This window comes from Lampris incognitus, chromosome 6, assembly GCF_029633865.1.
Source record: "Lampris incognitus isolate fLamInc1 chromosome 6, fLamInc1.hap2, whole genome shotgun sequence".
NCBI classification, from domain to species: Eukaryota; Metazoa; Chordata; class Actinopteri; order Lampriformes; family Lampridae; genus Lampris; species Lampris incognitus.
In genome coordinates, this window is record NC_079216.1 from 27,959,532 (window position 1) to 28,103,710 (window position 144,179).

The following is a 144,179-nucleotide window of genomic DNA, read 5'->3' on the forward strand; positions in this document are numbered from 1 at the left end:
TTTAGTGAAATCATGTTTCTCTCGAGGAGAAAACGCGTTTAAAGCCATAAAAAGATTTCACTGTGTTTTGGCATTGGACCAAGCTACCAACAACCTAAACAATGATCAGAACTGGAGAAATTACACATTGACATTGGATGAAACCATGTAACTCTTCAGGACGTGTTGCAGACTTGTTGAATAGATTCATTTTTCTTGTTTTGTTTGTTGTTGATGAAATTGTGCTTTCCTTGTCGAGAAAATGCGTTTAACGCGATAAAAACGTTTAGTGCTTTATACATATGAGCTAGGTTACCAAAAGTAAAAATGTGAACTAAATAAGACCGGGAGTCGTTTTTATTGTTTAAAACACGATTTCTCGACGAGAATATGCTTTTTCAAAAAAGCCATGTTCTCATGGCGAGAGACTCGTTTTCTGTGAGAGAATGCATTAAAAGGAGGGATTTCATCAGAAACACTATAAATACATATTGTACTTGTCTGAAAACGGACAGAACCTTGAAATAGAAGGTTTCTCACCAAAAAACACATTGGTGAAAACCCTATCTTAAGGCTCTGAGTGTTTGCACACATGTACAGCAGGCATGTTTAAACTATAACGTTTTTAGTGAAATCATGTTTCTCTCGAGGAGAAAACGCGTTTAAAGCCATAAAAAGATTTCACTGTGTTTTGGCATTGGACCAAGCTACCAACAACCTAAACAATGATCAGAACTGGAGAAATTACACATTGACATTGGATGAAACCATGTAACTCTTCAGGACGTGCTGCAGACTTGTTGAATAGATTCATTTTTCTTGTTTTGTTTGTTTTTGATGAAATTGTGCTTTCCTTGTCGACAAAATGTGTTTAACGCGATAAAAACGTTTAGTGCTTTATACATATGAGCTAGGTTACCAAAAGTAAAAATGTGAACTAAATAAGACCGGGAGTCGTTTTTATTGGTTAAAACACGATGTCTCGACGAGAATATGCGTTTTCAAAAAAGCCATGTTCCCATGGCGAGAGACTCATTTTCTGTGAGAAAATGCATTAAAAGGAGGGATTTCATCAGAAACACTATAAATACATATTGTACTTGTCTGAAAACGCACAGAACCTTGAAATAGAAGGTTTCTCACCAAAAAACACATTGGTGAAAACCCTATCTTAAGGCTCTGAGTGTTTGCACACATGTACAGCAGGCATGTTTAAACTATAACGTTTTTAGTGAAATCATGTTTCTCTCGAGGAGAAAACGCGTTTAAAGCCATAAAAATATTTCACTGTGTTTTGGCATTGGACCAAGCTACCAACAACCGAAACAATGATCAGAACTGGAGAAAGTACACATTGACATTGGGTGAAATCATGTAACTCTTCAGGACGTGTTGCAGACTTGTTGAATAGATTCATCTTTCTTGTTTTGTTTGTTTTTGATGAAATTGTGCTTTCCTTGTCGACAAAATGTGTTTAACGCGATAAAAACGTTTAGTGCTTTATACATATGAGCTAGGTTACCAAAAGTAAAAATGTGAACTAAATAAGACCGGGAGTCGTTTTTATTGGTTAAAACACGATGTCTCGACGAGAATATGCTTTTTCAAAAAAGCCATGTTCTCATGGCGAGAGACTCGTTTTCTGTGAGAAAATGCATTAAAAGGAGGGATTTCATCAGAAACACTATAAATACATATTGTACTTGTCTGAAAACGGACAGAACCTTGAAATAGAAGGTTTCTCACCAAAAAACACATTGGTGAAAACCCTATCTTAAGGCTCTGAGTGTTTGCACACATGTACAGCAGGCATGTTTAAACTATAACGTTTTTAGTGAAATCATGTTTCTCTCGAGGAGAAAACGCGTTTAAAGCCATAAAAAGATTTCACTGTGTTTTGGCATTGGACCAAGCTACCAACAACCTAAACAATGATCAGAACTGGAGAAATTACACATTGACATTGGGTGAAACCATGTAACTCTTCAGGACGTGCTGCAGACTTGTTGAATAGATTCATTTTTCTTGTTTTGTTTGTTTTTGATGAAATTGTGCTTTCCTTGTCGACAAAATGCGTTTAACGCGATAAAAACGTTTTTTGCTTTATACATATGAGCTAGGTTACCAAAAGTAAAAATGTGAACTAAATAAGACCGGGAGTCGTTTTTATTGGTTAAAACACGATGTCTCGACGAGAATATGCTTTTTCAAAAAAGCCATGTTCCCATGGCGAGAGACTCATTTTCTGTGAGAAAATGCATTAAAAGGAGGGATTTCATCAGAAACACTATAAATACATATTGTACTTGTCTGAAAACGCACAGAACCTTGAAATAGAAGGTTTCTCACCAAAAAACACATTGGTGAAAACCCTATCTTAAGGCTCTGAGTGTTTGCACACATGTACAGCAGGCATGTTTAAACTATAACGTTTTTAGTGAAATCATGTTTCTCTCGAGGAGAAAACGCGTTTAAAGCCATAAAAAGATTTCACTGTGTTTTGGCATTGGACCAAGCTACCAACAACCTAAACAATGATCAGAACTGGAGAAATTACACATTGACATTGGGTGAAACCATGTAACTCTTCAGGACGTGCTGCAGACTTGTTGAATAGATTCATTTTTCTTGTTTTGTTTGTTTTTGATGAAATTGTGCTTTCCTTGTCGACAAAATGCGTTTAACGCGATAAAAACGTTTTTTGCTTTATACATATGAGCTAGGTTACCAAAAGTAAAAATGTGAACTAAATAAGACCGGGAGTCGTTTTTATTGGTTAAAACACGATGTCTCGACGAGAATATGCTTTTTCAAAAAAGCCATGTTCCCATGGCGAGAGACTCATTTTCTGTGAGAAAATGCATTAAAAGGAGCAATTTCATCAGAAACACTATAAATACATATTGTACTTGTCTGAAAACGCACAGAACCTTGAAATAGAAGGTTTCTCACCAAAAAACACATTGGTGAAAACCCTATCTTAAGGCTCTGAGTGTTTGCACACATGTACAGCAGGCATGTTTAAACTATAACGTTTTTAGTGAAATCATGTTTCTCTCGAGGAGAAAACGCGTTTAAAGCCATAAAAAGATTTCACTGTGTTTTGGCATTGGACCAAGCTACCAACAACCGAAACAATGATCAGAACTGGAGAAATTACACATTGACATTGGGTGAAATCATGTAACTCTTCAGGACGTGTTGCAGACTTGTTGAATAGATTCATTTTTCTTGTTTTGTTTGTTTTTGATGAAATTGTGCTTTTCTTGTCGAGAAAAGGCGTTTAACGCGATAAAAACGTTTAGTGCTTTATACATATGAGCTAGGTTACCAAAAGTAAAAATGTGAACTAAATAAGACCGAGAGTCGTTTTTATTGTGTAAAACACGATTTCTCGACGAGAATATGCTTTTTCAAAAAAGCCATGTTCTCATGGCGAGAGACTCGTTTTCTGTGAGAAGATGCATTAAAAGGAGGGATTTCATCAGAAACACTATAAATACATATTGTACTTGTCTGAAAACGCACAGAACCTTGAAATAGAAGGTTTCTCACCAAAAAACACATTGGTGAAAACCCTATCTTAAGGCTCTGAGTGTTTGCACACATGTACAGCAGGCATGTTTAAACTATAACGTTTTTAGTGAAATCATGTTTCTCTCGAGGAGAAAACGCGTTTAAAGCCATAAAAAGATTTCACTGTGTTTTGGCATTGGACCAAGCTACCAACAACCGAAACAATGATCAGAACTGGAGAAATTACACATTGACATTGGGTGAAATCATGTAACTCTTCAGGACGTGTTGCAGACTTGTTGAATAGATTCATTTTTCTTGTTTTGTTTGTTTTTGATGAAATTGTGCTTTTCTTGTCGAGAAAAGGCGTTTAACGCGATAAAAACGTTTAGTGCTTTATACATATGAGCTAGGTTACCAAAAGTAAAAATGTGAACTAAATAAGACCGGGAGTCGTTTTTATTGTTTAAAACACGATTTCTCGACGAGAATATGCTTTTTCAAAAAAGCCATGTTCCCATGGCGAGAGACTCATTTTCTGTGAGAAAATGGATTAAAAGGAGGGATTTCATCAGAAACACTATAAATACATATTGTACTTGTCTGAAAACGCACAGAACCTTGAAATAGAAGGTTTCTCACCAAAAAACACATTGGTGAAAACCCTATCTTAAGGTTCTGAGTGTTTGCACACATGTACAGCAGGCATGTTTAAACTATAACGTTTTTAGTGAAATCATGTTTCTCTCGAGGAGAAAACGCGTTTAAAGCCATAAAAAGATTTCACTGTGTTTTGGCATTGGACCAAGCTACCAACAACCTAAACAATGATCAGAACTGGAGAAATTACACATTGACATTGGGTGAAACCATGTAACTCTTAAGGACGTGTTGCAGACTTGTTGAATAGATTCATTTTTCTTGTTTTGTTTGTTTTTGATGAAATTGTGCTTTCCTTGTCGACAAAATGCGTTTAACGCGATAAAAACGTTTAGTGCTTTATACATATGAGCTAGGTTACCAAAAGTAAAAATGTGAACTAAATAAGACCGGGAGTCGTTTTTATTGGTTAAAACACGATGTCTCGACGAGAATATGCGTTTTAAAAAAAAGCCATGTTCCCATGGCGAGAGACTCATTTTCTGTGAGAAAATGCATTAAAAGGAGGGATTTCATCAGAAACACTGTAAATACATATTGTACTTGTCTGAAAACGCACAGAACCTTGAAATAGAAGGTTTCTCACCAAAAAACACATTGGTGAAAACCCTATCTTAAGGCTCTGAGTGTTTGCACATATGTACAGCAGGCATGTTTAAACTATAACGTTTTTAGTGAAATCATGTTTCTCTCGAGGAGAAAACGCGTTTAAAGCCATAAAAAGATTTCACTGTGTTTTGGCATTGGACCAAGCTACCAACAACCTAAACAATGATCAGAACTGGAGAAATTACACATTGACATTGGATGAAACCATGTAACTCTTCAGGACGTGTTGCAGACTTGTTGAATAGATTCATTTTTCTTGTTTTGTTTGTTGTTGATGAAATTGTGCTTTCCTTGTCGAGAAAATGCGTTTAACGCGATAAAAACGTTTAGTGCTTTATACATATGAGCTAGGTTACCAAAAGTAAAAATGTGAACTAAATAAGACCGGGAGTCGTTTTTATTGTTTAAAACACGATTTCTCGACGAGAATATGCTTTTTCAAAAAAGCCATGTTCTCATGGCGAGAGACTCGTTTTCTGTGAGAGAATGCATTAAAAGGAGGGATTTCATCAGAAACACTATAAATACATATTGTACTTGTCTGAAAACGGACAGAACCTTGAAATAGAAGGTTTCTCACCAAAAAACACATTGGTGAAAACCCTATCTTAAGGCTCTGAGTGTTTGCACACATGTACAGCAGGCATGTTTAAACTATAACGTTTTTAGTGAAATCATGTTTCTCTCGAGGAGAAAACGCGTTTAAAGCCATAAAAAGATTTCACTGTGTTTTGGCATTGGACCAAGCTACCAACAACCTAAACAATGATCAGAACTGGAGAAATTACACATTGACATTGGATGAAACCATGTAACTCTTCAGGACGTGCTGCAGACTTGTTGAATAGATTCATTTTTCTTGTTTTGTTTGTTTTTGATGAAATTGTGCTTTCCTTGTCGACAAAATGTGTTTAACGCGATAAAAACGTTTAGTGCTTTATACATATGAGCTAGGTTACCAAAAGTAAAAATGTGAACTAAATAAGACCGGGAGTCGTTTTTATTGGTTAAAACACGATGTCTCGACGAGAATATGCGTTTTCAAAAAAGCCATGTTCCCATGGCGAGAGACTCATTTTCTGTGAGAAAATGCATTAAAAGGAGGGATTTCATCAGAAACACTATAAATACATATTGTACTTGTCTGAAAACGCACAGAACCTTGAAATAGAAGGTTTCTCACCAAAAAACACATTGGTGAAAACCCTATCTTAAGGCTCTGAGTGTTTGCACACATGTACAGCAGGCATGTTTAAACTATAACGTTTTTAGTGAAATCATGTTTCTCTCGAGGAGAAAACGCGTTTAAAGCCATAAAAATATTTCACTGTGTTTTGGCATTGGACCAAGCTACCAACAACCGAAACAATGATCAGAACTGGAGAAAGTACACATTGACATTGGGTGAAATCATGTAACTCTTCAGGACGTGTTGCAGACTTGTTGAATAGATTCATCTTTCTTGTTTTGTTTGTTTTTGATGAAATTGTGCTTTCCTTGTCGACAAAATGTGTTTAACGCGATAAAAACGTTTAGTGCTTTATACATATGAGCTAGGTTACCAAAAGTAAAAATGTGAACTAAATAAGACCGGGAGTCGTTTTTATTGGTTAAAACACGATGTCTCGACGAGAATATGCTTTTTCAAAAAAGCCATGTTCTCATGGCGAGAGACTCGTTTTCTGTGAGAAAATGCATTAAAAGGAGGGATTTCATCAGAAACACTATAAATACATATTGTACTTGTCTGAAAACGGACAGAACCTTGAAATAGAAGGTTTCTCACCAAAAAACACATTGGTGAAAACCCTATCTTAAGGCTCTGAGTGTTTGCACACATGTACAGCAGGCATGTTTAAACTATAACGTTTTTAGTGAAATCATGTTTCTCTCGAGGAGAAAACGCGTTTAAAGCCATAAAAAGATTTCACTGTGTTTTGGCATTGGACCAAGCTACCAACAACCTAAACAATGATCAGAACTGGAGAAATTACACATTGACATTGGGTGAAACCATGTAACTCTTCAGGACGTGCTGCAGACTTGTTGAATAGATTCATTTTTCTTGTTTTGTTTGTTTTTGATGAAATTGTGCTTTCCTTGTCGACAAAATGCGTTTAACGCGATAAAAACGTTTTTTGCTTTATACATATGAGCTAGGTTACCAAAAGTAAAAATGTGAACTAAATAAGACCGGGAGTCGTTTTTATTGGTTAAAACACGATGTCTCGACGAGAATATGCTTTTTCAAAAAAGCCATGTTCCCATGGCGAGAGACTCATTTTCTGTGAGAAAATGCATTAAAAGGAGCAATTTCATCAGAAACACTATAAATACATATTGTACTTGTCTGAAAACGCACAGAACCTTGAAATAGAAGGTTTCTCACCAAAAAACACATTGGTGAAAACCCTATCTTAAGGCTCTGAGTGTTTGCACACATGTACAGCAGGCATGTTTAAACTATAACGTTTTTAGTGAAATCATGTTTCTCTCGAGGAGAAAACGCGTTTAAAGCCATAAAAAGATTTCACTGTGTTTTGGCATTGGACCAAGCTACCAACAACCTAAACAATGATCAGAACTGGAGAAATTACACATTGACATTGGGTGAAATCATGTAACTCTTCAGGACGTGTTGCAGACTTGTTGAATAGATTCATTTTTCTTGTTTTGTTTGTTTTTGATGAAATTGTGCTTTTCTTGTCGAGAAAAGGCGTTTAACGCGATAAAAACGTTTAGTGCTTTATACATATGAGCTAGGTTACCAAAAGTAAAAATGTGAACTAAATAAGACCGAGAGTCGTTTTTATTGTGTAAAACACGATTTCTCGACGAGAATATGCTTTTTCAAAAAAGCCATGTTCTCATGGCGAGAGACTCGTTTTCTGTGAGAAGATGCATTAAAAGGAGGGATTTCATCAGAAACACTATAAATACATATTGTACTTGTCTGAAAACGCACAGAACCTTGAAATAGAAGGTTTCTCACCAAAAAACACATTGGTGAAAACCCTATCTTAAGGCTCTGAGTGTTTGCACACATGTACAGCAGGCATGTTTAAACTATAACGTTTTTAGTGAAATCATGTTTCTCTCGAGGAGAAAACGCGTTTAAAGCCATAAAAAGATTTCACTGTGTTTTGGCATTGGACCAAGCTACCAACAACCGAAACAATGATCAGAACTGGAGAAATTACACATTGACATTGGGTGAAATCATGTAACTCTTCAGGACGTGTTGCAGACTTGTTGAATAGATTCATTTTTCTTGTTTTGTTTGTTTTTGATGAAATTGTGCTTTTCTTGTCGAGAAAAGGCGTTTAACGCGATAAAAACGTTTAGTGCTTTATACATATGAGCTAGGTTACCAAAAGTAAAAATGTGAACTAAATAAGACCGGGAGTCGTTTTTATTGTTTAAAACACGATTTCTCGACGAGAATATGCTTTTTCAAAAAAGCCATGTTCCCATGGCGAGAGACTCATTTTCTGTGAGAAAATGGATTAAAAGGAGGGATTTCATCAGAAACACTATAAATACATATTGTACTTGTCTGAAAACGCACAGAACCTTGAAATAGAAGGTTTCTCACCAAAAAACACATTGGTGAAAACCCTATCTTAAGGCTCTGAGTGTTTGCACACATGTACAGCAGGCATGTTTAAACTATAACGTTTTTAGTGAAATCATGTTTCTCTCGAGGAGAAAACGCGTTTAAAGCCATAAAAAGATTTCACTGTGTTTTGGCATTGGACCAAGCTACCAACAACCTAAACAATGATCAGAACTGGAGAAATTACACATTGACATTGGGTGAAACCATGTAACTCTTAAGGACGTGTTGCAGACTTGTTGAATAGATTCATTTTTCTTGTTTTGTTTGTTTTTGATGAAATTGTGCTTTCCTTGTCGAGAAAATGCGTTTAACGCGATAAAAACGTTTAGTGCTTTATACATATGAGCTAGGCTACCAAAAGTAAAAATGTGAACTAAATAAGACCGAGAGTCGTTTTTATTGTTTAAAACACGATTTCTCGACGAGAATATACTTTTTCAAAAAAGCCATGTTCTCATGGCGAGAGACTCGTTTTCTGTGAGAGAATGCATTAAAAGGAGGGATTTCATCAGAAACACTATAAATACATATTGTACTTGTCTGAAAACGGACAGAACCTTGAAATAGAAGGTTTCTCACCAAAAAACACATTGGTGAAAACCCTATCTTAAGGCTCTGAGTGTTTGCACACATGTACAGCAGGCATGTTTAAACTATAACGTTTTTAGTGAAATCATGTTTCTCTCGAGGAGAAAACGCGTTTAAAGCCATAAAAAGATTTCACTGTGTTTTGGCATTGGACCAAGCTACCAACAACCTAAACAATGATCAGAACTGGAGAAATTACACATTGACATTGGGTGAAACCATGTAACTCTTCAGGACGTGCTGCAGACTTGTTGAATAGATTCATTTTTCTTGTTTTGTTTGTTTTTGATGAAATTGTGCTTTCCTTGTCGACAAAATGCGTTTAACGCGATAAAAACGTTTTTTGCTTTATACATATGAGCTAGGTTACCAAAAGTAAAAATGTGAACTAAATAAGACCGGGAGTCGTTTTTATTGGTTAAAACACGATGTCTCGACGAGAATATGCTTTTTCAAAAAAGCCATGTTCCCATGGCGAGAGACTCATTTTCTGTGAGAAAATGCATTAAAAGGAGCAATTTCATCAGAAACACTATAAATACATATTGTACTTGTCTGAAAACGCACAGAACCTTGAAATAGAAGGTTTCTCACCAAAAAACACATTGGTGAAAACCCTATCTTAAGGCTCTGAGTGTTTGCACACATGTACAGCAGGCATGTTTAAACTATAACGTTTTTAGTGAAATCATGTTTCTCTCGAGGAGAAAACGCGTTTAAAGCCATAAAAAGATTTCACTGTGTTTTGGCATTGGACTGAGCTACCAACAACCTAAACAATGATCAGAACTGGAGAAATTACACATTGACATTGGGTGAAATCATGTAACTCTTCAGGACGTGTTGCAGACTTGTTGAATAGATTCATTTTTCTTGTTTTGTTTGTTTTTGATGAAATTGTGCTTTTCTTGTCGACAAAATGCGTTTAACGCGATAAAAACGTTTAGTGCTTTATACATATGAGCTAGGTTACCAAAAGTAAAAATGTGAACTAAATAAGACCGGGAGTCGTTTTTATTGGTTAAAACACGATGTCTCGACGAGAATATGCTTTTTCAAAAAAGCCATGTTCCCATGGCGAGAGACTCATTTTCTGTGAGAAAATGCATTAAAAGGAGGGATTTCATCAGAAACACTATAAATACATATTGTACTTGTCTGAAAACGCACAGAACCTTGAAATAGAAGGTTTCTCACCAAAAAACACATTGGTGAAAACCCTATCTTAAGGCTCTGAGTGTTTGCACACATGTACAGCAGGCATGTTTAAACTATAACGTTTTTAGTGAAATCATGTTTCTCTCGAGGAGAAAACGCGTTTAAAGCCATAAAAAGATTTCACTGTGTTTTGGCATTGGACCGAGCTACCAACAACCTAAACAATGATCAGAACTGGAGAAATTACACATTGACATTGGGTGAAATCATGTAACTCTTCAGGACGTGTTGCAGACTTGTTGAATAGATTCATCTTTCTTGTTTTGTTTGTTTTTGATGAAATTGTGCTTTCCTTGTCGACAAAATGTGTTTAACGCGATAAAAACGTTTAGTGCTTTATACATATGAGCTAGGTTACCAAAAGTAAAAATGTGAACTAAATAAGACCGGGAGTCGTTTTTATTGGTTAAAACACGATGTCTCGACGAGAATATGCTTTTTCAAAAAAGCCATGTTCTCATGGCGAGAGACTCGTTTTCTGTGAGAAAATGCATTAAAAGGAGGGATTTCATCAGAAACACTATAAATACATATTGTACTTGTCTGAAAACGGACAGAACCTTGAAATAGAAGGTTTCTCACCAAAAAACACATTAGTGAAAACCCTATCTTAAGGCTCTGAGTGTTTGCACACATGTACAGCAGGCATGTTTAAACTATAACGTTTTTAGTGAAATCATGTTTCTCTCGAGGAGAAAACGCGTTTAAAGCCATAAAAAGATTTCACTGTGTTTTGGCATTGGACCAAGCTACCAACAACCTAAACAATGATCAGAACTGGAGAAATTACACATTGACATTGGGTGAAACCATGTAACTCTTCAGGACGTGCTGCAGACTTGTTGAATAGATTCATTTTTCTTGTTTTGTTTGTTTTTGATGAAATTGTGCTTTCCTTGTCGACAAAATGCGTTTAACGCGATAAAAACGTTTTTTGCTTTATACATATGAGCTAGGTTACCAAAAGTAAAAATGTGAACTAAATAAGACCGGGAGTCGTTTTTATTGGTTAAAACACGATGTCTCGACGAGAATATGCTTTTTCAAAAAAGCCATGTTCCCATGGCGAGAGACTCATTTTCTGTGAGAAAATGCATTAAAAGGAGCAATTTCATCAGAAACACTATAAATACATATTGTACTTGTCTGAAAACGCACAGAACCTTGAAATAGAAGGTTTCTCACCAAAAAACACATTGGTGAAAACCCTATCTTAAGGCTCTGAGTGTTTGCACACATGTACAGCAGGCATGTTTAAACTATAACGTTTTTAGTGAAATCATGTTTCTCTCGAGGAGAAAACGCGTTTAAAGCCATAAAAAGATTTCACTGTGTTTTGGCATTGGACCGAGCTACCAACAACCTAAACAATGATCAGAACTGGAGAAATTACACATTGACATTGGGTGAAACCATGTAACTCTTAAGGACGTGTTGCAGACTTGTTGAATAGATTCATTTTTCTTGTTTTGTTTGTTTTGATGAAATTGTGCTTTCCTTGTCGACAAAATGCGTTTAACGCGATAAAAACGTTTTTTGCTTTATACATATGAGGTAGGTTACCAAAAGTAAAAATGTGAACTAAATAAGACCGAGAGTCGTTTTTATTGTGTAAAACACGATTTCTCGACGAGAATATGCTTTTTCAAAAAAGCCATGTTCTCATGGCGAGAGACTCGTTTTCTGTGAGAAGATGCATTAAAAGGAGGGATTTCATCAGAAACACTATAAATACATATTGTACTTGTCTGAAAACGCACAGAACCTTGAAATAGAAGGTTTCTCACCAAAAAACACATTGGTGAAAACCCTATCTTAAGGCTCTGAGTGTTTGCACACATGTACAGCAGGCATGTTTAAACTATAACGTTTTTAGTGAAATCATGTTTCTCTCGAGGAGAAAACGCGTTTAAAGCCATAAAAATATTTCACTGTGTTTTGGCATTGGACCAAGCTACCAACAACCGAAACAATGATCAGAACTGGAGAAATTACACATTGACATTGGGTGAAATCATGTAACTCTTCAGGACGTGTTGCAGACTTGTTGAATAGATTCATTTTTCTTGTTTTGTTTGTTTTTGATGAAATTGTGCTTTTCTTGTCGAGAAAAGGCGTTTAACGCGATAAAAACGTTTAGTGCTTTATACATATGAGCTAGGTTACCAAAAGTAAAAATGTGAACTAAATAAGACCGGGAGTCGTTTTTATTGTTTAAAACACGATTTCTCGACGAGAATATGCTTTTTCAAAAAAGCCATGTTCCCATGGCGAGAGACTCATTTTCTGTGAGAAAATGCATTAAAAGGAGGGATTTCATCAGAAACACTATAAATACATATTGTACTTGTCTGAAAACGCACAGAACCTTGAAATAGAAGGTTTCTCACCAAAAAACACATTGGTGAAAACCCTATCTTAAGGTTCTGAGTGTTTGCACACATGTACAGCAGGCATGTTTAAACTATAACGTTTTTAGTGAAATCATGTTTCTCTCGAGGAGAAAACGCGTTTAAAGCCATAAAAAGATTTCACTGTGTTTTGGCATTGGACCAAGCTACCAACAACCTAAACAATGATCAGAACTGGAGAAATTACACATTGACATTGGGTGAAACCATGTAACTCTTAAGGACGTGTTGCAGACTTGTTGAATAGATTCATTTTTCTTGTTTTGTTTGTTTTTGATGAAATTGTGCTTTCCTTGTCGAGAAAATGCGTTTAACGCGATAAAAACGTTTAGTGCTTTATACATATGAGCTAGGCTACCAAAAGTAAAAATGTGAACTAAATAAGACCGAGAGTCGTTTTTATTGTTTAAAACACGATTTCTCGACGAGAATATACTTTTTCAAAAAAGCCATGTTCTCATGGCGAGAGACTCGTTTTCTGTGAGAGAATGCATTAAAAGGAGGGATTTCATCAGAAACACTATAAATACATATTGTACTTGTCTGAAAACGGACAGAACCTTGAAATAGAAGGTTTCTCACCAAAAAACACATTGGTGAAAACCCTATCTTAAGGCTCTGAGTGTTTGCACACATGTACAGCAGGCATGTTTAAACTATAACGTTTTTAGTGAAATCATGTTTCTCTCGAGGAGAAAACGCGTTTAAAGCCATAAAAAGATTTCACTGTGTTTTGGCATTGGACCAAGCTACCAACAACCTAAACAATGATCAGAACTGGAGAAATTACACATTGACATTGGATGAAACCATGTAACTCTTCAGGACGTGCTGCAGACTTGTTGAATAGATTCATTTTTCTTGTTTTGTTTGTTTTTGATGAAATTGTGCTTTCCTTGTCGACAAAATGCGTTTAACGCGATAAAAACGTTTAGTGCTTTATACATATGAGCTAGGTTACCAAAAGTAAAAATGTGAACTAAATAAGACCGGGAGTCGTTTTTATTGGTTAAAACACGATGTCTCGACGAGAATATGCGTTTTAAAAAAAAGCCATGTTCCCATGGCGAGAGACTCATTTTCTGTGAGAAAATGCATTAAAAGGAGGGATTTCATCAGAAACACTGTAAATACATATTGTACTTGTCTGAAAACGCACAGAACCTTGAAATAGAAGGTTTCTCACCAAAAAACACATTGGTGAAAACCCTATCTTAAGGCTCTGAGTGTTTGCACATATGTACAGCAGGCATGTTTAAACTATAACGTTTTTAGTGAAATCATGTTTCTCTCGAGGAGAAAACGCGTTTAAAGCCATAAAAAGATTTCACTGTGTTTTGGCATTGGACCAAGCTACCAACAACCTAAACAATGATCAGAACTGGAGAAATTACACATTGACATTGGATGAAACCATGTAACTCTTCAGGACGTGTTGCAGACTTGTTGAATAGATTCATTTTTCTTGTTTTGTTTGTTGTTGATGAAATTGTGCTTTCCTTGTCGAGAAAATGCGTTTAACGCGATAAAAACGTTTAGTGCTTTATACATATGAGCTAGGTTACCAAAAGTAAAAATGTGAACTAAATAAGACCGGGAGTCGTTTTTATTGTTTAAAACACGATTTCTCGACGAGAATATGCTTTTTCAAAAAAGCCATGTTCTCATGGCGAGAGACTCGTTTTCTGTGAGAGAATGCATTAAAAGGAGGGATTTCATCAGAAACACTATAAATACATATTGTACTTGTCTGAAAACGGACAGAACCTTGAAATAGAAGGTTTCTCACCAAAAAACACATTGGTGAAAACCCTATCTTAAGGCTCTGAGTGTTTGCACACATGTACAGCAGGCATGTTTAAACTATAACGTTTTTAGTGAAATCATGTTTCTCTCGAGGAGAAAACGCGTTTAAAGCCATAAAAAGATTTCACTGTGTTTTGGCATTGGACCAAGCTACCAACAACCTAAACAATGATCAGAACTGGAGAAATTACACATTGACATTGGATGAAACCATGTAACTCTTCAGGACGTGCTGCAGACTTGTTGAATAGATTCATTTTTCTTGTTTTGTTTGTTTTTGATGAAATTGTGCTTTCCTTGTCGACAAAATGTGTTTAACGCGATAAAAACGTTTAGTGCTTTATACATATGAGCTAGGTTACCAAAAGTAAAAATGTGAACTAAATAAGACCGGGAGTCGTTTTTATTGGTTAAAACACGATGTCTCGACGAGAATATGCGTTTTCAAAAAAGCCATGTTCCCATGGCGAGAGACTCATTTTCTGTGAGAAAATGCATTAAAAGGAGGGATTTCATCAGAAACACTATAAATACATATTGTACTTGTCTGAAAACGCACAGAACCTTGAAATAGAAGGTTTCTCACCAAAAAACACATTGGTGAAAACCCTATCTTAAGGCTCTGAGTGTTTGCACACATGTACAGCAGGCATGTTTAAACTATAACGTTTTTAGTGAAATCATGTTTCTCTCGAGGAGAAAACGCGTTTAAAGCCATAAAAATATTTCACTGTGTTTTGGCATTGGACCAAGCTACCAACAACCGAAACAATGATCAGAACTGGAGAAAGTACACATTGACATTGGGTGAAATCATGTAACTCTTCAGGACGTGTTGCAGACTTGTTGAATAGATTCATCTTTCTTGTTTTGTTTGTTTTTGATGAAATTGTGCTTTCCTTGTCGACAAAATGTGTTTAACGCGATAAAAACGTTTAGTGCTTTATACATATGAGCTAGGTTACCAAAAGTAAAAATGTGAACTAAATAAGACCGGGAGTCGTTTTTATTGGTTAAAACACGATGTCTCGACGAGAATATGCTTTTTCAAAAAAGCCATGTTCTCATGGCGAGAGACTCGTTTTCTGTGAGAAAATGCATTAAAAGGAGGGATTTCATCAGAAACACTATAAATACATATTGTACTTGTCTGAAAACGGACAGAACCTTGAAATAGAAGGTTTCTCACCAAAAAACACATTGGTGAAAACCCTATCTTAAGGCTCTGAGTGTTTGCACACATGTACAGCAGGCATGTTTAAACTATAACGTTTTTAGTGAAATCATGTTTCTCTCGAGGAGAAAACGCGTTTAAAGCCATAAAAAGATTTCACTGTGTTTTGGCATTGGACCAAGCTACCAACAACCTAAACAATGATCAGAACTGGAGAAATTACACATTGACATTGGGTGAAACCATGTAACTCTTCAGGACGTGCTGCAGACTTGTTGAATAGATTCATTTTTCTTGTTTTGTTTGTTTTTGATGAAATTGTGCTTTCCTTGTCGACAAAATGCGTTTAACGCGATAAAAACGTTTTTTGCTTTATACATATGAGCTAGGTTACCAAAAGTAAAAATGTGAACTAAATAAGACCGGGAGTCGTTTTTATTGGTTAAAACACGATGTCTCGACGAGAATATGCTTTTTCAAAAAAGCCATGTTCCCATGGCGAGAGACTCATTTTCTGTGAGAAAATGCATTAAAAGGAGGGATTTCATCAGAAACACTATAAATACATATTGTACTTGTCTGAAAACGCACAGAACCTTGAAATAGAAGGTTTCTCACCAAAAAACACATTGGTGAAAACCCTATCTTAAGGCTCTGAGTGTTTGCACACATGTACAGCAGGCATGTTTAAACTATAACGTTTTTAGTGAAATCATGTTTCTCTCGAGGAGAAAACGCGTTTAAAGCCATAAAAAGATTTCACTGTGTTTTGGCATTGGACCAAGCTACCAACAACCTAAACAATGATCAGAACTGGAGAAATTACACATTGACATTGGGTGAAACCATGTAACTCTTCAGGACGTGCTGCAGACTTGTTGAATAGATTCATTTTTCTTGTTTTGTTTGTTTTTGATGAAATTGTGCTTTCCTTGTCGACAAAATGCGTTTAACGCGATAAAAACGTTTTTTGCTTTATACATATGAGCTAGGTTACCAAAAGTAAAAATGTGAACTAAATAAGACCGGGAGTCGTTTTTATTGGTTAAAACACGATGTCTCGACGAGAATATGCTTTTTCAAAAAAGCCATGTTCCCATGGCGAGAGACTCATTTTCTGTGAGAAAATGCATTAAAAGGAGCAATTTCATCAGAAACACTATAAATACATATTGTACTTGTCTGAAAACGCACAGAACCTTGAAATAGAAGGTTTCTCACCAAAAAACACATTGGTGAAAACCCTATCTTAAGGCTCTGAGTGTTTGCACACATGTACAGCAGGCATGTTTAAACTATAACGTTTTTAGTGAAATCATGTTTCTCTCGAGGAGAAAACGCGTTTAAAGCCATAAAAAGATTTCACTGTGTTTTGGCATTGGACCAAGCTACCAACAACCGAAACAATGATCAGAACTGGAGAAATTACACATTGACATTGGGTGAAATCATGTAACTCTTCAGGACGTGTTGCAGACTTGTTGAATAGATTCATTTTTCTTGTTTTGTTTGTTTTTGATGAAATTGTGCTTTTCTTGTCGAGAAAAGGCGTTTAACGCGATAAAAACGTTTAGTGCTTTATACATATGAGCTAGGTTACCAAAAGTAAAAATGTGAACTAAATAAGACCGAGAGTCGTTTTTATTGTGTAAAACACGATTTCTCGACGAGAATATGCTTTTTCAAAAAAGCCATGTTCTCATGGCGAGAGACTCGTTTTCTGTGAGAAGATGCATTAAAAGGAGGGATTTCATCAGAAACACTATAAATACATATTGTACTTGTCTGAAAACGCACAGAACCTTGAAATAGAAGGTTTCTCACCAAAAAACACATTGGTGAAAACCCTATCTTAAGGCTCTGAGTGTTTGCACACATGTACAGCAGGCATGTTTAAACTATAACGTTTTTAGTGAAATCATGTTTCTCTCGAGGAGAAAACGCGTTTAAAGCCATAAAAAGATTTCACTGTGTTTTGGCATTGGACCAAGCTACCAACAACCGAAACAATGATCAGAACTGGAGAAATTACACATTGACATTGGGTGAAATCATGTAACTCTTCAGGACGTGTTGCAGACTTGTTGAATAGATTCATTTTTCTTGTTTTGTTTGTTTTTGATGAAATTGTGCTTTTCTTGTCGAGAAAAGGCGTTTAACGCGATAAAAACGTTTAGTGCTTTATACATATGAGCTAGGTTACCAAAAGTAAAAATGTGAACTAAATAAGACCGGGAGTCGTTTTTATTGTTTAAAACACGATTTCTCGACGAGAATATGCTTTTTCAAAAAAGCCATGTTCCCATGGCGAGAGACTCATTTTCTGTGAGAAAATGGATTAAAAGGAGGGATTTCATCAGAAACACTATAAATACATATTGTACTTGTCTGAAAACGCACAGAACCTTGAAATAGAAGGTTTCTCACCAAAAAACACATTGGTGAAAACCCTATCTTAAGGTTCTGAGTGTTTGCACACATGTACAGCAGGCATGTTTAAACTATAACGTTTTTAGTGAAATCATGTTTCTCTCGAGGAGAAAACGCGTTTAAAGCCATAAAAAGATTTCACTGTGTTTTGGCATTGGACCAAGCTACCAACAACCTAAACAATGATCAGAACTGGAGAAATTACACATTGACATTGGGTGAAACCATGTAACTCTTAAGGACGTGTTGCAGACTTGTTGAATAGATTCATTTTTCTTGTTTTGTTTGTTTTTGATGAAATTGTGCTTTCCTTGTCGACAAAATGCGTTTAACGCGATAAAAACGTTTAGTGCTTTATACATATGAGCTAGGTTACCAAAAGTAAAAATGTGAACTAAATAAGACCGGGAGTCGTTTTTATTGGTTAAAACACGATGTCTCGACGAGAATATGCGTTTTAAAAAAAAGCCATGTTCCCATGGCGAGAGACTCATTTTCTGTGAGAAAATGCATTAAAAGGAGGGATTTCATCAGAAACACTGTAAATACATATTGTACTTGTCTGAAAACGCACAGAACCTTGAAATAGAAGGTTTCTCACCAAAAAACACATTGGTGAAAACCCTATCTTAAGGCTCTGAGTGTTTGCACATATGTACAGCAGGCATGTTTAAACTATAACGTTTTTAGTGAAATCATGTTTCTCTCGAGGAGAAAACGCGTTTAAAGCCATAAAAAGATTTCACTGTGTTTTGGCATTGGACCAAGCTACCAACAACCTAAACAATGATCAGAACTGGAGAAATTACACATTGACATTGGATGAAACCATGTAACTCTTCAGGACGTGTTGCAGACTTGTTGAATAGATTCATTTTTCTTGTTTTGTTTGTTGTTGATGAAATTGTGCTTTCCTTGTCGAGAAAATGCGTTTAACGCGATAAAAACGTTTAGTGCTTTATACATATGAGCTAGGTTACCAAAAGTAAAAATGTGAACTAAATAAGACCGGGAGTCGTTTTTATTGTTTAAAACACGATTTCTCGACGAGAATATGCTTTTTCAAAAAAGCCATGTTCTCATGGCGAGAGACTCGTTTTCTGTGAGAGAATGCATTAAAAGGAGGGATTTCATCAGAAACACTATAAATACATATTGTACTTGTCTGAAAACGGACAGAACCTTGAAATAGAAGGTTTCTCACCAAAAAACACATTGGTGAAAACCCTATCTTAAGGCTCTGAGTGTTTGCACACATGTACAGCAGGCATGTTTAAACTATAACGTTTTTAGTGAAATCATGTTTCTCTCGAGGAGAAAACGCGTTTAAAGCCATAAAAAGATTTCACTGTGTTTTGGCATTGGACCAAGCTACCAACAACCTAAACAATGATCAGAACTGGAGAAATTACACATTGACATTGGATGAAACCATGTAACTCTTCAGGACGTGCTGCAGACTTGTTGAATAGATTCATTTTTCTTGTTTTGTTTGTTTTTGATGAAATTGTGCTTTCCTTGTCGACAAAATGTGTTTAACGCGATAAAAACGTTTAGTGCTTTATACATATGAGCTAGGTTACCAAAAGTAAAAATGTGAACTAAATAAGACCGGGAGTCGTTTTTATTGGTTAAAACACGATGTCTCGACGAGAATATGCGTTTTCAAAAAAGCCATGTTCCCATGGCGAGAGACTCATTTTCTGTGAGAAAATGCATTAAAAGGAGGGATTTCATCAGAAACACTATAAATACATATTGTACTTGTCTGAAAACGCACAGAACCTTGAAATAGAAGGTTTCTCACCAAAAAACACATTGGTGAAAACCCTATCTTAAGGCTCTGAGTGTTTGCACACATGTACAGCAGGCATGTTTAAACTATAACGTTTTTAGTGAAATCATGTTTCTCTCGAGGAGAAAACGCGTTTAAAGCCATAAAAATATTTCACTGTGTTTTGGCATTGGACCAAGCTACCAACAACCGAAACAATGATCAGAACTGGAGAAAGTACACATTGACATTGGGTGAAATCATGTAACTCTTCAGGACGTGTTGCAGACTTGTTGAATAGATTCATCTTTCTTGTTTTGTTTGTTTTTGATGAAATTGTGCTTTCCTTGTCGACAAAATGTGTTTAACGCGATAAAAACGTTTAGTGCTTTATACATATGAGCTAGGTTACCAAAAGTAAAAATGTGAACTAAATAAGACCGGGAGTCGTTTTTATTGGTTAAAACACGATGTCTCGACGAGAATATGCTTTTTCAAAAAAGCCATGTTCTCATGGCGAGAGACTCGTTTTCTGTGAGAAAATGCATTAAAAGGAGGGATTTCATCAGAAACACTATAAATACATATTGTACTTGTCTGAAAACGGACAGAACCTTGAAATAGAAGGTTTCTCACCAAAAAACACATTGGTGAAAACCCTATCTTAAGGCTCTGAGTGTTTGCACACATGTACAGCAGGCATGTTTAAACTATAACGTTTTTAGTGAAATCATGTTTCTCTCGAGGAGAAAACGCGTTTAAAGCCATAAAAAGATTTCACTGTGTTTTGGCATTGGACCAAGCTACCAACAACCTAAACAATGATCAGAACTGGAGAAATTACACATTGACATTGGGTGAAACCATGTAACTCTTCAGGACGTGCTGCAGACTTGTTGAATAGATTCATTTTTCTTGTTTTGTTTGTTTTTGATGAAATTGTGCTTTCCTTGTCGACAAAATGCGTTTAACGCGATAAAAACGTTTTTTGCTTTATACATATGAGCTAGGTTACCAAAAGTAAAAATGTGAACTAAATAAGACCGGGAGTCGTTTTTATTGGTTAAAACACGATGTCTCGACGAGAATATGCTTTTTCAAAAAAGCCATGTTCCCATGGCGAGAGACTCATTTTCTGTGAGAAAATGCATTAAAAGGAGCAATTTCATCAGAAACACTATAAATACATATTGTACTTGTCTGAAAACGCACAGAACCTTGAAATAGAAGGTTTCTCACCAAAAAACACATTGGTGAAAACCCTATCTTAAGGCTCTGAGTGTTTGCACACATGTACAGCAGGCATGTTTAAACTATAACGTTTTTAGTGAAATCATGTTTCTCTCGAGGAGAAAACGCGTTTAAAGCCATAAAAAGATTTCACTGTGTTTTGGCATTGGACCAAGCTACCAACAACCTAAACAATGATCAGAACTGGAGAAATTACACATTGACATTGGGTGAAATCATGTAACTCTTCAGGACGTGTTGCAGACTTGTTGAATAGATTCATTTTTCTTGTTTTGTTTGTTTTTGATGAAATTGTGCTTTTCTTGTCGAGAAAAGGCGTTTAACGCGATAAAAACGTTTAGTGCTTTATACATATGAGCTAGGTTACCAAAAGTAAAAATGTGAACTAAATAAGACCGAGAGTCGTTTTTATTGTGTAAAACACGATTTCTCGACGAGAATATGCTTTTTCAAAAAAGCCATGTTCTCATGGCGAGAGACTCGTTTTCTGTGAGAAGATGCATTAAAAGGAGGGATTTCATCAGAAACACTATAAATACATATTGTACTTGTCTGAAAACGCACAGAACCTTGAAATAGAAGGTTTCTCACCAAAAAACACATTGGTGAAAACCCTATCTTAAGGCTCTGAGTGTTTGCACACATGTACAGCAGGCATGTTTAAACTATAACGTTTTTAGTGAAATCATGTTTCTCTCGAGGAGAAAACGCGTTTAAAGCCATAAAAAGATTTCACTGTGTTTTGGCATTGGACCAAGCTACCAACAACCGAAACAATGATCAGAACTGGAGAAATTACACATTGACATTGGGTGAAATCATGTAACTCTTCAGGACGTGTTGCAGACTTGTTGAATAGATTCATTTTTCTTGTTTTGTTTGTTTTTGATGAAATTGTGCTTTTCTTGTCGAGAAAAGGCGTTTAACGCGATAAAAACGTTTAGTGCTTTATACATATGAGCTAGGTTACCAAAAGTAAAAATGTGAACTAAATAAGACCGGGAGTCGTTTTTATTGTTTAAAACACGATTTCTCGACGAGAATATGCTTTTTCAAAAAAGCCATGTTCCCATGGCGAGAGACTCATTTTCTGTGAGAAAATGGATTAAAAGGAGGGATTTCATCAGAAACACTATAAATACATATTGTACTTGTCTGAAAACGCACAGAACCTTGAAATAGAAGGTTTCTCACCAAAAAACACATTGGTGAAAACCCTATCTTAAGGCTCTGAGTGTTTGCACACATGTACAGCAGGCATGTTTAAACTATAACGTTTTTAGTGAAATCATGTTTCTCTCGAGGAGAAAACGCGTTTAAAGCCATAAAAAGATTTCACTGTGTTTTGGCATTGGACCAAGCTACCAACAACCTAAACAATGATCAGAACTGGAGAAATTACACATTGACATTGGGTGAAACCATGTAACTCTTAAGGACGTGTTGCAGACTTGTTGAATAGATTCATTTTTCTTGTTTTGTTTGTTTTTGATGAAATTGTGCTTTCCTTGTCGAGAAAATGCGTTTAACGCGATAAAAACGTTTAGTGCTTTATACATATGAGCTAGGCTACCAAAAGTAAAAATGTGAACTAAATAAGACCGAGAGTCGTTTTTATTGTTTAAAACACGATTTCTCGACGAGAATATACTTTTTCAAAAAAGCCATGTTCTCATGGCGAGAGACTCGTTTTCTGTGAGAGAATGCATTAAAAGGAGGGATTTCATCAGAAACACTATAAATACATATTGTACTTGTCTGAAAACGGACAGAACCTTGAAATAGAAGGTTTCTCACCAAAAAACACATTGGTGAAAACCCTATCTTAAGGCTCTGAGTGTTTGCACACATGTACAGCAGGCATGTTTAAACTATAACGTTTTTAGTGAAATCATGTTTCTCTCGAGGAGAAAACGCGTTTAAAGCCATAAAAAGATTTCACTGTGTTTTGGCATTGGACCAAGCTACCAACAACCTAAACAATGATCAGAACTGGAGAAATTACACATTGACATTGGATGAAACCATGTAACTCTTCAGGACGTGCTGCAGACTTGTTGAATAGATTCATTTTTCTTGTTTTGTTTGTTTTTGATGAAATTGTGCTTTCCTTGTCGACAAAATGCGTTTAACGCGATAAAAACGTTTAGTGCTTTATACATATGAGCTAGGTTACCAAAAGTAAAAATGTGAACTAAATAAGACCGGGAGTCGTTTTTATTGGTTAAAACACGATGTCTCGACGAGAATATGCTTTTTCAAAAAAGCCATGTTCTCATGGCGAGAGACTCGTTTTCTGTGAGAAAATGCATTAAAAGGAGGGATTTCATCAGAAACACTATAAATACATATTGTACTTGTCTGAAAACGGACAGAACCTTGAAATAGAAGGTTTCTCACCAAAAAACACATTGGTGAAAACCCTATCTTAAGGCTCTGAGTGTTTGCACACATGTACAGCAGGCATGTTTAAACTATAACGTTTTTAGTGAAATCATGTTTCTCTCGAGGAGAAAACGCGTTTAAAGCCATAAAAAGATTTCACTGTGTTTTGGCATTGGACCAAGCTACCAACAACCTAAACAATGATCAGAACTGGAGAAATTACACATTGACATTGGGTGAAACCATGTAACTCTTCAGGACGTGCTGCAGACTTGTTGAATAGATTCATTTTTCTTGTTTTGTTTGTTTTTGATGAAATTGTGCTTTCCTTGTCGACAAAATGCGTTTAACGCGATAAAAACGTTTTTTGCTTTATACATATGAGCTAGGTTACCAAAAGTAAAAATGTGAACTAAATAAGACCGGGAGTCGTTTTTATAGGTTAAAACACGATGTCTCGACGAGAATATGCTTTTTCAAAAAAGCCATGTTCCCATGGCGAGAGACTCATTTTCTGTGAGAAAATGCATTAAAAGGAGCAATTTCATCAGAAACACTATAAATACATATTGTACTTGTCTGAAAACGCACAGAACCTTGAAATAGAAGGTTTCTCACCAAAAAACACATTGGTGAAAACCCTATCTTAAGGCTCTGAGTGTTTGCACACATGTACAGCAGGCATGTTTAAACTATAACGTTTTTAGTGAAATCATGTTTCTCTCGAGGAGAAAACGCGTTTAAAGCCATAAAAAGATTTCACTGTGTTTTGGCATTGGACCAAGCTACCAACAACCGAAACAATGATCAGAACTGGAGAAATTACACATTGACATTGGGTGAAATCATGTAACTCTTCAGGACGTGTTGCAGACTTGTTGAATAGATTCATTTTTCTTGTTTTGTTTGTTTTTGATGAAATTGTGCTTTTCTTGTCGAGAAAAGGCGTTTAACGCGATAAAAACGTTTAGTGCTTTATACATATGAGCTAGGTTACCAAAAGTAAAAATGTGAACTAAATAAGACCGAGAGTCGTTTTTATTGTGTAAAACACGATTTCTCGACGAGAATATGCTTTTTCAAAAAAGCCATGTTCTCATGGCGAGAGACTCGTTTTCTGTGAGAAGATGCATTAAAAGGAGGGATTTCATCAGAAACACTATAAATACATATTGTACTTGTCTGAAAACGCACAGAACCTTGAAATAGAAGGTTTCTCACCAAAAAACACATTGGTGAAAACCCTATCTTAAGGCTCTGAGTGTTTGCACACATGTACAGCAGGCATGTTTAAACTATAACGTTTTTAGTGAAATCATGTTTCTCTCGAGGAGAAAACGCGTTTAAAGCCATAAAAATATTTCACTGTGTTTTGGCATTGGACCAAGCTACCAACAACCGAAACAATGATCAGAACTGGAGAAATTACACATTGACATTGGGTGAAATCATGTAACTCTTCAGGACGTGTTGCAGACTTGTTGAATAGATTCATTTTTCTTGTTTTGTTTGTTTTTGATGAAATTGTGCTTTTCTTGTCGAGAAAAGGCGTTTAACGCGATAAAAACGTTTAGTGCTTTATACATATGAGCTAGGTTACCAAAAGTAAAAATGTGAACTAAATAAGACCGGGAGTCGTTTTTATTGTTTAAAACACGATTTCTCGACGAGAATATGCTTTTTCAAAAAAGCCATGTTCCCATGGCGAGAGACTCATTTTCTGTGAGAAAATGCATTAAAAGGAGGGATTTCATCAGAAACACTATAAATACATATTGTACTTGTCTGAAAACGCACAGAACCTTGAAATAGAAGGTTTCTCACCAAAAAACACATTGGTGAAAACCCTATCTTAAGGCTCTGAGTGTTTGCACACATGTACAGCAGGCATGTTTAAACTATAACGTTTTTAGTGAAATCATGTTTCTCTCGAGGAGAAAACGCGTTTAAAGCCATAAAAAGATTTCACTGTGTTTTGGCATTGGACCAAGCTACCAACAACCTAAACAATGATCAGAACTGGAGAAATTACACATTGACATTGGGTGAAACCATGTAACTCTTAAGGACGTGTTGCAGACTTGTTGAATAGATTCATTTTTCTTGTTTTGTTTGTTTTTGATGAAATTGTGCTTTCCTTGTCGAGAAAATGCGTTTAACGCGATAAAAACGTTTAGTGCTTTATACATATGAGCTAGGCTACCAAAAGTAAAAATGTGAACTAAATAAGACCGAGAGTCGTTTTTATTGTTTAAAACACGATTTCTCGACGAGAATATACTTTTTCAAAAAAGCCATGTTCTCATGGCGAGAGACTCGTTTTCTGTGAGAGAATGCATTAAAAGGAGGGATTTCATCAGAAACACTATAAATACATATTGTACTTGTCTGAAAACGGACAGAACCTTGAAATAGAAGGTTTCTCACCAAAAAACACATTGGTGAAAACCCTATCTTAAGGCTCTGAGTGTTTGCACACATGTACAGCAGGCATGTTTAAACTATAACGTTTTTAGTGAAATCATGTTTCTCTCGAGGAGAAAACGCGTTTAAAGCCATAAAAAGATTTCACTGTGTTTTGGCATTGGACCAAGCTACCAACAACCTAAACAATGATCAGAACTGGAGAAATTACACATTGACATTGGATGAAACCATGTAACTCTTCAGGACGTGCTGCAGACTTGTTGAATAGATTCATTTTTCTTGTTTTGTTTGTTTTTGATGAAATTGTGCTTTCCTTGTCGACAAAATGCGTTTAACGCGATAAAAACGTTTAGTGCTTTATACATATGAGCTAGGTTACCAAAAGTAAAAATGTGAACTAAATAAGACCGGGAGTCGTTTTTATTGGTTAAAACACGATGTCTCGACGAGAATATGCGTTTTAAAAAAAAGCCATGTTCCCATGGCGAGAGACTCATTTTCTGTGAGAAAATGCATTAAAAGGAGGGATTTCATCAGAAACACTGTAAATACATATTGTACTTGTCTGAAAACGCACAGAACCTTGAAATAGAAGGTTTCTCACCAAAAAACACATTGGTGAAAACCCTATCTTAAGGCTCTGAGTGTTTGCACATATGTACAGCAGGCATGTTTAAACTATAACGTTTTTAGTGAAATCATGTTTCTCTCGAGGAGAAAACGCGTTTAAAGCCATAAAAAGATTTCACTGTGTTTTGGCATTGGACCAAGCTACCAACAACCTAAACAATGATCAGAACTGGAGAAATTACACATTGACATTGGATGAAACCATGTAACTCTTAAGGACGTGTTGCAGACTTGTTGAATAGATTCATTTTTCTTGTTTTGTTTGTTGTTGATGAAATTGTGCTTTCCTTGTCGAGAAAATGCGTTTAACGCGATAAAAACGTTTAGTGCTTTATACATATGAGCTAGGTTACCAAAAGTAAAAATGTGAACTAAATAAGACCGGGAGTCGTTTTTATTGTTTAAAACACGATTTCTCGACGAGAATATGCTTTTTCAAAAAAGCCATGTTCTCATGGCGAGAGACTCGTTTTCTGTGAGAGAATGCATTAAAAGGAGGGATTTCATCAGAAACACTATAAATACATATTGTACTTGTCTGAAAACGGACAGAACCTTGAAATAGAAGGTTTCTCACCAAAAAACACATTGGTGAAAACCCTATCTTAAGGCTCTGAGTGTTTGCACACATGTACAGCAGGCATGTTTAAACTATAACGTTTTTAGTGAAATCATGTTTCTCTCGAGGAGAAAACGCGTTTAAAGCCATAAAAAGATTTCACTGTGTTTTGGCATTGGACCAAGCTACCAACAACCTAAACAATGATCAGAACTGGAGAAATTACACATTGACATTGGATGAAACCATGTAACTCTTCAGGACGTGCTGCAGACTTGTTGAATAGATTCATTTTTCTTGTTTTGTTTGTTTTTGATGAAATTGTGCTTTCCTTGTCGACAAAATGCGTTTAACGCGATAAAAACGTTTAGTGCTTTATACATATGAGCTAGGTTACCAAAAGTAAAAATGTGAACTAAATAAGACCGGGAGTCGTTTTTATTGGTTAAAACACGATGTCTCGACGAGAATATGCTTTTTCAAAAAAGCCATGTTCTCATGGCGAGAGACTCGTTTTCTGTGAGAAAATGCATTAAAAGGAGGGATTTCATCAGAAACACTATAAATACATATTATACTTGTCTGAAAACGCACAGAACCTTGAAATAGAAGGTTTCTCACCAAAAAACACATTGGTGAAAACCCTATCTTAAGGCTCTGAGTGTTTGCACACATGTACAGCAGGCATGTTTAAACTATAACGTTTTTAGTGAAATCATGTTTCTCTCGAGGAGAAAACGCGTTTAAAGCCATAAAAAGATTTCACTGTGTTTTGGCATTGGACCAAGCTACCAACAACCTAAACAATGATCAGAACTGGAGAAATTACACATTGACATTGGGTGAAACCATGTAACTCTTCAGGACGTGCTGCAGACTTGTTGAATAGATTCATTTTTCTTGTTTTGTTTGTTTTTGATGAAATTGTGCTTTCCTTGTCGACAAAATGCGTTTAACGCGATAAAAACGTTTTTTGCTTTATACATATGAGCTAGGTTACCAAAAGTAAAAATGTGAACTAAATAAGACCGGGAGTCGTTTTTATTGGTTAAAACACGATGTCTCGACGAGAATATGCTTTTTCAAAAAAGCCATGTTCCCATGGCGAGAGACTCATTTTCTGTGAGAAAATGCATTAAAAGGAGCAATTTCATCAGAAACACTATAAATACATATTGTACTTGTCTGAAAACGCACAGAACCTTGAAATAGAAGGTTTCTCACCAAAAAACACATTGGTGAAAACCCTATCTTAAGGCTCTGAGTGTTTGCACACATGTACAGCAGGCATGTTTAAACTATAACGTTTTTAGTGAAATCATGTTTCTCTCGAGGAGAAAACGCGTTTAAAGCCATAAAAAGATTTCACTGTGTTTTGGCATTGGACCAAGCTACCAACAACCTAAACAATGATCAGAACTGGAGAAATTACACATTGACATTGGGTGAAACCATGTAACTCTTAAGGACGTGTTGCAGACTTGTTGAATAGATTCATTTTTCTTGTTTTGTTTGTTTTTGATGAAATTGTGCTTTCCTTGTCGAGAAAATGCGTTTAACGCGATAAAAACGTTTAGTGCTTTATACATATGAGCTAGGCTACCAAAAGTAAAAATGTGAACTAAATAAGACCGAGAGTCGTTTTTATTGTTTAAAACACGATTTCTCGACGAGAATATGCTTTTTCAAAAAAGCCATGTTCTCATGGCGAGAGACTCGTTTTCTGTGAGAAAATGCATTAAAAGGAGGGATTTCATCAGAAACACTGTAAATACATATTGTACTTGTCTGAAAACGCACAGAACCTTGAAATAGAAGGTTTCTCACCAAAAAACACATTGGTGAAAACCCTATCTTAAGGCTCTGAGTGTTTGCACATATGTACAGCAGGCATGTTTATAACGTTTTTAGTGAAATCATGTTTCTCTCGAGGAGAAAACGCGTTTAAAGCCATAAAAAGATTTCACTGTGTTTTGGCATTGGACCAAGCTACCAACAACCTAAACAATGATCAGAACTGGAGAAATTACACATTGACATTGGGTGAAATCATGTAACTCTTCAGGACGTGTTGCAGACTTGTTGAATAGATTCATTTTTCTTGTTTTGTTTGTTGTTGATGAAATTGTGCTTTCCTTGTCGAGAAAATGCGTTTAACGCGATAAAAACGTTTAGTGCTTTATACATATGAGCTAGGTTACCAAAAGTAAAAATGTGAACTAAATAAGACCGGGAGTCGTTTTTATTGTTTAAAACACGATTTCTCGACGAGAATATGCTTTTTCAAAAAAGCCATGTTCTCATGGCGAGAGACTCGTTTTCTGTGAGAGAATGCATTAAAAGGAGGGATTTCATCAGAAACACTATAAATACACATTGTACTTGTCTGAAAACGGACAGAACCTTGAAATAGAAGGTTTCTCACCAAAAAACACATTGGTGAAAACCCTATCTTAAGGCTCTGAGTGTTTGCACACATGTACAGCAGGCATGTTTAAACTATAACGTTTTTAGTGAAATCATGTTTCTCTCGAGGAGAAAACGCGTTTAAAGCCATAAAACGATTTCACTGTGTTTTGGCATTGGACCAAGCTACCAACAACCTAAACAATGATCAGAACTGGAGAAATTACACAGTGACATTGGATGAAACCATGTAACTCTTCAGGACGTGCTGCAGACTTGTTGAATAGATTCATTTTTCTTGTTTTGTTTGTTTTTGATGAAATTGTGCTTTTCTTGTCGACAAAATGCGTTTAACGCGATAAAAACGTTTAGTGCTTTATACATATGAGCTAGGTTACCAAAAGTAAAAATGTGAACTAAATAAGACCGGGAGTCGTTTTTATTGGTTAAAACACGATGTCTCGACGAGAATATGCGTTTTCAAAAAAGCCATGTTCCCATGGCGAGAGACTCATTTTCTGTGAGAAAATGCATTAAAAGGAGGGATTTCATCAGAAACACTATAAATACATATTGTACTTGTCTGAAAACGCACAGAACCTTGAAATAGAAGGTTTCTCACCAAAAAACACATTGGTGAAAACCCTATCTTAAGGCTCTGAGTGTTTGCACACATGTACAGCAGGCATGTTTAAACTATAACGTTTTTAGTGAAATCATGTTTCTCTCGAGGAGAAAACGCGTTTAAAGCCATAAAAATATTTCACTGTGTTTTGGCATTGGACAAAGCTACCAACAACCGAAACAATGATCAGAACTGGAGAAATTACACATTGACATTGGGTGAAATCATGTAAGTCTTCAGGACGTGTTGCAGACTTGTTGAATAGATTCATCTTTCTTGTTGTGTTTGTTTTTGATGAAATTGTGCTTTCCTTGTCGAGAAAATGCGTTTAACGCGATAAAAAGGTTTAGTGCTTTATACATATGGGCTAGGTTACCAAAAGTAAAAATGTGAACTAAATAAGATAGAGAGTCGTTTTTATTGTGTAAAACACGATTTCTCGACGAGAATATGCTTTTTCAAAAAAGCCATGTTCTCATGGCGAGAGACTCGTTTTCTGTGAGAAGATGCATTAAAAGGAGGGATTTCATCAGAAACACTATAAATACATATTGTACTTGTCTGAAAACGCACAGAACCTTGAAATAGAAGGTTTCTCACCAAAAAACACATTGGTGAAAACCCTATCTTAAGGCTCTGAGTGTTTGCACACATGTACAGCAGGCATGTTTAAACTATAACGTTTTTAGTGAAATCATGTTTCTCTCGAGGAGAAAACGCGTTTAAAGCCATAAAAAGATTTCACTGTGTTTTGGCATTGGACCAAGCTACCAACAACCTAAACAATGATCAGAACTGGAGAAATTACACATTGACATTGGATGAAACCATGTAACTCTTCAGGACGTGCTGCAGACTTGTTGAATAGATTCATTTTTCTTGTTTTGTTTGTTTTTGATGAAATTGTGCTTTCCTTGTCGACAAAATGCGTTTAACGCGATAAAAACGTTTAGTGCTTTATACATATGAGCTAGGTTACCAAAAGTAAAAATGTGAACTAAATAAGACCGGGAGTCGTTTTTATTGGTTAAAACACGATGTCTCGACGAGAATATGCGTTTTCAAAAAAGCCATGTTCCCATGGCGAGAGACTCATTTTCTGTGAGAAAATGCATTAAAAGGAGGGATTTCATCAGAAACACTATAAATACATATTGTACTTGTCTGAAAACGGACAGAACCTTGAAATAGAAGGTTTCTCACCAAAAAACACATTGGTGAAAACCCTATCTTAAGGCTCTGAGTGTTTGCACACATGTACAGCAGGCATGTTTAAACTATAACGTTTTTAGTGAAATCATGTTTCTCTCGAGGAGAAAACGCGTTTAAAGCCATAAAAATATTTCACTGTGTTTTGGCATTGGACCAAGCTACCAACAACCGAAACAATGATCAGAACTGGAGAAATTACACATTGACATTGGGTGAAATCATGTAACTCTTCAGGACGTGTTGCAGACTTGTTGAATAGATTCATTTTTCTTGTTTTGTTTGTATTTGATGAAATTGTGCTTTTCTTGTCGAGAAAAGGCGTTTAACGCGATAAAAACGTTTAGTGCTTTATACATATGAGCTAGGTTACCAAAAGTAAAAATGTGAACTAAATAAGACCGGGAGTCGTTTTTATTGTTTAAAACACGATTTCTCGACGAGAATATGCTTTTTCAAAAAAGCCATGTTCCCATGGCGAGAGACTCATTTTCTGTGAGAAAATGCATTAAAAGGAGGGATTTCATCAGAAACACTATAAATACATATTGTACTTGTCTGAAAACGCAAAGAACCTTGAAATAGAAGGTTTCTCACCAAAAAACACATTGGTGAAAACCCTATCTTAAGGCTCTGAGTGTTTGCACACATGTACAGCAGGCATGTTTAAACTATAACGTTTTTAGTGAAATCATGTTTCTCTCGAGGAGAAAACGCGTTTAAAGCCATAAAAAGATTTCACTGTGTTTTGGCATTGAACCAAGCTACCAACAACCTAAACAATGATCAGAACTGGAGAAATTACACATTGACATTGGGTGAAACCATGTAACTCTTAAGGACGTGTTGCAGACTTGTTGAATAGATTCATCTTTCTTGTTTTGTTTGTTTTTGATGAAATTGTGCTTTCCTTGTCGACAAAATGTGTTTAACGCGATAAAAACGTTTAGTGCTTTATACATATGAGCTAGGTTACCAAAAGTAAAAATGTGAACTAAATAAGACCGGGAGTCGTTTTTATTGGTTAAAACACGATGTCTCGACGAGAATATGCTTTTTCAAAAAAGCCATGTTCTCATGGCGAGAGACTCGTTTTCTGTGAGAAAATGCATTAAAAGGAGGGATTTCATCAGAAACACTATAAGTACATATTGTACTTGTCTGAAAACGGACAGAACCTTGAAATAGAAGGTTTCTCACCAAAAAACACATTGGTGAAAACCCTATCTTAAGGCTCTGAGTGTTTGCACACATGTACAGCAGGCATGTTTAAACTATAACGTTTTTAGTGAAATCATGTTTCTCTCGAGGAGAAAACGCGTTTAAAGCCATAAAAAGATTTCACTGTGTTTTGGCATTGGACCAAGCTACCAACAACCTAAACAATGATCAGAACTGGAGAAATTACACATTGACATTGGGTGAAACCATGTAACTCTTCAGGACGTGCTGCAGACTTGTTGAATAGATTCATTTTTCTTGTTTTGTTTGTTTTTGATGAAATTGTGCTTTCCTTGTCGACAAAATGCGTTTAACGCGATAAAAACGTTTTTTGCTTTATACATATGAGCTAGGTTACCAAAAGTAAAAATGTGAACTAAATAAGACCGGGAGTCGTTTTTATTGGTTAAAACACGATGTCTCGACGAGAATATGCTTTTTCAAAAAAGCCATGTTCCCATGGCGAGAGACTCATTTTCTGTGAGAAAATGCATTAAAAGGAGCAATTTCATCAGAAACACTATAAATACATATTGTACTTGTCTGAAAACGCACAGAACCTTGAAATAGAAGGTTTCTCACCAAAAAACACATTGGTGAAAACCCTATCTTAAGGCTCTGAGTGTTTGCACACATGTACAGCAGGCATGTTTAAACTATAACGTTTTTAGTGAAATCATGTTTCTCTCGAGGAGAAAACGCGTTTAAAGCCATAAAAAGATTTCACTGTGTTTTGGCATTGGACTGAGCTACCAACAACCTAAACAATGATCAGAACTGGAGAAATTACACATTGACATTGGGTGAAATCATGTAACTCTTCAGGACGTGTTGCAGACTTGTTGAATAGATTCATTTTTCTTGTTTTGTTTGTTTTTGATGAAATTGTGCTTTTCTTGTCGACAAAATGCGTTTAACGCGATAAAAACGTTTAGTGCTTTATACATATGAGCTAGGTTACCAAAAGTAAAAATGTGAACTAAATAAGACCGGGAGTCGTTTTTATTGGTTAAAACACGATGTCTCGACGAGAATATGCTTTTTCAAAAAAGCCATGTTCCCATGGCGAGAGACTCATTTTCTGTGAGAAAATGCATTAAAAGGAGGGATTTCATCAGAAACACTATAAATACATATTGTACTTGTCTGAAAACGCACAGAACCTTGAAATAGAAGGTTTCTCACCAAAAAACACATTGGTGAAAACCCTATCTTAAGGCTCTGAGTGTTTGCACACATGTACAGCAGGCATGTTTAAACTATAACGTTTTTAGTGAAATCATGTTTCTCTCGAGGAGAAAACGCGTTTAAAGCCATAAAAAGATTTCACTGTGTTTTGGCATTGGACCAAGCTACCAACAACCTAAACAATGATCAGAACTGGAGAAATTACACATTGACATTGGGTGAAACCATGTAACTCTTCAGGACGTGCTGCAGACTTGTTGAATAGATTCATTTTTCTTGTTTTGTTTGTTTTTGATGAAATTGTGCTTTCCTTGTCGACAAAATGCGTTTAACGCGATAAAAACGTTTTTTGCTTTATACATATGAGCTAGGTTACCAAAAGTAAAAATGTGAACTAAATAAGACCGGGAGTCGTTTTTATTGGTTAAAACACGATGTCTCGACGAGAATATGCTTTTTCAAAAAAGCCATGTTCCCATGGCGAGAGACTCATTTTCTGTGAGAAAATGCATTAAAAGGAGCAATTTCATCAGAAACACTATAAATACATATTGTACTTGTCTGAAAACGCACAGAACCTTGAAATAGAAGGTTTCTCACCAAAAAACACATTGGTGAAAACCCTATCTTAAGGCTCTGAGTGTTTGCACACATGTACAGCAGGCATGTTTAAACTATAACGTTTTTAGTGAAATCATGTTTCTCTCGAGGAGAAAACGCGTTTAAAGCCATAAAAAGATTTCACTGTGTTTTGGCATTGGACCAAGCTACCAACAACCGAAACAATGATCAGAACTGGAGAAATTACACATTGACATTGGGTGAAATCATGTAACTCTTCAGGACGTGTTGCAGACTTGTTGAATAGATTCATTTTTCTTGTTTTGTTTGTTTTTGATGAAATTGTGCTTTTCTTGTCGAGAAAAGGCGTTTAACGCGATAAAAACGTTTAGTGCTTTATACATATGAGCTAGGTTACCAAAAGTAAAAATGTGAACTAAATAAGACCGAGAGTCGTTTTTATTGTGTAAAACACGATTTCTCGACGAGAATATGCTTTTTCAAAAAAGCCATGTTCTCATGGCGAGAGACTCGTTTTCTGTGAGAAGATGCATTAAAAGGAGGGATTTCATCAGAAACACTATAAATACATATTGTACTTGTCTGAAAACGCACAGAACCTTGAAATAGAAGGTTTCTCACCAAAAAACACATTGGTGAAAACCCTATCTTAAGGCTCTGAGTGTTTGCACACATGTACAGCAGGCATGTTTAAACTATAACGTTTTTAGTGAAATCATGTTTCTCTCGAGGAGAAAACGCGTTTAAAGCCATAAAACGATTTCACTGTGTTTTGGCATTGGACCAAGCTACCAACAACCGAAACAATGATCAGAACTGGAGAAATTACACATTGACATTGGGTGAAATCATGTAACTCTTCAGGACGTGTTGCAGACTTGTTGAATAGATTCATTTTTCTTGTTTTGTTTGTTTTTGATGAAATTGTGCTTTTCTTGTCGAGAAAAGGCGTTTAACGCGATAAAAACGTTTAGTGCTTTATACATATGAGCTAGGTTACCAAAAGTAAAAATGTGAACTAAATAAGACCGGGAGTCGTTTTTATTGTTTAAAACACGATTTCTCGACGAGAATATGCTTTTTCAAAAAAGCCATGTTCCCATGGCGAGAGACTCATTTTCTGTGAGAAAATGCATTAAAAGGAGGGATTTCATCAGAAACACTATAAATACATATTGTACTTGTCTGAAAACGCACAGAACCTTGAAATAGAAGGTTTCTCACCAAAAAACACATTGGTGAAAACCCTATCTTAAGGCTCTGAGTGTTTGCACACATGTACAGCAGGCATGTTTAAACTATAACGTTTTTAGTGAAATCATGTTTCTCTCGAGGAGAAAACGCGTTTAAAGCCATAAAAAGATTTCACTGTGTTTTGGCATTGGACCAAGCTACCAACAACCTAAACAATGATCAGAACTGGAGAAATTACACATTGACATTGGGTGAAACCATGTAACTCTTAAGGACGTGTTGCAGACTTGTTGAATAGATTCATTTTTCTTGTTTTGTTTGTTTTTGATGAAATTGTGCTTTCCTTGTCGAGAAAATGCGTTTAACGCGATAAAAACGTTTAGTGCTTTATACATATGAGCTAGGCTACCAAAAGTAAAAATGTGAACTAAATAAGACCGAGAGTCGTTTTTATTGTTTAAAACACGATTTCTCGACGAGAATATGCTTTTTCAAAAAAGCCATGTTCTCATGGCGAGAGACTCGTTTTCTGTGAGAAAATGCATTAAAAGGAGGGATTTCATCAGAAACACTATAAATACATATTGTACTTGTCTGAAAACGGACAGAACCTTGAAATAGAAGGTTTCTCACCAAAAAACACATTGGTGAAAACCCTATCTTAAGGCTCTGAGTGTTTGCACACATGTACAGCAGGCATGTTTAAACTATAACGTTTTTAGTGAAATCATGTTTCTCTCGAGGAGAAAACGCGTTTAAAGCCATAAAAAGATTTCACTGTGTTTTGGCATTGGACCAAGCTACCAACAACCTAAACAATGATCAGAACTGGAGAAATTACACATTGACATTGGGTGAAACCATGTAACTCTTCAGGACGTGCTGCAGACTTGTTGAATAGATTCATTTTTCTTGTTTTGTTTGTTTTTGATGAAATTGTGCTTTCCTTGTCGACAAAATGCGTTTAACGCGATAAAAACGTTTTTTGCTTTATACATATGAGCTAGGTTACCAAAAGTAAAAATGTGAACTAAATAAGACCGGGAGTCGTTTTTATAGGTTAAAACACGATGTCTCGACGAGAATATGCTTTTTCAAAAAAGCCATGTTCCCATGGCGAGAGACTCATTTTCTGTGAGAAAATGCATTAAAAGGAGCAATTTCATCAGAAACACTATAAATACATATTGTACTTGTCTGAAAACGCACAGAACCTTGAAATAGAAGGTTTCTCACCAAAAAACACATTGGTGAAAACCCTATCTTAAGGCTCTGAGTGTTTGCACACATGTACAGCAGGCATGTTTAAACTATAACGTTTTTAGTGAAATCATGTTTCTCTCGAGGAGAAAACGCGTTTAAAGCCATAAAAAGATTTCACTGTGTTTTGGCATTGGACCAAGCTACCAACAACCTAAACAATGATCAGAACTGGAGAAATTACACATTGACATTGGGTGAAACCATGTAACTCTTAAGGACGTGTTGCAGACTTGTTGAATAGATTCATTTTTCTTGTTTTGTTTGTTTTTGATGAAATTGTGCTTTCCTTGTCGAGAAAATGCGTTTAACGCGATAAAAACGTTTAGTGCTTTATACATATGAGCTAGGCTACCAAAAGTAAAAATGTGAACTAAATAAGACCGAGAGTCGTTTTTATTGTTTAAAACACGATTTCTCGACGAGAATATACTTTTTCAAAAAAGCCATGTTCTCATGGCGAGAGACTCGTTTTCTGTGAGAGAATGCATTAAAAGGAGGGATTTCATCAGAAACACTATAAATACATATTGTACTTGTCTGAAAACGGACAGAACCTTGAAATAGAAGGTTTCTCACCAAAAAACACATTGGTGAAAACCCTATCTTAAGGCTCTGAGTGTTTGCACACATGTACAGCAGGCATGTTTAAACTATAACGTTTTTAGTGAAATCATGTTTCTCTCGAGGAGAAAACGCGTTTAAAGCCATAAAAAGATTTCACTGTGTTTTGGCATTGGACCAAGCTACCAACAACCTAAACAATGATCAGAACTGGAGAAATTACACATTGACATTGGATGAAACCATGTAACTCTTCAGGACGTGCTGCAGACTTGTTGAATAGATTCATTTTTCTTGTTTTGTTTGTTTTTGATGAAATTGTGCTTTCCTTGTCGACAAAATGCGTTTAACGCGATAAAAACGTTTAGTGCTTTATACATATGAGCTAGGTTACCAAAAGTAAAAATGTGAACTAAATAAGACCGGGAGTCGTTTTTATTGGTTAAAACACGATGTCTCGACGAGAATATGCGTTTTAAAAAAAAGCCATGTTCCCATGGCGAGAGACTCATTTTCTGTGAGAAAATGCATTAAAAGGAGGGATTTCATCAGAAACACTGTAAATACATATTGTACTTGTCTGAAAACGCACAGAACCTTGAAATAGAAGGTTTCTCACCAAAAAACACATTGGTGAAAACCCTATCTTAAGGCTCTGAGTGTTTGCACACATGTACAGCAGGCATGTTTAAACTATAACGTTTTTAGTGAAATCATGTTTCTCTCGAGGAGAAAACGCGTTTAAAGCCATAAAAAGATTTCACTGTGTTTTGGCATTGGACCAAGCTACCAACAACCTAAACAATGATCAGAACTGGAGAAATTACACATTGACATTGGGTGAAACCATGTAACTCTTCAGGACGTGCTGCAGACTTGTTGAATAGATTCATTTTTCTTGTTTTGTTTGTTTTTGATGAAATTGTGCTTTCCTTGTCGACAAAATGCGTTTAACGCGATAAAAACGTTTAGTGCTTTATACATATGAGCTAGGTTACCAAAAGTAAAAATGTGAACTAAATAAGACCGGGAGTCGTTTTTATTGGTTAAAACACGATGTCTCGACGAGAATATGCTTTTTCAAAAAAGCCATGTTCTCATGGCGAGAGACTCGTTTTCTGTGAGAAAATGCATTAAAAGGAGGGATTTCATCAGAAACACTATAAATACATATTGTACTTGTCTGAAAACGGACAGAACCTTGAAATAGAAGGTTTCTCACCAAAAAACACATTGGTGAAAACCCTATCTTAAGGCTCTGAGTGTTTGCACACATGTACAGCAGGCATGTTTAAACTATAACGTTTTTAGTGAAATCATGTTTCTCTCGAGGAGAAAACGCGTTTAAAGCCATAAAAAGATTTCACTGTGTTTTGGCATTGGACCAAGCTACCAACAACCTAAACAATGATCAGAACTGGAGAAATTACACATTGACATTGGGTGAAACCATGTAACTCTTCAGGACGTGCTGCAGACTTGTTGAATAGATTCATTTTTCTTGTTTTGTTTGTTTTTGATGAAATTGTGCTTTCCTTGTCGACAAAATGCGTTTAACGCGATAAAAACGTTTTTTGCTTTATACATATGAGCTAGGTTACCAAAAGTAAAAATGTGAACTAAATAAGACCGGGAGTCGTTTTTATAGGTTAAAACACGATGTCTCGACGAGAATATGCTTTTTCAAAAAAGCCATGTTCCCATGGCGAGAGACTCATTTTCTGTGAGAAAATGCATTAAAAGGAGCAATTTCATCAGAAACACTATAAATACATATTGTACTTGTCTGAAAACGCACAGAACCTTGAAATAGAAGGTTTCTCACCAAAAAACACATTGGTGAAAACCCTATCTTAAGGCTCTGAGTGTTTGCACACATGTACAGCAGGCATGTTTAAACTATAACGTTTTTAGTGAAATCATGTTTCTCTCGAGGAGAAAACGCGTTTAAAGCCATAAAAAGATTTCACTGTGTTTTGGCATTGGACCAAGCTACCAACAACCTAAACAATGATCAGAACTGGAGAAATTACACATTGACATTGGGTGAAACCATGTAACTCTTAAGGACGTGTTGCAGACTTGTTGAATAGATTCATTTTTCTTGTTTTGTTTGTTTTTGATGAAATTGTGCTTTCCTTGTCGAGAAAATGCGTTTAACGCGATAAAAACGTTTAGTGCTTTATACATATGAGCTAGGCTACCAAAAGTAAAAATGTGAACTAAATAAGACCGAGAGTCGTTTTTATTGTTTAAAACACGATTTCTCGACGAGAATATACTTTTTCAAAAAAGCCATGTTCTCATGGCGAGAGACTCGTTTTCTGTGAGAGAATGCATTAAAAGGAGGGATTTCATCAGAAACACTATAAATACATATTGTACTTGTCTGAAAACGGACAGAACCTTGAAATAGAAGGTTTCTCACCAAAAAACACATTGGTGAAAACCCTATCTTAAGGCTCTGAGTGTTTGCACACATGTACAGCAGGCATGTTTAAACTATAACGTTTTTAGTGAAATCATGTTTCTCTCGAGGAGAAAACGCGTTTAAAGCCATAAAAAGATTTCACTGTGTTTTGGCATTGGACCAAGCTACCAACAACCTAAACAATGATCAGAACTGGAGAAATTACACATTGACATTGGATGAAACCATGTAACTCTTCAGGACGTGCTGCAGACTTGTTGAATAGATTCATTTTTCTTGTTTTGTTTGTTTTTGATGAAATTGTGCTTTCCTTGTCGACAAAATGCGTTTAACGCGATAAAAACGTTTAGTGCTTTATACATATGAGCTAGGTTACCAAAAGTAAAAATGTGAACTAAATAAGACCGGGAGTCGTTTTTATTGGTTAAAACACGATGTCTCGACGAGAATATGCGTTTTAAAAAAAAGCCATGTTCCCATGGCGAGAGACTCATTTTCTGTGAGAAAATGCATTAAAAGGAGGGATTTCATCAGAAACACTGTAAATACATATTGTACTTGTCTGAAAACGCACAGAACCTTGAAATAGAAGGTTTCTCACCAAAAAACACATTGGTGAAAACCCTATCTTAAGGCTCTGAGTGTTTGCACATATGTACAGCAGGCATGTTTAAACTATAACGTTTTTAGTGAAATCATGTTTCTCTCGAGGAGAAAACGCGTTTAAAGCCATAAAAAGATTTCACTGTGTTTTGGCATTGGACCAAGCTACCAACAACCTAAACAATGATCAGAACTGGAGAAATTACACATTGACATTGGATGAAACCATGTAACTCTTCAGGACGTGTTGCAGACTTGTTGAATAGATTCATTTTTCTTGTTTTGTTTGTTGTTGATGAAATTGTGCTTTCCTTGTCGAGAAAATGCGTTTAACGCGATAAAAACGTTTAGTGCTTTATACATATGAGCTAGGTTACCAAAAGTAAAAATGTGAACTAAATAAGACCGGGAGTCGTTTTTATTGTTTAAAACACGATTTCTCGACGAGAATATGCTTTTTCAAAAAAGCCATGTTCTCATGGCGAGAGACTCGTTTTCTGTGAGAGAATGCATTAAAAGGAGGGATTTCATCAGAAACACTATAAATACATATTGTACTTGTCTGAAAACGGACAGAACCTTGAAATAGAAGGTTTCTCACCAAAAAACACATTGGTGAAAACCCTATCTTAAGGCTCTGAGTGTTTGCACACATGTACAGCAGGCATGTTTAAACTATAACGTTTTTAGTGAAATCATGTTTCTCTCGAGGAGAAAACGCGTTTAAAGCCATAAAAAGATTTCACTGTGTTTTGGCATTGGACCAAGCTACCAACAACCTAAACAATGATCAGAACTGGAGAAATTACACATTGACATTGGATGAAACCATGTAACTCTTCAGGACGTGCTGCAGACTTGTTGAATAGATTCATTTTTCTTGTTTTGTTTGTTTTTGATGAAATTGTGCTTTCCTTGTCGACAAAATGCGTTTAACGCGATAAAAACGTTTAGTGCTTTATACATATGAGCTAGGTTACCAAAAGTAAAAATGTGAACTAAATAAGACCGGGAGTCGTTTTTATTGGTTAAAACACGATGTCTCGACGAGAATATGCTTTTTCAAAAAAGCCATGTTCTCATGGCGAGAGACTCGTTTTCTGTGAGAAAATGCATTAAAAGGAGGGATTTCATCAGAAACACTATAAATACATATTATACTTGTCTGAAAACGCACAGAACCTTGAAATAGAAGGTTTCTCACCAAAAAACACATTGGTGAAAACCCTATCTTAAGGCTCTGAGTGTTTGCACACATGTACAGCAGGCATGTTTAAACTATAACGTTTTTAGTGAAATCATGTTTCTCTCGAGGAGAAAACGCGTTTAAAGCCATAAAAAGATTTCACTGTGTTTTGGCATTGGACCAAGCTACCAACAACCTAAACAATGATCAGAACTGGAGAAATTACACATTGACATTGGGTGAAACCATGTAACTCTTCAGGACGTGCTGCAGACTTGTTGAATAGATTCATTTTTCTTGTTTTGTTTGTTTTTGATGAAATTGTGCTTTCCTTGTCGACAAAATGCGTTTAACGCGATAAAAACGTTTTTTGCTTTATACATATGAGCTAGGTTACCAAAAGTAAAAATGTGAACTAAATAAGACCGGGAGTCGTTTTTATTGGTTAAAACACGATGTCTCGACGAGAATATGCTTTTTCAAAAAAGCCATGTTCCCATGGCGAGAGACTCATTTTCTGTGAGAAAATGCATTAAAAGGAGGGATTTCATCAGAAACACTATAAATACATATTGTACTTGTCTGAAAACGCACAGAACCTTGAAATAGAAGGTTTCTCACCAAAAAACACATTGGTGAAAACCCTATCTTAAGGCTCTGAGTGTTTGCACACATGTACAGCAGGCATGTTTAAACTATAACGTTTTTAGTGAAATCATGTTTCTCTCGAGGAGAAAACGCGTTTAAAGCCATAAAAAGATTTCACTGTGTTTTGGCATTGGACCAAGCTACCAACAACCTAAACAATGATCAGAACTGGAGAAATTACACATTGACATTGGGTGAAACCATGTAACTCTTAAGGACGTGTTGCAGACTTGTTGAATAGATTCATTTTTCTTGTTTTGTTTGTTTTTGATGAAATTGTGCTTTCCTTGTCGAGAAAATGCGTTTAACGCGATAAAAACGTTTAGTGCTTTATACATATGAGCTAGGCTACCAAAAGTAAAAATGTGAACTAAATAAGACCGAGAGTCGTTTTTATTGTTTAAAACACGATTTCTCGACGAGAATATGCTTTTTCAAAAAAGCCATGTTCTCATGGCGAGAGACTCGTTTTCTGTGAGAAAATGCATTAAAAGGAGGGATTTCATCAGAAACACTGTAAATACATATTGTACTTGTCTGAAAACGCACAGAACCTTGAAATAGAAGGTTTCTCACCAAAAAACACATTGGTGAAAACCCTATCTTAAGGCTCTGAGTGTTTGCACATATGTACAGCAGGCATGTTTATAACGTTTTTAGTGAAATCATGTTTCTCTCGAGGAGAAAACGCGTTTAAAGCCATAAAAAGATTTCACTGTGTTTTGGCATTGGACCAAGCTACCAACAACCTAAACAATGATCAGAACTGGAGAAATTACACATTGACATTGGGTGAAATCATGTAACTCTTCAGGACGTGTTGCAGACTTGTTGAATAGATTCATTTTTCTTGTTTTGTTTGTTGTTGATGAAATTGTGCTTTCCTTGTCGAGAAAATGCGTTTAACGCGATAAAAACGTTTAGTGCTTTATACATATGAGCTAGGTTACCAAAAGTAAAAATGTGAACTAAATAAGACCGGGAGTCGTTTTTATTGTTTAAAACACGATTTCTCGACGAGAATATGCTTTTTCAAAAAAGCCATGTTCTCATGGCGAGAGACTCGTTTTCTGTGAGAGAATGCATTAAAAGGAGGGATTTCATCAGAAACACTATAAATACACATTGTACTTGTCTGAAAACGGACAGAACCTTGAAATAGAAGGTTTCTCACCAAAAAACACATTGGTGAAAACCCTATCTTAAGGCTCTGAGTGTTTGCACACATGTACAGCAGGCATGTTTAAACTATAACGTTTTTAGTGAAATCATGTTTCTCTCGAGGAGAAAACGCGTTTAAAGCCATAAAACGATTTCACTGTGTTTTGGCATTGGACCAAGCTACCAACAACCTAAACAATGATCAGAACTGGAGAAATTACACAGTGACATTGGATGAAACCATGTAACTCTTCAGGACGTGCTGCAGACTTGTTGAATAGATTCATTTTTCTTGTTTTGTTTGTTTTTGATGAAATTGTGCTTTTCTTGTCGACAAAATGCGTTTAACGCGATAAAAACGTTTAGTGCTTTATACATATGAGCTAGGTTACCAAAAGTAAAAATGTGAACTAAATAAGACCGGGAGTCGTTTTTATTGGTTAAAACACGATGTCTCGACGAGAATATGCGTTTTCAAAAAAGCCATGTTCCCATGGCGAGAGACTCATTTTCTGTGAGAAAATGCATTAAAAGGAGGGATTTCATCAGAAACACTATAAATACATATTGTACTTGTCTGAAAACGCACAGAACCTTGAAATAGAAGGTTTCTCACCAAAAAACACATTGGTGAAAACCCTATCTTAAGGCTCTGAGTGTTTGCACACATGTACAGCAGGCATGTTTAAACTATAACGTTTTTAGTGAAATCATGTTTCTCTCGAGGAGAAAACGCGTTTAAAGCCATAAAAATATTTCACTGTGTTTTGGCATTGGACAAAGCTACCAACAACCGAAACAATGATCAGAACTGGAGAAATTACACATTGACATTGGGTGAAATCATGTAAGTCTTCAGGACGTGTTGCAGACTTGTTGAATAGATTCATCTTTCTTGTTGTGTTTGTTTTTGATGAAATTGTGCTTTCCTTGTCGAGAAAATGCGTTTAACGCGATAAAAAGGTTTAGTGCTTTATACATATGGGCTAGGTTACCAAAAGTAAAAATGTGAACTAAATAAGATAGAGAGTCGTTTTTATTGTGTAAAACACGATTTCTCGACGAGAATATGCTTTTTCAAAAAAGCCATGTTCTCATGGCGAGAGACTCGTTTTCTGTGAGAAGATGCATTAAAAGGAGGGATTTCATCAGAAACACTATAAATACATATTGTACTTGTCTGAAAACGCACAGAACCTTGAAATAGAAGGTTTCTCACCAAAAAACACATTGGTGAAAACCCTATCTTAAGGCTCTGAGTGTTTGCACACATGTACAGCAGGCATGTTTAAACTATAACGTTTTTAGTGAAATCATGTTTCTCTCGAGGAGAAAACGCGTTTAAAGCCATAAAAAGATTTCACTGTGTTTTGGCATTGGACCAAGCTACCAACAACCTAAACAATGATCAGAACTGGAGAAATTACACATTGACATTGGATGAAACCATGTAACTCTTCAGGACGTGCTGCAGACTTGTTGAATAGATTCATTTTTCTTGTTTTGTTTGTTTTTGATGAAATTGTGCTTTCCTTGTCGACAAAATGCGTTTAACGTGATAAAAACGTTTAGTGCTTTATACATATGAGCTAGGTTACCAAAAGTAAAAATGTGAACTAAATAAGACCGGGAGTCGTTTTTATTGGTTAAAACACGATGTCTCGACGAGAATATGCGTTTTCAAAAAAGCCATGTTCCCATGGCGAGAGACTCATTTTCTGTGAGAAAATGCATTAAAAGGAGGGATTTCATCAGAAACACTATAAATACATATTGTACTTGTCTGAAAACGCACAGAACCTTGAAATAGAAGGTTTCTCACCAAAAAACACATTGGTGAAAACCCTATCTTAAGGCTCTGAGTGTTTGCACACATGTACAGCAGGCATGTTTAAACTATAACGTTTTTAGTGAAATCATGTTTCTCTCGAGGAGAAAACGCGTTTAAAGCCATAAAAATATTTCACTGTGTTTTGGCATTGGACCAAGCTACCAACAACCGAAACAATGATCAGAACTGGAGAAATTACACATTGACATTGGGTGAAATCATGTAACTCTTCAGGACGTGTTGCAGACTTGTTGAATAGATTCATTTTTCTTGTTTTGTTTGTATTTGATGAAATTGTGCTTTTCTTGTCGAGAAAAGGCGTTTAACGCGATAAAAACGTTTAGTGCTTTATACATATGAGCTAGGTTACCAAAAGTAAAAATGTGAACTAAATAAGACCGGGAGTCGTTTTTATTGTTTAAAACACGATTTCTCGACGAGAATATGCTTTTTCAAAAAAGCCATGTTCCCATGGCGAGAGACTCATTTTCTGTGAGAAAATGCATTAAAAGGAGCAATTTCATCAGAAACACTATAAATACATATTGTACTTGTCTGAAAACGCAAAGAACCTTGAAATAGAAGGTTTCTCACCAAAAAACACATTGGTGAAAACCCTATCTTAAGGCTCTGAGTGTTTGCACACATGTACAGCAGGCATGTTTAAACTATAACGTTTTTAGTGAAATCATGTTTCTCTCGAGGAGAAAACGCGTTTAAAGCCATAAAAAGATTTCACTGTGTTTTGGCATTGGACCAAGCTACCAACAACCTAAACAATGATCAGAACTGGAGAAATTACACATTGACATTGGGTGAAACCATGTAACTCTTAAGGACGTGTTGCAGACTTGTTGAATAGATTCATCTTTCTTGTTTTGTTTGTTTTTGATGAAATTGTGCTTTCCTTGTCGACAAAATGTGTTTAACGCGATAAAAACGTTTAGTGCTTTATACATATGAGCTAGGTTACCAAAAGTAAAAATGTGAACTAAATAAGACCGGGAGTCGTTTTTATTGGTTAAAACACGATGTCTCGACGAGAATATGCTTTTTCAAAAAAGCCATGTTCTCATGGCGAGAGACTCGTTTTCTGTGAGAAAATGCATTAAAAGGAGGGATTTCATCAGAAACACTATAAGTACATATTGTACTTGTCTGAAAACGGACAGAACCTTGAAATAGAAGGTTTCTCACCAAAAAACACATTGGTGAAAACCCTATCTTAAGGCTCTGAGTGTTTGCACACATGTACAGCAGGCATGTTTAAACTATAACGTTTTTAGTGAAATCATGTTTCTCTCGAGGAGAAAACGCGTTTAAAGCCATAAAAAGATTTCACTGTGTTTTGGCATTGGACCAAGCTACCAACAACCTAAACAATGATCAGAACTGGAGAAATTACACATTGACATTGGGTGAAACCATGTAACTCTTCAGGACGTGCTGCAGACTTGTTGAATAGATTCATTTTTCTTGTTTTGTTTGTTTTTGATGAAATTGTGCTTTCCTTGTCGACAAAATGCGTTTAACGCGATAAAAACGTTTTTTGCTTTATACATATGAGCTAGGTTACCAAAAGTAAAAATGTGAACTAAATAAGACCGGGAGTCGTTTTTATTGGTTAAAACACGATGTCTCGACGAGAATATGCTTTTTCAAAAAAGCCATGTTCCCATGGCGAGAGACTCATTTTCTGTGAGAAAATGCATTAAAAGGAGCAATTTCATCAGAAACACTATAAATACATATTGTACTTGTCTGAAAACGCACAGAACCTTGAAATAGAAGGTTTCTCACCAAAAAACACATTGGTGAAAACCCTATCTTAAGGCTCTGAGTGTTTGCACACATGTACAGCAGGCATGTTTAAACTATAACGTTTTTAGTGAAATCATGTTTCTCTCGAGGAGAAAACGCGTTTAAAGCCATAAAAAGATTTCACTGTGTTTTGGCATTGGACTGAGCTACCAACAACCTAAACAATGATCAGAACTGGAGAAATTACACATTGACATTGGGTGAAATCATGTAACTCTTCAGGACGTGTTGCAGACTTGTTGAATAGATTCATTTTTCTTGTTTTGTTTGTTTTTGATGAAATTGTGCTTTTCTTGTCGACAAAATGCGTTTAACGCGATAAAAACGTTTAGTGCTTTATACATATGAGCTAGGTTACCAAAAGTAAAAATGTGAACTAAATAAGACCGGGAGTCGTTTTTATTGGTTAAAACACGATGTCTCGACGAGAATATGCTTTTTCAAAAAAGCCATGTTCCCATGGCGAGAGACTCATTTTCTGTGAGAAAATGCATTAAAAGGAGGGATTTCATCAGAAACACTATAAATACATATTGTACTTGTCTGAAAACGCACAGAACCTTGAAATAGAAGGTTTCTCACCAAAAAACACATTGGTGAAAACCCTATCTTAAGGCTCTGAGTGTTTGCACACATGTACAGCAGGCATGTTTAAACTATAACGTTTTTAGTGAAATCATGTTTCTCTCGAGGAGAAAACGCGTTTAAAGCCATAAAAAGATTTCACTGTGTTTTGGCATTGGACCGAGCTACCAACAACCTAAACAATGATCAGAACTGGAGAAATTACACATTGACATTGGGTGAAATCATGTAACTCTTCAGGACGTGTTGCAGACTTGTTGAATAGATTCATTTTTCTTGTTTTGTTTGTTTTTGATGAAATTGTGCTTTCCTTGTCGACAAAATGCGTTTAACGCGATAAAAACGTTTTTTGCTTTATACATATGAGCTAGGTTACCAAAAGTAAAAATGTGAACTAAATAAGACCGGGAGTCGTTTTTATTGGTTAAAACACGATGTCTCGACGAGAATATGCTTTTTCAAAAAAGCCATGTTCCCATGGCGAGAGACTCATTTTCTGTGAGAAAATGCATTAAAAGGAGCAATTTCATCAGAAACACTATAAATACATATTGTACTTGTCTGAAAACGCACAGAACCTTGAAATAGAAGGTTTCTCACCAAAAAACACATTGGTGAAAACCCTATCTTAAGGCTCTGAGTGTTTGCACACATGTACAGCAGGCATGTTTAAACTATAACGTTTTTAGTGAAATCATGTTTCTCTCGAGGAGAAAACGCGTTTAAAGCCATAAAAAGATTTCACTGTGTTTTGGCATTGGACCGAGCTACCAACAACCTAAACAATGATCAGAACTGGAGAAATTACACATTGACATTGGGTGAAACCATGTAACTCTTAAGGACGTGTTGCAGACTTGTTGAATAGATTCATTTTTCTTGTTTTGTTTGTTTTGATGAAATTGTGCTTTCCTTGTCGACAAAATGCGTTTAACGCGATAAAAACGTTTTTTGCTTTATACATATGAGGTAGGTTACCAAAAGTAAAAATGTGAACTAAATAAGACCGGGAGTCGTTTTTATTGTTTAAAACACGATTTCTCGACGAGAATATGCTTTTTCAAAAAAGCCATGTTCCCATGGCGAGAGACTCATTTTCTGTGAGAAAATGCATTAAAAGGAGGGATTTCATCAGAAACACTATAAATACATATTGTACTTGTCTGAAAACGCACAGAACCTTGAAATAGAAGGTTTCTCACCAAAAAACACATTGGTGAAAACCCTATCTTAAGGCTCTGAGTGTTTGCACACATGTACAGCAGGCATGTTTAAACTATAACGTTTTTAGTGAAATCATGTTTCTCTCGAGGAGAAAACGCGTTTAAAGCCATAAAAAGATTTCACTGTGTTTTGGCATTGGACCGAGCTACCAACAACCTAAACAATGATCAGAACTGGAGAAATTACACATTGACATTGGGTGAAACCATGTAACTCTTAAGGACGTGTTGCAGACTTGTTGAATAGATTCATTTTTCTTGTTTTGTTTGTTTTTGATGAAATTGTGCTTTCCTTGTCGACAAAATGCGTTTAACGCGATAAAAACGTTTTTTGCTTTATACATATGAGCTAGGTTACCAAAAGTAAAAATGTGAACTAAATAAGACCGGGAGTCGTTTTTATTGTTTAAAACACGATGTCTCGACGAGAATATGCTTTTTCAAAAAAGCCATGTTCCCATGGCGAGAGACTCATTTTCTGTGAGAAAATGCATTAAAAGGAGGGATTTCATCAGAAACACTATAAATACATATTGTACTTGTCTGAAAACGCACAGAACCTTGAAATAGAAGGTTTCTCACCAAAAAACACATTGTTGAAAACCCTATCTTAAGGCTCTGAGTGTTTGCACACATGTACAGCAGGCATGTTTAAACTATAACGTTTTTAGTGAAATCATGTTTCTCTCGAGGAGAAAACGCGTTTAAAGCCATAAAAAGATTTCACTTTGTTTTGGCATTGGACCAAGCTACCAACAACCTAAACAATGATCAGAACTGGAGAAATTACACATTGACATTGGGTGAAACCATGTAACTCTTAAGGACGTGTTGCAGACTTGTTGAATAGATTCATTTTTCTTGTTTTGTTTGTTTTTGATGAAATTGTGCTTTCCTTGTCGAGAAAATGCGTTTAAAGCGATAAAAACGTTTAGTGCTTTATACATATGAGCTAGGCTACCAAAAGTAAAAATGTGAACTAAATAAGACCGAGAGTCGTTTTTATTGTTTAAAACACGATTTCTCGACGAGAATATGCTTTTTCAAAAAAGCCATGTTCTCATGGCGAGAGACTCGTTTTCTGTGAGAAAATGCATTAAAAGGAGGGATTTCATCAGAAACACTGTAAATACATATTGTACTTGTCTGAAAACGCACAGAACCTTGAAATAGAAGGTTTCTCACCAAAAAACACATTGGTGAAAACCCTATCTTAAGGCTCTGAGTGTTTGCACACATGTACAGCAGGCATGTTTAAACTATAACGTTTTTAGTGAAATCATGTTTCTCTCGAGGAGAAAACGCGTTTAAAGCCATAAAAAGATTTCACTGTGTTTTGGCATTGGACCAAGCTACCAACAACCTAAACAATGATCAGAACTGGAGAAATTACACATTGACATTGGGTGAAATCATGTAACTCTTCAGGTCGTGTTGCAGACTTGTTGAATAGATTCATCTTTCTTGTTGTGTTTGTTTTTGATGAAATTGTGCTTTCCTTGTCGAGAAAATGCGTTTAACGCGATAAAAAGGTTTAGTGCTTTATACATATGGGCTAGGTTACCAAAAGTAAAAATGTGAACTAAATAAGACCGAGAGTCGTTTTTATTGTGTAAAACACGATTTCTCGACGAGAATATGCTTTTTCAAAAAAGCCATGTTCTCATGGCGAGAGACTCGTTTTCTGTGAGAAGATGCATTAAAAGGAGGGATTTCATCAGAAACACTATAAATACATATTGTACTTGTCTGAAAACGCACAGAACCTTGAAATAGAAGGTTTCTCACCAAAAAACACATTGGTGAATACCCTATCTTAAGGCTCTGAGTGTTTGCACACATGTACAGCAGGCATGTTTAAACTATAACGTTTTTAGTGAAATCATGTTTCTCTCGAGGAGAAAACGCGTTTAAAGCCATAAAAAGATTTCACTGTGTTTTGGCATTGGACCAAGCTACCAACAACCTAAACAATGATCAGAACTGGAGAAATTACACATTGACATTGGATGAAACCATGTAACTCTTCAGGACGTGCTGCAGACTTGTTGAATAGATTCATTTTTCTTGTTTTGTTTGTTTTTGATGAAATTGTGCTTTCCTTGTCGAGAAAATGCGTTTAAAGCGATAAAAACGTTTAGTGCTTTATACATATGAGCTAGGTTACCAAAAGTAAAAATGTGAACTAAATAAGACCGGGAGTCGTTTTTATTGGTAAAACACGATGTCTCGACCAGAATATGCTTTTTCAAAAAAGCCATGTTCCCATGGCGAGAGACTCATTTTCTGTGAGAGAATGCATTATAAGGAGGGATTTCATCAGAAACACTATAAATACATATTGTACTTGTCTGAAAACGCACAGAACCTTGAAATAGAAGGTTTCTCACCAAAAAACACATTGGTGAAAACCCTATCTTAAGGCTCTGAGTGTTTGCACACATGTACAGCAGGCATGTTTAAACTATAACGTTTTTAGTGAAATCATGTTTCTCTCGAGGAGAAAACGCGTTTAAAGCCATAAAAAGATTTCACTGGGTTTTGGCATTGGACCAAGCTACCAACAACCTAAACAATGATCAGAACTGGAGAAATTACACATTGACATTGGGTGAAACCATGTAACTCTTAAGGACGTGTTGCAGACTTGTTGAATAGATTCATTTTTCTTGTTTTGTTTGTTTTTGATGAAATTGTGCTTTCCTTGTCGAGAAAATGCGTTTAAAGCGATAAAAACGTTTAGTGCTTTATACATATGAGCTAGGCTACCAAAAGTAAAAATGTGAACTAAATAAGACCGAGAGTCGTTTTTATTGTTTAAAACACGATTTCTCGACGAGAATATGCTTTTTCAAAAAAGCCATGTTCTCATGGCGAGAGACTCGTTTTCTGTGAGAAAATGCATTAAAAGGAGGGATTTCATCAGAAACACTGTAAATACATATTGTACTTGTCTGAAAACGCACAGAACCTTGAAATAGAAGGTTTCTCACCAAAAAACACATTGGTGAAAACCCTATCTTAAGGCTCTGAGTGTTTGCACACATGTACAGCAGGCATGTTTAAACTATAACGTTTTTAGTGAAATCATGTTTCTCTCGAGGAGAAAACGCGTTTAAAGCCATAAAAAGATTTCACTGTGTTTTGGCATTGGACCGAGCTACCAACAACCTAAACAATGATCAGAACTGGAGAAATTACACATTGACATTGGGTGAAATCATGTAACTCTTCAGGACGTGTTGCAGACTTGTTGAATAGATTCATTTTTCTTGTTGTGTTTGTTTTTGATGAAATTGTGCTTTCCTTGTCGAGAAAATGCGTTTAACGCGATAAAAAGGTTTAGTGCTTTATACATATGGGCTAGGTTACCAAAAGTAAAAATGTGAACTAAATAAGACCGAGAGTCGTTTTTATTGTGTAAAACACGATTTCTCGACGAGAATATGCTTTTTCAAAAAAGCCATGTTCTCATGGCGAGAGACTCGTTTTCTGTGAGAAGATGCATTAAAAGGAGGGATTTCATCAGAAACACTATAAATACATATTGTACTTGTCTGAAAACGCACAGAACCTTGAAATAGAAGGTTTCTCACCAAAAAACACATTGGTGAAAACCCTATCTTAAGGCTCTGAGTGTTTGCACACATGTACAGCAGGCATGTTTAAACTATAACGTTTTTAGTGAAATCATGTTTCTCTCGAGGAGAAAACGCGTTTAAAGCCATAAAAAGATTTCACTGTGTTTTGGCATTGGACCAAGCTACCAACAACCTAAACAATGATCAGAACTGGAGAAATTACACATTGACATTGGGTGAAATCATGTAACTCTTCAGGACGTGTTGCAGACTTGTTGAATAGATTCATCTTTCTTGTTGTGTTTGTTTTTGATGAAATTGTGCTTTCCTTGTCGAGAAAATGCGTTTAACGCGATAAAAAGGTTTAGTGCTTTATACATATGGGCTAGGTTACCAAAAGTAAAAATGTGAACTAAATAAGATAGAGAGTCGTTTTTATTGTGTAAAACACGATTTCTCGACGAGAATATGCTTTTTCAAAAAAGCCATGTTCTCATGGCGAGAGACTCGTTTTCTGTGAGAAGATGCATTAAAAGGAGGGATTTCATCAGAAACACTATAAATACATATTGTACTTGTCTGAAAACGCACAGAACCTTGAAATAGAAGGTTTCTCACCAAAAAACACATTGGTGAAAACCCTATCTTAAGGCTCTGAGTGTTTGCACACATGTACAGCAGGCATGTTTAAACTATAACGTTTTTAGTGAAATCATGTTTCTCTCGAGGAGAAAACGCGTTTAAAGCCATAAAAAGATTTCACTGTGTTTTGGCATTGGACCAAGCTACCAACAACCTAAACAATGATCAGAACTGGAGAAATTACACATTGACATTGGATGAAATCATGTAACTCTTCAGGACGTGTTGCAGACTTGTTGAATAGATTCATCTTTCTTGTTGTGTTTGTTTTTGATGAAATTGTGCTTTCCTTGTCGAGAAAATGCGTTTAACGCGATAAAAAGGTTTAGTGCTTTATACATATGGGCTAGGTTACCAAAAGTAAAAATGTGAACTAAATAAGACCGAGAGTCGTTTTTATTGTGTAAAACACGATTTCTCGACGAGAATATGCTTTTTCAAAAAAGCCATGTTCTCATGGCGAGAGACTCGTTTTCTGTGAGAAGATGCATTAAAAGGAGGGATTTCATCAGAAACACTATAAATACATATTGTACTTGTCTGAAAACGCACAGAACCTTGAAATAGAAGGTTTCTCACCAAAAAACACATTGGTGAATACCCTATCTTAAGGCTCTGAGTGTTTGCACACATGTACAGCAGGCATGTTTAAACTATAACGTTTTTAGTGAAATCATGTTTCTCTCGAGGAGAAAACGCGTTTAAAGCCATAAAAAGATTTCACTGTGTTTTGGCATTGGACCAAGCTACCAACAACCTAAACAATGATCAGAACTGGAGAAATTACACATTGACATTGGGTTAAATCATGTAACTCTTCAGGACGTGTTGCAGACTTGTTGAATAGATTCATTTTTCTTGTTTTGTTTGTTTTTGATGAAATTGTGCTTTTCTTGTCGAGAAAAGGCGTTTAACGCGATAAAAAGGTTTAGTGCTTTATACATATGAGCTAGGTTACCAAAAGTAAAAATGTGAACTAAATAAGACCGGGAGTCGTTTTTATTGTGTAAAACACGATTTCTCGACGAGAATATGCTTTTTCAAAAAAGCCATGTTCCCATGGCGAGAGACTCATTTTCTGTGAGAAAATGCATTAAAAGGAGGGATTTCATCAGAAACACTATAAATACATATTGTACTTGTCTGAAAACGCACAGAACCTTGAAATAGAAGGTTTCTCACCAAAAAACACATTGGTGAAAACCCTATCTTAAGGCTCTGAGTGTTTGCACACATGTACAGCAGGCATGTTTAAACTATAACGTTTTTAGTGAAATCATGTTTCTCTCGAGGAGAAAACGCGTTTAAAGCCATAAAAAGATTTCACTGTGTTTTGGCATTGGACCAAGCTACCAACAACCTAAACAATGATCAGAACTGGAGAAATTACACTTTGACATTGGATGAAACCATGTATTTCTTCAGGACGTGCTGCAGACTTGTTGAATAGATTCATTTTTCTTGTTTTGTTTGTTTTTGATGAAATTGTGCTTTCCTTGTCGAGAAAATGCGTTTAACGCGATAAAAACGTTTAGTGCTTTATACATATGAGCTAGGTTACCAAAAGTAAAAATGTGAACTAAATAAGACCGGGAGTCGTTTTTATTGGTTAAAACACGATGTCTCGACGAGAATATGCTTTTTCAAAAAAGCCATGTTCCCATGGCGAGAGACTCATTTTCTGTGAGAAAATGCATTATAAGGAGGGATTTCATCAGAAACACTATAAATACATATTGTACTTGTCTGAAAACGCACAGAACCTTGAAATAGAAGGTTTCTCACCAAAAAACACATTGGTGAAAACCCTATCTTAAGGCTCTGAGTGTTTGCACACATGTACAGCAGGCATGTTTAAACTATAACGTTTTTAGTGAAATCATGTTTCTCTCGAGGAGAAAACGCGTTTAAAGCCATAAAAAGATTTCACTGTGTTTTGGCATTGGACCGAGCTACCAACAACCTAAACAATGATCAGAACTGGAGAAATTACACATTGACATTGGGTTAAATCATGTAACTCTTCAGGACGTGTTGCAGACTTGTTGAATAGATTTATTTTTCTTGTTTTGTTTGTTTTTGATGAAATTGTGCTTTCCTTGTCGAGAAAATGCGTTTAAAGCGATAAAAAGGTTTAGTGCTTTATACATATGGGCTAGGTTACCAAAAGTAAAAATGTGAACTAAATAAGACCGAGAGTCGTTTTTATTGTGTAAAATACGATTTCTCGACGAGAATATGCTTTTTCAAAAAAGCCATGTTCTCATGGCGAGAGACTCGTTTTCTGTGAGAAAATGCATTAAAAGGAGGGATTTCATCAGAAACACTATAAATACATATTGTACTTGTCTGAAAACGCACAGAACCTTGAAATAGAAGGTTTCTCACCAAAAAACACATTGGTGAAAACCCTATCTTAAGGCTCTGAGTGTTTGCACACATGTACAGCAGGCATGTTTAAACTATAACGTTTTTAGTGAAATCATGTTTCTCTCGAGGAGAAAACGCGTTTAAAGCCATAAAAAGATTTCACTGTGTTTTGGCATTGGACCAAGCTACCAACAACCTAAACAATGATCAGAACTGGAGAAATTACACATTGACATTGGGTGAAATCATGTAACTCTTCAGGACGTGTTGCAGACTTGTTGAATAGATTAATCTTTCTTGTTGTGTTTGTTTTTGATGAAATTGTGCTTTCCTTGTCGAGAAAATGCGTTTAACGCGATAAAAAGGTTTATTGCTTTATACATATGGGCTAGGTTACCAAAAGTAAAAATGTGAACTAAATAAGACCGAGAGTCGTTTTTATTGTGTAAAACACGATTTCTCGACGAGAATATGCTTTTTCAAAAAAGCCATGTTCTCATGGCGAGAGACTCGTTTTCTGTGAGAAGATGCATTAAAAGGAGGGATTTCATCAGAAACACTATAAATACATATTGTACTTGTCTGAAAACGCACAGAACCTTGAAATAGAAGGTTTCTCACCAAAAAACACATTGGTGAAAACCCTATCTTAAGGCTCTGAGTGTTTGCACACATGTACAGCAGGCATGTTTAAACTATAACGTTTTTAGTGAAATCATGTTTCTCTCGAGGAGAAAACGCGTTTAAAGCCATAAAAAGATTTCACTGTGTTTTGGCATTGGACCAAGCTACCAACAACCTAAACAATGATCAGAACTGGAGAAATTACACATTGACATTGGGTGAAACCATGTAACTCTTCAGGACGTGCTGCAGACTTGTTGAATAGATTCATCTTTCTTGTTGTGTTTGTTTTTGATGAAATTGTGCTTTCCTTGTCGAGAAAATGCGTTTAACGCGATAAAAAGGTTTAGTGCTTTATACATATGGGCTAGGTTACCAAAAGTAAAAATGTGAACTAAATAAGACCGAGAGTCGTTTTTATTGTGTAAAACACGATTTCTCGACGAGAATATGCTTTTTCAAAAAAGCCATGTTCTCATGGCGAGAGACTCGTTTTCTGTGAGAAGATGCATTAAAAGGAGGGATTTCATCAGAAACACTATAAATACATATTGTACTTGTCTGAAAACGCACAGAACCTTGAAATAGAAGGTTTCTCACCAAAAAACACATTGGTGAATACCCTATCTTAAGGCTCTGAGTGTTTGCACACATGTACAGCAGGCATGTTTAAACTATAACGTTTTTAGTGAAATCATGTTTCTCTCGAGGAGAAAACGCGTTTAAAGCCATAAAAAGATTTCACTGTGTTTTGGCATTGGACCAAGCTACCAACAACCTAAACAATGATCAGAACTGGAGAAATTACACATTGACATTGGGTGAAACCATGTAACTCTTAAGGACGTGTTGCAGACTTGTTGAATAGATTCATTTTTCTTGTTTTGTTTGTTTTTGATGAAATTGTGCTTTTCTTGTCGAGAAAAGGCGTTTAACGCGAAAAAAAGGTTTAGTGCTTTATACATATGAGCTAGGTTACCAAAAGTAAAAATGTGAACTAAATAAGACCGGGAGTCGTTTTTATTGTTTAAAACACGATTTCTCGACGAGAATATGCTTTTTCAAAAAAGCCATGTTCCCATGGCGAGAGACTCATTTTCTGTGAGAAAATGCATTAAAAGGAGGGATTTCATCAGAAACACTATAAATACATATTGTACTTGTCTGAAAACGCACAGAACCTTGAAATAGAAGGTTTCTCACCAAAAAACACATTGGTGAAAACCCTATCTTAAGGCTCTGAGTGTTTGCACACATGTACAGCAGGCATGTTTAAACTATAACGTTTTTAGTGAAATCATGTTTCTCTCGAGGAGAAAACGCGTTTAAAGCCATAAAAAGATTTCACTGTGTTTTGGCATTGGACCAAGCTACCAACAACCTAAACAATGATCAGAACTGGAGAAATTACACTTTGACATTGGATGAAACCATGTATTTCTTCAGGACGTGCTGCAGACTTGTTGAATAGATTCATTTTTCTTGTTTTGTTTGTTTTTGATGAAATTGTGCTTTCCTTGTCGAGAAAATGCGTTTAACGCGATAAAAACGTTTAGTGCTTTATACATATGAGCTAGGTTACCAAAAGTAAAAATGTGAACTAAATAAGACCGGGAGTCGTTTTTATTGGTTAAAACACGATGTCTCGACGAGAATATGCTTTTTCAAAAAAGCCATGTTCCCATGGCGAGAGACTCATTTTCTGTGAGAAAATGCATTATAAGGAGGGATTTCATCAGAAACACTATAAATACATATTGTACTTGTCTGAAAACGCACAGAACCTTGAAATAGAAGGTTTCTCACCAAAAAACACATTGGTGAATACCCTATCTTAAGGCTCTGAGTGTTTGCACACATGTACAGCAGGCATGTTTAAACTATAACGTTTTTAGTGAAATCATGTTTCTCTCGAGGAGAAAACGCGTTTAAAGCCATAAAAAGATTTCACTGTGTTTTGGCATTGGACCAAGCTACCAACAACCTAAACAATGATCAGAACTGGAGAAATTACACATTGACATTGGGTGAAACCATGTAACTCTTAAGGACGTGTTGCAGACTTGTTGAATAGATTCATTTTTCTTGTTTTGTTTGTTTTTGATGAAATTGTGCTTTTCTTGTCGAGAAAAGGCGTTTAACGCGATAAAAAGGTTTAGTGCTTTATACATATGAGCTAGGTTACCAAAAGTAAAAATGTGAACTAAATAAGACCGGGAGTCGTTTTTATTGTTTAAAACACGATTTCTCGACGAGAATATGCTTTTTCAAAAAAGCCATGTTCCCATGGCGAGAGACTCATTTTCTGTGAGAAAATGCATTAAAAGGAGGGATTTCATCAGAAACACTATAAATACATATTGTACTTGTCTGAAAACGCACAGAACCTTGAAATAGAAGGTTTCTCACCAAAAAACACATTGGTGAAAACCCTATCTTAAGGCTCTGAGTGTTTGCACACATGTACAGCAGGCATGTTTAAACTATAACGTTTTTAGTGAAATCATGTTTCTCTCGAGGAGAAAACGCGTTTAAAGCCATAAAAAGATTTCACTGTGTTTTGGCATTGGACCAAGCTACCAACAACCTAAACAATGATCAGAACTGGAGAAATTACACATTGACATTGGGTGAAACCATGTAACTCTTCAGGACGTGCTGCAGACTTGTTGAATAGATTCATCTTTCTTGTTGTGTTTGTTTTTGATGAAATTGTGCTTTCCTTGTCGAGAAAATGCGTTTAACGCGATAAAAAGGTTTAGTGCTTTATACATATGGGCTAGGTTACCAAAAGTAAAAATGTGAACTAAATAAGACCGAGAGTCGTTTTTATTGTGTAAAACACGATTTCTCGACGAGAATATGCTTTTTCAAAAAAGCCATGTTCTCATGGCGAGAGACTCGTTTTCTGTGAGAAGATGCATTAAAAGGAGGGATTTCATCAGAAACACTATAAATACATATTGTACTTGTCTGAAAACGCACAGAACCTTGAAATAGAAGGTTTCTCACCAAAAAACACATTGGTGAATACCCTATCTTAAGGCTCTGAGTGTTTGCACACATGTACAGCAGGCATGTTTAAACTATAACGTTTTTAGTGAAATCATGTTTCTCTCGAGGAGAAAACGCGTTTAAAGCCATAAAAAGATTTCACTGTGTTTTGGCATTGGACCAAGCTACCAACAACCTAAACAATGATCAGAACTGGAGAAATTACACATTGACATTGGGTGAAACCATGTAACTCTTAAGGACGTGTTGCAGACTTGTTGAATAGATTCATTTTTCTTGTTTTGTTTGTTTTTGATGAAATTGTGCTTTTCTTGTCGAGAAAAGGCGTTTAACGCGAAAAAAAGGTTTAGTGCTTTATACATATGAGCTAGGTTACCAAAAGTAAAAATGTGAACTAAATAAGACCGGGAGTCGTTTTTATTGTTTAAAACACGATTTCTCGACGAGAATATGCTTTTTCAAAAAAGCCATGTTCCCATGGCGAGAGACTCATTTTCTGTGAGAAAATGCATTAAAAGGAGGGATTTCATCAGAAACACTATAAATACATATTGTACTTGTCTGAAAACGCACAGAACCTTGAAATAGAAGGTTTCTCACCAAAAAACACATTGGTGAAAACCCTATCTTAAGGCTCTGAGTGTTTGCACACATGTACAGCAGGCATGTTTAAACTATAACGTTTTTAGTGAAATCATGTTTCTCTCGAGGAGAAAACGCGTTTAAAGCCATAAAAAGATTTCACTGTGTTTTGGCATTGGACCAAGCTACCAACAACCTAAACAATGATCAGAACTGGAGAAATTACACTTTGACATTGGATGAAACCATGTATTTCTTCAGGACGTGCTGCAGACTTGTTGAATAGATTCATTTTTCTTGTTTTGTTTGTTTTTGATGAAATTGTGCTTTCCTTGTCGAGAAAATGCGTTTAACGCGATAAAAACGTTTAGTGCTTTATACATATGAGCTAGGTTACCAAAAGTAAAAATGTGAACTAAATAAGACCGGGAGTCGTTTTTATTGGTTAAAACACGATGTCTCGACGAGAATATGCTTTTTCAAAAAAGCCATGTTCCCATGGCGAGAGACTCATTTTCTGTGAGAAAATGCATTATAAGGAGGGATTTCATCAGAAACACTATAAATACATATTGTACTTGTCTGAAAACGCACAGAACCTTGAAATAGAAGGTTTCTCACCAAAAAACACATTGGTGAATACCCTATCTTAAGGCTCTGAGTGTTTGCACACATGTACAGCAGGCATGTTTAAACTATAACGTTTTTAGTGAAATCATGTTTCTCTCGAGGAGAAAACGCGTTTAAAGCCATAAAAAGATTTCACTGTGTTTTGGCATTGGACCAAGCTACCAACAACCTAAACAATGATCAGAACTGGAGAAATTACACATTGACATTGGGTGAAACCATGTAACTCTTAAGGACGTGTTGCAGACTTGTTGAATAGATTCATTTTTCTTGTTTTGTTTGTTTTTGATGAAATTGTGCTTTTCTTGTCGAGAAAAGGCGTTTAACGCGATAAAAAGGTTTAGTGCTTTATACATATGAGCTAGGTTACCAAAAGTAAAAATGTGAACTAAATAAGACCGGGAGTCGTTTTTATTGTTTAAAACACGATTTCTCGACGAGAATATGCTTTTTCAAAAAAGCCATGTTCCCATGGCGAGAGACTCATTTTCTGTGAGAAAATGCATTAAAAGGAGGGATTTCATCAGAAACACTATAAATACATATTGTACTTGTCTGAAAACGCACAGAACCTTGAAATAGAAGGTTTCTCACCAAAAAACACATTGGTGAAAACCCTATCTTAAGGCTCTGAGTGTTTGCACACATGTACAGCAGGCATGTTTAAACTATAACGTTTTTAGTGAAATCATGTTTCTCTCGAGGAGAAAACGCGTTTAAAGCCATAAAAAGATTTCACTGTGTTTTGGCATTGGACCAAGCTACCAACAACCTAAACAATGATCAGAACTGGAGAAATTACACTTTGACATTGGATGAAACCATGTATTTCTTCAGGACGTGCTGCAGACTTGTTGAATAGATTCATTTTTCTTGTTTTGTTTGTTTTTGATGAAATTGTGCTTTCCTTGTCGAGAAAATGCGTTTAACGCGATAAAAACGTTTAGTGCTTTATACATATGAGCTAGGTTACCAAAAGTAAAAATGTGAACTAAATAAGACCGGGAGTCGTTTTTATTGGTTAAAACACGATGTCTCGACGAGAATATGCTTTTTCAAAAAAGCCATGTTCCCATGGCGAGAGACTCATTTTCTGTGAGAAAATGCATTATAAGGAGGGATTTCATCAGAAACACTATAAATACATATTGTACTTGTCTGAAAACGCACAGAACCTTGAAATAGAAGGTTTCTCACCAAAAAACACATTGGTGAAAACCCTATCTTAAGGCTCTGAGTGTTTGCACACATGTACAGCAGGCATGTTTAAACTATAACGTTTTTAGTGAAATCATGTTTCTCTCGAGGAGAAAACGCGTTTAAAGCCATAAAAAGATTTCACTGTGTTTTGGCATTGGACCGAGCTACCAACAACCTAAACAATGATCAGAACTGGAGAAATTACACATTGACATTGGGTGAAACCATGTAACTCTTAAGGACGTGTTGCAGACTTGTTGAATAGATTCATTTTTCTTGTTTTGTTTGTTTTTGATGAAATTGTGCTTTCCTTGTCGAGAAAATGCGTTTAACGCGATAAAAAGGTTTAGTGCTTTATACATATGGGCTAGGTTACCAAAAGTAAAAATGTGAACTAAATAAGATAGAGAGTCGTTTTTATTGTGTAAAACACGATTTCTCGACGAGAATATGCTTTTTCAAAAAAGCCATGTTCTCATGGCGAGAGACTCGTTTTCTGTGAGAAGATGCATTAAAAGGAGGGATTTCATCAGAAACACTATAAATACATATTGTACTTGTCTGAAAACGCACAGAACCTTGAAATAGAAGGTTTCTCACCAAAAAACACATTGGTGAAAACCCTATCTTAAGGCTCTGAGTGTTTGCACACATGTACAGCAGGCATGTTTAAACTATAACGTTTTTAGTGAAATCATGTTTCTCTCGAGGAGAAAACGCGTTTAAAGCCATAAAAAGATTTCACTGTGTTTTGGCATTGGACCAAGCTACCAACAACCTAAACAATGATCAGAACTGGAGAAATTACACATTGACATTGGATGAAATCATGTAACTCTTCAGGACGTGTTGCAGACTTGTTGAATAGATTCATCTTTCTTGTTGTGTTTGTTTTTGATGAAATTGTGCTTTCCTTGTCGAGAAAATGCGTTTAACGCGATAAAAAGGTTTAGTGCTTTATACATATGGGCTAGGTTACCAAAAGTAAAAATGTGAACTAAATAAGACCGAGAGTCGTTTTTATTGTGTAAAACACGATTTCTCGACGAGAATATGCTTTTTCAAAAAAGCCATGTTCTCATGGCGAGAGACTCGTTTTCTGTGAGAAGATGCATTAAAAGGAGGGATTTCATCAGAAACACTATAAATACATATTGTACTTGTCTGAAAACGCACAGAACCTTGAAATAGAAGGTTTCTCACCAAAAAACACATTGGTGAATACCCTATCTTAAGGCTCTGAGTGTTTGCACACATGTACAGCAGGCATGTTTAAACTATAACGTTTTTAGTGAAATCATGTTTCTCTCGAGGAGAAAACGCGTTTAAAGCCATAAAAAGATTTCACTGTGTTTTGGCATTGGACCAAGCTACCAACAACCTAAACAATGATCAGAACTGGAGAAATTACACTTTGACATTGGATGAAACCATGTATTTCTTCAGGACGTGCTGCAGACTTGTTGAATAGATTCATTTTTCTTGTTTTGTTTGTTTTTGATGAAATTGTGCTTTCCTTGTCGAGAAAATGCGTTTAACGCGATAAAAACGTTTAGTGCTTTATACATATGAGCTAGGTTACCAAAAGTAAAAATGTGAACTAAATAAGACCGGGAGTCGTTTTTATTGGTTAAAACACGATGTCTCGACGAGAATATGCTTTTTCAAAAAAGCCATGTTCCCATGGCGAGAGACTCATTTTCTGTGAGAAAATGCATTATAAGGAGGGATTTCATCAGAAACACTATAAATACATATTGTACTTGTCTGAAAACGCACAGAACCTTGAAATAGAAGGTTTCTCACCAAAAAACACATTGGTGAAAACCCTATCTTAAGGCTCTGAGTGTTTGCACACATGTACAGCAGGCATGTTTAAACTATAACGTTTTTAGTGAAATCATGTTTCTCTCGAGGAGAAAACGCGTTTAAAGCCATAAAAAGATTTCACTGTGTTTTGGCATTGGACCGAGCTACCAACAACCTAAACAATGATCAGAACTGGAGAAATTACACATTGACATTGGGTTAAATCATGTAACTCTTCAGGACGTGTTGCAGACTTGTTGAATAGATTTATTTTTCTTGTTTTGTTTGTTTTTGATGAAATTGTGCTTTCCTTGTCGAGAAAATGCGTTTAAAGCGATAAAAAGGTTTAGTGCTTTATACATATGGGCTAGGTTACCAAAAGTAAAAATGTGAACTAAATAAGACCGAGAGTCGTTTTTATTGTGTAAAATACGATTTCTCGACGAGAATATGCTTTTTCAAAAAAGCCATGTTCTCATGGCGAGAGACTCGTTTTCTGTGAGAAAATGCATTAAAAGGAGGGATTTCATCAGAAACACTATAAATACATATTGTACTTGTCTGAAAACGCACAGAACCTTGAAATAGAAGGTTTCTCACCAAAAAACACATTGGTGAAAACCCTATCTTAAGGCTCTGAGTGTTTGCACACATGTACAGCAGGCATGTTTAAACTATAACGTTTTTAGTGAAATCATGTTTCTCTCGAGGAGAAAACGCGTTTAAAGCCATAAAAAGATTTCACTGTGTTTTGGCATTGGACCAAGCTACCAACAACCTAAACAATGATCAGAACTGGAGAAATTACACATTGACATTGGGTGAAACCATGTAACTCTTAAGGACGTGTTGCAGACTTGTTGAATAGATTCATTTTTCTTGTTTTGTTTGTTTTTGATGAAATTGTGCTTTTCTTGTCGAGAAAAGGCGTTTAACGCGATAAAAAGGTTTAGTGCTTTATACATATGAGCTAGGTTACCAAAAGTAAAAATGTGAACTAAATAAGACCGGGAGTCGTTTTTATTGTTTAAAACACGATTTCTCGACGAGAATATGCTTTTTCAAAAAAGCCATGTTCCCATGGCGAGAGACTCATTTTCTGTGAGAAAATGCATTAAAAGGAGGGATTTCATCAGAAACACTATAAATACATATTGTACTTGTCTGAAAACGCACAGAACCTTGAAATAGAAGGTTTCTCACCAAAAAACACATTGGTGAAAACCCTATCTTAAGGCTCTGAGTGTTTGCACACATGTACAGCAGGCATGTTTAAACTATAACGTTTTTAGTGAAATCATGTTTCTCTCGAGGAGAAAACGCGTTTAAAGCCATAAAAAGATTTCACTGTGTTTTGGCATTGGACCAAGCTACCAACAACCTAAACAATGATCAGAACTGGAGAAATTACACTTTGACATTGGATGAAACCATGTATTTCTTCAGGACGTGCTGCAGACTTGTTGAATAGATTCATTTTTCTTGTTTTGTTTGTTTTTGATGAAATTGTGCTTTCCTTGTCGAGAAAATGCGTTTAACGCGATAAAAACGTTTAGTGCTTTATACATATGAGCTAGGTTACCAAAAGTAAAAATGTGAACTAAATAAGACCGGGAGTCGTTTTTATTGGTTAAAACACGATGTCTCGACGAGAATATGCTTTTTCAAAAAAGCCATGTTCCCATGGCGAGAGACTCATTTTCTGTGAGAAAATGCATTATAAGGAGGGATTTCATCAGAAACACTATAAATACATATTGTACTTGTCTGAAAACGCACAGAACCTTGAAATAGAAGGTTTCTCACCAAAAAACACATTGGTGAATACCCTATCTTAAGGCTCTGAGTGTTTGCACACATGTACAGCAGGCATGTTTAAACTATAACGTTTTTAGTGAAATCATGTTTCTCTCGAGGAGAAAACGCGTTTAAAGCCATAAAAAGATTTCACTGTGTTTTGGCATTGGACCAAGCTACCAACAACCTAAACAATGATCAGAACTGGAGAAATTACACATTGACATTGGGTGAAACCATGTAACTCTTAAGGACGTGTTGCAGACTTGTTGAATAGATTCATTTTTCTTGTTTTGTTTGTTTTTGATGAAATTGTGCTTTTCTTGTCGAGAAAAGGCGTTTAACGCGATAAAAAGGTTTAGTGCTTTATACATATGAGCTAGGTTACCAAAAGTAAAAATGTGAACTAAATAAGACCGGGAGTCGTTTTTATTGTTTAAAACACGATTTCTCGACGAGAATATGCTTTTTCAAAAAAGCCATGTTCCCATGGCGAGAGACTCATTTTCTGTGAGAAAATGCATTAAAAGGAGGGATTTCATCAGAAACACTATAAATACATATTGTACTTGTCTGAAAACGCACAGAACCTTGAAATAGAAGGTTTCTCACCAAAAAACACATTGGTGAAAACCCTATCTTAAGGCTCTGAGTGTTTGCACACATGTACAGCAGGCATGTTTAAACTATAACGTTTTTAGTGAAATCATGTTTCTCTCGAGGAGAAAACGCGTTTAAAGCCATAAAAAGATTTCACTGTGTTTTGGCATTGGACCAAGCTACCAACAACCTAAACAATGATCAGAACTGGAGAAATTACACTTTGACATTGGATGAAACCATGTATTTCTTCAGGACGTGCTGCAGACTTGTTGAATAGATTCATTTTTCTTGTTTTGTTTGTTTTTGATGAAATTGTGCTTTCCTTGTCGAGAAAATGCGTTTAACGCGATAAAAACGTTTAGTGCTTTATACATATGAGCTAGGTTACCAAAAGTAAAAATGTGAACTAAATAAGACCGGGAGTCGTTTTTATTGGTTAAAACACGATGTCTCGACGAGAATATGCTTTTTCAAAAAAGCCATGTTCCCATGGCGAGAGACTCATTTTCTGTGAGAAAATGCATTATAAGGAGGGATTTCATCAGAAACACTATAAATACATATTGTACTTGTCTGAAAACGCACAGAACCTTGAAATAGAAGGTTTCTCACCAAAAAACACATTGGTGAATACCCTATCTTAAGGCTCTGAGTGTTTGCACACATGTACAGCAGGCATGTTTAAACTATAACGTTTTTAGTGAAATCATGTTTCTCTCGAGGAGAAAACGCGTTTAAAGCCATAAAAAGATTTCACTGTGTTTTGGCATTGGACCAAGCTACCAACAACCTAAACAATGATCAGAACTGGAGAAATTACACTTTGACATTGGATGAAACCATGTATTTCTTCAGGACGTGCTGCAGACTTGTTGAATAGATTCATTTTTCTTGTTTTGTTTGTTTTTGATGAAATTGTGCTTTCCTTGTCGAGAAAATGCGTTTAACGCGATAAAAACGTTTAGTGCTTTATACATATGAGCTAGGTTACCAAAAGTAAAAATGTGAACTAAATAAGACCGGGAGTCGTTTTTATTGGTTAAAACACGATGTCTCGACGAGAATATGCTTTTTCAAAAAAGCCATGTTCCCATGGCGAGAGACTCATTTTCTGTGAGAAAATGCATTATAAGGAGGGATTTCATCAGAAACACTATAAATACATATTGTACTTGTCTGAAAACGCACAGAACCTTGAAATAGAAGGTTTCTCACCAAAAAACACATTGGTGAAAACCCTATCTTAAGGCTCTGAGTGTTTGCACACATGTACAGCAGGCATGTTTAAACTATAACGTTTTTAGTGAAATCATGTTTCTCTCGAGGAGAAAACGCGTTTAAAGCCATAAAAAGATTTCACTTTGTTTTGGCATTGGACCAAGCTACCAACAACCTAAACAATGATCAGAACTGGAGAAATTACACATTTACATTGGGTGAAACCATGTAACTCTTAAGGACGTGTTGCAGACTTGTTGAATAGATTCATTTTTCTTGTTTTGTTTGTTTTTGATGAAATTGTGCTTTCCTTGTCGAGAAAATGCGTTTAAAGCGATAAAAACGTTTAGTGCTTTATACATATGAGCTAGGCTACCAAAAGTAAAAATGTGAACTAAATAAGACCGAGAGTCGTTTTTATTGTTTAAAACACGATTTCTCGACGAGAATATGCTTTTTCAAAAAAGCCATGTTCTCATGGCGAGAGACTCGTTTTCTGTGAGAAAATGCATTAAAAGGAGGGATTTCATCAGAAACACTGTAAATACATATTGTACTTGTCTGAAAACGCACAGAACCTTGAAATAGAAGGTTTCTCACCAAAAAACACATTGGTGAAAACCCTATCTTAAGGCTCTGAGTGTTTGCACACATGTACAGCAGGCATGTTTAAACTATAACGTTTTTAGTGAAATCATGTTTCTCTCGAGGAGAAAACGCGTTTAAAGCCATAAAAAGATTTCACTGTGTTTTGGCATTGGACCAAGCTACCAACAACCTAAACAATGATCAGAACTGGAGAAATTACACATTGACATTGGGTGAAATCATGTAACTCTTCAGGTCGTGTTGCAGACTTGTGGAATAGATTCATCTTTCTTGTTGTGTTTGTTTTTGATGAAATTGTGCTTTCCTTGTCGAGAAAATGCGTTTAACGCGATAAAAAGGTTTAGTGCTTTATACATATGGGCTAGGTTACCAAAAGTAAAAATGTGAACTAAATAAGACCGAGAGTCGTTTTTATTGTGTAAAACACGATTTCTCGACGAGAATATGCTTTTTCAAAAAAGCCATGTTCTCATGGCGAGAGACTCGTTTTCTGTGAGAAGATGCATTAAAAGGAGGGATTTCATCAGAAACACTATAAATACATATTGTACTTGTCTGAAAACGCACAGAACCTTGAAATAGAAGGTTTCTCACCAAAAAACACATTGGTGAATACCCTATCTTAAGGCTCTGAGTGTTTGCACACATGTACAGCAGGCATGTTTAAACTATAACGTTTTTAGTGAAATCATGTTTCTCTCGAGGAGAAAACGCGTTTAAAGCCATAAAAAGATTTCACTGTGTTTTGGCATTGGACCAAGCTACCAACAACCTAAACAATGATCAGAACTGGAGAAATTACACATTGACATTGGGTGAAATCATGTAACTCTTCAGGACGTGTTGCAGACTTGTTGAATAGATTCATCTTTCTTGTTGTGTTTGTTTTTGATGAAATTGTGCTTTCCTTGTCGAGAAAATGCGTTTAACGCGATAAAAAGGTTTAGTGCTTTATACATATGGGCTAGGTTACCAAAAGTAAAAATGTGAACTAAATAAGATAGAGAGTCGTTTTTATTGTGTAAAACACGATTTCTCGACGAGAATATGCTTTTTCAAAAAAGCCATGTTCTCATGGCGAGAGACTCGTTTTCTGTGAGAAGATGCATTAAAAGGAGGGATTTCATCAGAAACACTATAAATACATATTGTACTTGTCTGAAAACGCACAGAACCTTGAAATAGAAGGTTTCTCACCAAAAAACACATTGGTGAAAACCCTATCTTAAGGCTCTGAGTGTTTGCACACATGTACAGCAGGCATGTTTAAACTATAACGTTTTTAGTGAAATCATGTTTCTCTCGAGGAGAAAACGCGTTTAAAGCCATAAAAAGATTTCACTGTGTTTTGGCATTGGACCAAGCTACCAACAACCTAAACAATGATCAGAACTGGAGAAATTACACATTGACATTGGGTGAAACCATGTAACTCTTCAGGACGTGCTGCAGACTTGTTGAATAGATTCATCTTTCTTGTTGTGTTTGTTTTTGATGAAATTGTGCTTTCCTTGTCGAGAAAATGCGTTTAACGCGATAAAAAGGTTTAGTGCTTTATACATATGGGCTAGGTTACCAAAAGTAAAAATGTGAACTAAATAAGACCGAGAGTCGTTTTTATTGTGTAAAACACGATTTCTCGACGAGAATATGCTTTTTCAAAAAAGCCATGTTCTCATGGCGAGAGACTCGTTTTCTGTGAGAAGATGCATTAAAAGGAGGGATTTCATCAGAAACACTATAAATACATATTGTACTTGTCTGAAAACGCACAGAACCTTGAAATAGAAGGTTTCTCACCAAAAAACACATTGGTGAATACCCTATCTTAAGGCTCTGAGTGTTTGCACACATGTACAGCAGGCATGTTTAAACTATAACGTTTTTAGTGAAATCATGTTTCTCTCGAGGAGAAAACGCGTTTAAAGCCATAAAAAGATTTCACTGTGTTTTGGCATTGGACCAAGCTACCAACAACCTAAACAATGATCAGAACTGGAGAAATTACACATTGACATTGGGTGAAACCATGTAACTCTTAAGGACGTGTTGCAGACTTGTTGAATAGATTCATTTTTCTTGTTTTGTTTGTTTTTGATGAAATTGTGCTTTTCTTGTCGAGAAAAGGCGTTTAACGCGATAAAAAGGTTTAGTGCTTTATACATATGAGCTAGGTTACCAAAAGTAAAAATGTGAACTAAATAAGACCGGGAGTCGTTTTTATTGTTTAAAACACGATTTCTCGACGAGAATATGCTTTTTCAAAAAAGCCATGTTCCCATGGCGAGAGACTCATTTTCTGTGAGAAAATGCATTAAAAGGAGGGATTTCATCAGAAACACTATAAATACATATTGTACTTGTCTGAAAACGCACAGAACCTTGAAATAGAAGGTTTCTCACCAAAAAACACATTGGTGAAAACCCTATCTTAAGGCTCTGAGTGTTTGCACACATGTACAGCAGGCATGTTTAAACTATAACGTTTTTAGTGAAATCATGTTTCTCTCGAGGAGAAAACGCGTTTAAAGCCATAAAAAGATTTCACTGTGTTTTGGCATTGGACCAAGCTACCAACAACCTAAACAATGATCAGAACTGGAGAAATTACACTTTGACATTGGATGAAACCATGTATTTCTTCAGGACGTGCTGCAGACTTGTTGAATAGATTCATTTTTCTTGTTTTGTTTGTTTTTGATGAAATTGTGCTTTCCTTGTCGAGAAAATGCGTTTAACGCGATAAAAACGTTTAGTGCTTTATACATATGAGCTAGGTTACCAAAAGTAAAAATGTGAACTAAATAAGACCGGGAGTCGTTTTTATTGGTTAAAACACGATGTCTCGACGAGAATATGCTTTTTCAAAAAAGCCATGTTCCCATGGCGAGAGACTCATTTTCTGTGAGAAAATGCATTATAAGGAGGGATTTCATCAGAAACACTATAAATACATATTGTACTTGTCTGAAAACGCACAGAACCTTGAAATAGAAGGTTTCTCACCAAAAAACACATTGGTGAATACCCTATCTTAAGGCTCTGAGTGTTTGCACACATGTACAGCAGGCATGTTTAAACTATAACGTTTTTAGTGAAATCATGTTTCTCTCGAGGAGAAAACGCGTTTAAAGCCATAAAAAGATTTCACTGTGTTTTGGCATTGGACCAAGCTACCAACAACCTAAACAATGATCAGAACTGGAGAAATTACACATTGACATTGGGTGAAACCATGTAACTCTTAAGGACGTGTTGCAGACTTGTTGAATAGATTCATTTTTCTTGTTTTGTTTGTTTTTGATGAAATTGTGCTTTTCTTGTCGAGAAAAGGCGTTTAACGCGATAAAAAGGTTTAGTGCTTTATACATATGAGCTAGGTTACCAAAAGTAAAAATGTGAACTAAATAAGACCGGGAGTCGTTTTTATTGTTTAAAACACGATTTCTCGACGAGAATATGCTTTTTCAAAAAAGCCATGTTCCCATGGCGAGAGACTCATTTTCTGTGAGAAAATGCATTAAAAGGAGGGATTTCATCAGAAACACTATAAATACATATTGTACTTGTCTGAAAACGCACAGAACCTTGAAATAGAAGGTTTCTCACCAAAAAACACATTGGTGAAAACCCTATCTTAAGGCTCTGAGTGTTTGCACACATGTACAGCAGGCATGTTTAAACTATAACGTTTTTAGTGAAATCATGTTTCTCTCGAGGAGAAAACGCGTTTAAAGCCATAAAAAGATTTCACTGTGTTTTGGCATTGGACCAAGCTACCAACAACCTAAACAATGATCAGAACTGGAGAAATTACACTTTGACATTGGATGAAACCATGTATTTCTTCAGGACGTGCTGCAGACTTGTTGAATAGATTCATTTTTCTTGTTTTGTTTGTTTTTGATGAAATTGTGCTTTCCTTGTCGAGAAAATGCGTTTAACGCGATAAAAACGTTTAGTGCTTTATACATATGAGCTAGGTTACCAAAAGTAAAAATGTGAACTAAATAAGACCGGGAGTCGTTTTTATTGGTTAAAACACGATGTCTCGACGAGAATATGCTTTTTCAAAAAAGCCATGTTCCCATGGCGAGAGACTCATTTTCTGTGAGAAAATGCATTATAAGGAGGGATTTCATCAGAAACACTATAAATACATATTGTACTTGTCTGAAAACGCACAGAACCTTGAAATAGAAGGTTTCTCACCAAAAAACACATTGGTGAAAACCCTATCTTAAGGCTCTGAGTGTTTGCACACATGTACAGCAGGCATGTTTAAACTATAACATTTTTAGTGAAATCATGTTTCTCTCGAGGAGAAAACGCGTTTTAAGCCATAAAAAGATTTCACTGTGTTTTGGCATTGGACCGAGCTACCAACAACCTAAACAATGATCAGAACTGGAGAAATTACACATTGACATTGGGTTAAATCATGTAACTCTTCAGGACGTGTTGCAGACTTGTTGAATAGATTTATTTTTCTTGTTTTGTTTGTTTTTGATGAAATTGTGCTTTCCTTGTCGAGAAAATGCGTTTAAAGCGATAAAAAGGTTTATTGCTTTATACATATGGGCTAGGTTACCAAAAGTAAAAATGTGAACTAAATAAGACCGAGAGTCGTTTTTATTGTGTAAAACACGATTTCTCGACGAGAATATGCTTTTTCAAAAAAGCCATGTTCTCATGGCGAGAGACTCGTTTTCTGTGAGAAGATGCATTAAAAGGAGGGATTTCATCAGAAACACTATAAATACATATTGTACTTGTCTGAAAACGCACAGAACCTTGAAATAGAAGGTTTCTCACCAAAAAACACATTGGTGAAAACCCTATCTTAAGGCTCTGAGTGTTTGCACACATGTACAGCAGGCATGTTTAAACTATAACGTTTTTAGTGAAATCATGTTTCTCTCGAGGAGAAAACGCGTTTAAAGCCATAAAAAGATTTCACTGTGTTTTGGCATTGGACCAAGCTACCAACAACCTAAACAATGATCAGAACTGGAGAAATTACACTTTGACATTGGATGAAACCATGTATTTCTTCAGGACGTGCTGCAGACTTGTTGAATAGATTCATTTTTCTTGTTTTGTTTGTTTTTGATGAAATTGTGCTTTCCTTGTCGAGAAAATGCGTTTAACGCGATAAAAACGTTTAGTGCTTTATACATATGAGCTAGGTTACCAAAAGTAAAAATGTGAACTAAATAAGACCGGGAGTCGTTTTTATTGGTTAAAACACGATGTCTCGACGATAATATGCTTTTTCAAAAAAGCCATGTTCCCATGGCGAGAGACTCATTTTCTGTGAGAAAATGCATTATAAGGAGGGATTTCATCAGAAACACTATAAATACATATTGTACTTGTCTGAAAACGCACAGAACCTTGAAATAGAAGGTTTCTCACCAAAAAACACATTGGTGAAAACCCTATCTTAAGGCTCTGAGTGTTTGCACACATGTACAGCAGGCATGTTTAAACTATAACGTTTTTAGTGAAATCATGTTTCTCTCGAGGAGAAAACGCGTTTAAAGCCATAAAAATATTTCACTGTGTTTTGGCATTGGACCGAGCTACCAACAACCTAAACAATGATCAGAACTGGAGAAATTACACATTGACATTGGGTTAAATCATGTAACTCTTCAGGACGTGTTGCAGACTTGTTGAATAGATTCATCTTTCTTGTTGTGTTTGTTTTTGATGAAATTGTGCTTTCCTTGTCGAGAAAATGCGTTTAACGCGATAAAAAGGTTTAGTGCTTTATACATATGGGCTAGGTTACCAAAAGTAAAAATGTGAACTAAATAAGACCGAGAGTCGTTTTTATTGTGTAAAACACGATTTCTCGACGAGAATATGCTTTTTCAAAAAAGCCATGTTCTCATGGCGAGAGACTCGTTTTCTGTGAGAAGATGCATTAAAAGGAGGGATTTCATCAGAAACACTATAAATACATATTGTACTTGTCTGAAAACGCACAGAACCTTGAAATAGAAGGTTTCTCACCAAAAAACACATTGGTGAATACCCTATCTTAAGGCTCTGAGTGTTTGCACACATGTACAGCAGGCATGTTTAAACTATAACGTTTTTAGTGAAATCATGTTTCTCTCGAGGAGAAAACGCGTTTAAAGCCATAAAAAGATTTCACTGTGTTTTGGCATTGGACCAAGCTACCAACAACCTAAACAATGATCAGAACTGGAGAAATTACACATTGACATTGGGTTAAATCATGTAACTCTTCAGGACGTGTTGCAGACTTGTTGAATAGATTCATTTTTCTTGTTTTGTTTGTTTTTGATGAAATTGTGCTTTTCTTGTCGAGAAAAGGCGTTTAACGCGATAAAAAGGTTTAGTGCTTTATACATATGAGCTAGGTTACCAAAAGTAAAAATGTGAACTAAATAAGACCGGGAGTCGTTTTTATTGTTTAAAACACGATTTCTCGACGAGAATATGCTTTTTCAAAAAAGCCATGTTCCCATGGCGAGAGACTCATTTTCTGTGAGAAAATGCATTAAAAGGAGGGATTTCATCAGAAACACTATAAATACATATTGTACTTGTCTGAAAACGCACAGAACCTTGAAATAGAAGGTTTCTCACCAAAAAACACATTGGTGAAAACCCTATCTTAAGGCTCTGAGTGTTTGCACACATGTACAGCAGGCATGTTTAAACTATAACGTTTTTAGTGAAATCATGTTTCTCTCGAGGAGAAAACGCGTTTAAAGCCATAAAAAGATTTCACTGTGTTTTGGCATTGGACCAAGCTACCAACAACCTAAACAATGATCAGAACTGGAGAAATTACACTTTGACATTGGATGAAACCATGTAGTTCTTCAGGACGTGCTGCAGACTTGTTGAATAGATTCATTTTTCTTGTTTTGTTTGTTTTTGATGAAATTGTGCTTTCCTTGTCGAGAAAATGCGTTTAACGCGATAAAAACGTTTAGTGCTTTATACATATGAGCTAGGTTACCAAAAGTAAAAATGTGAACTAAATAAGACCGGGAGTCGTTTTTATTGGTTAAAACACGATGTCTCGACGAGAATATGCTTTTTCAAAAAAGCCATGTTCCCATGGCGAGAGACTCATTTTCTGTGAGAAAATGCATTATAAGGAGGGATTTCATCAGAAACACTATAAATACATATTGTACTTGTCTGAAAACGCACAGAACCTTGAAATAGAAGGTTTCTCACCAAAAAACACATTGGTGAAAACCCTATCTTAAGGCTCTGAGTGTTTGCACACATGTACAGCAGGCATGTTTAAACTATAACGTTTTTAGTGAAATCATGTTTCTCTCGAGGAGAAAACGCGTTTAAAGCCATAAAAAGATTTCACTGTGTTTTGGCATTGGACCGAGCTACCAACAACCTAAACAATGATCAGAACTGGAGAAATTACACATTGACATTGGGTTAAATCATGTAACTCTTCAGGACGTGTTGCAGACTTGTTGAATAGATTTATTTTTCTTGTTTTGTTTGTTTTTGATGAAATTGTGCTTTCCTTGTCGAGAAAATGCGTTTAAAGCGATAAAAAGGTTTAGTGCTTTATACATATGGGCTAGGTTACCAAAAGTAAAAATGTGAACTAAATAAGACCGAGAGTCGTTTTTATTGTGTAAAATACGATTTCTCGACGAGAATATGCTTTTTCAAAAAAGCCATGTTCTCATGGCGAGAGACTCGTTTTCTGTGAGAAAATGCATTAAAAGGAGGGATTTCATCAGAAACACTATAAATACATATTGTACTTGTCTGAAAACGCACAGAACCTTGAAATAGAAGGTTTCTCACCAAAAAACACATTGGTGAAAACCCTATCTTAAGGCTCTGAGTGTTTGCACACATGTACAGCAGGCATGTTTAAACTATAACGTTTTTAGTGAAATCATGTTTCTCTCGAGGAGAAAACGCGTTTAAAGCCATAAAAAGATTTCACTGTGTTTTGGCATTGGACCAAGCTACCAACAACCTAAACAATGATCAGAACTGGAGAAATTACACATTGACATTGGGTGAACTCATGTAACTCTTCAGGACGTGTTGCAGACTTGTTGAATAGATTCATCTTTCTTGTTGTGTTTGTTTTTGATGAAATTGTGCTTTCCTTGTCGAGAAAATGCGTTTAACGCGATAAAAAGGTTTATTGCTTTATACATATGGGCTAGGTTACCAAAAGTAAAAATGTGAACTAAATAAGACCGAGAGTCGTTTTTATTGTGTAAAACACGATTTCTCGACGAGAATATGCTTTTTCAAAAAAGCCATGTTCTCATGGCGAGAGACTCGTTTTCTGTGAGAAGATGCATTAAAAGGAGGGATTTCATCAGAAACACTATAAATACATATTGTACTTGTCTGAAAACGCACAGAACCTTGAAATAGAAGGTTTCTCACCAAAAAACACATTGGTGAAAACCCTATCTTAAGGCTCTGAGTGTTTGCACACATGTACAGCAGGCATGTTTAAACTATAACGTTTTTAGTGAAATCATGTTTCTCTCGAGGAGAAAACGCGTTTAAAGCCATAAAAACATTTCACTGTGTTTTGGCATTGGACCAAGCTACCAACAACCTAAACAATGATCAGAACTGGAGAAATTACACATTGACATTGGGTGAAACCATGTAACTCTTCAGGACGTGCTGCAGACTTGTTGAATAGATTCATTTTTCTTGTTTTGTTTGTTTTTGATGAAATTGTGCTTTCCTTGTCGAGAAAATGCGTTTAACGCGATAAAAACGTTTAGTGCTTTATACATATGAGCTAGGTTACCAAAAGTAAAAATGTGAACTAAATAAGACCGGGAGTCGTTTTTATTGGTTAAAACACGATGTCTCGACGAGAATATGCTTTTTCAAAAAAGCCATGTTCCCATGGCGAGAGACTCATTTTCTGTGAGAAAATGCATTATAAGGAGGGATTTCATCAGAAACACTATAAATACATATTGTACTTGTCTGAAAACGCACAGAACCTTGAAATAGAAGGTTTCTCACCAAAAAACACATTGGTGAAAACCCTATCTTAAGGCTCTGAGTGTTTGCACACATGTACAGCAGGCATGTTTAAACTATAACGTTTTTAGTGAAATCATGTTTCTCTCGAGGAGAAAACGCGTTTAAAGCCATAAAAAGATTTCACTGTGTTTTGGCATTGGACCGAGCTACCAACAACCTAAACAATGATCAGAACTGGAGAAATTACACATTGACATTGGGTTAAATCATGTAACTCTTCAGGACGTGTTGCAGACTTGTTGAATAGATTTATTTTTCTTGTTTTGTTTGTTTTTGATGAAATTGTGCTTTCCTTGTCGAGAAAATGCGTTTGCAGACATGTACATCAGGTATTTTTAAACTATAATGATTTTAATGAAATCATGTTTCTCTTGAGGAGAAAATGCGTTTAAAGCAATAAAAACGACTCACTGTGTCTGGCATTTTGACCAAGCTACCAACAAGCTAAACAATAATCAGAACTGTTGAAATTACACATTGAAATTGGGTGAAAACACGTAACTCTAAAGGATGTGTAGCACACTTGTTGAATAGATCCTTTTTTTGTTGTTTTGGATGTTTTTGATGAAATTGTGCTTTTCTTGTCGAGGAAATGCGTTTAACGCGATAAAACGATGTAGTAATTTACGCATATGGACTAGGTTACCAAATGTAAAAAATGTGAACTAATAAGGCCGGGAGTCGTTTTTATTGTTTAAAACCCATTTTCTCGACCTGAACATGCGTTTTTTTAAAAAGTAATTTTGCCATGGCGAGAAACATATTTTCCGTGAGAAACTGCGTTTAAAAGGAGGGATTTCATCAGAAACGGCAAAAATACATATTGTACGTGTCTGAAAACGCACAGAACCTTGAAATAGAAGGTGTCTCACCAAAAAACACATGGGTGACACACCTATTTTATGACTCTTGTGTGTTTGCAGACATGGACATCAGGTATTTTCAAAGTATAACGTTTTTAATGAAATCGTGTTTCTCTTGAGGAGAAAATGCGTTTAAAGCAATAAAAACGATTAACTGTGTCTGGCATTTTGACCAAGCTACCAACAAGCTAAACAATGATCAGAACTGGTGAAATTACACAATGAAATTGGGTGAAAACACGTAACTCTTAAGGATGTGTCGCAGACTTGTTGAATAGATCCTTTTTTTTGTTGTTTTGGATGTTTTTGATGACATTGTGCTTTTCTTGTCGAGAAAATGCGTTTAACGCGATAAAACGATGTAGTAATTTACGCATATGGACTAGGTTACCAAATGTAAAAAATGTGAACTAATAAGGCCGGGAGTCGTTTTTATTGTTTAAAACACATTTTCTCGACCTGAACATGCGTTTTTTTTAAAAAGTAATTTTGCCATGGCGAGAAACACATTTTCCGTGAGAAACTGCGTTTAAAAGGAGGGATTTCATCAGAAACGGCAAAAATACATATTGTACGTGTCTGAAAACGCACAGAACCTTGAAATAGAAGGTGTCTCAACAAAAAACACATGGGTGAAAAACCTCTTTTAAGACTCTGAGTGTTTGCAGACATGTACATCAGGTATTTTTAAACTATAATGATTTTAATGAAATCATGTTTCTCTTGAGGAGAAAATGCGTTTAAAGCAATAAAAACGACTCACTGTGTCTGGCATTTTGACCAAGCTACCAAAAAGCTAAACAATAATCAGAACTGTTGAAATACACATTGAAATTGGGTGAAAACACGTAACTCTAAAGGATGTGTAGCAGACTTGTTGAATAGATCCTTTTTTTGTTGTTTTGGATGTTTTTGATGAAATTGTGCTTTTCTTGTCGAGAAAATGCGTTTAATGCGATAAAACGATGTAGTAATTTACGCATATGGAACTAATAAGGCCGGGAGTCGTTTTTATTGTTTAAAACATTTTCTCGACCTGAACATGCGTTTTTTTAAAAAGTAATTTTGCCATGGCGAGAAACTCATTTCCTGTGAGAAACTGCATTTAAAAGGAGGGATTTCATCAGAAACGCCAAAAATACATATTGTACGTGTCTGAAAACGCACAGAACCTTGAAATAGAAGGTGTCTCACAAAAAAACACATGGGTGAAAAACCTATTTTATGACTCTTGTGTGTTTGCAGACATGGACATCAGGTATTTTCAAAGTATAACGTTTTTAATGAAATCGTGTTTCTCTTGAGGAGAAAATGCGTTTAAAGCAATAAAAACGATTCACTGTGTCTGGCATTTTGACCAAGCTACCAACAAGCTAAACAATGATCAGAACTGGTGAAATTACACATTGAAATTGGGTGAAAACACGTAACTCTTAAGGATGTGTCGCAGACTTGTTGAATAGATCCTTTTTTTTGTTGTTTTGGATGTTTTTGATGACATTGTGCTTTTCTTGTCGAGAAAATGCGTTTAACGCGATAAAACGATGTAGTAATTTACGCATATGGACTAGGTTACCAAATGTAAAAAATGTGAACTAATAAGGCCGGGAGTCGTTTTTATTGTTTAAAACACATTTTCTCGACCTGAACATGCGTTTTTTTAAAAAGTAATTTTGCCATGGCGAGAAACTCATTTCCTGTGAGAAACTGCATTTAAAAGGAGGGATTTCATCAGAAACGCCAAAAATACACATTGTACGTGTCTGAAAACGCACAGAACCTTGAAATAGAAGGTGTCTCACCAAAAAACACATGGGTGAAAAACCTATTTTATGACTCTTGTGTGTTTGCAGACATGGACATCAGGTATTTTTAAACTATAATGTTTTTAATGAAATCATGTTTCTCTTGAGGAGAAAATGCGTTTAAAGCAATAAAAACGATTCACTGTGTCTGGCATTTTGACCAAGCTACCAACAAGCTAAACAATGATCAGAACTGGTGAAATTACACATTGAAATTGGGTGAAAACACGTAACTCTAAAGGATGTGTAGCAGACTTGTTGAATAGATCCTTTTTTTTGTTGTTTTGGATGTTTTTGATGAAATTGTGCTTTTCTTGTCGAGAAAATGCGTTTAACGCGATAAAACGATGTAGTAATTTACGCATATGGACTAGGTTACCAAACGTAAAAAATGTGAACTAATAAGGCCGGGAGTCGTTTTTATTGTTTAAAACACATTTTCTCGACCTGAACATGCGTTTTTTTAAATAGTAATTTTGCCATGGCGAGAAACATATTTTCCGTGAGAAACTGCGTTTAAAAGGAGGGATTTCATCAGAAACGGCAAAAATACATATTGTACGTGTCTGAAAACGCACAGAACCTTGAAATAGAAGGTGTCTCACCAAAAAACACATGGGTGAAAAACCTATTTTATGACTCTTGTGTGTTTGCAGACATGGACATCAGGTATTTTTAAACTATAATGATTTTAAGGAAATCATGTTTCTCTTGAGAAGAAAATGCGTTTAAAGCAATAAAAACGACTCACTGTGTCTGGCATTTTGACCAAGCTACCAACAAGCTAAACAATGATCAGAACTGTTGAAATTACACATTGAAATTGGGTGAAAACACGTAACTCTAAAGGATGTGTAGCAGACTTGTTGAATAGATCCTTTTTTTGTTGTTTTGGATGTTTTTGATGAAATTGTGCTTTTCTTGTCGAGAAAATGCGTTTAATGCGATAAAACGATGTAGTAATTTACGCATATGGACTAGGTTACCAAATGTAAAAAATGTGAACTAATAAGGCCGGGAGTCGTTTTTATTGTTTAAAACACATTTTCTCGACCTGAACATGCGTTTTTTTAAAAAGTAATTTTGCCATGGCGAGAAACTCATTTCCTGTGAGAAACTGCATTTAAAAGGAGGGATTTCATCAGAAACGCCAAAAATACATATTGTACGTGTCTGAAAACGCACAGAACCTTGAAATAGAAGGTGTCTCACAAAAAAACACATGGGTGAAAAACCTATTTTATGACTCTTGTGTGTTTGCAGACATGGACATCAGGTATTTTCAAAGTATAACGTTTTTAATGAAATCGTGTTTCTCTTGAGGAGAAAATGCGTTTAAAGCAATAAAAACGATTAACTGTGTCTGGCATTTTGACCAAGCTACCAACAAGCTAAACAATGATCAGAACTGGTGAAATTACACATTGAAATTGGGTGAAAACACGTAACTCTTAAGGATGTGTCGCAGACTTGTTGAATAGATCCTTTTTTTTGTTGTTTTGGATGTTTTTGATGACATTGTGCTTTTCTTGTCGAGAAAATGCGTTTAACGCGATAAAACGATGTAGTAATGTACGCATATCGACTAGGTTACCAAATGTAAAAAATGTGAACTAATAAGGCCGGGAGTCGTTTTTATTGTTTAAAACACATTTTCTCGACCTGAACATGCGTTTTTTTAAAAGTAATTTTGCCATGGCGAGAAACACATTTTCCGTGAGAAACTGCGTTTAAAAGGAGGGATTTCATCAGAAACGGCAAAAATACATATTGTACGTGTCTGAAAACGCACAGAACCTTGAAATAGAAGGTGTCTCAACAAAAAACACATGGGTGAAAAACCTCTTTTAAGACTGAGTGTTTGCAGACATGTACATCAGGTATTTTTAAACTATAATGATTTTAATGAAATCATGTTTCTCTTGAGGAGAAAAACGTTTAAAGCAATAAAAACGACTCACTGTGTCTGGCATTTTGACCAAGCTACCAACAAGCTAAACAATGATCAGAACTGGTGAAATTACACATTGAAATTGGGTGAAAACACGTAACTCTTAAGGATGTGTCGCAGACTTGTTGAATAGATCCTTTTTTTTTGTTGTTTTGGATGTTTTTGATGACATTGTGCTTTTCTTGTCGAGAAAATGCGTTTAACGCGATAAAACGATGTAGTAATTTACGCATATGGACTAGGTTACCAAATGTAAAAAATGTGAACTAATAAGGCCGGGAGTCGTTTTTATTGTTTAAAACACATTTTCTCGACCTGAACATGCGTTTTTTTAAAAAGTAATTTTGCCATGGCGAGAAACACATTTTCCGTGAGAAACTGCGTTTAAAAGGAGGGATTTCATCAGAAACGGCAAAAATACATATTGTACGTGTCTGAAAACGCACAGAATCTTGAAATAGAAGGTGTCTCAACAAAAAACACATGGGTGAAAAACCTCTTTTAAGACTCTGAGTGTTTGCAGACATGTACATCAGGTATTTTTAAACTATAATGATTTTAAGGAAATCATGTTTCTCTTGAGAAGAAAATGCGTTTAAAGCAATAAAAACGACTCACTGTGTCTGGCATTTTGACCAAGCTACCAACAAGCTAAACAATGATCAGAACTGTTGAAATTACACATTGAAATTGGGTGAAAACACGTAACTCTAAAGGATGTGTAGCAGACTTGTTGAATAGATCCTTTTTTTGTTGTTTTGGATGTTTTTGATGAAATTGTGCTTTTCTTGTCGAGAAAATGCGTTTATTGCGATAAAACGATGTAGTAATTTACGCATATGGACTAGGTTACCAAATGTAAAAAATGTGAACTAATAAGGCCGGGAGTCGTTTTTATTGTTTAAAACACATTTTCTCGACCTGAACATGCGTTTTTTTAAAAAGTAATTTTGCCATGGCGAGAAACTCATTTCCTGTGAGAAACTGCATTTAAAAGGAGGGATTTCATCAGAAACGCCAAAAATACACATTGTACGTGTCTGAAAACGCACAGAACCTTGAAATAGAAGGTGTCTCACCAAAAAACACATGGGTGAAAAACCTATTTTATGACTCTTGTGTGTTTGCAGACATGGACATCAGGTATTTTTAAACTATTATGTTTTTAATGAAATCATGTTTCTCTTGAGGAGAAAATGCGTTTAAAGCAATAAAAACGATTCACTGTGTCTGTTATTTTGACCAAGCTACCAACAAGCTAAACAATGATCAGAACTGTTGAAATTACACATTGAAATTGGGTGAAAACACGTAACTCTAAAGGATGTGTAGCAGACTTGTTGAATAGATCCTTTTTTTTGTTGTTTTGGATGTTTTTGATGAAATTGTGCTTTTCTTGTCGAGAAAATGCGTTTAACGCGATAAAACGATGTAGTAATTTACGCATATGGACTAGGTTACCAAATGTAAAAAATGTGAACTAATAAGGCCGGGAGTCGTTTTTATTGTTTAAAACACATTTTCTCGACCTGAACATGCGTTTTTTTAAATAGTAATTTTGCCATGGCGAGAAACATATTTTCCGTGAGAAACTGCGTTTAAAAGGAGGGATTTCATCAGAAACGGCAAAAATACATATTGTACGTGTCTGAAAACGCACAGAACCTTGAAATAGAAGGTGTCTCACCAAAAAACACATGGGTGAAAAACCTATTTTATGACTCTTGTGTGTTTGCAGACATGGACATCAGGTATTTTCAAAGTATAACGTTTTTAATGAAATCGTGTTTCTCTTGAGGAGAAAATGCGTTTAAAGCAATAAAAACGATTCACTGTGTCTGGCATTTTGACCAAGCTACCAATAAGCTAAACATTGATCAGAACTGGTGAAATTACACATTGAAATTGGGTGAAAACACGTAACTCTTAAGGATGTGTCGTAGACTTGTTGAATAGATCCTTTTTTTTTGTTGTTTTGGATGTTTTTGATGAAATTGTGCTTTTCTTGTCGAGAAAATGCGTTTAACGCGATAAAACGATGTAGTAATTTACGCATATGGACTAGGTTACCAAATGTAAAAAATGTGAACTAATAAGGCCGGGAGTCGTTTTTATTGTTTAAAACACATTTTCTCGACCTGAACATGCGTTTTTTTAAAAAGTAATTTTGCCATGGCGAGAAACATATTTTCCGTGAGAAACTGCGTTTAAAAGGAGGGATTTCATCAGAAACGGCAAAAATACATATTGTAAGTGTCTGAAAACGCACAGAACCTTGAAATAGAAGGTGTCTCACCAAAAAACACATGGGTGATAAACCTATTTTATGACTCTTGTGTGTTTGCAGACATGGACATCAAGGTATTTTCAAAGTATAACGTTTTTAATGAAATCGTGTTTCTCTTGAGGAGAAAATGCGTTTAAAGCAATAAAAACGATTCACTGTGTCTGGCATTTTGACCAAGCTACCAATAAGCTAAACAATGATCAGAACTGGTGAAATTACACATTGAAATTGGGTGAAAACACGTAACTCTTAAGGATGTGTCGTAGACTTGTTGAATAGATCCTTTTTTTTGTTGTTTTGGATGTTTTTGATGACATTGTGCTTTTCTTGTCGAGAAAATGCGTTTAACGCGATAAAACGATGTAGTAATTTACGCATATGGACTAGGTTACCAAATGTAAAAAATGTGAACTAATAAGGCCGGGAGTCGTTTTTATTGTTTAAAACATTTTCTCGACCTGAACATGCGTTTTTTTAAAAAGTAATTTTGCCATGGCGAGAAACATATTTTCCGTGAGAAACTGCGTTTAAAAGGAGGGATTTCATCAGAAACGGCAAAAATACATATTGTAAGTGTCTGAAAACGCACAGAACCTTGAAATAGAAGGTGTCTCACCAAAAAACACATGGGTGAAAAACCTCTTTTAAGACTCTGAGTGTTTGCAGACATGTACATCAGGTATTTTTAAACTATAATGATTTTAATGAAATCATGTTTCTCTTGAGGAGAAAATGCGTTTAAAGCAATAAAAACGACTCACTGTGTCTGGCATTTTGACCAAGCTACCAACAAGCTAAACAATGATCAGAACTGGTGAAATTACACATTGAAATTGGGTGAAAACACGTAACTCTAAAGGATGTGTAGCAGACTTGTTGAATAGATCCTTTTTTTGTTGTTTTGGATGTTTTTGATGAAATTGTGCTTTTCTTGTCGAGGAAATGCGTTTAACGCGATAAAACGATGTAGTAATTTACGCATATGGACTAGGTTACCAAATGTAAAAAATGTGAACTAATAAGGCCGGGAGTCGTTTTTATTGTTTAAAACCCATTTTCTCGACCTGAACATGCGTTTTTTTAAAAAGTAATTTTGCCATGGCGAGAAACATATTTTCCGTGAGAAACTGCGTTTAAAAGGAGGGATTTCATCAGAAACGGCAAAAATACATATTGTACGTGTCTGAAAACGCACAGAACCTTGAAATAGAAGGTGTCTCACCAAAAAACACATGGGTGATAAACCTATTTTATGACTCTTGTGTGTTTGCAGACATGGACATCAGGTATTTTCAAAGTATAACGTTTTTAATGAAATCGTGTTTCTCTTGAGGAGAAAATGCGTTTAAAGCAATAAAAACGATTCACTGTGTCTGGCATTTTGACCAAGCTACCAACAAGCTAAACAATGATCAGAACTGGTGAAATTACACATTGAAATTGGGTGAAAACACGTAACTCTAAAGGATGTGTAGCAGACTTGTTGAATAGATCCTTTTTTTGTTGTTTTGGATGTTTTTGATGAAATTGTGCTTTTCTTGTCGAGAAAATGCGTTTAACGCGATAAAACGATGTAGTAATTTACGCATATGGACTAGGTTACCAAATGTAAAAAATGTGAACTAATAAGGCCGGGAGTCGTTTTTATTGTTTAAAACATTTTCTCGACCTGAACATGCGTTTTTTTAAAAAGTAATTTTGCCATGGCGAGAAACTCATTTCCTGTGAGAAACTGCATTTAAAAGGAGGGATTTCATCAGAAACGGCAAAAATACATATTGTACGTGTCTGAAAACGCACAGAACCTTGAAATAGAAGGTGTCTCACCAAAAAACACATGGGTGAAAAACCTATTTTATGACTCTTGTGTGTTTGCAGACATGGACATCAGGTATTTTCAAAGTATAACGTTTTTAATGAAATCGTGTTTCTCTTGAGGAGAAAATGCGTTTAAAGCAATAAAAACGATTCACTGTGTCTGGCATTTTGACCAAGCTACCAATAAGCTAAACAATGATCAGAACTGGTGAAATTACACATTGAAATTGGGTGAAAACACGGAACTCTTAAGGATGTGTCGTAGACTTGTTGAATAGATCCTTTTTTTTGTTGTTTTGGATGTTTTTGATGACATTGTGCTTTTCTTGTCGAGAAAATGCGTTTAACGCGATAAAACGATGTAGTAATTTACGCATATGGACTAGGTTACCAAATGTAAAAAATGTGAACTAATAAGGCCGGGAGTCGTTTTTATTGTTTAAAACATTTTCTCGACCTGAACATGCGTTTTTTTAAAAAGTAATTTTGCCATGGCGAGAAACATATTTTCCGTGAGAAACTGCGTTTAAAAGGAGGGATTTCATCAGAAACGGCAAAAATACATATTGTAAGTGTCTGAAAACGCACAGAACCTTGAAATAGAAGGTGTCTCACCAAAAAACACATGGGTGAAAAACCTCTTTTAAGACTCTGAGTGTTTGCAGACATGTACATCAGGTATTTTTAAACTATAATGATTTTAATGAAATCATGTTTCTCTTGAGGAGAAAATGCGTTTAAAGCAATAAAAACGACTCACTGTGTCTGGCATTTTGACCAAGCTACCAACAAGCTAAACAATGATCAGAACTGGTGAAATTACACATTGAAATTGGGTGAAAACACGTAACTCTAAAGGATGTGTAGCAGACTTGTTGAATAGATCCTTTTTTTGTTGTTTTGGATGTTTTTGATGAAATTGTGCTTTTCTTGTCGAGGAAATGCGTTTAACGCGATAAAACGATGTAGTAATTTACGCATATGGACTAGGTTACCAAATGTAAAAAATGTGAACTAATAAGGCCGGGAGTCGTTTTTATTGTTTAAAACCCATTTTCTCGACCTGAACATGCGTTTTTTTAAAAAGTAATTTTGCCATGGCGAGAAACATATTTTCCGTGAGAAACTGCGTTTAAAAGGAGGGATTTCATCAGAAACGGCAAAAATACATATTGTACGTGTCTGAAAACGCACAGAACCTTGAAATAGAAGGTGTCTCACCAAAAAACACATGGGTGATAAACCTATTTTATGACTCTTGTGTGTTTGCAGACATGGACATCAGGTATTTTCAAAGTATAACGTTTTTAATGAAATCGTGTTTCTCTTGAGGAGAAAATGCGTTTAAAGCAATAAAAACGATTAACTGTGTCTGGCATTTTGACCAAGCTACCAACAAGCTAAACAATGATCAGAACTGGTGAAATTACACATTGAAATTGGGTGAAAACACGTAACTCTTAAGGATGTGTCGCAGACTTGTTGAATAGATCCTTTTTTTTGTTGTTTTGGATGTTTTTGATGACATTGTGCTTTTCTTGTCGAGAAAATGCGTTTAACGCGATAAAACGATGTAGTAATTTACGCATATGGACTAGGTTACCAAATGTAAAAAATGTGAACTAATAAGGCCGGGAGTCGTTTTTATTGTTTAAAACACATTTTCTCGACCTGAACATGCGTTTTTTTTAAAAAGTAATTTTGCCATGGCGAGAAACACATTTTCCGTGAGAAACTGCGTTTAAAAGGAGGGATTTCATCAGAAACGGCAAAAATACATATTGTACGTGTCTGAAAACGCACAGAACCTTGAAATAGAAGGTGTCTCAACAAAAAACACATGGGTGAAAAACCTCTTTTAAGACTCTGAGTGTTTGCAGACATGTACATCAGGTATTTTTAAACTATAATGATTTTAATGAAATCATGTTTCTCTTGAGGAGAAAATGCGTTTAAAGCAATAAAAACGACTCACTGTGTCTGGCATTTTGACCAAGCTACCAACAAGCTAAACAATAATCAGAACTGTTGAAATTACACATTGAAATTGGGTGAAAACACGTAACTCTAAAGGATGTGTAGCACACTTGTTGAATAGATCCTTTTTTTGTTGTTTTGGATGTTTTTGATGAAATTGTGCTTTTCTTGTCGAGGAAATGCGTTTAACGCGATAAAACGATGTAGTAATTTACGCATATGGACTAGGTTACCAAATGTAAAAAATGTGAACTAATAAGGCCGGGAGTCGTTTTTATTGTTTAAAACCCATTTTCTCGACCTGAACATGCGTTTTTTTAAAAAGTAATTTTGCCATGGCGAGAAACATATTTTCCGTGAGAAACTGCGTTTAAAAGGAGGGATTTCATCAGAAACGGCAAAAATACATATTGTACGTGTCTGAAAACGCACAGAACCTTGAAATAGAAGGTGTCTCACCAAAAAACACATGGGTGACACACCTATTTTATGACTCTTGTGTGTTTGCAGACATGGACATCAGGTATTTTCAAAGTATAACGTTTTTAATGAAATCGTGTTTCTCTTGAGGAGAAAATGCGTTTAAAGCAATAAAAACGATTAACTGTGTCTGGCATTTTGACCAAGCTACCAACAAGCTAAACAATGATCAGAACTGGTGAAATTACACAATGAAATTGGGTGAAAACACGTAACTCTTAAGGATGTGTCGCAGACTTGTTGAATAGATCCTTTTTTTTGTTGTTTTGGATGTTTTTGATGACATTGTGCTTTTCTTGTCGAGAAAATGCGTTTAACGCGATAAAACGATGTAGTAATTTACGCATATGGACTAGGTTACCAAATGTAAAAAATGTGAACTAATAAGGCCGGGAGTCGTTTTTATTGTTTAAAACACATTTTCTCGACCTGAACATGCGTTTTTTTTAAAAAGTAATTTTGCCATGGCGAGAAACACATTTTCCGTGAGAAACTGCGTTTAAAAGGAGGGATTTCATCAGAAACGGCAAAAATACATATTGTACGTGTCTGAAAACGCACAGAACCTTGAAATAGAAGGTGTCTCAACAAAAAACACATGGGTGAAAAACCTCTTTTAAGACTCTGAGTGTTTGCAGACATGTACATCAGGTATTTTTAAACTATAATGATTTTAATGAAATCATGTTTCTCTTGAGGAGAAAATGCGTTTAAAGCAATAAAAACGACTCACTGTGTCTGGCATTTTGACCAAGCTACCAAAAAGCTAAACAATAATCAGAACTGTTGAAATACACATTGAAATTGGGTGAAAACACGTAACTCTAAAGGATGTGTAGCAGACTTGTTGAATAGATCCTTTTTTTGTTGTTTTGGATGTTTTTGATGACATTGTGCTTTTCTTGTCGAGAAAACGCGTTTAATGCGATAAAACGATGTAGTAATTTACGCATATGGAACTAATAAGGCCGGGAGTCGTTTTTATTGTTTAAAACACATTTTCTCGACCTGAACATGCGTTTTTTTAAAAAGTAATTTTGCCATGGCGAGAAACACATTTTCCGTGAGAAACTGCGCTTAAAAGGAGGGATTTCATCAGAAACGGCAAAAGTACATATTGTACGTGTCTGAAAACGCACAGAACCTTGAAATAGAAGGTGTCTCAACAAAAAACACATGGGTGAAAAACCTATTTTATGACTCTTGTGTGTTTGCAGACATGGACATCAGGTATTTTCAAAGTATAACGTTTTTAATGAAATCGTGTTTCTCTTGAGGAGAAAATGCGTTTAAAGCAATAAAAACGATTCACTGTGTCTGGCATTTTGACCAAGCTACCAACAAGCTAAACAATGATCAGAACTGGTGAAATTACACATTGAAATTGGGTGAAAACACGTAACTCTTAAGGATGTGTCGCAGACTTGTTGAATAGATCCTTTTTTTTGTTGTTTTGGATGTTTTTGATGACATTGTGCTTTTCTTGTCGAGAAAATGCGTTTAACGCGATAAAACGATGTAGTAATTTACGCATATGGACTAGGTTACCAAATGTAAAAAATGTGAACTAATAAGGCCGGGAGTCGTTTTTATTGTTTAAAACACATTTTCTCAACCTGAACATGCGTTTTTTTAAAAAGTAATTTTGCCATGGTGAGAAACACATTTTCCGTGAGAAACTGCGTTTAAAAGGAGGGATTTCATCAGAAACGGCAAAAATACATATTGTACGTGTCTGAAAACGCACAGAACCTTGAAATAGAAGGTGTCTCAACAAAAAACACATGGGTGAAAAACCTCTTTTAAGACTCTGAGTGTTTGCAGACATGTACATCAGGTATTTTTAAACTATAATGATTTTAATGAAATCATGTTTCTCTTGAGGAGAAAATGCGTTTAAAGCAATAAAAACGACTCACTGTGTCTGGCATTTTGACCAAGCTACCAACAAGCTAAACAATGATCAGAACTGTTGAAATTACACATTGAAATTGGGTGAAAACACGTAACTCTAAAGGATGTGTAGCAGACTTGTTGAATAGATCCTTTTTTTGTTGTTTTGGATGTTTTTGATGAAATTGTGCTTTTCTTGTCGAGAAAATGCGTTTAACGCGATAAAACGATGTAGTAATTTACGCATATGGAACTAATAAGGCCGGGAGTCGTTTTTATTGTTTAAAACATTTTCTCGACCTGAACATGCGTTTTTTTAAAAAGTAATTTTGCCATGGCGAGAAACTCATTTCCTGTGAGAAACTGCATTTAAAAGGAGGGATTTCATCAGAAACGCCAAAAATACATATTGTACGTGTCTGAAAACGCACAGAACCTTGAAATAGAAGGTGTCTCACAAAAAAACACATGGGTGAAAAACCTATTTTATGACTCTTGTGTGTTTGCAGACATGGACATCAGGTATTTTCAAAGTATAACGTTTTTAATGAAATCGTGTTTCTCTTGAGGAGAAAATGCGTTTAAAGCAATAAAAACGATTCACTGTGTCTGGCATTTTGACCAAGCTACCAACAAGCTAAACAATGATCAGAACTGGTGAAATTACACATTGAAATTGGGTGAAAACACGTAACTCTTAAGGATGTGTCGCAGACTTGTTGAATAGATCCTTTTTTTTGTTGTTTTGGATGTTTTTGATGACATTGTGCTTTTCTTGTCGAGAAAATGCGTTTAACGCGATAAAACGATGTAGTAATTTACGCATATGGACTAGGTTACCAAATGTAAAAAATGTGAACTAATAAGGCCGGGAGTCGTTTTTATTGTTTAAAACACATTTTCTCGACCTGAACATGCGTTTTTTTAAAAAGTAATTTTGCCATGGCGAGAAACACATTTTCCGTGAGAAACTGCGTTTAAAAGGAGGGATTTCATCAGAAACGGCAAAAATACATATTGTACGTGTCTGAAAACGCACAGAACCTTGAAATAGAAGGTGTCTCAACAAAAAACACATGGGTGAAAAACCTCTTTTAAGACTCTGAGTGTTTGCAGACATGTACATCAGGTATTTTTAAACTATAATGATTTTAATGAAATCATGTTTCTCTTGAGGAGAAAATGCGTTTAAAGCAATAAAAACGACTCACTGTGTCTGGCATTTTGACCAAGCTACCAACAAGCTAAACAATAATCAGAACTGTTGAAATTACACATTGAAATTGGGTGAAAACACGTAACTCTAAAGGATGTGTAGCACACTTGTTGAATAGATCCTTTTTTTGTTGTTTTGGATGTTTTTGATGAAATTGTGCTTTTCTTGTCGAGGAAATGCGTTTAACGCGATAAAACGATGTAGTAATTTACGCATATGGACTAGGTTACCAAATGTAAAAAATGTGAACTAATAAGGCCGGGAGTCGTTTTTATTGTTTAAAACCCATTTTCTCGACCTGAACATGCGTTTTTTTAAAAAGTAATTTTGCCATGGCGAGAAACATATTTTCCGTGAGAAACTGCGTTTAAAAGGAGGGATTTCATCAGAAACGGCAAAAATACATATTGTACGTGTCTGAAAACGCACAGAACCTTGAAATAGAAGGTGTCTCACCAAAAAACACATGGGTGACACACCTATTTTATGACTCTTGTGTGTTTGCAGACATGGACATCAGGTATTTTCAAAGTATAACGTTTTTAATGAAATCGTGTTTCTCTTGAGGAGAAAATGCGTTTAAAGCAATAAAAACGATTAACTGTGTCTGGCATTTTGACCAAGCTACCAACAAGCTAAACAATGATCAGAACTGGTGAAATTACACAATGAAATTGGGTGAAAACACGTAACTCTTAAGGATGTGTCGCAGACTTGTTGAATAGATCCTTTTTTTTGTTGTTTTGGATGTTTTTGATGACATTGTGCTTTTCTTGTCGAGAAAATGCGTTTAACGCGATAAAACGATGTAGTAATTTACGCATATGGACTAGGTTACCAAATGTAAAAAATGTGAACTAATAAGGCCGGGAGTCGTTTTTATTGTTTAAAACACATTTTCTCGACCTGAACATGCGTTTTTTTTAAAAAGTAATTTTGCCATGGCGAGAAACACATTTTCCGTGAGAAACTGCGTTTAAAAGGAGGGATTTCATCAGAAACGGCAAAAATACATATTGTACGTGTCTGAAAACGCACAGAACCTTGAAATAGAAGGTGTCTCAACAAAAAACACATGGGTGAAAAACCTCTTTTAAGACTCTGAGTGTTTGCAGACATGTACATCAGGTATTTTTAAACTATAATGATTTTAATGAAATCATGTTTCTCTTGAGGAGAAAATGCGTTTAAAGCAATAAAAACGACTCACTGTGTCTGGCATTTTGACCAAGCTACCAAAAAGCTAAACAATAATCAGAACTGTTGAAATACACATTGAAATTGGGTGAAAACACGTAACTCTAAAGGATGTGTAGCAGACTTGTTGAATAGATCCTTTTTTTGTTGTTTTGGATGTTTTTGATGACATTGTGCTTTTCTTGTCGAGAAAACGCGTTTAATGCGATAAAACGATGTAGTAATTTACGCATATGGAACTAATAAGGCCGGGAGTCGTTTTTATTGTTTAAAACACATTTTCTCGACCTGAACATGCGTTTTTTTAAAAAGTAATTTTGCCATGGCGAGAAACACATTTTCCGTGAGAAACTGCGCTTAAAAGGAGGGATTTCATCAGAAACGGCAAAAGTACATATTGTACGTGTCTGAAAACGCACAGAACCTTGAAATAGAAGGTGTCTCAACAAAAAACACATGGGTGAAAAACCTATTTTATGACTCTTGTGTGTTTGCAGACATGGACATCAGGTATTTTCAAAGTATAACGTTTTTAATGAAATCGTGTTTCTCTTGAGGAGAAAATGCGTTTAAAGCAATAAAAACGATTCACTGTGTCTGGCATTTTGACCAAGCTACCAACAAGCTAAACAATGATCAGAACTGGTGAAATTACACATTGAAATTGGGTGAACACACGTAACTCTTAAGGATGTGTCGCAGACTTGTTGAATAGATCCTTTTTTTTGTTGTTTTGGATGTTTTTGATGACATTGTGCTTTTCTTGTCGAGAAAATGCGTTTAACGCGATAAAACGATGTAGTAATTTACGCATATGGACTAGGTTACCAAATGTAAAAAATGTGAACTAATAAGGCCGGGAGTCGTTTTTATTGTTTAAAACACATTTTCTCAACCTGAACATGCGTTTTTTTAAAAAGTAATTTTGCCATGGTGAGAAACACATTTTCCGTGAGAAACTGCGTTTAAAAGGAGGGATTTCATCAGAAACGGCAAAAATACATATTGTACGTGTCTGAAAACGCACAGAACCTTGAAATAGAAGGTGTCTCAACAAAAAACACATGGGTGAAAAACCTCTTTTAAGACTCTGAGTGTTTGCAGACATGTACATCAGGTATTTTTAAACTATAATGATTTTAATGAAATCATGTTTCTCTTGAGGAGAAAATGCGTTTAAAGCAATAAAAACGACTCACTGTGTCTGGCATTTTGACCAAGCTACCAACAAGCTAAACAATGATCAGAACTGTTGAAATTACACATTGAAATTGGGTGAAAACACGTAACTCTAAAGGATGTGTAGCAGACTTGTTGAATAGATCCTTTTTTTGTTGTTTTGGATGTTTTTGATGAAATTGTGCTTTTCTTGTCGAGAAAATGCGTTTAATGCGATAAAACGATGTAGTAATTTACGCATATGGAACTAATAAGGCCGGGAGTCGTTTTTATTGTTTAAAACATTTTCTCGACCTGAACATGCGTTTTTTTAAAAAGTAATTTTGCCATGGCGAGAAACTCATTTCCTGTGAGAAACTGCATTTAAAAGGAGGGATTTCATCAGAAACGCCAAAAATACATATTGTACGTGTCTGAAAACGCACAGAACCTTGAAATAGAAGGTGTCTCACAAAAAAACACATGGGTGAAAAACCTATTTTATGACTCTTGTGTGTTTGCAGACATGGACATCAGGTATTTTCAAAGTATAACGTTTTTAATGAAATCGTGTTTCTCTTGAGGAGAAAATGCGTTTAAAGCAATAAAAACGATTCACTGTGTCTGGCATTTTGACCAAGCTACCAACAAGCTAAACAATGATCAGAACTGGTGAAATTACACATTGAAATTGGGTGAAAACACGTAACTCTTAAGGATGTGTCGCAGACTTGTTGAATAGATCCTTTTTTTTGTTGTTTTGGATGTTTTTGATGACATTGTGCTTTTCTTGTCGAGAAAATGCGTTTAACGCGATAAAACGATGTAGTAATTTACGCATATGGACTAGGTTACCAAATGTAAAAAATGTGAACTAATAAGGCCGGGAGTCGTTTTTATTGTTTAAAACACATTTTCTCGACCTGAACATGCGTTTTTTTAAAAAGTAATTTTGCCATGGCGAGAAACACATTTTCCGTGAGAAACTGCGTTTAAAAGGAGGGATTTCATCAGAAACGGCAAAAATACATATTGTACGTGTCTGAAAACGCACAGAACCTTGAAATAGAAGGTGTCTCAACAAAAAACACATGGGTGAAAAACCTCTTTTAAGACTCTGAGTGTTTGCAGACATGTACATCAGGTATTTTTAAACTATAATGATTTTAATGAAATCATGTTTCTCTTGAGGAGAAAATGCGTTTAAAGCAATAAAAACGACTCACTGTGTCTGGCATTTTGACCAAGCTACCAACAAGCTAAACAATGATCAGAACTGTTGAAATTACACATTGAAATTGGGTGAAAACACGTAACTCTTAAGGATGTGTTGCAGACTTGTTGAATAGATCCTTTTTTTTGTTGTTTTGGATGTTTTTGATGACATTGTGCTTTTCGTGTCGAGAAAATGCGTTTAACGCGATAAAACGATGTAGTAATTTACGCATATGGACTAGGTTACCAAATGTAAAAAATGTGAACTAATAAGGCGGGGAGTCGTTTTTATTGTTTAAAACATTTTCTCGACCTGAACATGCGTTTTTTTAAAAAGTAATTTTGCCATGGCGAGAAACTCATTTCCTGTGAGAAACTGCATTTAAAAGGAGGGATTTCATCAGAAACGCCAAAAATACATATTGTACGTGTCTGAAAACGCACAGAACCTTGAAATAGAAGGTGTCTCACCAAAAAACACATGGGTGAAAAACCTATTTTAAGACTCTGGGTGTTTGCAGACATGTACATCAGGTATTTTCAAAGTATAACGTTTTTAATGAAATCGTGTTTCTCTTGAGGAGAAAATGCGTTTAAAGCAATAAAAACGATTAACTGTGTCTGGCATTTTGACCAAGCTACCAACAAGCTAAACAATGATCAGAACTGGTGAAATTACACATTGAAATTGGGTGAAAACACGTAACTCTAAAGGATGTGTCGCAGACTTGTTGAATAGATCCTTTTTTTTGTTGTTTTGGATGTTTTTGATGACATTGTGCTTTTCTTGTCGAGAAAATGCGTTTAACGCGATAAAACGATGTAGTAATTTACGCATATGGACTAGGTTACCAAATGTAAAAAATGTGAACTAATAAGGCTGGGAGTCGTTTTTATTGTTTAAAACACATTTTCCCAACCTGAACATGCGTTTTTTTTAAAAGTAATTTTGCCATGGCGAGAAACACATTTTCCGTGAGAAACTGCGTTTAAAAGGAGGGATTTCATCAGAAACGGCAAAAATACATATTGTACGTGTCTGAAACGCACAGAACCTTGAAATAGAAGGTGTCTCAACAAAAAACACATGGGTGAAAAACCTCTTTTAAGACTCTGAGTGTTTGCAGACATGTACATCAGGTATTTTTAAACTATAATGATTTTAATGAAATCATGTTTCTCTTGAGGAGAAAATGCGTTTAAAGCAATAAAAACGACTCACTGTGTCTGGCATTTTGACCAAGCTACCAACAAGCTAAACAATGATCAGAACTGTTGAAATTACACATTGAAATTGGGTGAAAACACGTAACTCTAAAGGATGTGTAGCAGACTTGTTGAATAGATCCTTTTTTTGTTGTTTTGGATGTTTTTGATGAAATTGTGCTTTTCTTGTCGAGAAAATGCGTTTAACGCGATAAAACGATGTAGTAATTTACGCATATGGACTAGGTTACCAAATGTAAAAAATGTGAACTAATAAGGCCGGGAGTCGTTTTTATTGTTTAAAACACATTTTCTCGACCTGAACATGCGTTTTTTTAAAAAGTAATTTTGCCATGGCGAGAAACACATTTTCCGTGAGAAACTGCGTTTAAAAGGAGGGATTTCATCAGAAACGGCAAAAATACATATTGTACGTGTCTGAAAACGCACAAGACCTTGAAATAGAAGGTGTCTCACCAAAAAACACATGGGTGAAAAACCTATTTTATGACTTGTGTGTTTGCAGACATGGACATCAGGTATTTTCAAAGTATAAAGTTTTTAATGAAATCGTGTTTCTCTTGAGGAGAAAATGCGTTAAAGCAATAAAAACGATTAACTGTGTCTGGCATTTTGACCAAGCTACCAACAAGCTAAACAATGATCAGAACTGGTGAAATTACACATTGAAATTGGGTGAAAACACGTAACTCTTAAGGATGTGTCGCAGACTTGTTGAATAGATCCTTTTTTTTTTGTTTTGGATGTTTTTGATGACATTGTGCTTTTCTTGTCGAGAAAATGCGTTTAACGCGATAAAACGATGTAGTAATTTACGCATATCGACTAGGTTACCAAATGTAAAAAATGTGAACTAATAAGGCCGGGAGTCGTTTTTATTGTTTAAAACACATTTTCTCGACCTGAACATGCGTTTTTTTAAAAAGTAATTTTGCCATGGCGAGAAACACATTTTCCGTGAGAAACTGCGTTTAAAAGGAGGGATTTCATCAGAAACGGCAAAAATACATATTGTACGTGTCTGAAAACGCACAGAACCTTGAAATAGAAGGTGTCTCAACAAAAAACACATGGGTGAAAAACCTCTTTTAAGACTCTGAGTGTTTGCAGACATGTACATCAGGTATTTTTAAACTATAATGATTTTAATGAAATCATGTTTCTCTTGAGGAGAAAATGCGTTTAAAGCAATAAAAACGACTCACTGTGTCTGGCATTTTGACCAAGCTACCAACAAGCTAAACAATGATCAGAACTGGTGAAATTACACATTGAAATTGGGTGAAAACACGTAACTCTTAAGGATGTGTCGCAGACTTGTTGAATAGATCCTTTTTTTTTGTTGTTTTGGATGTTTTTGATGACATTGTGCTTTTCTTGTCGAGAAAATGCGTTTAACGCGATAAAACGATGTAGTAATTTACGCATATGGACTAGGTTACCAAATGTAAAAAATGTGAACTAATAAGGCCGTGAGTCGTTTTTATTGTTTAAAACACATTTTCTCGACCTGAACATGCGTTTTTTTAAAAAGTAATTTTGCCATGGCGAGAAACAAATTTTCCGTGAGAAACAGCGTTTAAAAGGAGGGATTTCATCAGAAACGGCAAAAATACATATCGTACGTGTCTGAAAACGCACAGAACCTTGAAATAGAAGGTGTCTCAACAAAAAACACATGGGTGAAAAACCTCTTTTAAGACTCTGAGTGTTTGCAGACATGTACATCAGGTATTTTTAAACTATAATGATTTTAAGGAAATCATGTTTCTCTTGAGAAGAAAATGCGTTTAAAGCAATAAAAACGACTCACTGTGTCTGGCATTTTGACCAAGCTACCAACAAGCTAAACAATGATCAGAACTGTTGAAATTACACATTGAAATTGGGTGAAAACACGTAACTCTAAAGGATGTGTAGCAGACTTGTTGAATAGATCCTTTTTTTGTTGTTTTGGATGTTTCTGATGAAATTGTGCTTTTCTTGTCGAGAAAATGCGTTTAATGCGATAAAACGATGTAGTAATTTACGCATATGGACTAGGTTACCAAATGTAAAAAATGTGAACTAATAAGGCCGGGAGTCGTTTTTATTGTTTAAAACACATTTTCTCGACTTGAACATGCGTTTTTTTAAAAAGTAATTTTGCCATGGCGAGAAACTCATTTCCTGTGAGAAACTGCATTTAAAAGGAGGGATTTCATCAGAAACGCCAAAAATACACATTGTACGTGTCTGAAAACGCACAGAACCTTGAAATAGAAGGTGTCTCACCAAAAAACACATGGGTGAAAAACCTATTTTATGACTCTTGTGTGTTTGCAGACATGGACATCAGGTATTTTTAAACTATAATGTTTTTAATGAAATCATGTTTCTCTTGAGGAGAAAATGCGTTTAAAGCAATAAAAACGATTCACTGTGTCTGGCATTTTGACCAAGCTACCAACAAGCTATACAATGATCAGAACGGGTGAAATGACACATTGAAATTGGGTGAAAACACGTAACTCTAAAGGATGTGTAGCAGACTTGTTGAATAGATCCTTTTTTTTTGTTGTTTTGGATGTTTTTGATGAAATTGTGCTTTTCTTGTCGAGAAAATGCGTTTAACGCGATAAAACGATGTAGTAATTTACGCATATGGACTAGGTTACCAAATGTAAAAAATGTGAACTAATAAGGCCGGGAGTCGTTTTTATTGTTTAAAACACATTTTCTCGACCTGAACATGCGTTTTTTTAAATAGTAATTTTGCCATGGTGAGAAACATATTTTCCGTGAGAAACTGCGTTTAAAAGGAGGGATTTCATCAGAAACGGCAAAAATACATATTGTACGTGTCTGAAAACGCACAAAACCTTGAAATAGAAGGTGTCTCACCAAAAAACACATGGGTGAAAAACCTATTTTATGACTTGTGTGTTTGCAGACATGGACATCAGGTATTTTCAAAGTATAACGTTTTTAATGAAATCGTGTTTCTCTTGAGGAGAAAATGCGTTTAAAGCAATAAAAACGATTCACTGTGTCTGGCATTTTGACCAAGCTACCAACAAGCTAAACAATGATCAGAACTGGTGAAATTACACATTGAAATTGGGTGAAAACACGTAACTCTAAAGGATGTGTAGCAGACTTGTTGAATAGATCCTTTTTTTGTTGTTTTGGATGTTTTTGATGAAATTGTGCTTTTCTTGTCGAGAAAATGCGTTTAACGCGATAAAACGATGTAGTAATTTACGCATATGGACTAGGTTACCAAATGTAAAAAATGTGAACTAATAAGGCCGGGAGTCGTTTTTATTGTTTAAAACATTTTCTCGACCTGAACATGCGTTTTTTTAAAAAGTAATTTTGCCATGGCGAGAAACTCATTTCCTGTGAGAAACTGCATTTAAAAGGAGGGATTTCATCAGAAACGCCAAAAATACATATTGTACGTGTCTGAAAACGCACAGAACCTTGAAATAGAAGGTGTCTCACCAAAAAACACATGGGTGAAAAACCTATTTTATGACTCTTGTGTGTTTGCAGACATGGACATCAGGTATTTTCAAAGTATAACGTTTTTAATGAAATCGTGTTTCTCTTGAGGAGAAAATGCGTTTAAAGCAATAAAAACGATTCACTGTGTCTGGCATTTTGACCAAGCTACCAATAAGCTAAACAATGATCAGAACTGGTGAAATTACACATTGAAATTGGGTGAAAACACGTAACTCTTAAGGATGTGTCGTAGACTTGTTGAATAGATCCTTTTTTTTGTTGTTTTGGATGTTTTTGATGACATTGTGCTTTTCTTGTCGAGAAAGTGCGTTTAACGCGATAAAACGATGTAGTAATTTACGCATATGGACTAGGTTACCAAATGTAAAAAATGTGAACTAATAAGGCCGGGAGTCGTTTTTATTGTTTAAAACACATTTTCTCGACCTGAACATGCGTTTTTTTAAAAAGTAATTTTGCCATGGCGAGAAACATATTTTCCGTGAGAAACTGCGTTTAAAAGGAGGGATTTCATCAGAAACGGCAAAAATACATATTGTACGTGTCTGAAAACGCACAGAACCTTGAAATAGAAGGTGTCTCAACAAAAAACACATGGGTGAAAAACCTCTTTTAAGACTCTGAGTGTTTGCAGACATGTACATCAGGTATTTTTAAACTATAATGATTTTAATGAAATCATGTTTCTCTTGAGGAGAAAATGCGTTTAAAGCAATAAAAACGACTCACTGTGTCTGGCATTTTGACCAAGCTACCAACAAGCTAAACAATGATCAGAACTGTTGAAATTACACATTGAAATTGGGTGAAAACACGTAACTCTAAAGGATGTGTAGCAGACTTGTTGAATAGATCCTTTTTTTGTTGTTTTGGATGTTTTTGATGAAATTGTGCTTTTCTTGTCGAGGAAATGCGTTTAACGCGATAAAACGATGTAGTAATTTACGCATATGGACTAGGTTACCAAATGTAAAAAATGTGAACTAATAAGGCCGGGAGTCGTTTTTATTGTTTAAAACCCATTTTCTCGACCTGAACATGCGTTTTTTTAAAAAGTAATTTTGCCATGGCGAGAAACATATTTTCCGTGAGAAACTGCGTTTAAAAGGAGGGATTTCATCAGAAACGGCAAAAATACATATTGTACGTGTCTGAAAACGCACAGAACCTTGAAATAGAAGGTGTCTCACCAAAAAACACATGGGTGATAAACCTATTTTATGACTCTTGTGTGTTTGCAGACATGGACATCAGGTATTTTCAAAGTATAACGTTTTTAATGAAATCGTGTTTCTCTTGAGGAGAAAATGCGTTTAAAGCAATAAAAACGATTAACTGTGTCTGGCATTTTGACCAAGCTACCAACAAGCTAAACAATGATCAGAACTGGTGAAATTACACATTGAAATTGGGTGAAAACACGTAACTCTTAAGGATGTGTCGCAGACTTGTTGAATAGATCCTTTTTTTTGTTGTTTTGGATGTTTTTGATGACATTGTGCTTTTCTTGTCGAGAAAATGCGTTTAACGCGATAAAACGATGTAGTAATTTACGCATATGGACTAGGTTACCAAATGTAAAAAATGTGAACTAATAAGGCCGGGAGTCGTTTTTATTGTTTAAAACACATTTTCTCGACCTGAACATGCGTTTTTTTAAAAAGTAATTTTGCCATGGCGAGAAACTCATTTCCTGTGAGAAACTGCATTTAAAAGGAGGGATTTCATCAGAAACGCCAAAAATACACATTGTACGTGTCTGAAAACGCACAGAACCTTGAAATAGAAGGTGTCTCACCAAAAAACACATGGGTGAAAAACCTATTTTATGACTCTTGTGTGTTTGCAGACATGGACATCAGGTATTTTTAAACTATAATGTTTTTAATGAAATCATGTTTCTCTTGAGGAGAAAATGCGTTTAAAGCAATAAAAACGACTCACTGTGTCTGGAATTTTGACCAAGCTACCAACAAGCTAAACAATAATCAGAACTGTTGAAATTACACATTGAAATTGGGTGAAAACACGTAACTCTAAAGGATGTGTAGCAGACTTGTTGAATAGATCCTTTTTTTGTTGTTTTGGATGTTTTTGATGACATTGTGCTTTTCTTGTCGAGAAAACGCGTTTAATGCGATAAAACGATGTAGTAATTTACGCATATGGAACTAATAAGGCCGGGAGTCGTTTTTATTGTTTAAAACACATTTTCTCGACCTGAACATGCGTTTTTTTTAAAAGTAATTTTGCCATGGCGAGAAACACATTTTCCGTGAGAAACTGCGCTTAAAAGGAGGGATTTCATCAGAAACGGCAAAAGTACATATTGTACGTGTCTGAAAACGCACAGAACCTTGAAATAGAAGGTGTCTCAACAAAAAACACATGGGTGAAAAACCTATTTTATGACTCTTGTGTGTTTGCAGACATGGACATCAGGTATTTTCAAAGTATAACGTTTTTAATGAAATCGTGTTTCTCTTGAGGAGAAAATGCGTTTAAAGCAATAAAAACGATTCACTGTGTCTGGCATTTTGACCAAGCTACCAACAAGCTAAACAATGATCAGAACTGGTGAAATTACACATTGAAATTGGGTGAAAACACGTAACTCTTAAGGATGTGTCGCAGACTTGTTGAATAGATCCTTTTTTTTGTTGTTTTGGATGTTTTTGATGACATTGTGCTTTTCTTGTCGAGAAAATGCGTTTAACGCGATAAAACGATGTAGTAATTTACGCATATGGACTAGGTTACCAAATGTAAAAAATGTGAACTAATAAGGCCGGGAGTCGTTTTTATTGTTTAAAACACATTTTCTCAACCTGAACATGCGTTTTTTTAAAAAGTAATTTTGCCATGGTGAGAAACACATTTTCCGTGAGAAACTGCGTTTAAAAGGAGGGATTTCATCAGAAACGGCAAAAATACATATTGTACGTGTCTGAAAACGCACAGAACCTTGAAATAGAAGGTGTCTCAACAAAAAACACATGGGTGAAAAACCTATTTTATGACTCTTGTGTGTTTGCAGACATGGACATCAGGTATTTTCAAAGTATAACGTTTTTAATGAAATCGTGTTTCTCTTGAGGAGAAAATGCGTTTAAAGCAATAAAAACGATTCACTGTGTCTGGCATTTTGACCAAGCTACCAATAAGCTAAACAATGATCAGAACTGGTGAAATTACACATTGAAATTGGGTGAAAACACGTAACTCTTAAGGATGTGTCGTAGACTTGTTGAATAGATCCTTTTTTTTGTTGTTTTGGATGTTTTTGATGACATTGTGCTTTTCTTGTCGAGAAAATGCGTTTAACGCGATAAAACGATGTAGTAATTTACGCATATGGACTAGGTTACCAAATGTAAAAAATGTGAACTAATAAGGCCGGGAGTCGTTTTTATTGTTTAAAACACATTTTCTCAACCTGAACATGCGTTTTTTTAAAAAGTAATTTTGCCATGGCGAGAAACACATTTTCCGTGAGAAACTGCGTTTAAAAGGAGGGATTTCATCAGAAACGGCAAAAATACATATTGTACGTGTCTGAAAACGCACAGAACCTTGAAATAGAAGGTGTCTCAACAAAAAACACATGGGTGAAAAACCTCTTTTAAGACTCTGAGTGTTTGCAGACATGTACATCAGGTATTTTTAAACTATAATGATTTTAATGAAATCATGTTTCTCTTGAGGAGAAAATGCGTTTAAAGCAATAAAAACGACTCACTGTGTCTGGCATTTTGACCAAGCTACCAACAAGCTAAACAATGACCAGAACTGTTGAAATTACACATTGAAATTGGGTGAAAACACGTAACTCTAAAGGATGTGTAGCAGACTTGTTGAATAGATCCTTTTTTTGTTGTTTTGGATGTTTTTGATGAAATTGTGCTTTTCTTGTCGAGAAAATGCGTTTAATGCGATAAAACGATGTAGTAATTTACGCATATGGACTAGGTTACCAAATGTAAAAAATGTGAACTAATAAGGCCGGGAGTTGTTTTTATTGTTTAAAACATTTTCTCGACCTGAACATGCGTTTTTTTAAAAAGTAATTTTGCCATGGCGAAAAACTCATTTCCTGTGAGAAACTGCATTTAAAAGGAGGGATTTCATCAGAAACGCCAAAAATACATATTGTACGTGTCTGAAAACGCACAGAACCTTGAAATAGAAGGTGTCTCACCAAAAAACACATGGGTGAAAAACCTATTTTATGACTTGTGTGTTTGCAGACATGGACATCAGGTATTTTCAAAGTATAACGTTTTTAATGAAATCGTGTTTCTCTTGAGGAGAAAATGCGTTTAAAGCAATAAAAACGATTAACTGTGTCTGGCATTTTGACCAAGCTACCAACAAGCTAAACAATGATCAGAACTGGTGAAATTACACATTGAAAATGGGTGAAAACACGTAACTCTTAAGGATGTGTCGCAGACTTGTTGAATAGATCCTTTTTTTTTTTGTTTTGGATGTTTTTGATGACATTGTGCTTTTCTTGTCGAGAAAATGCGTTTAACGCGATAAAACGATGTAGTAATTTACGCATATCGACTAGGTTACCAAATGTAAAAAATGTGAACTAATAAGGCCGGGAGTCGTTTTTATTGTTTAAAACACATTTTCTCGACCTGAACATGCGTTTTTTTAAAAAGTAATTTTGCCATGGCGAGAAACACATTTTCCGTGAGAAACTGCGTTTAAAAGGAGGGATTTCATCAGAAACGGCAAAAATACATATTGTACGTGTCTGAAAACGCACAGAACCTTGAAATAGAAGGTGTCTCAACAAAAAACACATGGGTGAAAAACCTCTTTTAAGACTCTGGGTGTTTGCAGACATGTACATCAGGTATTTTTAAACTATAATGTTTTTAATGAAATCATGTTTCTCTTGAGGAGAAAATGCGTTTAAAGCAATAAAAACGATTCACTGTGTCTGGCATTTTGACCAAGCTACCAACAAGCTAAACAATGATCAGAACTGGTGAAATTACACATTGAAATTGGGTGAAAACACGTAACTCTTAAGGATGTGTTGCAGACTTGTTGAATAGATCCTTTTTTTTGTTGTTTTGGATGTTTTTGATGACATTGTGCTTTTCGTGTCGAGAAAATGCGTTTAACGCGATAAAACGATGTAGTAATTTACGCATATGGACTAGGTTACCAAATGTAAAAAATGTGAACTAATAAGGCCGGGAGTCGTTTTTATTGTTTAAAACACATTTTCTCGACCTGAACATGCGTTTTTTTAAAAAGTAATTTTGCCATGGCGAGAAACTCATTTCCTGTGAGAAACTGCATTTAAAAGGAGGGATTTCATCAGAAACGGCAAAAATACATATTGTACGTGTCTGAAAACGCACAGAACCTTGAAATAGAAGGTGTCTCACAAAAAAACACATGGGTGAAAAACCTATTTTATGACTCTTGTGTGTTTGCAGACATGTACATCAGGTATTTTCAAAGTATAACGTTTTTAATGAAATCGTGTTTCTCTTGAGGAGAAAATGCGTTTAAAGCAATAAAAACGATTAACTGTGTCTGGCATTTTGACCAAGCTACCAACAAGCTAAACAATGATCAGAACTGGTGAAATTACACATTGAAATTGGGTGAAAACACGTAACTCTTAAGGATGTGTTGCAGACTTGTTGAATAGATCCTTTTTTTTGTTGTTTTGGATGTTTTTGATGACATTGTGCTTTTCTTGTCGAGAAAATGCGTTTAACGCGATAAAACGATGTAGTAATTTACGCATATGGACTAGGTTACCAAATGTAAAAAATGTGAACTAATAAGGCCGGGAGTCGTTTTTATTGTTTAAAACACATTTTCTCGACCTGAACATGCGTTTTTTTAAAAAGTAATTTTGCCATGGCGAGAAACACATTTTCCGTGAGAAACTGCGTTTAAAAGGAGGGATTTCATCAGAAACGGCAAAAATACATATTGTACGTGTCTGAAAACGCACAGAACCTTGAAATAGAAGGTGTCTCAACAAAAAACACATGGGTGAAAAACCTCTTTTAAGACTCTGAGTGTTTGCAGACATGTACATCAGGTATTTTTAAACTATAATGATTTTAATGAAATCATGTTTCTCTTGAGGAGAAAATGCGTTTAAAGCAATAAAAACGACTCACTGTGTCTGGCATTTTGACCAAGCTACCAACAAGCTAAACAATGATCAGAACTGTTGAAATTACACATTGAAATTGGGTGAAAACACGTAACTCTAAAGGATGTGTAGCAGACTTGTTGAATAGATCCTTTTTTGTTGTTTTGGATGTTTTTGATGAAATTGTGCTTTTCTTGTCGAGAAAATGCGTTTAATGCGATAAAACGATGTAGTAATGTACGCATATGGAACTAATAAGGCCGGGAGTCGTTTTTATTGTTTAAAACCCATTTTCTCGACCTGAACATGCGTTTTTTTAAAAAGTAATTTTGCCATGGCGAGAAACATTTTCCGTGAGAAACTGCGTTTAAAAGGAGGGATTTCATCAGAAACGGCAAAAATACATATTGTACGTGTCTGAAAACGCACAGAACCTTGAAATAGAAGGTGTCTCACCAAAAAACACATGGGTGATAAACCTATTTTATGACTCTTGTGTGTTTGCAGACATGGACATCAGGTATTTTCAAAGTATAACGTTTTTAATGAAATCGTGTTTCTCTTGAGGAGAAAATGCGTTTAAAGCAATAAAAACGATTAACTGTGTCTGGCATTTTGACCAAGCTACCAACAAGCTAAACAATGATCAGAACTGGTGAAATTACACATTGAAAATGGGTGAAAACACGTAACTCTTAAGGATGTGTCGCAGACTTGTTGAATAGATCCTTTTTTTTGTTGTTTTGGATGTTTTTGATGACATTGTGCTTTTCTTGTCGAGAAAATGCGTTTAACGCGATAAAACGATGTAGTAATTTACGCATATCGACTAGGTTACCAAATGTAAAAAATGTGAACTAATAAGGCCGGGAGTCGTTTTTATTGTTTAAAACACATTTTCTCGACCTGAACATGCGTTTTTTTAAAAAGTAATTTTGCCATGGCGAGAAACTCATTTCCTGTGAGAAACTGCATTTAAAAGGAGGGATTTCATCAGAAACGGCAAAAATACATATTGTACGTGTCTGAAAACGCACAGAACCTTGAAATAGAAGGTGTCTCACAAAAAAACACATGGGTGAAAAACCTATTTTATGACTCTTGTGTGTTTGCAGACATGTACATCAGGTATTTTCAAAGTATAACGTTTTTAATGAAATCGTGTTTCTCTTGAGGAGAAAATGCGTTTAAAGCAATAAAAACGATTAACTGTGTCTGGCATTTTGACCAAGCTACCAACAAGCTAAACAATGATCAGAACTGGTGAAATTACACATTGAAATTGGGTGAAAACACGTAACTCTTAAGGATGTGTTGCAGACTTGTTGAATAGATCCTTTTTTTTGTTGTTTTGGATGTTTTTGATGACATTGTGCTTTTCTTGTCGAGAAAATGCGTTTAACGCGATAAAACGATGTAGTAATTTACGCATATGGACTAGGTTACCAAATGTAAAAAATGTGAACTAATAAGGCCGGGAGTCGTTTTTATTGTTTAAAACACATTTTCTCGACCTGAACATGCGTTTTTTTAAAAAGTAATTTTGCCATGGCGAGAAACACATTTTCCGTGAGAAACTGCGTTTAAAAGGAGGGATTTCATCAGAAACGGCAAAAATACATATTGTACGTGTCTGAAAACGCACAGAACCTTGAAATAGAAGGTGTCTCAACAAAAAACACATGGGTGAAAAACCTCTTTTAAGACTCTGAGTGTTTGCAGACATGTACATCAGGTATTTTTAAACTATAATGATTTTAATGAAATCATGTTTCTCTTGAGGAGAAAATGCGTTTAAAGCAATAAAAACGACTCACTGTGTCTGGCATTTTGACCAAGCTACCAACAAGCTAAACAATGATCAGAACTGTTGAAATTACACATTGAAATTGGGTGAAAACACGTAACTCTAAAGGATGTGTAGCAGACTTGTTGAATAGATCCTTTTTTGTTGTTTTGGATGTTTTTGATGAAATTGTGCTTTTCTTGTCGAGAAAATGCGTTTAATGCGATAAAACGATGTAGTAATGTACGCATATGGAACTAATAAGGCCGGGAGTCGTTTTTATTGTTTAAAACCCATTTTCTCGACCTGAACATGCGTTTTTTTAAAAAGTAATTTTGCCATGGCGAGAAACATTTTCCGTGAGAAACTGCGTTTAAAAGGAGGGATTTCATCAGAAACGGCAAAAATACATATTGTACGTGTCTGAAAACGCACAGAACCTTGAAATAGAAGGTGTCTCACCAAAAAACACATGGGTGATAAACCTATTTTATGACTCTTGTGTGTTTGCAGACATGGACATCAGGTATTTTCAAAGTATAACGTTTTTAATGAAATCGTGTTTCTCTTGAGGAGAAAATGCGTTTAAAGCAATAAAAACGATTAACTGTGTCTGGCATTTTGACCAAGCTACCAACAAGCTAAACAATGATCAGAACTGGTGAAATTACACATTGAAATTGGGTGAAAACACGTAACTCTTAAGGATGTGTCGCAGACTTGTTGAATAGATCCTTTTTTTTGTTGTTTTGGATGTTTTTGATGACATTGTGCTTTTCTTGTCGAGAAAATGCGTTTAACGCGATAAAACGATGTAGTAATTTACGCATATGGACTAGGTTACCAAATGTAAAAAATGTGAACTAATAAGGCCGGGAGTCATTTTTATTGTTTAAAACACATTTTCTCGACCTGAACATGCGTTTTTTTAAAAAGTAATTTTGCCATGGCGAGAAACACATTTTCCGTGAGAAACTGCGTTTAAAAGGAGGGATTTCATCAGAAACGCCAAAAATACATATTGTACGTGTCTGAAAACGCACAGAACCTTGAAATAGAAGGTGTCTCAACAAAAAACACATGGGTGAAAAACCTCTTTTAAGACTCTGAGTGTTTGCAGACATGTACATCAGGTATTTTTAAACTATAATGTTTTTAATGAAATCATGTTTCTCTTGAGGAGAAAATGCGTTTAAAGCAATAAAAACGATTCACTGTGTCTGGCATTTTGACCAAGCTACCAACAAGCTAAACAATGATCAGAACTGTTGAAATTACACATTGAAATTGGGTGAAAACACGTAACTCTTAAGGATGTGTTGCAGACTTGTTGAATAGATCCTTTTTTTTGTTGTTTTGGATGTTTTTGATGACATTGTGCTTTTCGTGTCGAGAAAATGCGTTTAACGCGATAAAACGATGTAGTAATTTACGCATATGGACTAGGTTACCAAATGTAAAAAATGTGAACTAATAAGGCCGGGAGTCGTTTTTATTGTTTAAAACACATTTTCTCGACCTGAACATGCGTTTTTTTAAAAAGTAATTTTGCCATGGCGAGAAACTCATTTCCTGTGAGAAACTGCGTTTAAAAGGAGGGATTTCATCAGAAACGCCAAAAATACATATTGTACGTGTCTGAAAACGCACAGAACCTTGAAATAGAAGGTGTCTCACCAAAAAACACATGGGTGAAAAACCTATTTTATGACTCTAAATGTTTGCAGACATGTACATCAGGTATTTTGAAGTATAACGTTTTTAATGAAATCGTGTTTCTCTTGAGGAGAAAATGCGTTTAAAGCAATAAAAACGATTCACTGTGTCTGGCATTTTGACCAAGCTACCAACAAGCTAAACAATGATCAGAACTGGTGAAATTACACATTGAAATTGGGTGAAAACACGTAACTCTTAAGGATGTGTCGCAGACTTGTTGAATAGATCCTTTTTTTTGTTGTTTTGGATGTTTTTGATGACATTGTGCTTTTCTTGTCGAGAAAATGCGTTTAACGCGATAAAACGATGTAGTAATTTACGCATATGGACTAGGTTACCAAATGTAAAAAATGTGAACTAATAAGGCCGGGATCGTTTTTATTGTTTAAAACACATTTTCTCAACCTGAACATGCGTTTTTTTAAAAAGTAATTTTGCCATGGCGAGAAACACATTTTCCGTGAGAAACTGCGTTTAAAAGGAGGGATTTCATCAGAAACGCCAAAAATACATATTGTACGTGTCTGAAAACGCACAGAACCTTGAAATAGAAGGTGTCTCAACAAAAAACACATGGGTGAAAAACCTCTTTTAAGACTCTGAGTGTTTGCAGACATGTACATCAGGTATTTTTAAACTATAATGTTTTTAATGAAATCATGTTTCTCTTGAGGAGAAAATGCGTTTAAAGCAATAAAAACGATTCACTGTGTCTGGCATTTTGACCAAGCTACCAACAAGCTAAACAATGATCAGAACTGTTGAAATTACACATTGAAATTGGGTGAAAACACGTAACTCTTAAGGATGTGTTGCAGACTTGTTGAATAGATCCTTTTTTTTGTTGTTTTGGATGTTTTTGATGACATTGTGCTTTTCGTGTCGAGAAAATGCGTTTAACGCGATAAAACGATGTAGTAATTTACGCATATGGACTAGGTTACCAAATGTAAAAAATGTGAACTAATAAGGCCGGGAGTCGTTTTTATTGTTTAAAACACATTTTCTCGACCTGAACATGCGTTTTTTTAAAAAGTAATTTTGCCATGGCGAGAAACTCATTTCCTGTGAGAAACTGCGTTTAAAAGGAGGGATTTCATCAGAAACGCCAAAAATACATATTGTACGTGTCTGAAAACGCACAGAACCTTGAAATAGAAGGTGTCTCACCAAAAAACACATGGGTGAAAAACCTATTTTATGACTCTAAATGTTTGCAGACATGTACATCAGGTATTTTGAAGTATAACGTTTTTAATGAAATCGTGTTTCTCTTGAGGAGAAAATGCGTTTAAAGCAATAAAAACGATTCACTGTGTCTGGCATTTTGACCAAGCTACCAACAAGCTAAACAATGATCAGAACTGGTGAAATTACACATTGAAATTGGGTGAAAACACGTAACTCTTAAGGATGTGTCGCAGACTTGTTGAATAGATCCTTTTTTTTGTTGTTTTGGATGTTTTTGATGACATTGTGCTTTTCTTGTCGAGAAAATGCGTTTAACGCGATAAAACGATGTAGTAATTTACGCATATGGACTAGGTTACCAAATGTAAAAAATGTGAACTAATAAGGCCGGGATCGTTTTTATTGTTTAAAACACATTTTCTCAACCTGAACATGCGTTTTTTTAAAAAGTAATTTTGCCATGGCGAGAAACACATTTTCCGTGAGAAACTGCGTTTAAAAGGAGGGATTTCATCAGAAACGGCAAAAATACATATTGTACGTGTCTGAAAACGCACAGAACCTTGAAATAGAAGGTGTCTCAACAAAAAACACATGGGTGAAAAACCTCTTTTAAGACTCTGAGTGTTTGCAGACATGTACATCAGGTATTTTTAAACTATAATGATTTTAATGAAATCATGTTTCTCTTGAGGAGAAAATGCGTTTAAAGCAATAAAAACGACTCACTGTGTCTGGCATTTTGACCAAGCTACCAACAAGCTAAACAATGATCAGAACTGGTGAAATTACACATTGAAATTGGGTGAAAACACGTAACTCTTAAGGATGTGTCGCAGACTTGTTGAATAGATCCTTTTTTTTGTTGTTTTGGATGTTTTTGATGACATTGTGCTTTTCTTGTCGAGAAAATGCGTTTAACGCGATAAAACGATGTAGTAATTTACGCATATGGACTAGGTTACCAAATGTAAAAAATGTGAACTAATAAGGCCGGGAGTCGTTTTTATTGTTTAAAACACATTTTTTCAACCTGAACATGCGTTTTTTTAAAAAGTAATTTTGCCATGGCGAGAAACACATTTTCCGTGAGAAACTGCGTTTAAAAGGAGGGATTTCATCAGAAACGGCAAAAATACATATTGTACGTGTCTGAAAACGCACAGAACCTTGAAATAGAAGGTGTCTCAACAAAAAACCCATGGGTGAAAAACCTCTTTTAAGACTCTGAGTGTTTGCAGACATGTACATCAGGTATTTTTAAACTATAATGATTTTAATGAAATCATGTTTCTCTTGAGGAGAAAATGCGTTTAAAGCAATAAAAACGACTCACTGTGTCTGGCATTTTGACCAAGCTACCAACAAGCTAAACAATGATCAGAACTGTTGGAATTACACATTGAAATTGGGTGAAAACACGTAACTCTAAAGGATGTGTAGCAGACTTGTTGAATAGATCCTTTTTTTGTTGTTTTGGATGTTTTTGATGAAATTGTGCTTTTCTTGTCGAGAAAATGCGTTTAATGCGATAAAACGATGTAGTAATTTACGCATATCGACTTAGGTTACCAAATGTAAAAAATGTGAACTAATAAGGCCGGGAGTCGTTTTTATTGTTTAAAACACATTTTCTCGACCTGAACATGCGTTTTTTTAAAAAGTAATTTTGCCATGGCGAGAAACACATTTCCTGTGAGAAACTGCGTTTAAAAGGAGGGATTTCATCAGAAACGGCAAAAATACATATTGTACGTGTCTGAAAACGCACAGAACCTTGAAATAGAAGGTGTCTCAACAAAAAACACATGGGTGAAAAACCTCTTTTAAGACTCTGAGTGTTTGCAGACATGTACATCAGGTATTTTTAAACTATAATGTTTTTAATGAAATCATGTTTCTCTTGAGGAGAAAATGCGTTTAAAGCAATAAAAACGATTCACTGTGTCTGGCATTTTGACCAAGCTACCAACAAGCTAAACAATGATCAGAACTGTTGAAATTACACATTGAAATTGGGTGAAAACACGTAACTCTTAAGGATGTGTTGCAGACTTGTTGAATAGATCCTTTTTTTGTTGTTTTGGATGTTTTTGATGACATTGTGCTTTTCGTGTCGATAAAATGCGTTTAACGCGATAAAACGATGTAGTAATTTACGCATATGGACTAGGTTACCAAATGTAAAAAATGTGAACTAATAAGGCCGGGAGTTGTTTTTATTGTTTAAAACATTTTCTCGACCTGAACATGCGTTTTTTTAAAAAGTAATTTTGCCATGGCGAAAAACTCATTTCCTGTGAGAAACTGCGTTTAAAAGGAGGGATTTCATCAGAAACGCCAAAAATACATATTGTACGTGTCTGAAAACGCACAGAACCTTGAAATAGAAGGTGTCTCACCAAAAAACACATGGGTGAAAAACCTATTTTATGACTCTAAATGTTTGCAGACATGTACATCAGGTATTTTCAAAGTATAACGTTTTTAATGAAATCGTGTTTCTCTTGAGGAGAAAATGCGTTTAAAGCAATAAAAACGATTAACTGTGTCTGGCATTTTGACCAAGCTACCAACAAGCTAAACAATGATCAGAACTGGTGAAATTACACATTGAAATTGGGTGAAAACACGTAACTCTTAAGGATGTGTCGCAGACTTGTTGAATAGATCCTTTTTTTTGTTGTTTTGGATGTTTTTGATGACATTGTGCTTTTCTTGTCGAGAAAATGCGTTTAACGCGATAAAACGATGTAGTAATTTACGCATATGGACTAGGTTACCAAATGTAAAAAATGTGAACTAATAAGGCCGGGAGTCGTTTTTATTGTTTAAAACACATTTTCTCAACCTGAACATGCGTTTTTTTAAAAAGTAATTTTGCCATGGCGAGAAACACATTTTCCGTGAGAAACTGCGTTTAAAAGGAGGGATTTCATCAGAAACGGCAAAAATACATATTGTACGTGTCTGAAAACGCACAGAACCTTGAAATAGAAGGTGTCTCAACAAAAAACACATGGGTGAAAAACCTCTTTTAAGACTCTGAGTGTTTGCAGACATGTACATCAGGTATTTTTAAACTATAATGATTTTAATGAAATCATGTTTCTCTTGAGGAGAAAATGCGTTTAAAGCAATAAAAACGACTCACTGTGTCTGGCATTTTGACCAAGCTACCAACAAGCTAAACAATGATCAGAACTGGTGAAATTACACATTGAAATTGGGTGAAAACACGTAACTCTTAAGGATGTGTCGCAGACTTGTTGAATAGATCCTTTTTTTTGTTGTTTTGGATGTTTTTGATGACATTGTGCTTTTCTTGTCGAGAAAATGCGTTTAACGCGATAAAACGATGTAGTAATTTACGCATATGGACTAGGTTACCAAATGTAAAAAATGTGAACTAATAAGGCCGGGAGTCGTTTTTATTGTTTAAAACACATTTTCTCAACCTGAACATGCGTTTTTTTAAAAAGTAATTTTGCCATGGCGAGAAACACATTTTCCGTGAGAAACTGCGTTTAAAAGGAGGGATTTCATCAGAAACGGCAAAAATACATATTGTACGTGTCTGAAAACGCACAGAACCTTGAAATAGAAGGTGTCTCAACAAAAAACACATGGGTGAAAAACCTCTTTTAAGACTCTGAGTGTTTGCAGACATGTACATCAGGTATTTTTAAACTATAATGATTTTAATGAAATCATGTTTCTCTTGAGGAGAAAATGCGTTTAAAGCAATAAAAACGACTCACTGTGTCTGGCATTTTGACCAAGCTACCAACAAGCTAAACAATGATCAGAACTGGTGAAATTACACATTGAAATTGGGTGAAAACACGTAACTCTTAAGGATGTGTCGCAGACTTGTTGAATAGATCCTTTTTTTTGTTGTTTTGGATGTTTTTGATGACATTGTGCTTTTCTTGTCGTGAAAATGCGTTTAACGCGATAAAACGATGTAGTAATTTACGCATATCGACTAGGTTACCAAATGTAAAAAATGTGAACTAATAAGGCCGGGAGTCGTTTTTATTGTTTAAAACACATTTTTTCAACCTGAACATGCGTTTTTTTAAAAAGTAATTTTGCCATGGCGAGAAACACATTTTCCGTGAGAAACTGCGTTTAAAAGGAGGGATTTCATCAGAAACGGCAAAAATACATATTGTACGTGTCTGAAAACGCACAGAACCTTGAAATAGAAGGTGTCTCAACAAAAAACCCATGGGTGAAAAACCTCTTTTAAGACTCTGAGTGTTTGCAGACATGTACATCAGGTATTTTTAAACTATAATGATTTTAATGAAATCATGTTTCTCTTGAGGAGAAAATGCGTTTAAAGCAATAAAAACGACTCACTGTGTCTGGCATTTTGACCAAGCTACCAACAAGCTAAACAATGATCAGAACTGTTGGAATTACACATTGAAATTGGGTGAAAACACGTAACTCTAAAGGATGTGTAGCAGACTTGTTGAATAGATCCTTTTTTTGTTGTTTTGGATGTTTTTGATGAAATTGTGCTTTTCTTGTCGAGAAAATGCGTTTAATGCGATAAAACGATGTAGTAATTTACGCATATCGACTTAGGTTACCAAATGTAAAAAATGTGAACTAATAAGGCCGGGAGTCGTTTTTATTGTTTAAAACACATTTTCTCGACCTGAACATGCGTTTTTTTAAAAAGTAATTTTGCCATGGCGAGAAACACATTTCCTGTGAGAAACTGCGTTTAAAAGGAGGGATTTCATCAGAAACGGCAAAAATACATATTGTACGTGTCTGAAAACGCACAGAACCTTGAAATAGAAGGTGTCTCAACAAAAAACACATGGGTGAAAAACCTCTTTTAAGACTCTGAGTGTTTGCAGACATGTACATCAGGTATTTTTAAACTATAATGTTTTTAATGAAATCATGTTTCTCTTGAGGAGAAAATGCGTTTAAAGCAATAAAAACGATTCACTGTGTCTGGCATTTTGACCAAGCTACCAACAAGCTAAACAATGATCAGAACTGTTGAAATTACACATTGAAATTGGGTGAAAACACGTAACTCTTAAGGATGTGTTGCAGACTTGTTGAATAGATCCTTTTTTTGTTGTTTTGGATGTTTTTGATGAAATTGTGCTTTTCTTGTCGATAAAATGCGTTTAACGCGATAAAACGATGTAGTAATTTACGCATATGGACTAGGTTACCAAATGTAAAAAATGTGAACTAATAAGGCCGGGAGTTGTTTTTATTGTTTAAAACATTTTCTCGACCTGAACATGCGTTTTTTTAAAAAGTAATTTTGCCATGGCGAAAAACTCATTTCCTGTGAGAAACTGCGTTTAAAAGGAGGGATTTCATCAGAAACGCCAAAAATACATATTGTACGTGTCTGAAAACGCACAGAACCTTGAAATAGAAGGTGTCTCACCAAAAAACACATGGGTGAAAAACCTATTTTATGACTCTAAATGTTTGCAGACATGTATATCAGGTATTTTCAAAGTATAACGTTTTTAATGAAATCGTGTTTCTCTTGAGGAGAAAATGCGTTTAAAGCAATAAAAACGATTAACTGTGTCTGGCATTTTGACCAAGCTACCAACAAGCTAAACAATGATCAGAACTGGTGAAATTACACATTGAAATTGGGTGAAAACACGTAACTCTTAAGGATGTGTCGCAGACTTGTTGAATAGATCCTTTTTTTTGTTGTTTTGGATGTTTTTGATGACATTGTGCTTTTCTTGTCGAGAAAATGCGTGTAACGCGATAAAACGATGTAGTAATTTACGCATATGGACTAGGTTACCAAATGTAAAAAATGTGAACTAATAAGGCCGGGAGTCGTTTTTATTGTTTAAAACACATTTTCTCAACCTGAACATGCGTTTTTTTAAAAAGTAATTTTGCCATGGCGAGAAACACATTTTCCGTGAGAAACTGCGTTTAAAAGGAGGGATTTCATCAGAAACGGCAAAAATACATATTGTACGTGTCTGAAAACGCACAGAACCTTGAAATAGAAGGTGTCTCAACAAAAAACACATGGGTGAAAAACCTCTTTTAAGACTCTGAGTGTTTGCAGACATGTACATCAGGTATTTTTAAACTATAATGATTTTAATGAAATCATGTTTCTCTTGAGGAGAAAATGCGTTTAAAGCAATAAAAACGACTCACTGTGTCTGGCATTTTGACCAAGCTACCAACAAGCTAAACAATGATCAGAACTGTTGAAATTACACATTGAAATTGGGTGAAAACACGTAACTCTAAAGGATGTGTAGCAGACTTGTTGAATAGATCCTTTTTTTGTTGTTTTGGATGTTTTTGATGACATTGTGCTTTTCTTGTCGAGAAAATGCGTTTAATGCGATAAAACGATGTAGTAATTTACGCATATGGACTAGGTTACCAAATGTAAAAAATGTGAACTAATAAGGCCGGGAGTCGTTTTTATTGTTCTAAAACACATTTTCTCGACCTGAACATGCGTTTTTTTAAAAAGTAATTTTGCCATGGCGAGAAACACATTTTCCGTGAGAAACTGCGTTTAAAAGGAGGGATTTCATCAGAAACGGCAAAAATACATATTGTACGTGTCTGAAAACGCACAGAACCTTGAAATAGAAGGTGTCTCAACAAAAAACACATGGGTGAAAAACCTCTTTTAAGACTTGTGTGTTTGCAGACATGGACATCAGGTATTTTCAAAGTATAACGTTTTTAATGAAATCGTGTTTCTCTTGAGGAGAAAATGCGTTTAAAGCAATAAAAACTATTAACTGTGTCTGGCATTTTGACCAAGCTACCAACAAGCTAAACAATGATCAGAACTGGTGAAATTACACATTGAAATTGGGTGAAAACACGTAACTCTTAAGGATGTGTCGCAGACTTGTTGAATAGATCCTTTTTTTTGTTGTTTTGGATGTTTTTGATGACATTGTGCTTTTCTTGTCGAGAAAATGCGTTTAACGCGATAAAACGATGTAGTAATTTACGCATATGGACTAGGTTACCAAATGTAAAAAATGTGAACTAATAAGGCCGGGAGTCGTTTTTATTGTTTAAAACACATTTTCTCAACCTGAACATGCGTTTTTTTAAAAAGTAATTTTGCCATGGCGAGAAACACATTTTCCGTGAGAAACTGCGTTTAAAAGGAGGGATTTCATCAGAAACGGCAAAAATACATATTGTACGTGACTGAAAACGCACAGAACCTTGAAATAGAAGGTGTCTCAACAAAAAACACATGGGTGAAAAACCTCTTTTAAGACTGAGTGTTTGCAGACATGTACATCAGGTATTTTTAAACTATAATGATTTTAATGAAATCATGTTTCTCTTGAGGAGAAAATGCGTTTAAAGCAATAAAAACGACTCACTGTGTCTGGCATTTTGACCAAGCTACCAACAAGCTAAACAATGATCAGAACTGTTGAAATTACACATTGAAATTGGGTGAAAACACGTAACTCTAAAGGATGTGTAGCAGACTTGTTGAATAGATCCTTTTTTTGTTGTTTTGGATGTTTTTGATGACATTGTGCTTTTCTTGTCGAGAAAATGCGTTTAATGCGATAAAACGATGTAGTAATTTACGCATATGGACTAGGTTACCAAATGTAAAAAATGTGAACTAATAAGGCCGGGAGTCGTTTTTATTGTTCTAAAACACATTTTCTCGACCTGAACATGCGTTTTTTTAAAAAGTAATTTTGCCATGGCGAGAAACACATTTTCCGTGAGAAACTGCGTTTAAAAGGAGGGATTTCATCAGAAACGGCAAAAATACATATTGTACGTGTCTGAAAACGCACAGAACCTTGAAATAGAAGGTGTCTCAACAAAAAACACATGGGTGAAAAACCTCTTTTAAGACTTGTGTGTTTGCAGACATGGACATCAGGTATTTTCAAAGTATAACGTTTTTAATGAAATCATGTTTCTCTTGAGGAGAAAATGCGTTTAAAGCAATAAAAACGATTCACTGTGTCTGGCATTTTGACCAAGCTACCAACAAGCTAAACAATGATCAGAACTGTTGAAATTACACATTGAAATTGGGTGAAAACACGTAACTCTTAAGGATGTGTTGCAGACTTGTTGAATAGATCCTTTTTTTGTTGTTTTGGATGTTTTTGATGAAATTGTGCTTTTCTTGTCGATAAAATGCGTTTAACGCGATAAAACGATGTAGTAATTTACGCATATGGACTAGGTTACCAAATGTAAAAAATGTGAACTAATAAGGCCGGGAGTTGTTTTTATTGTTTAAAACATTTTCTCGACCTGAACATGCGTTTTTTTAAAAAGTAATTTTGCCATGGCGAAAAACTCATTTCCTGTGAGAAACTGCGTTTAAAAGGAGGGATTTCATCAGAAACGCCAAAAATACATATTGTACGTGTCTGAAAACGCACAGAACCTTGAAATAGAAGGTGTCTCACCAAAAAACACATGGGTGAAAAACCTATTTTATGACTCTAAATGTTTGCAGACATGTATATCAGGTATTTTCAAAGTATAACGTTTTTAATGAAATCGTGTTTCTCTTGAGGAGAAAATGCGTTTAAAGCAATAAAAACGATTAACTGTGTCTGGCATTTTGACCAAGCTACCAACAAGCTAAACAATGATCAGAACTGGTGAAATTACACATTGAAATTGGGTGAAAACACGTAACTCTTAAGGATGTGTCGCAGACTTGTTGAATAGATCCTTTTTTTTGTTGTTTTGGATGTTTTTGATGACATTGTGCTTTTCTTGTCGAGAAAATGCGTTTAACGCGATAAAACGATGTAGTAATTTACGCATATGGACTAGGTTACCAAATGTAAAAAATGTGAACTAATAAGGCCGGGAGTCGTTTTTATTGTTTAAAACACATTTTCTCAACCTGAACATGCGTTTTTTTAAAAAGTAATTTTGCCATGGCGAGAAACACATTTTCCGTGAGAAACTGCGTTTAAAAGGAGGGATTTCATCAGAAACGGCAAAAATACATATTGTACGTGTCTGAAAACGCACAGAACCTTGAAATAGAAGGTGTCTCAACAAAAAACACATGGGTGAAAAACCTCTTTTAAGACTCTGAGTGTTTGCAGACATGTACATCAGGTATTTTTAAACTATAATGATTTTAATGAAATCATGTTTCTCTTGAGGAGAAAATGCGTTTAAAGCAATAAAAACGACTCACTGTGTCTGGCATTTTGACCAAGCTACCAACAAGCTAAACAATGATCAGAACTGTTGAAATTACACATTGAAATTGGGTGAAAACACGTAACTCTAAAGGATGTGTAGCAGACTTGTTGAATAGATCCTTTTTTTGTTGTTTTGGATGTTTTTGATGACATTGTGCTTTTCTTGTCGAGAAAATGCGTTTAATGCGATAAAACGATGTAGTAATTTACGCATATGGACTAGGTTACCAAATGTAAAAAATGTGAACTAATAAGGCCGGGAGTCGTTTTTATTGTTCTAAAACACATTTTCTCGACCTGAACATGCGTTTTTTTAAAAAGTAATTTTGCCATGGCGAGAAACACATTTTCCGTGAGAAACTGCGTTTAAAAGGAGGGATTTCATCAGAAACGGCAAAAATACATATTGTACGTGTCTGAAAACGCACAGAACCTTGAAATAGAAGGTGTCTCAACAAAAAACACATGGGTGAAAAACCTCTTTTAAGACTTGTGTGTTTGCAGACATGGACATCAGGTATTTTCAAAGTATAACGTTTTTAATGAAATCGTGTTTCTCTTGAGGAGAAAATGCGTTTAAAGCAATAAAAACTATTAACTGTGTCTGGCATTTTGACCAAGCTACCAACAAGCTAAACAATGATCAGAACTGGTGAAATTACACATTGAAATTGGGTGAAAACACGTAACTCTTAAGGATGTGTCGCAGACTTGTTGAATAGATCCTTTTTTTTGTTGTTTTGGATGTTTTTGATGACATTGTGCTTTTCTTGTCGAGAAAATGCGTTTAACGCGATAAAACGATGTAGTAATTTACGCATATGGACTAGGTTACCAAATGTAAAAAATGTGAACTAATAAGGCCGGGAGTCGTTTTTATTGTTTAAAACACATTTTCTCAACCTGAACATGCGTTTTTTTAAAAAGTAATTTTGCCATGGCGAGAAACACATTTTCCGTGAGAAACTGCGTTTAAAAGGAGGGATTTCATCAGAAACGGCAAAAATACATATTGTACGTGACTGAAAACGCACAGAACCTTGAAATAGAAGGTGTCTCAACAAAAAACACATGGGTGAAAAACCTCTTTTAAGACTGAGTGTTTGCAGACATGTACATCAGGTATTTTTAAACTATAATGATTTTAATGAAATCATGTTTCTCTTGAGGAGAAAATGCGTTTAAAGCAATAAAAACGACTCACTGTGTCTGGCATTTTGACCAAGCTACCAACAAGCTAAACAATGATCAGAACTGTTGAAATTACACATTGAAATTGGGTGAAAACACGTAACTCTAAAGGATGTGTAGCAGACTTGTTGAATAGATCCTTTTTTTGTTGTTTTGGATGTTTTTGATGACATTGTGCTTTTCTTGTCGAGAAAATGCGTTTAATGCGATAAAACGATGTAGTAATTTACGCATATGGACTAGGTTACCAAATGTAAAAAATGTGAACTAATAAGGCCGGGAGTCGTTTTTATTGTTCTAAAACACATTTTCTCGACCTGAACATGCGTTTTTTTAAAAAGTAATTTTGCCATGGCGAGAAACACATTTTCCGTGAGAAACTGCGTTTAAAAGGAGGGATTTCATCAGAAACGGCAAAAATACATATTGTACGTGTCTGAAAACGCACAGAACCTTGAAATAGAAGGTGTCTCAACAAAAAACACATGGGTGAAAAACCTCTTTTAAGACTTGTGTGTTTGCAGACATGGACATCAGGTATTTTCAAAGTATAACGTTTTTAATGAAATCGTGTTTCTCTTGAGGAGAAAATGCATTTAAAGCAATAAAAACGATTAACTGTGTCTGGCATTTTGACCAAGCTACCAACAAGCTAAACAATGATCAGAACTGGTGAAATTACACATTGAAAATGGGTGAAAACACGTAACTCTTAAGGATGTGTCGCAGACTTGTTGAATAGATCCTTTTTTTTTTGTTTTGGATGTTTTTGATGACATTGTGCTTTTCTTGTCGAGAAAATGCGTTTAACGCGATAAAACGATGTAGTAATTTACGCATATCGACTAGGTTACCAAATGTAAAAAATGTGAACTAATAAGGCCGGGAGTCATTTTTATTGTTTAAAACACATTTTCTCGACCTGAACATGCGTTTTTTTAAAAAGTAATTTTGCCATGGCGAGAAACACATTTTCCGTGAGAAACTGCGTTTAAAAGTAGGGATTTCATCAGAAACGGCAAAAATACATATTGTACGTGTCTGAAAACGCACAGAACCTTGAAATAGAAGGTGTCTCAACAAAAAACACATGGGTGAAAAACCTCTTTTAAGACTCTGAGTGTTTGCAGACATGTACATCAGGTATTTTTAAACTATAATGTTTTTAATGAAATCATGTTTCTCTTGAGGAGAAAATGCGTTTAAAGCAATAAAAACGATTCACTGTGTCTGGCATTTTGACCAAGCTACCAACAAGCTAAACAATGATCAGAACTGTTGAAATTACACATTGAAATTGGGTGAAAACACGTAACTCTTAAGGATGTGTTGCAGACTTGTTGAATAGATCCTTTTTTTTGTTGTTTTGGATGTTTTTGATGACATTGTGCTTTTCGTGTCGAGAAAATGCGTTTAACGCGATAAAACGATGTAGTAATTTACGCATATCGACTAGGTTACCAAATGTAAAAAATGTGAACTAATAAGGCCGGGAGTCGTTTTTATTGTTTAAAACACATTTTCTCGACCTGAACATGCGTTTTTTTAAAAAGTAATTTTGCCATGGCGAGAAACTCATTTCCTGTGAGAAACTGCATTTAAAAGGAGGGATTTCATCAGAAACGCCAAAAATACATATTGTACGTGTCTGAAAACGCACAGAACCTTGAAATAGAAGGTGTCTCACAAAAAAACACATGGGTGAAAAACCTATTTTATGACTCTTGTGTGTTTGCAGACATGGACATCAGGTATTTTCAAAGTATAACGTTTTTAATGAAATCGTGTTTCTCTTGAGGAGAAAATGCGTTTAAAGCAATAAAAACGATTCACTGTGTCTGGCATTTTGACCAAGCTACCAACAAGCTAAACAATGATGAGAACTGGTGAAATTACACATTGAAATTGGGTGAAAACACGTAACTCTTAAGGATTTGTCGCAGACTTGTTGAATAGATCCTTTTTTTTGTTGTTTTGGATGTTTTTGATGACATTGTGCTTTTCTTGTCGAGAAAATGCGTTTAACGCGATAAAACGATGTAGTAATTTACGCATATGGACTAGGTTACCAAATGTAAAAAATGTGAACTAATAAGGCCGGGAGTCGTTTTTATTGTTTAAAACACATTTTCTCGACCTGAACATGCGTTTTTTTAAAAAGTAATTTTGCCATGGCGAGAAACACATTTTCCGTGAGAAACTGCGTTTAAAAGGAGGGATTTCATCAGAAACGGCAAAAATACATATTGTACGTGTCTGAAAACGCACAGAACCTTGAAAAAGAAGGTGTCTCAACAAAAAACACATGGGTGAAAAACCTCTTTTAAGACTCTGAGTGTTTGCAGACATGTACATCAGGTATTTTTAAACTATAATGATTTTAATGAAATCATGTTTCTCTTGAGGAGAAAATGCGTTTAAAGCAATAAAAACGACTCACTGTGTCTGGCATTTTGACCAAGCTACCAACAAGCTAAACAATGATCAGAACTGGTGAAATTACACATTGAAATTGGGTGAAAACACGTAACTCTTAAGGATGTGTTGCAGACTTGTTGAATAGATCCTTTTTTTTTGTTGTTTTGGATGTTTTTGATGACATTGTGCTTTTCGTGTCGATAAAATGCGTTTAACGCGATAAAACGATGTAGTAATTTACGCATATGGACTAGGTTACCAAATGTAAAAAATGTGAACTAATAAGGCCGGGAGTCGTTTTTATTGTTCTAAAACACATTTTCTCGACCTGAACATGCGTTTTTTTAAAAAGTAATTTTGCCATGGCGAGAAACACATTTTCCGTGAGAAACTGCGTTTAAAAGGAGGGATTTCATCAGAAACGGCAAAAATACATATTGTACGTGTCTGAAAACGCACAGAACCTTGAAATAGAAGGTGTCTCAACAAAAAACACATGGGTGAAAAACCTCTTTTAAGACTTGTGTGTTTGCAGACATGGACATCAGGTATTTTCAAAGTATAACGTTTTTAATGAAATCGTGTTTCTCTTGAGGAGAAAATGCATTTAAAGCAATAAAAACGATTAACTGTGTCTGGCATTTTGACCAAGCTACCAACAAGCTAAACAATGATCAGAACTGGTGAAATTACACATTGAAAATGGGTGAAAACACGTAACTCTTAAGGATGTGTCGCAGACTTGTTGAATAGATCCTTTTTTTTGTTGTTTTGGATGTTTTTGATGACATTGTGCTTTTCTTGTCGAGAAAATGCGTTTAACGCGATAAAACGATGTAGTAATTTACGCATATGGACTAGGTTACCAAATGTAAAAAATGTGAACTAATAAGGCCGGGAGTCGTTTTTATTGTTTAAAACACATTTTTTCAACCTGAACATGCGTTTTTTTAAAAAGTAATTTTGCCATGGCGAGAAACACATTTTCCGTGAGAAACTGCGTTTAAAAGGAGGGATTTCATCAGAAACGGCAAAAATACATATTGTACGTGTCTGAAAACGCACAGAACCTTGAAATAGAAGGTGTCTCAACAAAAAACCCATGGGTGAAAAACCTCTTTTAAGACTCTGAGTGTTTGCAGACATGTACATCAGGTATTTTTAAACTATAATGATTTTAATGAAATCATGTTTCTCTTGAGGAGAAAATGCGTTTAAAGCAATAAAAACGACTCACTGTGTCTGGCATTTTGACCAAGCTACCAACAAGCTAAACAATGATCAGAACTGTTGGAATTACACATTGAAATTGGGTGAAAACACGTAACTCTAAAGGATGTGTAGCAGACTTGTTGAATAGATCCTTTTTTTGTTGTTTTGGATGTTTTTGATGAAATTGTGCTTTTCTTGTCGAGAAAATGCGTTTAATGCGATAAAACGATGTAGTAATTTACGCATATCGACTTAGGTTACCAAATGTAAAAAATGTGAACTAATAAGGCCGGGAGTCGTTTTTATTGTTTAAAACACATTTTCTCGACCTGAACATGCGTTTTTTTAAAAAGTAATTTTGCCATGGCGAGAAACACATTTCCTGTGAGAAACTGCGTTTAAAAGGAGGGATTTCATCAGAAACGGCAAAAATACATATTGTACGTGTCTGAAAACGCACAGAACCTTGAAATAGAAGGTGTCTCAACAAAAAACACATGGGTGAAAAACCTCTTTTAAGACTCTGAGTGTTTGCAGACATGTACATCAGGTATTTTTAAACTATAATGTTTTTAATGAAATCATGTTTCTCTTGAGGAGAAAATGCGTTTAAAGCAATAAAAACGATTCACTGTGTCTGGCATTTTGACCAAGCTACCAACAAGCTAAACAATGATCAGAACTGTTGAAATTACACATTGAAATTGGGTGAAAACACGTAACTCTTAAGGATGTGTTGCAGACTTGTTGAATAGATCCTTTTTTTGTTGTTTTGGATGTTTTTGATGACATTGTGCTTTTCGTGTCGATAAAATGCGTTTAACGCGATAAAACGATGTAGTAATTTACGCATATGGACTAGGTTACCAAATGTAAAAAATGTGAACTAATAAGGCCGGGAGTTGTTTTTATTGTTTAAAACATTTTCTCGACCTGAACATGCGTTTTTTTAAAAAGTAATTTTGCCATGGCGAAAAACTCATTTCCTGTGAGAAACTGCGTTTAAAAGGAGGGATTTCATCAGAAACGCCAAAAATACATATTGTACGTGTCTGAAAACGCACAGAACCTTGAAATAGAAGGTGTCGCACCAAAAAACACATGGGTGAAAAACCTATTTTATGACTCTAAATGTTTGCAGACATGTATATCAGGTATTTTCAAAGTATAACGTTTTTAATGAAATCGTGTTTCTCTTGAGGAGAAAATGCGTTTAAAGCAATAAAAACGATTAACTGTGTCTGGCATTTTGACCAAGCTACCAACAAGCTAAACAATGATCAGAACTGGTGAAATTACACATTGAAATTGGGTGAAAACACGTAACTCTTAAGGATGTGTCGCAGACTTGTTGAATAGATCCTTTTTTTTGTTGTTTTGGATGTTTTTGATGACATTGTGCTTTTCTTGTCGAGAAAATGCGTTTAACGCGATAAAACGATGTAGTAATTTACGCATATGGACTAGGTTACCAAATGTAAAAAATGTGAACTAATAAGGCCGGGAGTCGTTTTTATTGTTTAAAACACATTTTCTCAACCTGAACATGCGTTTTTTTAAAAAGTAATTTTGCCATGGCGAGAAACACATTTTCCGTGAGAAACTGCGTTTAAAAGGAGGGATTTCATCAGAAACGGCAAAAATACATATTGTACGTGTCTGAAAACGCACAGAACCTTGAAATAGAAGGTGTCTCAACAAAAAACACATGGGTGAAAAACCTCTTTTAAGACTTTGAGTGTTTGCAGACATGTACATCAGGTATTTTTAAACTATAATGATTTTAATGAAATCATGTTTCTCTTGAGGAGAAAATGCGTTTAAAGCAATAAAAACGACTCACTGTGTCTGGCATTTTGACCAAGCTACCAACAAGCTAAACAATGATCAGAACTGTTGAAATTACACATTGAAATTGGGTGAAAACACGTAACTCTAAAGGATGTGTAGCAGACTTGTTGAATAGATCCTTTTTTTGTTGTTTTGGATGTTTTTGATGACATTGTGCTTTTCTTGTCGAGAAAATGCGTTTAATGCGATAAAACGATGTAGTAATTTACGCATATGGACTAGGTTACCAAATGTAAAAAATGTGAACTAATAAGGCCGGGAGTCGTTTTTATTGTTCTAAAACACATTTTCTCGACCTGAACATGCGTTTTTTTAAAAAGTAATTTTGCCATGGCGAGAAACACATTTTCCGTGAGAAACTGCGTTTAAAAGGAGGGATTTCATCAGAAACGGCAAAAATACATATTGTACGTGTCTGAAAACGCACAGAACCTTGAAATAGAAGGTGTCTCAACAAAAAACACATGGGTGAAAAACCTCTTTTAAGACTTGTGTGTTTGCAGACATGGACATCAGGTATTTTCAAAGTATAACGTTTTTAATGAAATCGTGTTTCTCTTGAGGAGAAAATGCGTTTAAAGCAATAAAAACGATTAACTGTGTCTGGCATTTTGACCAAGCTACCAACAAGCTAAACAATGATCAGAACTGGTGAAATTACACATTGAAATTGGGTGAAAACACGTAACTCTTAAGGATGTGTCGCAGACTTGTTGAATAGATCCTTTTTTTTGTTGTTTTGGATGTTTTTGATGACATTGTGCTTTTCTTGTCGAGAAAATGCGTTTAACGCGATAAAACGATGTAGTAATTTACGCATATGGACTAGGTTACCAAATGTAAAAAATGTGAACTAATAAGGCCGGGAGTCGTTTTTATTGTTTAAAACACATTTTCTCAACCTGAACATGCGTTTTTTTAAAAAGTAATTTTGCCATGGCGAGAAACACATTTTCCGTGAGAAACTGCGTTTAAAAGGAGGGATTTCATCAGAAACGGCAAAAATACATATTGTACGTGTCTGAAAACGCACAGAACCTTGAAATAGAAGGTGTCTCAACAAAAAACACATGGGTGAAAAACCTCTTTTAAGACTCTGAGTGTTTGCAGACATGTACATCAGGTATTTTTAAACTATAATGATTTTAATGAAATCATGTTTCTCTTGAGGAGAAAATGCGTTTAAAGCAATAAAAACGACTCACTGTGTCTGGCATTTTGACCAAGCTACCAACAAGCTAAACAATGATCAGAACTGTTGAAATTACACATTGAAATTGGGTGAAAACACGTAACTCTAAAGGATGTGTAGCAGACTTGTTGAATAGATCCTTTTTTTGTTGTTTTGGATGTTTTTGATGACATTGTGCTTTTCTTGTCGAGAAAATGCGTTTAATGCGATAAAACGATGTAGTAATTTACGCATATGGACTAGGTTACCAAATGTAAAAAATGTGAACTAATAAGGCCGGGAGTCGTTTTTATTGTTCTAAAACACATTTTCTCGACCTGAACATGCGTTTTTTTAAAAAGTAATTTTGCCATGGCGAGAAACACATTTTCCGTGAGAAACTGCGTTTAAAAGGAGGGATTTCATCAGAAACGGCAAAAATACATATTGTACGTGTCTGAAAACGCACAGAACCTTGAAATAGAAGGTGTCTCAACAAAAAACACATGGGTGAAAAACCTCTTTTAAGACTTGTGTGTTTGCAGACATGGACATCAGGTATTTTCAAAGTATAACGTTTTTAATGAAATCGTGTTTCTCTTGAGGAGAAAATGCATTTAAAGCAATAAAAACGATTAACTGTGTCTGGCATTTTGACCAAGCTACCAACAAGCTAAACAATGATCAGAACTGGTGAAATTACACATTGAAAATGGGTGAAAACACGTAACTCTTAAGGATGTGTCGCAGACTTGTTGAATAGATCCTTTTTTTTTGTTTTGGATGTTTTTGATGACATTGTGCTTTTCTTGTCGAGAAAATGCGTTTAACGCGATAAAACGATGTAGTAATTTACGCATATCGACTAGGTTACCAAATGTAAAAAATGTGAACTAATAAGGCCGGGAGTCATTTTTATTGTTTAAAACACATTTTCTCGACCTGAACATGCGTTTTATTAAAAAGTAATTTTGCCATGGCGAGAAACACATTTTCCGTGAGAAACTGCGTTTAAAAGTAGGGATTTCATCAGAAACGGCAAAAATACATATTGTACGTGTCTGAAAACGCACAGAACCTTGAAATAGAAGGTGTCTCAACAAAAAACACATGGGTGAAAAACCTCTTTTAAGACTCTGAGTGTTTGCAGACATGTACATCAGGTATTTTTAAACTATAATGTTTTTAATGAAATCATGTTTCTCTTGAGGAGAAAATGCGTTTAAAGCAATAAAAACGATTCACTGTGTCTGGCATTTTGACCAAGCTACCAACAAGCTAAACAATGATCAGAACTGTTGAAATTACACATTGAAATTGGGTGAAAACACGTAACTCTTAAGGATGTGTTGCAGACTTGTTGAATAGATCCTTTTTTTTGTTGTTTTGGATGTTTTTGATGACATTGTGCTTTTCGTGTCGAGAAAATGCGTTTAACGCGATAAAACGATGTAGTAATTTACGCATATCGACTAGGTTACCAAATGTAAAAAATGTGAACTAATAAGGCCGGGAGTCGTTTTTATTGTTTAAAACACATTTTCTCGACCTGAACATGCGTTTTTTTAAAAAGTAATTTTGCCATGGCGAGAAACTCATTTCCTGTGAGAAACTGCATTTAAAAGGAGGGATTTCATCAGAAACGCCAAAAATACATATTGTACGTGTCTGAAAACGCACAGAACCTTGAAATAGAAGGTGTCTCACAAAAAAACACATGGGTGAAAAACCTATTTTATGACTCTTGTGTGTTTGCAGACATGGACATCAGGTATTTTCAAAGTATAACGTTTTTAATGAAATCGTGTTTCTCTTGAGGAGAAAATGCGTTTAAAGCAATAAAAACGATTCACTGTGTCTGGCATTTTGACCAAGCTACCAACAAGCTAAACAATGATGAGAACTGGTGAAATTACACATTGAAATTGGGTGAAAACACGTAACTCTTAAGGATTTGTCGCAGACTTGTTGAATAGATCCTTTTTTTTGTTGTTTTGGATGTTTTTGATGACATTGTGCTTTTCTTGTCGAGAAAATGCGTTTAACGCAATAAAACGATGTAGTAATTTACGCATATGGACTAGGTTACCAAATGTAAAAAATGTGAACTAATAAGGCCGGGAGTCGTTTTTATTGTTTAAAACACATTTTCTCGACCTGAACATGCGTTTTTTTAAAAAGTAATTTTGCCATGGCGAGAAACACATTTTCCGTGAGAAACTGCGTTTAAAAGGAGGGATTTCATCAGAAACGGCAAAAATACATATTGTACGTGTCTGAAAACGCACAGAACCTTGAAAAAGAAGGTGTCTCAACAAAAAACACATGGGTGAAAAACCTCTTTTAAGACTCTGAGTGTTTGCAGACATGTACATCAGGTATTTTTAAACTATAATGATTTTAATGAAATCATGTTTCTCTTGAGGAGAAAATGCGTTTAAAGCAATAAAAACGACTCACTGTGTCTGGCATTTTGACCAAGCTACCAACAAGCTAAACAATGATCAGAACTGGTGAAATTACACATTGAAATTGGGTGAAAACACGTAACTCTTAAGGATGTGTTGCAGACTTGTTGAATAGATCCTTTTTTTTTGTTGTTTTGGATGTTTTTGATGACATTGTGCTTTTCGTGTCGATAAAATGCGTTTAACGCGATAAAACGATGTAGTAATTTACGCATATGGACTAGGTTACCAAATGTAAAAAATGTGAACTAATAAGGCCGGGAGTCGTTTTTATTGTTCTAAAACACATTTTCTCGACCTGAACATGCGTTTTTTTAAAAAGTAATTTTGCCATGGCGAGAAACACATTTTCCGTGAGAAACTGCGTTTAAAAGGAGGGATTTCATCAGAAACGGCAAAAATACATATTGTACGTGTCTGAAAACGCACAGAACCTTGAAATAGAAGGTGTCTCAACAAAAAACACATGGGTGAAAAACCTCTTTTAAGACTTGTGTGTTTGCAGACATGGACATCAGGTATTTTCAAAGTATAACGTTTTTAATGAAATCGTGTTTCTCTTGAGGAGAAAATGCATTTAAAGCAATAAAAACGATTAACTGTGTCTGGCATTTTGACCAAGCTACCAACAAGCTAAACAATGATCAGAACTGGTGAAATTACACATTGAAAATGGGTGAAAACACGTAACTCTTAAGGATGTGTCGCAGACTTGTTGAATAGATCCTTTTTTTTTTGTTTTGGATGTTTTTGATGACATTGTGCTTTTCTTGTCGAGAAAATGCGTTTAACGCGATAAAACGATGTAGTAATTTACGCATATCGACTAGGTTACCAAATGTAAAAAATGTGAACTAATAAGGCCGGGAGTCATTTTTATTGTTTAAAACACATTTTCTCGACCTGAACATGCGTTTTTTTAAAAAGTAATTTTGCCATGGCGAGAAACACATTTTCCGTGAGAAACTGCGTTTAAAAGTAGGGATTTCATCAGAAACGGCAAAAATACATATTGTACGTGTCTGAAAACGCACAGAACCTTGAAATAGAAGGTGTCTCAACAAAAAACACATGGGTGAAAAACCTCTTTTAAGACTCTGAGTGTTTGCAGACATGTACATCAGGTATTTTCAAAGTATAACGTTTTTAATGAAATCGTGTTTCTCTTGAGGAGAAAATGCGTTTAAAGCAATAAAAACGATTCACTGTGTCTGGCATTTTGACCAAGCTACCAACAAGCTAAACAATGATGAGAACTGGTGAAATTACACATTGAAATTGGGTGAAAACACGTAACTCTTAAGGATTTGTCGCAGACTTGTTGAATAGATCCTTTTTTTTGTTGTTTTGGATGTTTTTGATGACATTGTGCTTTTCTTGTCGAGAAAATGCGTTTAACGCGATAAAACGATGTAGTAATTTACGCATATGGACTAGGTTACCAAATGTAAAAAATGTGAACTAATAAGGCCGGGAGTCGTTTTTATTGTTTAAAACACATTTTCTCGACCTGAACATGCGTTTTTTTAAAAAGTAATTTTGCCATGGCGAGAAACACATTTTCCGTGAGAAACTGCGTTTAAAAGGAGGGATTTCATCAGAAACGGCAAAAATACATATTGTACGTGTCTGAAAACGCACAGAACCTTGAAATAGAAGGTGTCTCAACAAAAAACACATGGGTGAAAAACCTCTTTTAAGACTCTGAGTGTTTGCAGACATGTACATCAGGTATTTTTAAACTATAATGATTTTAATGAAATCATGTTTCTCTTGAGGAGAAAATGCGTTTAAAGCAATAAAAACGACTCACTGTGTCTGGCATTTTGACCAAGCTACCAACAAGCTAAACAATGATCAGAACTGGTGAAATTACACATTGAAATTGGGTGAAAACACGTAACTCTTAAGGATGTGTTGCAGACTTGTTGAATAGATCCTTTTTTTTTGTTGTTTTGGATGTTTTTGATGACATTGTGCTTTTCGTGTCGATAAAATGCGTTTAACGCGATAAAACGATGTAGTAATTTACGCATATGGACTAGGTTACCAAATGTAAAAAATGTGAACTAATAAGGCCGGGAGTTGTTTTTATTGTTTAAAACATTTTCTCGACCTGAACATGCGTTTTTTTAAAAAGTAATTTTGCCATGGCGAAAAACTCATTTCCTGTGAGAAACTGCATTTAAAAGGAGGGATTTCATCAGAAACGCCAAAAATACATATTGTACGTGTCTGAAAACGCACAGAACCTTGAAATAGAAGGTGTCTCACCAAAAAACACATGGGTGAAAAACCTATTTTATGACTTGTGTGTTTGCAGACATGGACATCAGGTATTTTCAAAGTATAACGTTTTTAATGAAATCGTGTTTCTCTTGAGGAGAAAATGCGTTTAAAGCAATAAAAACGATTAACTGTGTCTGGCATTTTGACCAAGCTACCAACAAGCTAAACAATGATCAGAACTGGTGAAATTACACATTGAAATTGGGTGAAAACACGTAACTCTTAAGGATGTGTCGCAGACTTGTTGAATAGATCCATTTTTTTTTTGTTTTGGATGTTTTTGATGACATTGTGCTTTTCTTGTCGAGAAAATGCGTTTAACGCGATAAAACGATGTAGTAATTTACGCATATGGACTAGGTTACCAAATGTAAAAAATGTGAACTAATAAGGCCGGGAGTCATTTTTATTGTTTAAAACACATTTTCTCAACCTGAACATGCGTTTTTTTAAAAAGTAATTTTGCCATGGCGAGAAACACATTTTCCGTGAGAAACTGCGTTTAAAAGGAGGGATTTCATCAGAAACGGCAAAAATACATATTGTACGTGTCTGAAAACGCACAGAACCTTGAAATAGAAGGTGTCTCAACAAAAAACACATGGGTGAAAAACCTCTTTTAAGACTCTGAGTGTTTGCAGACATGTACATCAGGTATTTTCAAAGTATAACGTTTTTAATGAAATCGTGTTTCTCTTGAGGAGAAAATGCGTTTAAAGCAATAAAAACGATTCACTGTGTCTGGCATTTTGACCAAGCTACCAACAAGCTAAACAATGATGAGAACTGGTGAAATTACACATTGAAATTGGGTGAAAACACGTAACTCTTAAGGATTTGTCGCAGACTTGTTGAATAGATCCTTTTTTTTGTTGTTTTGGATGTTTTTGATGACATTGTGCTTTTCTTGTCGAGAAAATGCGTTTAACGCGATAAAACGATGTAGTAATTTACGCATATGGACTAGGTTACCAAATGTAAAAAATGTGAACTAATAAGGCCGGGAGTCGTTTTTATTGTTTAAAACACATTTTCTCGACCTGAACATGCGTTTTTTTAAAAAGTAATTTTGCCATGGCGAGAAACACATTTTCCGTGAGAAACTGCGTTTAAAAGGAGGGATTTCATCAGAAACGGCAAAAATACATATTGTACGTGTCTGAAAACGCACAGAACCTTGAAATAGAAGGTGTCTCAACAAAAAACACATGGGTGAAAAACCTCTTTTAAGACTCTGAGTGTTTGCAGACATGTACATCAGGTATTTTTAAACTATAATGATTTTAATGAAATCATGTTTCTCTTGAGGAGAAAATGCGTTTAAAGCAATAAAAACGACTCACTGTGTCTGGCATTTTGACCAAGCTACCAACAAGCTAAACAATGATCAGAACTGGTGAAATTACACATTGAAATTGGGTGAAAACACGTAACTCTTAAGGATGTGTTGCAGACTTGTTGAATAGATCCTTTTTTTTTGTTGTTTTGGATGTTTTTGATGACATTGTGCTTTTCGTGTCGATAAAATGCGTTTAACGCGATAAAACGATGTAGTAATTTACGCATATGGACTAGGTTACCAAATGTAAAAAATGTGAACTAATAAGGCCGGGAGTTGTTTTTATTGTTTAAAACATTTTCTCGACCTGAACATGCGTTTTTTTAAAAAGTAATTTTGCCATGGCGAAAAACTCATTTCCTGTGAGAAACTGCATTTAAAAGGAGGGATTTCATCAGAAACGCCAAAAATACATATTGTACGTGTCTGAAAACGCACAGAACCTTGAAATAGAAGGTGTCTCACCAAAAAACACATGGGTGAAAAACCTATTTTATGACTTGTGTGTTTGCAGACATGGACATCAGGTATTTTCAAAGTATAACGTTTTTAATGAAATCGTGTTTCTCTTGAGGAGAAAATGCGTTTAAAGCAATAAAAACGATTAACTGTGTCTGGCATTTTGACCAAGCTACCAACAAGCTAAACAATGATCAGAACTGGTGAAATTACACATTGAAATTGGGTGAAAACACGTAACTCTTAAGGATGTGTCGCAGACTTGTTGAATAGATCCATTTTTTTTTTGTTTTGGATGTTTTTGATGACATTGTGCTTTTCTTGTCGAGAAAATGCGTTTAACGCGATAAAACGATGTAGTAATTTACGCATATGGACTAGGTTACCAAATGTAAAAAATGTGAACTAATAAGGCCGGGAGTCATTTTTATTGTTTAAAACACATTTTCTCGACCTGAACATGCGTTTTTTTAAAAAGTAATTTTGCCATGGCGAGAAACACATTTTCCGTGAGAAACTGCGTTTAAAAGGAGGGATTTCATCAGAAACGGCAAAAATACATATTGTACGTGTCTGAAAACGCACAGAACCTTGAAATAGAAGGTGTCTCAACAAAAAACACATGGGTGAAAAACCTCTTTTAAGACTCTGAGTGTTTGCAGACATGTACATCAGGTATTTTTAAACTATAATGTTTTTAATGAAATCATGTTTCTCTTGAGGAGAAAATGCGTTTAAAGCAATAAAAACGATTCACTGTGTCTGGCATTTTGACCAAGCTACCAACAAGCTAAACAATGATCAGAACTGTTGAAATTACACATTGAAATTGGGTGAAAACACGTAACTCTTAAGGATGTGTTGCAGACTTGTTGAATAGATCCTTTTTTTTTTTTTTTTGGATGTTTTTGATGACATTGTGCTTTTCGTGTCGAGAAAATGCGTTTAACGCGATAAAACGATGTAGTAATTTACGCATATGGACTAGGTTACCAAATGTAAAAAATGTGAACTAATAAGGCCGGGAGTCGTTTTTATTGTTTAAAACATTTTCTCGACCTGAACATGCGTTTTTTTAAAAAGTAATTTTGCCATGGCGAGAAACTCATTTCCTTTGAGAAACTGCATTTAAAAGGAGGGATTTCATCAGAAACGCCAAAAATACATATTGTACGTGTCTGAAAACGCACAGAACCTTGAAATAGAAGGTGTCTCACCAAAAAACACATGGGTGAAAAACCTATTTTATGACTCTTGTGTGTTTGCAGACATGGACATCAGGTATTTTCAAAGTATAACGTTTTTAATGAAATCGTGTTTCTCTTGAGGAGAAAATGCGTTTAAAGCAATAAAAACGATTCACTGTGTCTGGCATTTTGACCAAGCTACCAACAAGCTAAACAATGATCAGAACTGGTGAAATTACACATTGAAATTGGGTGAAAACACGTAACTCTTAAGGATGTGTCGCAGACTTGTTGAATAGATCCTTTTTTTTGTTGTTTTGGATGTTTTTGATGACATTGTGCTTTTCTTGTCGAGAAAATGCGTTTAACGCGATAAAACGATGTAGTAATTTACGCATATGGACTAGGTTACCAAATGTAAAAAATGTGAACTAATAAGGCCGGGAGTCGTTTTTATTGTTTAAAACACATTTTCTCGACCTGAACATGCGTTTTTTTAAAAAGTAATTTTGCCATGGCGAGAAACACATTTTCCGTGAGAAACTGCGTTTAAAAGGAGGGATTTTATCAGAAACGGCAAAAATACATATTGTACGTGTCTGAAAACGCACAGAACCTTGAAATAGAAGGTGTCTCAACAAAAAACACATGGGTGAAAAACCTCTTTTAAGACTCTGAGTGTTTGCAGACATGTACATCAGGTATTTTTAAACTATAATGATTTTAATGAAATCATGTTTCTCTTGAGGAGAAAATGCGTTTAAAGCAATAAAAACGACTCACTGTGTCTGGCATTTTGACCAAGCTACCAACAAGCTAAACAATGATCAGAACTGGTGAAATTACACATTGAAATTGGGTGAAAACACGTAACTCTTAAGGATGTGTCGCAGACTTGTTGAATAGATCCTTTTTTTTTGTTGTTTTGGATGTTTTTGATGACATTGTGCTTTTCTTGTCGAGAAAATGCGTTTAACGCGATAAAACGATGTAGTAATTTACGCATATGGACTAGGTTACCAAATGTAAAAAATGTGAACTAATAAGGCCGGGAGTCGTTTTTATTGTTTAAAACACATTTTCTCGACCTGAACATGCGTTTTTTTAAAAAGTAATTTTGCCATGGCGAGAAACACATTTTCCGTGAGAAACTGCGTTTAAAAGGAGGGATTTCATCAGAAACGGCAGAAATACATATTGTACGTGTCTGAAAACGCACAGAACCTTGAAATAGAAGGTGTCTCAACAAAAAACACATGGGTGAAAAACCTCTTTTAAGACTCTGAGTGTTTGCAGACATGTACATCAGGTATTTTTAAACTATAATGTTTTTAATGAAATCATGTTTCTCTTGAGGAGAAAATGCGTTTAAAGCAATAAAAACGATTCACTGTGTCTGGCATTTTGACCAAGCTACCAACAAGCTAAACAATGATCAGAACTGTTGAAATTACACATTGAAATTGGGTGAAAACACGTAACTCTTAAGGATGTGTTGCAGACTTGTTGAATAGATCCTTTTTTTTGTTGTTTTGGATGTTTTTGATGACATTGTGCTTTTCGTGTCGAGAAAATGCGTTTAACGCGATAAAACGATGTAGTAATTTACGCATATCGACTAGGTTACCAAATGTAAAAAATGTGAACTAATAAGGCCGGGAGTCGTTTTTATTGTTTAAAACACATTTTCTCGACCTGAACATGCGTTTTTTTAAAAAGTAATTTTGCCATGGCGAGAAACTCATTTCCTGTGAGAAACTGCATTTAAAAGGAGGGATTTCATCAGAAACGCCAAAAATACATATTGTACGTGTCTGAAAACGCACAGAACCTTGAAATAGAAGGTGTCTCACAAAAAAACACATGGGTGAAAAACCTATTTTATGACTCTTGTGTGTTTGCAGACATGGACATCAGGTATTTTCAAAGTATAACGTTTTTAATGAAATCGTGTTTCTCTTGAGGAGAAAATGCGTTTAAAGCAATAAAAACGATTCACTGTGTCTGGCATTTTGACCAAGCTACCAACAAGCTAAACAATGATGAGAACTGGTGAAATTACACATTGAAATTGGGTGAAAACACGTAATTCTTAAGGATGTGTCGCAGACTTGTTGAATAGATCCTTTTTTTTTGTTGTTTTGGATGTTTTTGATGACATTGTGCTTTTCTTGTCGAGAAAATGCGTTTAACGCGATAAAACGATGTAGTAATTTACGCATATGGACTAGGTTACCAAATGTAAAAAATGTGAACTAATAAGGCCGGGAGTCGTTTTTATTGTTTAAAACACATTTTCTCGACCTGAACATGCGTTTTTTTAAAAAGTAATTTTGCCATGGCGAGAAACACATTTTCCGTGAGAAACTGCGTTTAAAAGGAGGGATTTCATCAGAAACGGCAGAAATACATATTGTACGTGTCTGAAAACGCACAGAACCTTGAAATAGAAGGTGTCTCAACAAAAAACACATGGGTGAAAAACCTCTTTTAAGACTCTGAGTGTTTGCAGACATGTACATCAGGTATTTTTAAACTATAATGTTTTTAATGAAATCATGTTTCTCTTGAGGAGAAAATGCGTTTAAAGCAATAAAAACGATTCACTGTGTCTGGCATTTTGACCAAGCTACCAACAAGCTAAACAATGATCAGAACTGTTGAAATTACACATTGAAATTGGGTGAAAACACGTAACTCTTAAGGATGTGTTGCAGACTTGTTGAATAGATCCTTTTTTTTGTTGTTTTGGATGTTTTTGATGACATTGTGCTTTTCGTGTCGAGAAAATGCGTTTAACGCGATAAAACGATGTAGTAATTTACGCATATCGACTAGGTTACCAAATGTAAAAAATGTGAACTAATAAGGCCGGGAGTCGTTTTTATTGTTTAAAACACATTTTCTCGACCTGAACATGCGTTTTTTTAAAAAGTAATTTTGCCATGGCGAGAAACTCATTTCCTGTGAGAAACTGCATTTAAAAGGAGGGATTTCATCAGAAACGCCAAAAATACATATTGTACGTGTCTGAAAACGCACAGAACCTTGAAATAGAAGGTGTCTCACAAAAAAACACATGGGTGAAAAACCTATTTTATGACTCTTGTGTGTTTGCAGACATGGACATCAGGTATTTTCAAAGTATAACGTTTTTAATGAAATCGTGTTTCTCTTGAGGAGAAAATGCGTTTAAAGCAATAAAAACGATTCACTGTGTCTGGCATTTTGACCAAGCTACCAACAAGCTAAACAATGATGAGAACTGGTGAAATTACACATTGAAATTGGGTGAAAACACGTAATTCTTAAGGATGTGTCGCAGACTTGTTGAATAGATCCTTTTTTTTGTTGTTTTGGATGTTTTTGATGACATTGTGCTTTTCTTGTCGAGAAAATGCGTTTAACGCGATAAAACGATGTAGTAATTTACGCATATGGACTAGGTTACCAAATGTAAAAAATGTGAACTAATAAGGCCGGGAGTCGTTTTTATTGTTTAAAACACATTTTCTCGACCTGAACATGCGTTTTTTTAAAAAGTAATTTTGCCATGGCGAGAAACACATTTTCCGTGAGAAACTGCGTTTAAAAGGAGGGATTTCATCAGAAACGGCAAAAATACATATTGTACGTGTCTGAAAACGCACAGAACCTTGAAATAGAAGGTGTCTCAACAAAAAACACATGGGTGAAAAACCTCTTTTAAGACTCTGAGTGTTTGCAGACATGTACATCAGGTATTTTTAAACTATAATGATTTTAATGAAATCATGTTTCTCTTGAGGAGAAAATGCGTTTAAAGCAATAAAAACGACTCACTGTGTCTGGCATTTTGACCAAGCTACCAACAAGCTAAACAATGATCAGAACTGGTGAAATTACACATTGAAATTGGGTGAAAACACGTAACTCTTAAGGATGTGTTGCAGACTTGTTGAATAGATCCTTTTTTTTTGTTGTTTTGGATGTTTTTGATGACATTGTGCTTTTCGTGTCGATAAATGCGTTTAACGCGATAAAACGATGTAGTAATTTACGCATATGGACTAGGTTACCAAATGTAAAAAATGTGAACTAATAAGGCCGGGAGTTGTTTTTATTGTTTAAAACATTTTCTCGACCTGAACATGCGTTTTTTTAAAAAGTAATTTTGCCATGGCGAAAAACTCATTTCCTGTGAGAAACTGCATTTAAAAGGAGGGATTTCATCAGAAACGCCAAAAATACATATTGTACGTGTCTGAAAACGCACAGAACCTTGAAATAGAAGGTGTCTCACCAAAAAACACATGGGTGAAAAACCTATTTTATGACTTGTGTGTTTGCAGACATGGACATCAGGTATTTTCAAAGTATAACGTTTTTAATGAAATCGTGTTTCTCTTGAGGAGAAAATGCGTTTAAAGCAATAAAAACGATTAACTGTGTCTGGCATTTTGACCAAGCTACCAACAAGCTAAACAATGATCAGAACTGGTGAAATTACACATTGAAATTGGGTGAAAACACGTAACTCTTAAGGATGTGTCGCAGACTTGTTGAATAGATCCTTTTTTTTGTTGTTTTGGAGGTTTTTGATGACATTGTGCTTTTCTTGTCGAGAAAATGCGTTTAACGCGATAAAACGATGTAGTAATTTACGCATATGGACTAGGTTACCAAATGTAAAAAATGTGAACTAATAAGGCCGGGAGTCGTTTTTATTGTTTAAAACACATTTTCTCGACCTGAACATGCGTTTTTTTAAAAAGTAATTTTGCCATGGTGAGAAACACATTTTCCGTGAGAAACTGCGTTTAAAAGGAGGGATTTCATCAGAAACGGCAAAAATACATATTGTACATGTCTGAAAACGCACAGAACCTTGAAATAGAAGGTGTCTCAACAAAAAACACATGGGTGAAAAACCTCTTTTAAGACTCTGAGTGTTTGCAGACATGTACATCAGGTATTTTTAAACTATAATGATTTTAATGAAATCATGTTTCTCTTGAGGAGAAAATGCGTTTAAAGCAATAAAAACGATTCACTGTGTCTGGCATTTTGACCAAGCTACCAACAAGCTAAACAATGATCAGAACTGTTGAAATTACACATTGAAATTGGGTGAAAACACGTAACTCTAAAGGATGTGTAGCACACTTGTTGAATAGATCCTTTTTTTTGTTGTTTTGGATGTTTTTGATGAAATTGTGCTTTTCTTGTCGAGAAAATGCGTTTAATGCGATAAAACGATGTAGTAATTTACGCATATGGAACTAATAAGGCCGGGAGTCGTTTTTATTGTTTAAAACCCATTTTCTCGACCTGAACATGCGTTTTTTTAAAAAGTAATTTTGCCATGGCGAGAAACACATTTTCCGTGAGAAACTGCGTTTAAAAGGAGGGATTTCATCAGAAACGGCAAAAATACATATTGTACATGTCTGAAAACGCACAGAACCTTGAAATAGAAGGTGTCTCAACAAAAAACACATGGGTGAAAAACCTCTTTTAAGACTCTGAGTGTTTGCAGACATGTACATCAGGTATTTTTAAACTATAATGATTTTAATGAAATCATGTTTCTCTTGAGGAGAAAATGCGTTTAAAGCAATAAAAACGATTAACTGTGTCTGGCATTTTGACCAAGCTACCAACAAGCTAAACAATGATCAGAACTGGTGAAATTACACATTGAAATTGGGTGAAAACACGTAACTCTTAAGGATGTGTCGCAGACTTGTTGAATAGATCCTTTTTTTTTGTTGTTTTGGATGTTTTTGATGACATTGTGCTTTTCTTGTCGAGAAAATGCGTTTAACGCGATAAAACGATGTAGTAATTTACGCATATGGACTAGGTTACCAAATGTAAAAAATGTGAACTAATAAGGCCGGGAGTCGTTTTTATTGTTTAAAACACATTTTCTCGACCTGAACATGCGTTTTTTTAAAAAGTAATTTTGCCATGGTGAGAAACACATTTTCCGTGAGAAACTGCGTTTAAAAGGAGGGATTTCATCAGAAACGGCAAAAATACATATTGTACATGTCTGAAAACGCACAGAACCTTGAAATAGAAGGTGTCTCAACAAAAAACACATGGGTGAAAAACCTCTTTTAAGACTCTGAGTGTTTGCAGACATGTACATCAGGTATTTTTAAACTATAATGATTTTAATGAAATCATGTTTCTCTTGAGGAGAAAATGCGTTTAAAGCAATAAAAACGATTCACTGTGTCTGGCATTTTGACCAAGCTACCAACAAGCTAAACAATGATCAGAACTGTTGAAATTACACATTGAAATTGGGTGAAAACACGTAACTCTAAAGGATGTGTAGCACACTTGTTGAATAGATCCTTTTTTTTGTTGTTTTGGATGTTTTTGATGAAATTGTGCTTTTCTTGTCGAGAAAATGCGTTTAATGCGATAAAACGATGTAGTAATTTACGCATATGGAACTAATAAGGCCGGGAGTCGTTTTTATTGTTTAAAACACATTTTCTCGACCTGAACATGCGTTTTTTTAAAAAGTAATTTTGCCATGGCGAGAAACATATTTTCCGTGAGAAACTGCGTTTAAAAGGAGGGATTTCATCAGAAACGGCAAAAATACATATTGTACGTGTCTGAAAACGCACAGAACCTTGAAATAGAAGGTGTCTCACCAAAAAACACATGGGTGATAAACCTATTTTATGACTCTTGTGTGTTTGCAGACATGGACATCAGGTATTTTCAAAGTATAACGTTTTTAATGAAATCGTGTTTCTCTTGAGGAGAAAATGCGTTTAAAGCAATAAAAACGATTAACTGTGTCTGGCATTTTGACCAAGCTACCAACAAGCTAAACAATGATCAGAACTGGTGAAATTACACATTGAAAATGGGTGAAAACACGTAACTCTTAAGGATGTGTCGCAGACTTGTTGAATAGATCCTTTTTTTTGTTGTTTTGGATGTTTTTGATGACATTGTGCTTTTCTTGTCGAGAAAATGCGTTTAACGCGATAAAACGATGTAGTAATTTACGCATATGGACTAGGTTACCAAATGTAAAAAATGTGAACTAATAAGGCCGGGAGTCGTTTTTATTGTTTAAAACACATTTTCTCGACCTGAACATGCGTTTTTTTTAAAAAGTAATTTTGCCATGGCGAGAAACACATTTTCCGTGAGAAACTGCGTTTAAAAGGAGGGATTTCATCAGAAACGGCAAAAATACATATTGTACGTGTCTGAAAACGCACAGAACCTTGAAATAGAAGGTGTCTCAACAAAAAACACATGGGTGAAAAACCTCTTTTAAGACTCTGAGTGTTTGCAGACATGTACATCAGGTATTTTTAAACTATAATGATTTTAATGAAATCATGTTTCTCTTGAGGAGAAAATGCGTTTAAAGCAATAAAAACGACTCACTGTGTCTGGCATTTTGACCAAGCTACCAACAAGCTAAACAATGATCAGAACTGTTGAAATTACACATTGAAATTGGGTGAAAACACGTAACTCTAAAGGATGTGTAGCAGACTTGTTGAATAGATCCTTTTTTTGTTGTTTTGGATGTTTTTGATGAAATTGTGCTTTTCTTGTCGAGGAAATGCGTTTAACGCGATAAAACGATGTAGTAATTTACGCATATGGACTAGGTTACCAAATGTAAAAAATGTGAACTAATAAGGCCGGGAGTCGTTTTTATTGTTTAAAACCCATTTTCTCGACCTGAACATGCGTTTTTTTAAAAAGTAATTTTGCCATGGCGAGAAACATATTTTCCGTGAGAAACTGCGTTTAAAAGGACGGATTTCATCAGAAACGGCAAAAATACATATTGTACGTGTCTGAAAACGCACAGAACCTTGAAATAGAAGGTGTCTCACCAAAAAACATATGGGTGATAAACCTATTTTATGACTCTTGTGTGTTTGCAGACATGGACATCAGGTATTTTCAAAGTATAACGTTTTTAATGAAATCGTGTTTCTCTTGAGGAGAAAATGCGTTTAAAGCAATAAAAACGACTCACTGTGTCTGGCATTTTGACCAAGCTACCAACAAGCTAAACAATAATCAGAACTGTTGAAATTACACATTGAAATTGGGTGAAAACACGTAACTCTAAAGGATGTGTAGCAGACTTGTTGAATAGATCCTTTTTTTGTTGTTTTGGATGTTTTTGATGACATTGTGCTTTTCTTGTCGAGAAAACGCGTTTAATGCGATAAAACGATGTAGTAATTTACGCATATGGAACTAATAAGGCCGGGAGTCGTTTTTATTGTTTAAAACACATTTTCTCGACCTGAACATGCGTTTTTTTAAAAAGTAATTTTGCCATGGCGAGAAACATATTTTCCGTGAGAAACTGCGTTCAAAAGGAGGGATTTCATCAGAAACGGCAAAAATACATATTGTACGTGTCTGAAAACGCACAGAACCTTGAAATAGAAGGTGTCTCAACAAAAAACACATGGGTGATAAACCTATTTTATGACTCTTGTGTGTTTGCAGACATGGACATCAGGTATTTTCAAAGTATAACGTTTTTAATGAAATCGTGTTTCTCTTGAGGAGAAAATGCGTTTAAAGCAATAAAAACGATTAACTGTGTCTGGCATTTTGACCAAGCTACCAACAAGCTAAACAATGATCAGAACTGGTGAAATTACACATTGAAATTGGGTGAAAACACGTAACTCTTAAGGATGTGTCGCAGACTTGTTGAATAGATCCTTTTTTTTGTTGTTTTGGATGTTTTTGATGACATTGTGCTTTTCTTGTCGAGAAAATGCGTTTAACGCGATAAAACGATGTAGTAATTTACGCATATGGACTAGGTTACCAAATGTAAAAAATGTGAACTAATAAGGCCGGGAGTCGTTTTTATTGTTTAAAACACATTTTCTCAACCTGAACATGCGTTTTTTTAAAAAGTAATTTTGCCATGGCGAGAAACACATTTTCCGTGAGAAACTGCGTTTAAAAGGAGGGATTTCATCAGAAACGGCAAAAATACATATTGTACGTGTCTGAAAACGCACAGAACCTTGAAATAGAAGGTGTCTCAACAAAAAACACATGGGTGAAAAACCTCTTTTAAGACTCTGAGTGTTTGCAGACATGTACATCAGGTATTTTTAAACTATAATGATTTTAATGAAATCATGTTTCTCTTGAGGAGAAAATGCGTTTAAAGCAATAAAATCGACTCACTGTGTCTGGCATTTTGACCAAGCTACCAACAAGCTAAACAATAATCAGAACTGTTGAAATTACACATTGAAATTGGGTGAAAACACGTAACTCTAAAGGATGTGTAGCAGACTTGTTGAATAGATCCTTTTTTTGTTGTTTTGGATGTTTTTGATGACATTGTGCTTTTCTTGTCGAGAAAACGCGTTTAATGCGATAAAACGATGTAGTAATTTACGCATATGGA